This window comes from Bufo bufo, chromosome 2 (assembly GCF_905171765.1).
Source record: "Bufo bufo chromosome 2, aBufBuf1.1, whole genome shotgun sequence".
Lineage (NCBI taxonomy): Eukaryota > Metazoa > Chordata > Amphibia > Anura > Bufonidae > Bufo > Bufo bufo.
The window spans coordinates 12,211,703-12,355,881 of record NC_053390.1 but is presented as its reverse complement, the minus strand read 5'-3'; the positions used below and the strand labels follow the sequence as shown (position 1 = coordinate 12,355,881).

The following is a 144,179-nucleotide window of genomic DNA, read 5'->3' as shown; positions in this document are numbered from 1 at the left end:
AGCCACTTCTCTTAAAAAAAAAACCATCAGGACAGATTGATCTTCTGCAGAAAGTATGGTGAATAAACTGCTGAGGACTGGGGCAAAGTCATATTCTCCGATGAAGCCTCTTTCTGATTGTTTGGGGCATCTGGAAAAAGGCTTGTCCGGAGAAGAAAAGGTGAGCGCTACCATCAGTTCTGTGTCATGCCAACAGTAAAGCATCCTGAGACCATTCATGTGTGGGGTTGCTTCTCATCCAAGGGAGTGGGCTCACTCACAATTTTGCCCAAAAACACAGCCATGAATAAAGAATGGCACCAAAACACCCTCCAACAGCAACTTCTTCCAACAATCCAACAACAGTTTGGTGAAGAACAATGCAGTTTCCAGCACGATGGAGCACCGTGCCATAAGACAAAAGTGATAACTAAGTGGCTCGGGGACCAAAACGTTGACATTTTGGGTCCATGGCCTGGAAACTCCCCAGATCTTAATCCCATTGAGAACTTGTGGTCAATCCTCAAGAGGCGGGTGGACAAACAAAAACCCACTAATTCTGACAAACTCCAAGAAGTGATGATGAAAGAATGGGTTGCTATCAGTCAGGAATTGGCCCAGAAGGTGATTGAGAGCATGCCCAGTCAAATTGCAGAGCTCCTGAAAAAGAAGGGCCAACACTGCAAATACGGACTCTTTGCATAAATGTCATGTAATTGTCGATAAAAGCCTTTGAAACGTATGAAGTGCGTGTAATTATATTTCACTACATCACAGAAACAACTGAAACAAAGATCTAAAAGAAGTTTAGCAGCAAACTTTGTGAAAACTAATATTTGTGTCATTCTCAAAACTTTTGGCCACGACTGTATGTATGTACTATGTATGGCGCTGTGTTTGGAAAGCTGTCGGGAGCCGGGCTGTGCTCACCAGAGCTGCGGTGAGTGTGGTGGCTCCTGAAACAGCTGATCAATGGAGGAGCTGGGACTCTGACCCCCACCAATGTGATAATGATGAGGATATCCTGAGGATAGGTCATCATTATCTTTACCTGGATAAACCCTAATAAATTGTTTCATTTGTCAAATAATGTTTGGTGTTTCCTTGTGTCATTCCATGTTTGTTCTCTCTAGATCCATCAATTTCTGTAGATACACCATTAGTTTTGGTCGGGGGGGGGGGGGGGGTCTCAAGAATGCGAATGGTGTCATTGTGGAACAACACTATTTTAGATTTACTGGACCTTATTTTAATTGCCTGATAAAATAATAAGCCCCCGATATAAGAAGGTTTGAAGGCTGTACTACATAGTAAGGGTGACCGGGAACAGCCCTGAGTCATTCCCTTGGTCAGATAAAGGTATAGATTTGAGCTGTAGGATTTTCATATAGGCCTGTAATTAACCCTCTGAAATTGCCTCTATCACCGCTCTTGTCCTGAACCTTCCCCAGCCGGCTTCACCTGACATTAAAGGCTTTCTCTGCATGCAATGTGGTATACTGACCTGACTGTGGATGATCCAGGCCCAGTCTAGACCCTAAAGGACCTTGCAGCTGTTCTTCTCCCAACAAATCCTACCCCGATATAATGAATATAATACCACAAATATAATACCACACCCGCTGCTGTATCATCTGGCAGTAGCACTCTGACTCGGTGCGTCTCTGTTACCCTCTGTCTGGTCAGTTGGCAGATGAGAGCCCCACCATACAATCTTCTGAATTACTGTTGTGTCTCAAGCAGCACAACTTTCTCATGAATTTAGTCTCATCTCAGACTGTCCCGTGACCTGAAGATCCTGGGATCTGTTCTGGACACTGCAATGTCTATAACCTTGTCAACAGGATAACTACCATTCACCAGGAGGTAAGTCATTTCTTGAACCTGTCAAATTGTACAGTTCAATAAGAATTGTAGACCTGGTCACCAATCCAGGAGGTCCACTGGGCCATATCTCACATAATCTCTGCACTGTAACCTCCTCTGTGTCTGGGGCAAGAATCCAAACTCTCTGGACAGTCATTTTAGAATCCTATGTGTTTACAAAGATCTGAACTGATGTAGCAGAAGACCACTTGTCTGCAAGGAAATGTTTGTTTCATCTGGGGAAGATCCTCCTCACCATGGAAACTTCAGGGTCAGGTTGGGGTGCCCATGTCAAAAATCGTTGGGTAGAAAAGAAGTGGCCATCATCAGATCTCCTGTCATCAAACCTGAAGGAACTCAGGGCAATCACATCGGCCTTACTCATTTCTCAGCCCTTAATTCAGACGGATTCTGATTCAGTCGGACAACACGGGGGATGTTCTTCTCTCCATAAAAAAAGTGGAAACAGACGCCTTTCCCGGTCAGAAGAATGGAGACAGATTGTGTGTTGGGCGGGGGTCACCTTGAGAAGCATTTCTACAGTTCATATCAGAGGCAATGGCAAATCCAATCTGCTCATCTGCAAGACAATCCACTCAGCGGAGTAAGGGTTAAATACTTATCTTCTTCTCCAAATCATTCAGAAACTGAGAGCTCCAGATATGGGTGTGATGGTGATGTGAGAGAAGTCTGACGGCTGATTATCCTGAGGAGCTGGACGGTCTATCCATTACCTGCTGGATAATATTTTTTCTCCCATCCCTCTGGTTCCCGAGTCCTGAAGAAGACCAGGGACAAGCAGAAGCCACTTCAATCCTACCTAGTCCTGCAGGGCTTGGTTTCCATGAGCATGACATTTTTTTTAATGGGAACCTATTAGAAGCTTCCATAGAGGAAACAGATGAGCCAGGAGGTGACAGAGGAGTCTGGAGGGGAACAGAGGAGCCTGGAGGTGACAGAGGAGTCTGGAGGAGAACAGAGGAGTCTGGAGGGGAACAGAGGAGCCTGGAGGGGAACAGAGGAGCCTGGAGGGGAACAGAGGAGTCTAGAGGGGTCCGAATGGTATAGAGGGATCTGGAGGGGAACATAGAAGCAGAGAGGAGTCTGGAGGGGTTCGAATGGTATAGAGGGATCTGGAGAGGACATAGAAGTCTGGAGGGGAAGAGAAGAGCCTGGAGGGAAGCTGAGGACGTGGAACGTGTAGAAGCCGTACCGCAATCCACACGAGAAGCAGTGTTTGGCAGCGCGGAGGAGGAGCCGTCTAGGATCTAATCTGCTTGTGGATCCTAGAGGAGCAGCGCCGTCCGTTCTTCTTGCTTTTTATGTCTGGTGTGAACTGAACCCACTTCACAAGGGACCTGCAGCGCTCACAGGAGGAGATACAACGCGAGACTAATTCTATCATTTCTAACACCTCAGTATAGATAACACAGGATCCACCATTTACAATAGGAGTCACAGCTTACCCCCTCCCCCTCCCTGCACAATGGCCTCTGCTCAGTTCACAAAGCATGCCCACAATCCTCTCCTGTCTACTGTGCCCATAGTCCATGCAGCGGCTATAAATCATAGCTCTAAATGCTGCTCTCAGCATCAGGAAAGATGGCCACCCCGTAATCATGTGCAGAAAACAGGAGAGAACTACAACTCCCAACATGTCCAGGCTGTCATTATATCAGAGAGAAGAACCACAACTCCCAGCCTGTCCAGGCTGTTATCATAAGAAATCAAAGGACAGAACTATAGTTCCCAGCACATCCAGACTGTTATTATAGGATATCAGAGAACTACAACTCCCAGCATTTCCTTGGCTGTAAAGAGAAAAGATTCATTAATCCTACAGTTCCTTCTCCAAAGAAAGCTCCGCCCCCTCATGTCACATGACTAACATCTCTGCTTCTTCACCACCTCCTCTCCACTGCTGAGCCCCGCCCCCTGAACTGATCACATGACAGTGATGTCACCCCAGGTCCTTCACCACCTGGTATCTTTACCACTGCTGAGCCCCGCCCCCGCACAGATCACATGACGGTGACATCACCCCAGGTCCTTCACCACCTCTTCTCCCCTCCACTGCTGAGCCCCGCCCCCGCACAGATCACATGACGGTGACATCACCCCAGGTCCTTCACCACCTCTTCTCCCCTCCACTGCTGAGCCCCGCCCCCGCACAGATCACATGACGGTGACATCACCCCAGGTCCTTCACCACCTCTTCTCCCCTCCACTGCTGAGCCCCGCCCCCTGCACTGATCACATGACGGTGACGTCACCCCAGGTCCTTCAGCTCTGGCAGTGCAGCAGATACTGGGCAGGTCCTGGTCGGTAGTCACTGCTGAGCCCCGCCCCGCCCCGCCCCGCCCCGCCCCGCCCCCTGTACTGATCACATGACTGTGACGTCACCGCAGGTCCTTCAGCTCTGGCAGTGCAGCAGATACTGGGCAGGTCCTGGTCGGTAGTCAGGGCTCTTGTTCTCTCTGGTATCAGCCATTCCTCCAGCCTGCAGGTAAGATGAGCTGTGAGGAGACAGTGTGGTGGAGAGCTCAGACATGTCACCTCTGGAGATTCTCCTCCATTACACACAAGGAATCCTTCTCCGCTCCTCAGCTTAGTATGATGGGGGAGGAGTAGTGGGGAGAGTGGGGGTTGTCATCATTCTCTGGCCCCTGACTGTCCTGGTGAGGGGCCCCTGCCTCCAGGAGGAGAATGAATGGAGCGGGGGCCCGGCCTGAGCTCAGCTCTCTCCAGTCTCTTCTCTAGGAGTTGTGGACACAGCTGAGCACAGCCCAGAGGTGGGACCTGCATCTACCAGACATTTATCTCCTGTGGAGCCACCAGAGATCTCCATGTTGGGGCGGCTCTGAGAAGCGGGGCCCCTCCAGGCTCAGGAAGTGCGGTTCTGGAGGTGACATCTGGTCTTGTCCCCTGGATGATTTCCTCTCCTCTTCTCATAAAGGCGCCTGCAGTACTAGAAGCCTCCAGCTCCTCCAGTTCTCTCCTCTTCTCCTGAATGACCACCAAGGATGGACAGGAAGGAGATCAGCAGAAGAATATTAGACCTCACCTTGGAGATCATCTCCCTGCTGAGCGGAGAGGTAAACTTTTCTAGATTTCTCTCCTCTTTATTGTATTCTGTAACAAGTCAGACATCGGGGAAGAGAATCCATCATAGGAAGTGATAGGAAGAGTCCAGGGTCCTGGAGAACGGCCTCCAGACCTTCTAAGTGATGAGAACCTGAAGATCAGCCCCCAGTATGGTGAGTGATGTGTCATGTGACCAGTGACCAATAGTCATGTTGTAGGAGCCATGAGGAGGTAAGTAGGCACGTTGTACCAGGAGGAGAGGGCCGGAGGAGAGCACATGGCCCCTGAAGGGTTTATTCCCTAAGTGTCTCTCTCCATTCACAGGAGTACACAATAGTGAAGAAGACATCGGGGGACTGTGTGACTCCCATCATCCATCTCCAGGAGTCAGGAGGGCGGAGCAGGACCCCTCCCCCCATCACAGAGCCTCCCCCTCACCCCCTGATACATGAGCAGAAGATCCTAGAGCTCACCCACAAGATGATGGAGCTGCTGACTGGAGAGGTGACACTGCTGGGAATGCTGGGAAATTCTCCAGTAACAGCACTGGAGGGGTCTGGGTGATGACGGTGTCATTGTGTTGTCAGGTTCCTATAAGGTGTCAGGACGTCACTGTCTATTTCTCCATGGAGGAGTGGGAGTATATAGAAGGACACAAGGACCTGTACAAGGAGGCCATGATGGAGGAGCACCAGCCTCTTATATCACAGGGTAAGAGCCGTCATGTGCAGTGTGTACACGTGTGTGCAGTGACATGTAATGGAGGAGCACCAGCCTCTTATATCACAGGGTAAGAGCCGTCATGTGCAGTGTATACACGTGTGTGCAGTGACATGTAATGGAGGAGCACCAGCCTCTTATATCACAAGGTAAGACCCGTCATGTGCAGTGTATACACGTGTATGCAGTGACATGTAATGGAGGAGCACCAGCCTCTTATATCACAAGGTCAGAGCCGTCATGTGCAGTGTATACACGTGTTGTGCAGTGACATGTAATGGAGGAGCACCAGCCTCTTATATCACAAGGTAAGAGCCGTCATGTACAGTGTATACACGTGTGTGCAGTGACATGTAATGGAGGAGCACCAGCCTCTTATATCACAAGGTAAGAGCCGTCATGTGCAGTGTATACACGTGTGTGCAGTGACATGTAATGGAGGAGCACCAGCCTCTTATATCACAAGGTAAGAGCCGTCATGTACAGTGTATACACGTGTGTGCAGTGACATGTAATGGAGGAGCACCAGCCTCTTATATCACAAGGTAAGAGCCGTCATGTGCAGTGTATACACGTGTGTGCAGTGACATGTAATGGAGGAGCACCAGCCTCTTATATCACAGGGTAAGAGCCGTCATGTGCAGTGTATACACGTGTGTGCAGTGACATGTAATGGAGGAGCACCAGCCTCTTATATCACAAGGTAAGAGCCGTCATGTGCAGTGTATACATGTGTGTGCAGTGACATGTAATGGAGGAGCACCAGCCTCTTATATCACAAGGTAAGAGCCGTCATGTGCAGTGACATGTAATGGAGGAGCACCAGCCTCTTATATAACAAGGTAAGAGCCGTCATGTGCAGTGTATACACGTGTGTGCAGTGACATGTAATGGAGGAGCACCAGCCTCTTATATAACAAGGTAAGACCCGTCATGTGCAGTGTATACACGTGTGTGCAGTGACATGTAATGGAGGAGCACCAGCCTCTTATATCACAGGGTAAGAGCCGTCATGTGCAGTGTATACACGTGTGTGCAGTGACATGTAATGGAGGAGCACCAGCCTTTTATATCACAAGGTAAGAGCCGTCATGTGCAGTGTGTACACGTGTGTGCAGTGACATGTAATGGAGGAGCACCAGCCTCTTATATCACAAGGTAAGAGCCGTCATGTGCAGTGTATACACGTGTCTGCAGTGACATGTAATGGAGGAGCACCAGCCTCTTATATCACAAGGTAAGAGCCGTCATGTGCAGTGTATACACGTGTGTGCAGTGACATGAAATGGAGGAGCACCAGCCTCTTATATCACAGGGTAAGAGCCGTCATGTGCAGTGTGTACACGTGTGTGCAGTGACATGTAATGGAGGAGCACCAGCCTCTTATATCACAAGGTAAGAGCTGTCATGTGCAGTGTGTACACGTGTGTGCAGTGACATGTAATGGAGGAGCACCAGCCTCTTATATCACAAGGTAAGAGCCGTCATGTGCAGTGTATACACGTGTGTGCAGTGACATGTAATGGAGGAGCACCAGCCTCTTATATCACAAGGTAAGAGCCGTCATGTGCAGTGTATACACGTGTGTGCAGTGACATGTAATGGAGGAGCACCAGCCTCTTATATCACAAGGTAAGAGCCGTCATGTGCAGTGTATACACGTGTGTGCAGTGACATGTAATGGAGGAGCACCAGCCTCTTATATCACCAGGTAAGAGCCGTCATGTGCAGTGTATACACGTGTGTGCAGTGACATGTAATGGAGGAGCACCAGCCTCTTATATCACAAGGTAAGACCCGTCATGTGCAGTGTATACACGTGTGTGCAGTGACATGTAATGGAGGAGCACCAGCCTCTTATATCACAAGGTAAGAGCCGTCATGTGCAGTGTGTACACGTGTGTGCAGTGACATGTAATGGAGGAGCACCACAGTTTCTTCTCACATTACATTAGAGGCTACGTGTTCTTTATGTCAGTCATGTCCATAGGGCTCCAGTCACATGTTAGGAGTGTGTCCTTCTGGCCGATATAGTAGACTACACTGCTCTATCAGAGGCGTCCTGTGAAATCCGTGTTCCGCAGCGTATACATTGTAGATTATACATGGAGCTTCTGGGCAATGTCCGCCCCTGTATGACTGTATAGAGCCTGATGTCAGAGGGAGATATTAGGAAACCCTTTGCACAAATGTTCTGCTGGAGGCTCAGACGTGGTGTGAACAGGTCCTTACTTTTATGAGTCCATTATAGTGACTTTCCAGTCGTTCTCCTGACCTTAATGTCTGGGATCCTCTAGTCACTCCACAAGCAGAGAAGATACAACCTGCTATATCTGACTGGAGGAGGAGGTCAGACCTCCCTGCAGCAGGTGCATGGATTTTTACAAGCCACATTCAGGGTAGCGGGACAGTCACAGAAATGTTTGCAGATGGTCTTATATGTGTGAACTTGCTCGTATATAACCTGTCACGACAGGTAGGTAAGCGGGGAAACCAAATAGAACACTAGGCCCAAAAGCTAGGGAGAAAATGGTCACCTCCTAGCGATCCCTAAAAGCTTTCTCTAAACTTCTGTGCCCATGTGCATACCCTTAGGGTGGATATGCACGTGCCTAAACCTAAACACCTGTCACAGATGTAGTAGGGGAGAACACCAAAAGACAACAAGAAGGAAGGGAAAAGACACTAGGCCTTACCGCTAGGGAAGGAAAAGGGTCACTACCTATAAAACCCTGCTCCTGGCCCTAATTCCTATCCGATGGTAGAGATGCCCATACACAGGAACCTAGAAAACCCTGGTGGCCCTCGGATGCCCTAGACTTAATGACAGGGCAGAGACAACCCGCTCCTTCCCTGGTGAAGGAACCAGCGTCTCACTGAGGCCTAGTTAACAACAGAGGGGGGGAGGGGGGGAATGCAAAACACAACAAGTGGAACACTTGACTTCTAAGGATGATGGATGATCAGGACTTCAACTAGAACCAACACAGCTCTTCCAACACCAAATGAAGCTATCCAGAGCAAGGAGTGATGGGTGAAGTCAAACTAAATAGGGGGAGGTAAAGGTCACATGATCCACACCTGAACAGGAGGTGTGGACAGACAAAGTGAAACCAAAAGAGGCTGTCAGATCACTAATGTGCAGATAATCTTTCAGACCTCAAACCTGTCACCGGTGTGACAGTACACCCCCTTCTACGGGTGACCTCCGGGTACCCAGGACTGACCTTATCAGGATGAGCTCTGTGGAATGCTCTCAACAGACGACTAGCATTAACATCGGTCGCTGGAACCCACATCCTCTCCTCTAGTCCGTACCCTCTCCAATAAACGAGATACTGGAGGGATCTCCGGAGAACTTGGGAGTCCACAATCCTGCTGATCTGAAGTTCAAAATTGCCGTCCACCATGACAGGAGTGGGAGGCAAAGAGGACGACTCAACAGCTTCAACACATTTCTTTAACAACGATTTATGAAATACGTTATGGATTTTCAATGCCTGAGGAAGTTCAAGACTGAAGGCTACAGGGTTAACAATGGCAGTGATATTATATGGACCAATAAATCTTGGTCCCAACTTCCAAGACGGTACCTTAAGTTTAATGTTTCTTGTAGAAAGCCACACAGAATCACCCACTCTCAGGTCCGGACCACTCATACGTCTCCTGTCAGCCGCACGCTTATACCTGTTGCCCATCTTTTCCAGGTTATTTTGGATTTTCCGCCAAATAGAAGACAAAGAAGAGGAAAATCGTTCCTCCTCAGGAATGCCGGAATTATGAGCACCAGAAAATGTACTAAACTGTGGATGGAACCCATATGCCAAAAAACAGAGACTTATCAGTGGATTCCTGTCTACGGGTATTTATAGCAAACTCAGCTAACGACAAAAATGAAGACCACTGTCCCTGATTCTCTGAAACAAAACATCTCAAGTAAGTCTCCAGATTCTGATTAGTGCGCTCCGTCTGTCCGTTCGACTGAGGATGAAAAGCCGAAGAGAAGGACAATTGTTCACCCAGACGAGTACAGAACGCTCTCCAGAATTTGGAAACAAACTGAGTCCCTCTATCGGACACCACATCAGAGGGAATGCCATGTAGCTTCACGATGTTGTCGACAAACACCTGTGCAAGAGTTTTAGCATTGGGTAGACTAGGTAATGCGATAAAGTGTGCCATTTTACTAAAACGATCGACAACCACCAGAATCACGGTCTTTCCTGAAGAATTCGGTAAATCCGTGATAAAATCCATAGACAAATGGGTCCAAGGTCTGGCCGGGATGGGCAATGGAAGCAGAGATCCGGAAGGCCGAGTATGTGTCACCTTAGCACGTGCACAGGTACCACAAGCTGACACAGTCCTCAATACACTTACGCAACCCCGGCCACCAGAATCTGCGAGAGATGAGATCGATAGTCGATCTGCTCGCAGGGTGCCCAGCAAGCACCGTACAGTGATGTTCCTCGAACACCTTGTGACGTAATTCGGGGGGAACAAACAATTTCCCCTGAGGACAAGAGTCCGGATCATCCTCCTGTGCCTCCAACTTCCTGGCCTCGAGATCAGCATAAAGAGCGGAAATAACTACCCCTTCAGATAAAATGGGACTAGGGTCATTAGACTCCCCCCCCCCCCTTCCCCCTAGGAAAGCTACGTGACAAAGCATCCGCCTTGGCGTTCTTAACCCCAGGGCGGTAAGTGACGATGAAGTTAAATCTGGTGAAAAACAATGACCATCTGGCCTGCCTTGGGTTCAGTCGCTTAGCCGACTCCAAGTAGGCCAAATTCTTGTGATCCGTAATTACCGTAATAGGATGAATTGCTCCTTCCAACCAATGCCGCCATTCCTCGAACGCCAACTTAATGGCCAGCAATTCCCTATTCCCCACATCATAATTCCTTTCAGCAGTCGAGAGTTTTTTAGAGAAAAATGCACATGCGCGCCATTTACTGGGTGAAGGACCCTGCGACAATATTGCTCCTACCCCAACCTCTGACGCGTCAACCTCAACAATATAAATGGCTGAGACACGTCCGGTTGCACCAGAATAGGGGCCGAAACAAAAAAAAAATTCACAGCAGAAAAGGAGTGTAATGCCGCATCAGACCAGATAGAAATATCCGCACCCTTCCAACCAGGAGGAAGCAAGCGTCTCTCTAGAGGCCTAGATAAAACACACAAAGGGAAATGAAAGAGAGGACTTATTTTGAGCAGAGCTGGAGCAGACGATCCACCACAAATTAAGAGCTCACAGGAAAGAACTAGAACCCTCACAGGCCACTGGGGGAAGGAGGGATAAATAGCCTCACTAACAATAAAACCCAGTACACCTGAAGGAAGGTGGATCCAGCTCAAACCCAAAACAAACAAAGTTGTCAGACATGTGCAGCCAGTCTGACAGATCTCCGCACAGTCACAGGGCAAGGCGTGACAGTACCCCCGGACACCCCGAACCAACTTTATCCGGGTGTGCCTTGTGAAAGGCCCTCACCAGGCTGCTAGCACTGACATCAGCAGCCGGAACCCACATTCTTTCCTCGGGACCGTATCCCTTCCAATGCACCAGGTACTGGAGGGAACCCCAAAGAACACGAGTCGGGAATCTTAGAGATTTCAAACTCCAAATTGCTATCCACCAGGACAGGGGGAGGTGGCAATGTCGATGGTTCCACAAGTTCCACATATTTCTTTAATAATGACCTGTGGAACCCATTATGGGTCTTCCAGGTCTGCGGAAGATCCAGACGAAATGCCACCAGGTTGACAATCGCAGAGATTTTGTAAGGGCCAATAAATCTTGGACCCAATTTCCAAGATGGTACCTTCAGCTTAATGTTTCTAGTGGACAACCACACCGAATCACCCACACACAGGTCCGGACCAGTCATACATCTCCTGTCCAGCCATCCGTTTATATCTTTCACCCATCTTTTCCAAATTACCTTGGATTTTCCGCCAGATAGATGACAAGGCGGAAGAGAATCTCTCCTCTTTTGGCATACCAGAAGATCCAGTCCCAGAAACATTACCAAACTGTGGGTGAAAACCATATGCGGCAAAAATTGGCGACTTATCAGTGGACTCCTGTCTACGGTTATTTAAGGCAAATTCGGCAAGAGACAAGAACGAGGACCAGTCATCCTGGTTCTTGGCAACAAAACACCTCAAATAGGTCTCCAGGTTTTGGTTAGTGCGCTCTGTCTGACCATTCGACTGGGGATGAAAAGCCGAAGAAAAAGACAGTTGAATTCCCAGACAAGAACAGAACGCCCTCCAAAACCTGGAAACAAATTGCGACCCCCTATCAGACACCACATCAGAGGGAATGCCATGCAGCCTCACAATGTTATCGATAATAACCTGAGCGAGAGTTTTGGCATTGGGTAAGCTAGGCAACGGTACAAAGTGGGCCATCTTACTGAAGCGGTCCACTACTACCAAAATCACAGTTTTCCCAGAGGAATTTGGTAAATTGGTAATAAAGTCCATTGACAAATGCGTCCAAGGACGAGACAGAATAGATAAAGGAAGAAGGGATCCCGAAGGCCGAGTGTGAGCCACCTTCGTGTGTGCACAGGTCTCACACGCTGTCACATAACCCTCAACACCCTTGTGCAACCCTGGCCACCAGAATCTCCGGGAAATAAGATCTATGGTGGATTTGCTTGCAGGATGTCCCGCAAGGACCGTATCATGATGTTCCTTGAACACCTTGTATCGCAGTTCAGCAGGAACAACTTGTCTGGAGGACAAGAATCAGGAGCCTCCTCCTGGGCCCCCAACACCTCCAACTCGGGGTACAGAGCGGAAACCACCACCCCATCAGCCAAAATCAGAGTGGGATCCTCCGAATCACTCCCCCCAGGAAAACTATGTGACAACGCATCTGCCTTGACGTTTTTAACCCCAGGGTGAAAGGTGACTACAAAATTGAACGTAGTAAAAATCAGTGACCATCTAGCATGCCTAGGATTCAGGCGCTTAGCAGACTGCAGGTAAGCCAAATTCTTGTGGTCAGTAAATACCGTAATAGGATGAGTAGCCCCTTCCAACCAACGACACGATTCCTCAAAGGCCAATTTAATGGCCAGCAACTCTCTATCTCCTACATCATAATTTCTTTCAGCGGCCGAGAGTTTCTTGGAGAAAAAAGCACACGGACGCCATTTGCTAGAGGATGGACCCTGCGACAGAACTGCTCCGACCCCCACTTCTGATGCATCAACTTCCACGACGAATGGTTGAGACACATCAGGTTGCATCACAATGGGAGCAGACGCAAAACATTTCTTAATGGCAGAAAAGGCCTGTAATGCCTCATCCGACCAGACAGAAAAGTCGGTGCCTTTTTTAGTCATATCTGTCAAACGTTTTACAATGGTGGAATATCTCAAGATGAATTTTCTGTAGTAATTGGTAAAACCCAAAAACCGCATCAGAGCTTTCTGATTCTCAGGCCGGTCGCATTCCAGTACCGCCTGGACCTTTTCGGGGCCTATACGAAAACCAGAGTCAGAAAGCAGGTATCCTAAAAACGATAGCTCCTGGACAGCAAATACAAATTTTTCCAATTTTGCATACAATTTATTCTCCCGAAGGATCGACAACACCTGTCTCACGTGATCCTGATGGGTCTCCAAATAGGGTGAGTAAATTAGTATATCATCAAGGTAAATAACAATGAACCTTCCCACTAAATGATGAAAAATATCATTGACAAATTGCTGAAAGACCGCTGGCGCATTAGTTAAACTAAAGGGCATAACAAGATTCTCGAAATGACCTTCGGGTGTATTGAAGGCCGTTTTGACATCCCTGTGATAGAAGCACAGAGACAGTTGTCCGAATAAAATTCACTCCAGCTACTGATTTGTCTTGTTTGCCAGTCAATAGAAGGGTTATGCTTTATCAACCACGGTAAACCCAGAACCATCGGAGCAGGCAAGCCCCTCATAACAAAACAAGAAATGAACACAACATGTGAATCACCCACCCTTAACTGAATGTCATGACTGATATGAGTAAGACTCTATAAGATTCTTTTGTGAGAGTGGGGAGGAATCAATAGCAAACACTGGTATCTCTTTATCTAAAGTGCTAGTTCTAAAACCAAGATTTTGGAGGAACTAAAAATCAATAAGGTTTACCCCCGCACCACTGTCAACAAATACCTCAAAATCTCCTGTGTCTAGCGCCACCATGGCAGGCAGAAGGAAATGGGTATTGCAGGGAGAATGCATATTTGCTTGCTCAGACTCCCTATTCACACTACCAAGAGTCAGGGAAGTCCTTTTTTTTTTTTGTGAATACCTCCATCGTTTTTCATTACCGCTTTGAGGTTTAACAAAAGGAAATGCACAAATAAAATGACCATCTTCCACAGAAGTAACATAGCTTATTCAGCTTCCTAAAATCTCTATCACCTGAGCGAAAGGAAACCTGGCCCAACTGCATAGGCTCCTCTCCTGCCCCGGATTCAAAAGTCATATTACCCCAGGGACTAGGTGGGACGGATCCACTTACAGACGGGACTCCCCGCTCAAGAGGAATCTTATACCTTTCTCTAAGACGTCTATCAAGCCGCACTGCCAAAGACATGGCCATCTCCAATGAATCGGGATACTCATGAAAAGCAAGGGCATCTTTCAACCTTTCAGATAGCTCCTGACAAAACTGACTCCGGAGTGCAGGATCATTCCACCCCGAGTCAGTTGCCCATCTTCTAAATTTTGCACAATACGACTCTGCAGTACGTTCTTCCTGTAACAAACAAGATTCAGCCATAGAGACCCGGTCTGGGTCATCATAAATCAAGCCCAAGGCTCTAAAAAATTCATCCACCGACCGGAGGGATGGTGAATCGGTCAGAAGAGAAAAAGTCCAGGACTGCGCGTCCTCTTTGAGCAGAGATATAATGATCCCCACTCTTTGATTCTCGTCACCAGATGACATCGGCTGCAGACGAAAATACAACCTGCAGGACTCCCAGAACCGAATAAAGTCATCACCCCCCTGAGAACCTATCAGGGAGAGTGACTTTAGGCTCTAAGCAGACCTGATTTCCTCCAACGGCGCCAGAGCATTCTGACACCGTTCAACAGAACAGCGGAGATGAGCAACCTCCAGCGATAATCCCTGCATGCGATCAACCAAGGCATCCATAGCCTCCATTTCGCAAACAGCAGGGATATGACAGTTTTTTTGGGGTGGGTTATAATGTCACGATAGGTAGGTAAGCGGAGAAATAACCATACACGGGAAAACAAACAGAACAAACGACTAGGCCCAAAAGCTAGGGAGAATAGGGTCACCTCCTAGCGATCCCTAAAAGCTTTCCCTAAACTACTGTGCCCATGTGCATACCCTTAGAGTGGATATGCACATGCCCTCGTGCCTAAACCTAAACACCCTGGGCAAACCCTAAGCAGCAGGGAAAAGGGAAGAGGTAGCCTGCTTCTTCCAACCAGGAGGAAGCAAGCGTCTCCCTAGAGGCCTAGATAAAACACACAAAGGGAAATGAAGGAGAGGACTTATCTTGAGCAGAGCTGGAGTAGACGATCCACCCCAAATCAAGAGCTCCTAGGAAAGAACTATAACCTACACAGGCCACTGGGGGAAGGAGGGATAAATAGCCTCACTAACAATGAAACCCAGTATACCTGAGGGAAGGTGGATCCAGCTCAAACCCAAATCAAAACAAACAAAGATGTCAGACATGTGCAGCCAGTCTGACAGATCTCCGCACATTCACAGGGCAAGGCGTGACATAACCAGTGACTGATATGTGCTGCTCTTATAATCTGTCCAACGTGAGGATTGTAAGATTCTGCCATATGGAGACAGCAGATAACAGGCGATTTCTGCAGGGGCGGGGCTCAAAATGCACCATTGTGACAGAAAAGCCAATAATTAGATTGCATAGAGATGGACAGAAGTGTGTTGCCGTGCAGCAGATCTGTCCTCCAGCCTGAGCCGCTGTGAGAAATGTGGACCTTGTTTACTCTGTTTGCCGGCCGGTAAACAGCAGAGAGTGTCAGCGCATGGGAGCTACGGAAACAAAGTAGCACAGCAAGCTACGCAGTTTCACTAACTCAGAAACTGCAATGGGAGCTACTGAAACAGTGGGCGCTGGAGCTGTTTTCCAGGTGGTGGTCTGGACTGTGTCGCATTTTGCTTTAGAAACAGTTGAGACAACCCCTTTAATAGGAATATTATACGTTTGTCGATTCTGTAATTTAGATTAAAAAAATAAAAATGTCATTTTGTATCTTTAGCAGAAAATTCCCAAAAGAATTCTGAGGGAAACTTCAGGTTGTCACTAAATTATAAAGCAGAAAATGAAGACATCATGCAGTGCTCTTCAGGAGAAAACCTTAATGTACATCCAGGACTTCACAGTACAGATCTGTCATATAATCCCCCTGTTCATGAGGAATCTTCTGACCAATCACAGATTGCTACCACAAGTGCTGGTCAGAAAGGGGGTGAAAGGTTTCAAGAGATCACAAAAAGATCAAGTCTTTCTACAGACAGAAGAATTCACACACGGGAGAAGCCGTTTTCATGTCCAAAATGTGGGAAATATTTTGCATATAAATCAGAGCTTGTTAGACATGAGAGAAGTCACACAGGAGAGAAGCCGTATTCATGTTCAGAATGTGGGAAATGTTTTACACAGAAACCAAGTCTTGCTGCACATCAGAGAAGTCACAGAGGAGAGAAGCTGTATTCGTGTTCAGAATGTGGGAAACGTTTTACAGTTAGACTAAGTCTTGTTAAACATGCGCTACGTCACACAGGAGAGAAGCCGTATTCATGTTCAGAATGTGAGCAATGTTTTACGCAAAAATCAGATCTTGTTAGTCATGAGAGAAGTCACAGAAGAGTAAGGATACGATCACAATTCCAGAATTTAGACTTTGATTTCGATTCCAATTAAAGAATGACGTTACTGAATACCAAACTGATACTTTGCACACATAATGGGTAACAGGGTTAAAGGGGTTGTCCGGGCTTTTAATATTGATGACCTATTCTCATTACATTTACATTACAGTAGTAACCAATAGTTACACTAGTTCAAGTGAATGGAGTGCGTTCTCGTCATTTTCTGCTTTGCTAAGATTTCCGAGACGACGGGCAGTGTAACGAACAGGAAGCAGAGCTCGCATGGAGCACCGCCTCCCCTTCAAACAGCTGATCGGCGGGGGTGCCAGGAGTCAAACCACCGCTGATCTATTGAAGACCTATCCTGAGCAATGGTCATCAATATATATTGCTGCACAACCTCTTTAATAATTGAGTTATTATTAATGGTTTTATCAATTTGGACCTCCATGTGCCTCATATTCATAGTAAATAACCTAATCATGTACCTCACATGTTGCCCATTATATGAGGAGGTAGACGATGGGGTTACTTACTAATGTGAGGCATATGGAGGTACTAAAATAATAACACCACGTGGTCAATGCCTCACATTAATAAGTTACTCTGTCATATATCTCACATAATGGCAATATTGGGGTAGATGGGTCATATTAACCCCCATTGTTCCTCTGTGCTGCTGGCTGTATCATCAGAAGCAAGAGGAACCCTCCCCTCGGATGTGTCAGTGATTTTCCACCCTCCCTGAGACTCTCCGTCCTTCTCTATGTGCAGCTGCTGGTGAGAACATCGCGTGCTCTGCGTTGTACATGTGCCTAATCGGAACTTCTAATTTGTGCAGCTTAGTATTGAAAAGCTGACAATATCCGTATCCAATCAAACTGATTGATACTTTGATACCCAGTGTAATAAACCTACAAATAATAGAGCCACAATATATCATACAAAATAACTGTTATTAATCCATAATCATAAATAGTTAAAATGGTGTATGGATTAATAGCATTTATTTTGTAAGATACATTGTTGCTCTATGTGTAGGTTTAGTTTTTTGGAACTAATCTGTTACTGTATGGTTTTGTATTACTGATACCCAGTACAAACGGTTTCAGCAGGCTTTAGTGCAGATTCCTTCTGGCACCAGTGGAGGAGGAGCGGTGGCAGGCTGACTAGATGATGATCTCTGCACTTAGCTAACACTGGCCTAATAGTGGATTGATGATGATGAGGGTGTCCTTGGCCCGTTTTCCCTCTCTGTATATGCAGGGAGTGGGTGCTCTACGAGCTGCTTCCACACTCCTGACTGGAGAGGGGCCACAGACACCCCTCTCTTCCTCACTCTTCACTGACTGGACTAGCTCAACCCCCCACCCTTGGCAGCAAGTCGGCCTAGCCCACTTCTACCAAAGGGGGAGGAATGGAATGGTAAATTCCATTCCTATGCAGAACATGGTCAGGCACTCTCTATCCACTGGTGAACCAGGTGTAATAAATGTCATGTATTCACATTGTCATTTACTTTAGATGGAATACATGCACATAGAATAAAATAACCTGGGGCAAAAAATAGTAATGCTCCATTCTCCTTTTTACAGTGGTCAGTGAGAGGCGTTAGACTGGGCTGCCATGCAGCGAGGGCACGGCTGATACATACTGTTCTAATGGCCCGGAAGAAGCGCTGATTCAAGCTGTTCAACCTCTTATTGCTGTGGGCAATAGCGCCTGCGGCATGTAAGCGGTTACAGAGGGAGCAGACTCCCCTTATCTCATCTGCACCGCGCAAATGAGATACCAATGTCAGTGCAGGCAGGCCGGGGCCTAGTGTGCCTCCCGTGTTTCCCAGCATGCTGCACCTCTCTGGAGCAGCCTGTGAGTCAATGTCAGTATAACACTGACATTAAAATACATTGCACTAAAGGACTTTTACTAAAGGACTAGTGCAATGTATTTTAGAAGCAAGCAAAATATTGGCTATTACTGTATAGTCACCTTGTTGGACTTAAATGGTTAAAAAAACAAAAAAATTATAAAAATCTCTTCCACATATTTGGTATCACTGTGTTCATAATGACCTGCACTATACAATTATCATGTAATTTATCCCGTAAAGTGAACGCCGTAAAAAAAATGCCAGAATAAAAAGCAATTAAAAGGTTTCATGTACCCCAAAATGATACCAATGAAAACTACAAGATGCTCTACAAAAATCCAGCCCTCAACAGCTCTGTAGCAAGTAAAATAAAAACATTTTCTTCTTTTAAAAAAATCTTGATTAATCTGTTTTCCCTTAACAGCAGCACAATAATGGGGTATTTCTGCCCCCTCTGGTCCTGTGTTCTAGTAGGACAGATGGAATTTTTAATTTAATCACTAATTGGAGACTTCTGAGCTGATATAAGGATACCTAACCGATCCTACCCTATGTTTATGATAAAAAAGTAACTTACTAAGGGCACAGCACAGGAGGTCTGGGGAGCAATACTGTCTCCCTACCTGATGCTTTGGCTTAAAGAGCTTCTGTCACCCCAAAAACACTTTTTTTTTTGTTGGGCTTGTTAAAATCGTTATTTAACGACTATTCCCTATATAGGGATCTTACCTTTGTCTATGTCTTCTTTTCCTTAAAAATCTATTATTTAAAATAATGCAAATCACTTCACTTCAGACGCCCTACTTGCTGGTAGCCGCCGCAAAAAAACGCCCACTCCTCCTGTTGATTGACACGGCCAGCGAGCGCTCTCCTCCTCCGGCTGGCCCTGTCAGCATTTCAAATCCCGCGCCTGTCCAGGCGCTCTGAGAGAAGGAGGCTCGCCTCCTCAGCACTCCCTCAGTGCGCCTGCGCCGATGATGTCTTCTCTTTCGGTGACGTCATCGGGACAGTGTTTTGGGGGTGACAGAAGCCCTTTAAGTCCTGTAGTTCAGGCAGCCCCGGACTCAGCTGCCACTTGGGTGAAGTGGTCTGGCAGGATGGGTCATGGTTTTCACTCATTTGGAAAATTCAGGGTTGGGGCTTTTTCCACATCTGCTTGGCAGCTGTATGAAGGCTGCGAGCTGCGGGGGTCTCCTGACTGCGCATCGCTCAGCGTCTGGGCAGGACGATGTCGCGGCGTGATCACGTGACACACTGTATCCCAGAAATACAGGTACGGACCGGGCATAAAATCCCACATGTGTGGAGGGCTGGGGAGCGGGGCTTTCGGGCCTCAGTCGCCATTTCTCTCCCCTGTGATACGGACCCTGCCAAAAAGAATGTAGACCCACCTAGGGCCCTCAGCCCAGTAAGCTTCTTTTTCCTCCTCTACCGTGGCACTGAAATTGGTGGGGACCATGGGAATTTTTTTTCCTCTCTCCACTTTTGCTTTCCTTGGTGGTGGCTCTTATGGGTTTCTCCACTGCTGAGTAAGGTTTTTTTTCCTTTCTTTTTTGTAGGGCAAATCTGCCTATAAGTCTGGAGAGCCCTCACTGAACAGCAAAAAGTGTGCCCTTTGTAGAAAACTATTGGCATCTTCCTACAAAAAGCAACTATGCATCGGATGTACAGAGAAAGTGGTTTCTGAAGAAACTCCCTCTATGATGGATAATCTTAGATCCCTGATTAAAGAAGAAGTCAGTTCTACTATAGACACAAAACTATCCGGCCTATCGCATAAACCATCCACCTCTAAAGTTGAACCTCAGTTCTTGTAGGATGAGGATTTAGAGTTGGACGAAGGCTAAATATCTGACAATTCTGATTCAACTTCTTCTGATGATGATTCAGGACGCCGTTGTGTGCTATTGAAGAGCCTGAAGCTCTGCTAAAAACTATAAGAGCTACTATAAATGTGGAAGATGTTAAAGAGACGCATTCAATCCAGGATCAACTGTTTAAAGGTCTTGGGTAGGGTTGAGCGTACCGAAATTTAGGATTTTTGGACCCCGAACCCGAACTTTTCAGTAAATGTTCGGTTTCGGTGTTCGGCGAGTTAATGGCACTTTTTGAAAAGCTGCAGAGCAGCCAATCAACAAGCGTTTAACTCGTATGCCCTTAGAAGCCATCACAGCCATTCCTACTAATGGCATGGCTGTGATTGGCCAGTGCAGCATGTGACCCAGCCTCTATATAAGCTGGAGTCACGTAGCGCTGCACGTTACTCTGCTGTTACTAGTGTATGGATAGGATGCTGCTGCTGTGAAGGAGAGAATAGGAAAGAATCTTTTATCAGAAGTGCTTGTTAACTCAGCGATCTACAGCGATTTTGTTTTGTGGGTGCAGTGCACAATTTTTTTACCCTGCCCTGAGCCCAGTGACACAGAAAAATAACTTTTATCCATCTGTTAGTTAGGTGGGCGTCGGCGGCCATTTTATGCAGGTTCAGTGCACCAACACAGCATATGTGCATTTGTGACAGTCAAGTACAAGCTTGTAATACTGCAATTATATTCTGCATTAAAAAAAACACATTTTTTGCAATATGTCTACATCTGGGGCCTTTGCTGCATTTGTCACAGTGAAATACAAGCGTTAGATACTGCGGTTACCGTATTTTTCGCCCCATAAGACGCACTTTTTCTCCCCCCAAAATGGGGGAAAATGCCCCTGCGTCTTATGGGGCGAATGCTTGCAGTTTTACATTGCAAGCTGCTGAGGTCAGGACTGTGTCAAATATCCTCTATGATGGATAATAAGAGGTGGATGGTTTATGCGATAGGCCGGATAGTTTTATGTCTATAGTAGAACTGACTTCTTCTTTAATCAGGGATCTAAGATTATCCATCATAGAATATTTGACACAGTCCTGACCTCAGTATCTGAGGAAAGGGATTTAGGAGTAATTATTTCAGAAGACTTAAAGGTGGGAAGACAATGTAATAGAGCAGCACGAAATGCCAGCAGAATGCTTGGATGTATAGGGAGAGGTATAAGCAGTAGAAAGAGTGAAGTGCTTATGCCGCTGTACAGAACACTGGTGAGACCTCACTTGGAGTATTGTGCGCAGTACTGGAGGCCATATCTCCAGAAGGATATAGATACTCTAGAGAGAGTTCAGAGAAGAGCTACTAAACTAGTACATGGATTGCAGGATAAAACTTACCAGGAAAGGTTAAAGGACCTTAATATGTATAGCTTGGAAGAAAGACGAGACAGAGGGGATATGATAGAAACTTTTAAATACATAAAGGGAATCAACTCGGTAAAAGGAGGAGAGAATATTTAAAAGAAGAAAAACTACCACAAGAGGACACAGTTTTAAATTAGAGGGGCAAAGGTTTAAAAGTAATATAAGGAAGTATTACTTTACTGAGAGACTAGTGGATGCATGGAATAGCCTTCCTGCAGAAGTGGTAGCTGCAAATACAGTGAAGGAGTTTAAGCATGCATGGGATAGGCATAAGGCCATCCTTCATATAAGATAGGGCCAGGGACTATTCATAGGATTCAGATATATTGGGCAGACTAGATGGGCCAAATGGTTCTTATCTGCCGACAGATTCTATGTTTCTATGTACGAGCAAGCGGGGACTCGGGGAGGGACTGGGAGGAGGAGCTGGGGGCCGGCAATAGCGGCGGGGCGGTGCAGTCAGTGTAGTATAGCCCCGCCCCGCCGGTATACTAATATAAGATGTCTCATTCAATTAATAGTTATTAAACATGCCCCCTCACTCCTAATAGTACCTTACATCCTAACAGCTTCAGTAGAATGCAGGCAGGCCGGGCGGGCGGCAGCGTAACTCCCTGATGTCACGTGCCTGCGCCGCCTACTTTATGAATGAAGCAGGCGGCGCAGGCAAGTGACGTCAGTGAGGAATGCACCGGCCGCCCGGCCTGCCTGCCAGCATTGTACAGAAGCTGTTAGGATGTAAGGTACTATTAGGAGTTGGGGGGCATGTTTAATAACTATTAATTGAATAAGACATCTTATACTAGTATACCGGAGCGGCGGCAGGGGGGGGATCTGTGGATGACATTTTTATGGGGGACATCTGTGGATGGCACAGTTATGGGCTGGGGGGGGTCTGTGGATGGCACTGTTATGGGGTGGGGGGGGTCTGTGGATGGCACATATATAACAGTGCCACCCACAGATCCCCCTGTAACAGTGCCATCCACAGATCCCCCTGTAACAGTGCCATCCACAGATCCCCCTGTAACAGTGCCATCCACAGATCCCCCTGTAACAGTGCCAGCCACAGATCCCCCTGTAACAGTGCCATCCACAGATCCCCCCTGTAACAGTGCCATCCACAGATTCCCCCCTGTAACAGTGCAAGCCACAGATCCCCCCATAACAGTGTTGGTCATCCACAGATCCCCCCATAACAGTGTCAGTCATACACAGATCCCCCATAACAGTGTCAGTCATCCACAGATCCCCCCATAATAGTGTCAGTCATCCACAGATCCCCCCATAACAGGGTCAGTCACCCACAGATCCCCCCATAACAGGGTCAGTCACCCACAGATCCCCCCATAACAGTGTCCGTCATCCACAGATCCCCCCATAACAGTGTCCGTCATCCACAGATCTCCAGTAATAGTGCCATCCACAAACCACCATTAGTTCCAAAACCACCAAACACACAGCACACCTTTTGGTTCAAAATATATTTTTTCTTATTTTCCTCCCCAAAAACCTAGGTGCGTCTTATGGGCCGGTGTGTCTTATAGGGCGAAAAATACGGTATATTCTGTTATTAAAAAAACACCAATTTTGGGCAAGATAATAAATTTGCGGCCTTTGCTTCATTTTTCACAGTGAAATACAAGCGATAGATAGTGCTGTTATATTCTTCTATTAAAAAAACACCCATTTTGGACAAGATAATACATTTGCGGCCTTTGTTGCATTTGTGAAAGTCAAATACAAACTGCTGTTATATTCTGGGTTTAAAAAAACACCAATTATTTGCAAGACCTTACATCTGGGGCCTTTGCTGCATTTGTCACAAACAAATACAACCAGTTAATACTGCTGTTACATTGTTGGTTGACAAATTAACATTTTTTGGGACCGTGAAGTAATTGTATAAAATTCGCCTGTCACACTGTTTTGTGATCTCAAGAAACTTTTCCTCTTTATGACACCGGCACTGCCTTACTGTCAGTGAACTTAATTGTTTACTATTGGCGGTTACATTGTCGTCTGACATAAACCGTAAGTTAGTTTGGTGGGTGAATGCAAAGAATGAGCAGAGCGTCAAATAAGGGATGTGGCCCAGGTCGTGCTGCTGCTGGTGGAGCTCCTGTTGCAGGGAGAGGACGTGGTTGATCTGTGCCAGCTACACGCACAAAACCTTCCTCAGGTGCGAGTAGGCGACAGAACCTTCAGCTTTATTTGGTAGGGCTGAATGCGGTTCTACGAATGGTGAGGCCAGAACAAGTACAGGCTATAGTAGATTGGGTTGCTGACAGTGCCTCCAGTTCCTTTACATTGTCTCCCAACCAGTCCCCTGCTGAAAGACCACAGTTGGCACCTGCATCCCATGTCCATCAGTCTTTCACCTCATCCCCTTGCAAATCAGCCAAGCAGTCTGAGCCCCAAGTCATGGAGCAGTCTCTGCTAGCAGGGTTTCCCAGGGCCATCCACCTAGCCCTGCCCCAGAAGTGGAAGAGATTGAGTGCACCGATGCCCAACCACTTATTTTTCAGGATGAGTACATGGGAGGACCACCACAGCACGTCTCGGATGATGACACAACACAGGTGCCAACTGCTGTGGCTTTCTGCTGTGTGCAGATCGACAAGGAGAGTAGGGGTGAAGACTAGGTGGAAGATGATGTGGAGGACGATGAGGTCCTTGACCCCACATGGAATCAAGGTCATGCGAGTGACCTGTGTAGTTCAGAGGAAAAGGCTGTGGTCGGACAGAGCCACCAGCACAGCAGAAGAGGGAGCAGGGTGCAAAAGCGGAGCGGCCGTCCCCTAGACAATACGCCTGCTACTGCCCACCACAGCAAGAGACCGAGCTGAAATGCTGTCATTCCGTCTGGTGGAGACGGAGAGTTTTAAAAGCCTTATGGCGGTGGCTGTCCCATAGTACGTCGTTCCCAGCCGCCACTACTTTTCCAGGCGAGCCATCCCTTCCCTGCACAACCAAGTGGGGGACAAAATCAGGTGTGCACTGCGCAAAACCATCTGTGGCAAGGTCCACCTAACTACGGATACGTGGACCAGTAAGCACGGTCAGGGACATTATATTTCCCTAACAGCACATTGGGTAAATGCAGTGGCGGCTGGGCCTGAGGCGGATAGCAGTTTGGCACATGTCCTTCCACCACGAGGATTGCAGGGCGCTTCAGTTTGCCTCCTGTTGCTTCCGCCTCCTACTCCACTTCCTCATCCTCTACCGGCTCCTCATCCGGTCAGCGTAACACCTTCACCACCAACTTCAGCACAGCCAGGGGTAAACAACAGCAGGCAGTTTTAAAACGTATCTGTTTGTGGGACAAACCCCACACCGCGCAGTAGCTGTAGACAGGCATGGAACAACAGACCGATGAGTGGTTGGTGCCAGTGAGCCTCAAGCCCGGCCTGGTGGTGTGCGATAATGGGTGAAATCTCGTAGCAGCTCTGGGATTAGCCGGTTTGACGCACATCCCTTGCCTGCCGCATGTGCTGAATTTGGTGGTGCAGAGGTTCCGTAATCATTACTCTGATATGTCAGAGCTGCTGCAGAAAGTGCGGTCCGTCTGTGCGTTCTCACCCTGCTGCTGCTCGCCTGTCTGCGCTGCAGCTTATCTTCGGCCTTCCCACTCACCGCCTAACATGTGACTTGCCCACAAGGTGGAACTCCATCTTGCACATGGTGGCCAGACTGTGCGAGCAGCAGCAGGCCATAGTGGAGTTTCAGCTGCAGCACGCACGGGTGATTCGCTCTGCGGAACAGCACCACTTCACTGCCAATGACTGGGCCTCCATGCGAGACCTGTGTGCTTTGTTGCGCTGTTTCGAGTACTCCACCAACATGGCCAGTGCCGATGACGATGTTCTCTGCGTTACTATCCCACTTCTATGCCTCCTTGAAAAAACACTTCGGGCAATGATGGAAGAGGATGTGGCACAGAAGGAGGAGGAGAAAGAAGGATAATTTCATAGGGTTTTAGGCCAGTCATTCACAGTGGCTCCTAGGGTGGGTTCCTGCACCCACAAACGCCAGGTACACAATTGTCCAGCCAGGGCACAGTTCTGGAGGATGAGGAGGTGGAGGATGAGGAGGAGTAGGAACCGTGTTCACAGCAGGGTGGCACCCAAACCAGCTCATGGCCATCACTGGTGCGTGGCTGGGGGGATACAGAGGACACAGACGATACACCTCCCACAGAGGACAGCTTTTCGTTGCCTCTGGGAAGCCTGGCACACATGAGCAATTACATGCTGCAGTGTCTCCACAACGACCGCCGAGTTGGCCACATTCTGACTTGTGCTGATTACTGGGTGGCTACGCTGCTGGATCCCCGCTACAAGGACAACGTACCGTCCTTATTTCCCTCACTGGAGTATGATCATAAGATGCGCGAGTACAAGTACACGCTGGTTGACGCGCTGCTGGTGGCATTCCCACCTGACAGCGGGGGCACAAGGCGAAGGCAGAAGAGGAGGAAGAGGTCACCAACGCAGCTGGGGCACCGCCAGCACCTCAGAAGGCAGGGTTAGCATGGCCGAAATGTGGAAAAGCTTTGTCAGCATGCCACAACAACCAGCACCACCAGCTGATATGGAAGGTCTTAGCAGGAGGCAGCATTTCACCAACATGGTGGGGCAGTATGTGTGCACATGCCTACACGTACTGAATGACGGATCTGCCCCCTTCAACTTCTGGGTCTCCAGATTGGGCACATGGCCTGAGCTTGCCCTTTACGCCTTGGAGGTGCTGGCCTGCCCTGCAGCCAGTGTGTTATCTGAACGTGTGTTTAGCATGGCAGGGGCGTCATCACAGACCAGCGCAGCCGCCTGTCCACAGCCAATGTGGACAAGCTCACGTTCATTAAAAGGAACCAGGCATGGATCCCTCAGGACTTGTCCGTGCCTTGTGCAGAATAGACATGTATACCGGCACCAAGCAGCCATTGTTATACTGCAGCGCAATTGCTCATTGTTGTATTTGTTATATTTCCCACTCTTTTGGGGTGTACCCTAATTTAAAAAAATAAATAAATATTAAAACCAAAAGCCTGTGTTGGCTACCTCGTCCTTCTCTACCGCCGCTTCCACCTACACCGCTACATCCACCGCCTCCTCAACCTCCTACTCCATATGGACCTCCACCTCATACATCAAGATTATTTTTTGTTAATTTTTACGTATTTTATTTTAAGTAATTTCACTAATTTGTCTGATACATTGTTAGGTTACATATCCCAAGTTTTTGGCTGTGATATACCCCTGCTCTACCTAGTGGACAGGTTAATAATTTTCACTAATTTGTCTGTTACATTGTCGGGTGAAATTCACCAATGTTTGGCTGTGATTAGTGGCGTTGCGAGGGGGGTGCGGGCCGCACCAGGTGACACCAGTGATGGGGTGACACCAGTGACTCTGATGGCGGCACCGGCAGGGCACAGGGAGATGAGCGCTTCCAGGACAGCAATACAGATGGCTGTGCGGCGGGGCAGGGGAGGGAGAGGAGTCTCCCTTCCCTGTTCCTCTGATAGGCTGCCAGGCTATGTTTGGGGGGGCTCTTGTTACTGGCACATGATTGGGGGGCATCTATGGGGGCACATTTTACTGGCATTTTATTGGGGGCACTTATTACTGGCACATTATTGGTGGGCATCTACTGAGGCCACAAAGAAGGGCTATTTTATATGGGGGCTCTGTACAGTAGTACTTTATACTGGGACACATTATGGTGGGTACTATGGGGAAGGGGGGAGAGGAGTACTATGGGGTCATCTATGGGGGGCACTAAGAAGGGGTATTTTATACTTGCAAATTATGGGGGACACTGAGGGCATCTACTGGGGCAGTATATATGGGACATTTTATACTAGTACATTATGGGGGGCACTTACTGGGGGCACGATATAGGGGTATTTTATACTAGCACATTATGGGGGCACTATGGGGACATTAGCTCAACTAGGGGCATTACAAGGGGGTATTTTTTGCACATTATAAGTATAATTATTTCTACTGGGGAGGGCATTATAGTGGGCTTTATTACTCCCCCATATTATAAGCCCCTAGTAGCAGCACCAGCCTCTCTCTGCTCTGCTATCCCTCTGCCCCTTCTCCAAATCCTTATTATGAAATCTTTCTCATTAGGATAAAACACAACGTCGGCTCCACCGAGCCCCCGGCCAAAGTGTTGAAGTGGTGTCCGAGATCCCCAAGGGCCAAGCCAAGTAACTGTTTTCATGTGAAATATGTTTGTTATACACATATAGCATACTCTGCGCCACACAATATACAGTATACCGCTACACTGCGTAGTCTGTTCTATAAGCACCATTGTTTTTGGAGGTCGGACAGAAAATAATCTGGAAGTGACCCTCCCGAGACCAGGCTCTGCATCCGCCACTGCCCGGTAAGCGATCTGACTGCTAGCACCCAGCCCCCCCATCGGTAATCTGGAGGGGGGATCTGCTGAGCTAACGGATGCCCCCCTACGGCAGTAGCACCCTCATAGCCCCTATATACCCCTGCTCTACCTAGTGGATTAATAAATTTCACTAATTAGTCTGTTACATTGTCCGGTGAAATTCACCAATTTTTGGCGGTGATATGCCCCTTCTCTACCTAGTGGACAAAGAAATACATTTCACTAATTCGTCTGTTACATTGTTGGGTGACAAATGCTCATCTTTTGCGCTAGAAAGTACATTTGTGGCCTACACTGAATTTAGGACAGTACGAATGGTGAGGCCAGAACAAGTACAGAGGCACCTGCACAGCAAAAGAGGGAGCAGGGTGCAAAAGCGTCTGTTACATTCTTGGGTGACATTTTACAATTTTTGCCATGAATAAACCCCTGCTCTGCATAGGTGACAGGGACTTAAATTTCTAAAATTCGTCTTTAATTGGCCCCTTTATTTGATCCTTCCGCTTGAATAACTTGTCCCACATTTCAGCTCGATCCCATTGCAGCCATTGACCTCCCTTGGATGTGGTCTCTCTTTCTCATGCACCCTCTACGGCGTGGAACCCTGATTCGCCGATAACCGTGATCACCATGGTAGGCACAGAAAAGAACATCGAAAGTTGATAGAGAAGATATCCAAATGGATGGTGGACGTCACAGGGACGTGCGATCAGGCAGAAGTTATCTAGAGTCAATAAAGCGGCAGTAGGGCCTCTCCTGGCTAACGTTTCCAAATCCAAAATACCACAGTGACATTCCCTGTAATTTTTTATTAATCATTCCAATAACAGGGCATCTTAAGAGTCCTGTATTGTTATTTATCATCACTACCTCCCCGAGTCGGGAGTGGGTAATTGCCGTGCGCCCCCTCCTTTCATTCGATTCTTCCGCTTTGATAACTTCTCCCACATTTCCGCTCGATCTCATTTAATTTCATGCATTGACCTCCCTTGGATGTGGTCTCTCTCTTTCACGCTCCCTCTCTGGCTTGGAACCCTGATAAGATCTTTGTGTTTATTCTCTTCTTAAGAAGACTTAAACTGCCTGTGTTATGGACTATTAATACAAAATGGATACTTCCTTGTTGAGAACTATACAATAGTTAAAATGGCGGCCAGATACCCAGCCAACGCCTACAACAAGAATCTGGTTTTCTGCTTTATTATGTCCCTTGAGACCGTTTCCGTTCAGCTCAAGCAAGCAGCTTCCCCCATCTGGAAGAGGGAGGGGGGGGACTTCCTCTTGCACATAGATGTGACAGAAAATACAGAGTTTATAGTCAATAGAAAAGATATACGCCACCTTACAACCCCCACTCCTTCCTGTCCTATATACTGTCTGCTGTTCTGCAATAAACCAGAGATATGCATTGACTCCCACCTGCGTGTGTCAGTGTCATTTCTCTCCAGGCCTGTAAACCTACTTCTATAATTTGGACCAGCACATCAACTTTACTGACCATTGATCAGATCCAATACAGTTGGCAGCCCAACGTGGGGCTCGAGGATAGGATCCCCTGATCCAGCACCCCTAGAGACCAGAGGAGGAGGACCTCACAACTGCTAAGAAACTAATGCAGGAAACTGTTTGTAGGTTCAGAGTACCTGAGGTCATTGAAAGTGATCAGGGCCCAGCATTCACTGCTAGCTTAACCCAAGAAGTCTGGAAGATGGTAGGGTCACACTTAGCCTATCACACGTCCTACAGACCCCAAAGCTGCGACAAATTCGAACGACTGAACGGGGTACTGAAGTCCAAGATGCTGAAAATGACTAGGGAGACAGGGCTCAGTTGGGTACGATGCCTGCCAATAGCACTATTTTCAGTTAGACACACTCCTAGGCCTCCACACAAACTGACTCCATATGAAATTTTGTTTGGGACAGGGCCTAGGATGGGGCAGTACTTCCCACAGCAATTGCAAATGCATTATGAATCTGTTGCAAAATATGTGATAGCCTTGAGCAAACTATTATCTAGCATACATGCACAAGTTTTATCTTCCATTCCATATCCTGACTTCCTAGAGGGAAGCCACACTCTCAAACCTGGAGAGTGGGTGGTGGTCAAGAAACACGTCAGAAACACCATCGAATCATGATACGAGGGGCCTTACCAGGTGTTGCTGACTACCCCGACCTCTTTGAAACTCGAAGGGAGACCTACCTGAATCCACGCCTCACATTGTAAAAGAGTAAAGGCTGTCCCGATGAACCTGGAACAATAAGCCATGAGGGTCCACCTACTTATCATGACTTTGACTGTAGGCATATACGCAGTGTTGATGAATGGGGCAATTCACTGATACGGCGCCATCAAATTCTAGTCCAGGGGTTGAATGAGACACTCAGAGATTGTTGGATCTGTACCCACAGTCCCGTGAGTTCAGCCAGTATGCCTTATTTTGCAATACCCCTGAACCTTTCTGAACTGATTGACCTGTCTAATTCTATTATCTTTCTCACTAACATATACAGAGTTAAATCCAGAAAAGATAAGGACAGGGAAGTGTCCTTACCTGTCGCAGGGCGGGCAGATGCCCCACAGCTCATGATAAATAGATCAGGACCCTCGATAGATTATAGCTCTACCCTCTGGCAAGAGGGACACTGGGCTAATGTCACATGTTTTCCTAGCTGGACACACTGTTATTGTCTCCAAGTGCAAACCAAAGGTATGACATTTAGTCCACACATACACTCAGGTTGCAATGATTCAAAAACAGACAGACACGTGCAGTATATTGGTGTAGATGCTGTGAACGGAAAAGACCTACCCTGTAACAACCGTACTGTACAGGACCTTATCACAGGTATATTAGCTAACAACACCGAAGATCAGTTAAAAGGATATGAGCTGCCAAAAGCGATAAAATTAGCCAAATTAATTACCAATTATTCAATAGCACAGCAGTTGCAGTTTCAGAAGACATATACTTAGTTTGTGGACACAAAGTGTACAAATGGTTATCCAAGACTGTCATAGGACTGTGCACCATCGCCAGGCTTACTCCTGCCAGCTTTATAGTACCACACTCTGAAATTTACATAAATGCTATTCCTAAACACACCTTGTACCTTAGTGTAAAATAATAAACTAACATTTTTTATCAGGCTAGGGTTATTTTAGAGGACCATGCAAGGGCAGCACTTGTGTTGAAGTGTCAATTTTGACAGGTTGAGACGGCAATAGCATTTGGGAAGGTTAGGAATCCTCCTTCTCAGCATATTATTATTAGCTTTACAAATAAGGTATACATAGAAAACCATGATGCAAGGGAATTTACTTGTTAACCATATATGTCTGTTAGAATGTTAAATTTAGGATACAATGTAACTCTATGAAGAGTCAACCTATAAAATGGCTTTGTTTCATGACATAGGCAGAGCATTCTTGCACGGACACCTGTTGCTCTCTACACACACACACACACAGATTCACACATACACGTTATTTTGGGGAAATAAGCTTTTTCACTTATTTTAATTGTTTTATTGCTTGCTTGTAACCTTTCAAGACTTATTGCTGTGCTATATTTTTCTCTTTCTAAACTTTGTAACTTTCTTTTTATGAGAATTAAATCCTTCTAATTTTTATCTTTCATCACGAACTTTGCACATTTTGTTGGGCTCCTTCTAAAGCATTTCTTGAAAAATAGAGAAATGCTGGACGTTATTCTACATTGGCGAGCCAACGGATTTTTGTTGAATTCCTTCAGTTTGTAAAGAGGTGGGCCCAAGAGAGTAATTACTATTATTACAAGCTTCAGGAAAACAACAACAACGAATCTAAAGAAAGAAGAAGTTGAGCCATACATCTGTTGCAAGTGTCACTTCCCAGACGTATTACAGACGGAGGCTTGTGAAGAATTTACTACACAGAGATCCTTCCATTGACTGTGGGAAGAAGACGTAAGAAGGGGACATACACGGTACCTGAGTAAGTAATGGAATTTATTAATTCTTATTCAGATAAAAGTAAATTGGAGTTTAAAGTTGTAAGTAGTCATACTAATGCACAATTATGGGCAAGTTTATATAATCAATGTGAAGAAGAAAACATAAGAATTGACAAAAAGTTGTTGTGTATGGATAAATTGCAGAAGAAGCTCAGGAATGTATTGCATATGGTGAAAATATTCAATACATTAGTTCTTGAAGACAGGCAGCCACAGACTCAGACACATAGTATATGTGTGAATAATAAGGACACACATGATACAGACACACAGGAACACATAGAAGAGGATGATTTTAATGATTGTCCAAAGTGTCAAATTTTGGCACAACACATTGAAGATTTGGAAGATCAGATGGAAACTAGGACACAGCTCATATCAAAATTATGCCATCGTACGAAAAAAGTTTCTATTATTACAAAAAGTGGCATAGATACGGGTGCGTCCTACATTCCAGACACTAGTCCAGCTGATGTAAATGAAGACATAGAGACTGAGGAAATCAAAAGGAGGAAATTACATGACAGGGCAGCCAAGTTAAATTTAAAAATACATGATCAGTTAATAAAAATTTGTAAAGATATCCCAGCTTATACTGATAAGATGGATGCATTTCACAATGCTGATATCTTTGAATCTAATGCTGATAAGTTCAATCTAAATAATGAACAGAAAAACAAAGTATTTAAATTATGGCTTCCCTCATATATGGCAAGGAGATTAGAGATCACACCAAGAGTAGATGAACGTGAAATAATACATAGTTCCCCAGCAGATCGATTGAGGCAACTACTTTTATTTACTACTGGAGAATCTACTCCTACATTTGAAATCCTTGACATGTTAAAGCCCACTTTACAGGATGATCCATTTGCATTCTTGATAAAATTTGAACAGGCGTATAGAATGGTCATGGAAATTGAGGATGATTCTGAACCCACTGCAATGATAAAGTCATTTGTAAAACGGTTCAAATATCTTGATCCAGTCTCCAGGGAGTTAGCACTAGGAAAGCCTACGTTACGGGAAGCGGCAACATTTATTGATCAAATAAGGAGATCCATAAAACAAAGTAGTATAAGGGTCAAAGTTGCTCCAGTCCAAAAAAAGGATGAAAATCAGGTAACAAATTCAAATCGTCCTAAATCAAACCCTCCCATGAAAAGAGACCAATATAAACAGAAAGGAAAGGTGTCATTTCAAAGAGGACAAGTTACTTGTTATTATTGTGGAAAAATAGGACATTTAAAATGGCAATGTAGGAAATTCCTAAATGAGTCACAGAATGCAGGGAAAGAAAATGGTTTTGTGCCAACTGCTCCTTCTCCAGAGCAGGATCAGTCACAATCACCATATGCACCTTTAATAAGACAAATTAGAGAATTAACATTGAATAATTCGTACAAGGGGAAATCTTATGGTAATGAGATTGAGGAGACAGCTGGTTTGTTACCTTCCCCATGACTAGGACGAACTATGACCTCTCGTCCTTTGGAATTAGTAGCTCCAGTTTCATTAGATGACTGTGGAAGACCATTTGTAAGGGGATCCTTACAGGGCAATGAGGTGACATTTCTCATTGACACAGGAGCTCAATTAAGTGTGACTAATCAGGATTTGCCTCTAACTCCAAATGCACCTGTTTGTACAATTGTTGGTTTTAGTGGAAAGAACGGCACTAAAGCAACTTTAGCACAGAATGTTAATTTAGAAATACCAGGCTATCTGAAAACTAAAATAGACATTTGGCATAGTACTAATTCTGAAAACATCATAGGAACTGACCTAATGAAAAAATGGGGTTGGGTCATTGACTTAGGAAATAAGGTGATCTGGAAAGATGTTGATGGATCTAAACCTGTAGTCATTGATCCCACTGAATACAGTCATGTTGGTACTGTTTGCCTAAACGAAGTTGTTTCTTCTGAACATTTGTGGCCAGAAACTGGTGATGATGAAGTTCTAAAAGAAATTGTACAATATACTCCTTCTTTGTGGGCACAATTCAGGAATGATGTGGGCACAATGAAAGATGTGTTAGTCAATGTGGAGGGGAGAGACCCTCCTCCCCAAAAGCAGTACAAATTGCCACCTGAATCAATTGGTCCCATGTCTAAAATCATACAGGAACTGCTTGATCAAGGTGTCATTAGAAAGGCTAATTCAGTAACAAACAATCCTTTGTGGTGTACTGTGAAGTCTGATGGTTCATACCGAATGTTATTGGACCTAAGATTGCTGAATAAGTATACCCCAAATGTGGCACCCATTGTTGCAGATACTCATGACATAATGGCACGACTGAATGCTAAGGCAAAGTTTTTCTCTGTTTTAGACATCAGTAATGGTTTTTTCAGCATTTCTCTTGCAAAGAGCTGTCAATACAAATTTGCATTTTGTTTCATGGATGAACAATATGTATTTTGCAGATTACCTCAAGGAGCACATTTATCACCTAGCATATTTCATCAGGCAGTTGCAAAAGTATTGTCCAAATTTTCAAGACCCGATTGTCTGTTGCAATATGTTGATGATATTCTTTTAGCCACTGAGGATAGAGAGTTGCATTTATCTCTCTTAGCAGAATTATTTTCATTGTTGCATGAAGCAGGTTTGAAATTGAGCACCAAGAAAGTCAAACTTTTACAGACTGAAGTGAGATATCTTGGAGTGTTAATCAGTCATGGAAAGAGACAGCCTCTTCAAGAAAGGGTTGAGGCTATTGCTTCTCTTCCCATTCCAACATCACACAAGGCTCTGAGACATTTCTTGGGTCTGGTAAACTTTTCCAGAGAATTCATAGAAGGCTTTGCAGAAAAAGCTAAACCTCTTTATGATCTCTTGAAAAATAATGATGATGACTCTTTTGGACCATGGGAAGAGGAACAACAGAAGGCATTTGAACTTTTAAAGCGAAGTATGCAAAAGTCTCCAGCATTGTCAACAGCTATGACTCAGGCACCTTTTGCTTTGCAGGTTCACACCTCAGACACGGCTGTGTCAGCTGTACTCTTGCAGTTGCAAGGGGGAGAATGGCGGATTTTGGGCTATTTCTCTAAGCTTCTCACACCTGTGGAAAAAGGGTTTGAAATTTGTGCAAAACATTTGGTGGGTGTTTATTTTGCTGTTAAGGCAACAGAACACATTGTTGGATTTAACAAAATCATTCTGCAGACTCCTCACTCCACACTAAAACTTCTCCTTGAGAAAAACCTCCCAGGTGTGTCAAATCAAAGATTTGCACATTGGTTGTTGTCCTTATCATCAAAACAAATTGAGATTGATCACAAGGCCAAGTATGTACTTCCTCAATTAATGCAGTATGAAGGGAAAACTCATGAATGTTCAGAAACATTTTATGAATCATATCCTAGCTTGTTTAGGAGAGATGCAGAGAACAGTGATGAACCAGTATTTGTTGATGGTTCAAGATTTTGTTCAGGGGGAAAGTATTATACAGGTTATGCTATCTTGTATCCTGAAAGAGGGTATGCAGTTCAGCATAGACTGCCAGGACACTATTCAGCTCAGAGAGCAGAGTTAGAAGCAGTCAAGACTGTACTGACAATGGATGAGAAAGAAAACAAGAATCCATTGGTCATTTATAGTGACAGCTCATATGTCGTAAGATCACTGACAGACTATTTACCAGTGTGGGAAAGGAGAGGATTTGTAGATTCCTCTAACAAGGTCCTAGTGCACAGTGATACACTCAAGGACATATTCAAAATAGCTTCAAAACATCCTAATAGCTATGCTATAGTCAAAGTCCCAGCACATAAGAAAGGCAAACATGAGTTAGTTATTGGAAACAACACTGTAGACACATTGGCTAAGGAAGCAGCTATGACAGGAGAATTGAAGGAAGAAATTGAATCTTTGAAAGCTTTACCAGTGAGGAAAACAGACACGCATTTTCCTTCTTTTGCAGAAGAACAAGCGAAGGATTCGTCCCTTGCTGCTTCTCAGGTTGATCCAAAACCTCCCTTTGTTTGTGAAAACGGGGTTTTGTGTCATGACTGTCAGGGGGAATTGCGTCCTGTTGTCCCAAAACATTTACAAATGGAATTCACCAAATACAATCATGAGAGTTTAGGTCATTTGGGTCAGGAAAAATTGTTAGGAGTTCTCAAAGAGAAATTTTATTGGGACAAAATGGAGAAGACTGTTCAAGATGTAGTTCAGTCATGTCTCATTTGTGCTCAAGTCAACCCACGACCTAAAGGACAAAAACCTCCACTTTTACGAATTGCACCTGCTGATGGTCCTTGGTCTACATTACAGATAGACTACATAGGTCCTTTACCTTCAGGTAAACATGGACTCAGGTATGCATTAGTGGTGGTGGATGTATTTTCAAAATGGGTAGAGATCTTACCTGTCAGGAAAGATGATGCTCTGTCTACAGCAAGGGCATTGGTAAATCATGTGTTTTGTACTTGGGGGATCCCAAGAATGATTACTTCTGACAGAGGAAGTCATTTTACAGGAAAAATCATGCGGACAGTTTGTGCTATTCTAGGAGTACAACAACAGTTCCATGTAGCGTATCACCCACAATCTGCAGGTATTGTGGAAAGAATGAACCGAACAATTAAGACAAGAATTGCAAAAATTTTATTAGACAAAGGAAATACATGGGTTGATGCAGTACCCTTTGTTCTTATGAGTATAAGAGGAACCGTTTCCTCTACAACACAGTATACTCCATTTGAATTAATGACGGGAAGAACAATGCCATTAATATTCCCAAACGAACCATTCTTGTCTACACCTCAAAAAGATGCAATAGCAAGGTCCAGGTGGTTACAGTTATTGCAGGAGAATTTAAGTACAATTCTTCCATATGCTGCATCTAAAATGCAACGCATGATACCACCTCACTCTTCTAAATTTGTAAAAGGTGCTTTTGTAATGATTAAGACCTTCAGGAAGAGTGGACCTTGGGAAAGCAATTGGGAAGGTCCCTTCGAAATAATAGACACTAGGGGACAAGTAATGATTTTGGTTCAAAGAGCACCAAATGCTTCAAAGAATACTCGCAGACAACAAAAACTGTGGGTACATGTTGATCAGTGTAAATTGTATGTACCAAAATAATGATACTGCTTTTCTTCACAGGGAATGAAACTCTTTACGTTATACACAATCCACAACAAACAAGGATGTCTTCGGAAAAGCTGTTTCATGATGGGAATGTCATTGTTGATGATAATATTTACAACTGCTACGTTCACAGAATTCCTTGATGATAAAAAGAGTAATCATGACAAAGAGACTTCAATCCTTGCACGAAGAAGAAGAGGATTTCGTCTTGAGGATTTTCTGGAAGAACAAATTCAGGACAATTCCAGAGACATTTCCGGAAGTCTTTGTATGGGTTTTGGTGCTAGCTGTTGTATTGAAATACACTTCAGACATAATTCACACATTGAATTACATGTAACAGCAGGACCCAAACCAAAGTTCACACAATTACAAGGAACATTCATACATGATAATAGAACTGGTTCATGGGAATGTACATCAATAGATGTATTATACTGGAGTATTGTGATAAAAGGAAATGAGTCAGCTACATGGTCCGGAGATTTCACAAATGATAAGATAGCATTAGGAAAAGTGGGAAAATCTCGAGAGGAAATTTGGTTTCAAACCCAGAACTATGTAAAAATAATGGATCCATCAATTCTTCCCATAACAGGAAAGGTTGATGAAGATTGGGTGAAAAATTGGAGATTCCAAATAATTAGGGAACCTGTTGTAGTTAACATAACCATTAACTTCATAGGAACAAATGTTATTAATCCCGAACTTCAAGTTTCTCCAACATTGGTAAATATTCAGGAAGAAACTAATCCATTATATTTAAAATGCAGCACAAGATTAGAGATTCCATCCGAATCTGTGATAACATGGACTAAAGGAGAGGTATTTTTAGGTAGTTTATCAAATGGTCCAACTAACATGATTCATAAAGGTCAATCTGGGAATGTGAAATGGTTTGATAAAAAGTTCATATTTTATCAAGATCATCCATCTCCTAAAGATTCAGGAATTTATCAGTGTTGCATATTAACTATAAACAACCATAAACAATGTGAAACTGTAAATGTTACTGTATGGTCACCTACAGAAAATATTTGTACCAAAGTTAAATTTGAATCATCTAGTCCTTTCCAGATTAACCATTTCCAGTCCAAGCCTCTTTTGAGGAATGGTAAATATGTCACCATAATGTGGACATTTAATATATCAGACTGGAAAATATCATCAAAATATCCTAAATGTGGAAAGCATCTTGCTAATATGGAGGAAGGTTTAGAAAGATGGTTTAAAAAGAGTGTTTCCAAGCAAACCAGAACTAAAAGAGGTATAGTAGAAGGTATTTTAGGAGGAATAGGTACCTTTGGAAGCTTGGTAAATACAATGAATGTAAATTCATTACAATCAGATTTAAAAACCATAGGTTATCTGGAAAAGAAAGGAATTAAAGTACAGAAAAGTCTAAACCAACTTTTAGAGAAAATGATTGTTAATTCTGTAGTTGTTTTAGGATCTTCTGTTTCACATCTTCAAGATGTTACTTTAGGTTTGATCCAAAGTGAACAAGAGTCAGAAGTAGCCAGGGCATGTATGGAAATCCAAATAGAATATTCTACGAATTTAAAAATAATGGCTCAGGCTTTACAGAGTGGAATTACTCCACTTGGTTTATTGGAAAATTTACCTATGGAATATAATTATAGTATGAGACATATAGATTTATGGGTAAATAAGTGGTTAGGATGTAATAAGAACACATGTATAGCTACCTCATTGATTCCAGTAGCTGGAAGAGAACAAATGGTAGTTCCAGTAACTGTTTTAGGAGTTCCCGTGAGTGAAACACAGTTGATTTTTTATCAATTGCAATATACGGAATTTGCATATGATGGTTCTCATATAGAACAATTGGATCTTTCTTCATGTTTACACTTTGTTTCTAAAATAATCTGTTTACCGGAACAAGATAAGGAGATTTATCATTCTTGTTTCCATAATCAAACTTCTTGCCATGCACGAATTGAGAATGTAAACTCAATTCATGATTTGGTAACTCAAGTTGGTCCAAACAAAGTTTGTGTACAAGTGATATCTGAGAAAGAAAAGGTTGTAGCATTCTTTTCTTCTTGTGTACATCACGAGAATTTAACCAAGGGTTTATATTGTTTGGAAGGAGACTGGAGAGCAATCTCTATGAATTTAGGAAGACTCAATATTTCTTCCATAAATACAACCCAATTGAAAATCCTTCCAATGAAATTTAATCTCACTCAAATTGACAAATTTCCGTGGGATGAGTGGACAAAAGAAATTAAAAAAGATAAAGGTCTTTTAAAAATATTAAGTGAACAAATAAAAGAAGCAGAAATTGCATTTAATCATAAACAAGGACAATTATCAGAAATAGAACATGAATGGAATATCATGTCTGGAACATCTTGGTGGGGAAAATTGAAGAAATCTGTAAATATGTGGTCAAAATCTTCTACACAAACAGCAGTTGAGAATACGTTATCCCATCCTATTATTATTATATTTATTATTATATTTTTGTGTATTATCTATCAAGTTTTTGTTATGTATAGGATCAAGAAAACATATAGTAATATAAAGAAAGAAATTAACAAAGGAGATAACATTTTGAAAGAAATGTTAAAAAGAACTCAGTATACCAATTCTATATGGAATACTGAATCAAAAATGGATCAAACAACCAAGTGCTATAACATGGTCAATGAGTGAATGTGATACGAATGAGATACGAATGATGAGTAATTGCATTAGATTAGGAGGTTATGATTGAAGATTTATATTTCAAATCATAATCAGGGGGAAATGTAAAATAATAAACTAACATTTTTTATCAGGCTAGGGTTATTTTAGAGGACCATGCAAGGGCAGCACTTGTGTTGAAGTGTCAATTTTGACAGGTTGAGACGACAATAGCATTTGGGAAGGTTAGGAATCCTCCTTCTCAGCATATTATTATTAGCTTTACAAATAAGGTATACATAGAAAACCATGATGCAAGGGAATTTACTTGTTAACCATATATGTCTGTTAGAATGTTAAATTTAGGATACAATGTAACTCTATGAAGAGTCAACCTATAAAATGGCTTTGTTTCATGACATAGGCAGAGCATTCTTGCACGGACACCTGTTGCTCTCTACACACACACACACAGATTCACACATACACGTTATTTTGGGGAAATAAGCTTTTTCACTTATTTTAATTGTTTTATTGCTTGCTTGTAACCTTTCAAGACTTATTGCTGTGCTATATTTTTCTCTTTCTAAACTTTGTAACTTTCTTTTTATGAGAATTAAATCCTTCTAATTTTTATCTTTCATCACGAACTTTGCACATTTTGTTGGGCTCCTTCTAAAGCATTTCTTGAAAAATAGAGAAATGCTGGACGTTATTCTACACTTAGGGACAAAGATAACACCCCCAGACCAAACGGTAAGCCACATGTTGTAGAAATGAGCATTTCCAATAAAATTCTTAGTAGTCTTTTCATATATCCCATGATAGTGCAGGTGTGGGATCATCTGGTGGTGGCAACTGATTATGTAGATGATCAAATATGGGAAGTGATGAGACTTATGAATACCTCGAACATCGTGCAGAACCAGTTGATCATTGTCACCAACCAACACACATTAGTTCTAGACTATGTTACAGCCAAAGATGGAGGTATGTGCCAGGTTGTGGGACCCGCTTGTTGCCATTACATAGACCCACAGGGTAATTTGCAAGTTGAGGTGGGTCTAGAGAAAATGGCGGATCTAAGGGATAAATGGCTGGACGCACATAAAGCTGATAAAGATACATGGTGGTCTGATTTCCTTCTCCTTCCTTAACCCCGCCAACTGGTTTAAAGGTATTGGGGGTTGGCTCATGGGAATTGTCCAAGGAATATTACAGGTAGCCCTAATATTATTGGTGATATATATAGTAATTAAGCTTGTTCTTATGGAAAATACAAATGTGATAGCACTCTGCATCCAGCATTCTGCCCTGCCTCCATGCTGGATGAGACATTGGTGTACATTTTGGCCAAAGCGTAATAAGCCACTCACCACATCAAGGTCGCCTCTAAAGAGTGGTCCCTAACACTAGTTCCTACCTGTTTATGGGCCATAACAGCCACACAAAGTCCAGGGAATGCAGGTCAGCATGCACGCCAAGCACACTCTGCTTTTAACCCCGTCCGGTGCCATTACAGCTTTCATCGGATCCAGGGATGCAAGTACTAACATGCACGCTGAGCCCACTATATACTTCTCCTGGAGCCAAATGGCTATTGGTAGGTTCTATATAAGCAGACTCAGTTTTATACTGACTTTAAAACCAGCCTCCAGGACAGATTGACTGGTCAGGTGTGCATTACTCAAAGGAGATCGCCACGCCTCTAATATATACTACAAAGAAAAAATGTGGGGGATTGAGTCAGCACAACCTGTATGTAGGTGCACATCACTATGGCGAAATACATATACAAACGCAAAATACAAATGTGATAGCACTCTGCAACCAGCATTCTGCCCTGCCTCTATGCTGGATGAGGCATTGGTGTACATTTTGGCCAAAGCGTAATAAGCCACTCACCACGTCAAGGTCGCTTCTATGGAGTGGTCCCTAACACTAGTTCCTACCTGCTTATGGGCCATGACAGCCACACAAAGTCCAGGGAATGCAGGTCAGCATGCACGCCAAGCACACTCTGCTTTTAACCCCGTCCGGTGCCATTACAGCTTTCATCGGATCCAGGGATGCAAGTACCAACATGCATGCTGAGCCCACCATATACTTCTCCTGGAGCCAAATGGCTATTGGTAGGTTCTATATAAGCAGACTCAGTTTTATACTGACTTTAAAACCAGCCTCCAGGACAGATTGACTGGTCAGGTGTGCATGACTCAAAGGAGATCGCCACGCCGGGATCCTACCTAGAAGGGGTAGGTTGTCGTCACTGCGGGTGAAGAGGATATGAATGGTATGCCCAGGGGATTCGCTAGGCAAGGGAAAGTCTACAATAAAGTCTCCAAGGGGGGACTGTTATGGACTATTGATACAAAATGGATACTTGCTTGTTGAGAACTATACAGTAGTTAAAATGGCGGCCAGATACCCAGCCAACGCCTACAACAAGAATCTGGTTTTCTGCTTTATTATGTGCCTTAAGACGGTTTCCGTTCAGCTCAAGCAAGCAGCTTCCCCCATCTGGAAGGGGGAGGGGGGGGACTTCCTCTTGCACATAGATGTGACAGAAAATACAGAGTTTATAGCCAATAAAAAAGTTATACGCCAGCTTACAACCCCCACTCCTTCCTGTCCTATATACTGTCTGCTGTTCCGCAATAAACCAGAGATATGCGTTGACTCCCACCTGCGTGTGTCAGTGTCATTTCTCTCCAGGCCTGTAAACCTACTTCTATAATTTGGACCAGCACATTAACTTTACTGACCATTAATCAGATCCAAAACACCTGTAAAAAGAACCTGTGGAGGGAACATTAGTTTTGTGGACTGCCACTGGTGTTTTATGAGGTTTGACACCAGGGGTAGTGAGACATGACAATGTAAAGTCAAAACTGGGATCATTTCTAATCCTCGCCTGTTGAGTAACAAAGATGGAAATGGTACATTATGAACCTGTTTATAATGGTAACCATGCATGACCCACTTCTCCCATAGGTTATAAGGGAATTTTTGGACAATCAGGTTGACACCTCTGGCGGTGTCCAGGAATGCTATCCCTGGCAGATCTCCTTCTGCCTGAGCAACCTGTACCTCTATTAACAAGTCACTGAGTTCCCTGAGCTTCTGGTGACCCCTACCCTCTATTCTGGGAAAGTTAGCAATTATCTTATATAAAGTATTTTCTATAGCTTCTATTGACCCATAACACTAATCAAGTCTTTCCCACACCATCTTTAGGCCTTTGCCAGGATAGTTTGTGTTAATGTCTCTGATTCTTTCGGCGTGCTCAGCAGATTCACTTCCAAGCCACTTTACCAAGAGATCTAACTCCTCACTACAGGAAAGATCTAAGTCTCGTATGGAGTTCTGGAAGGAGGCTCGCCATGCCCTGTAGTTCTTGGCGCGATCACTGAACTTTATAAGTCCTTTGGTAACCAGCTCCCATTTAGCAAAGAACTTAGCGAAGTCCATGGCGACCTGGTTAGCAGCAATACTACCCAGTGTGGTGTTGTTATGCTGCGTGTGTGGTGTTCTTTCACCATACCTTTTAGGGGTTTCTGGCTCACTTAGGTCAGGTGCACCCCACTTTTGCTGGCTGTCTGACCAAGACACCAAAAGCTGTTCAATTTATTCTGGTGACTGCTTCTTCGGGTGGTCATCGTGTTCTGACCTGTGAGGACAAGTCACGTAGGGGACGTCCATCAAGTTGGGGGTGCTAGCAGACAGATCGCCGACCGGGGGGGGGGGGGGGCTGCCAACAGTTAGATCGCTTACCGGGAAGGGGGGGTGCTAGTGGTGTTGGGTCCAGCCAGGGGTGGATTAAGTGCATTATTAAGTGCATGTGAGGCCCGGAGCCGTCTACCCCACACGGGCCCCTCCCTCCATTTTAGTTTAATTTTTTTCTGTATGAAGAGGCTGCGGTGCTTCGTGAGCGTCACAGTCTCTTCCTCGGCCATATGACATCATATTCATCGTTCACGTGGTCTAGGTGCAGCTCAATCCCATCCCATCTGAGTGATTGGGGCTGAGCTGCAGTACCCAGCACAGTGCTATCAAATGGACAGAGCTGTGCTTGGTAAGGAGCAAAGAGGCTGCGGCGCAGGGACATTGCGGTCTCCTCAAACCAGGAGGCAGACCCCCACCAATCTCCGAACTCTCTGTTTACAGATGTCATAGATGTTCCCTGCAGTCCTATGTAACACCCCACATAACACTGGGAATTATTGTGTTATGTGAGGTGTTACATAGGACTGCAGGGAACATCTACTACATTATCTGCACACAGAAAGTTAGCACTGTTATCTGGGCTGTTATATACATACCTCTTACATCCAGTGACTTCTCCTGTCATGAAGACATTCTCTTTCCTCTTCTCCTCCGTTTAACCCAGACCGCCATGACAAATTCTTTCAGCCGAATCTCGTCTCTGCAGAGTATGTTACACAGACACGTTAGATTTCTCATAATTTGGGTCATTTATCAAACTGGTGTAAAGTAGAACTAACTTAGTGGCCCACAGCAACCAATCAGATTCCACCTTTCATTTTCCAAAGAAGCTGTCAAAAATTAAAGGTGGAATCTGATTGGTTGCTATGGGCTACTTAACCAGTTCTACTTCCAGTTTGATAAATTATCCCAAAGGTCCCTGTCTACAGCAATTATAATGTCCTCTAGAGTGACCCCAGTAATAATAACACCCTATATTGTGCTCAGGTAATAATGCCTGTATAGTGTCCCCAAAAATAATGTCCCCATATAGTAATTTCCCCCACACTGCTCCATATAGTAATTTACCCCCACACTGCACTCCCAAGAAATAATTTGCCCCCCACACTGCACTCCCATGAAGTAATTTGCCCCCACACTGCCCCATGAAGTAATTTTACCCCACACTGCACTCCCATGAAATAATTTGCCACCACACTGGCGCTCATAAAGTAATTTGCCCCACACTGCCCCCCTGAAGTAATTTGCCCCCACACTGCACCCCATGAAGTAATTTGCCCCCACACTGCACCATGAAGTAATTTCCCCCCACACTGCACCCCCATGAAGTAATTTGCCCCCACACTGCACCCCATGAAGTAATTTGCCCCCACACTGCCCCATGAAGTAATTTTACCCCACACTGCACTCCCATGAAATAATTTGCCACCACACTGGCGCTCATAAAGTAATTTGCCCCACACTGCCCCCCTGAAGTAATTTGCCCCCACACTGCACCCCATGAAGTAATTTGCCCCCACACTGCACCATCATGAAATAATTTGCCCCCACACTGCACCCCCTGAAGTAATTTGCCCCCACACTGCACCCCATAAAGTAATTTTACCCCACACTGCACTCCCATGAAATAATTTGCCACCACACTGGCGCTTATAAAGTAATTTGCCCCACACTGCCCCCCCTGAAGTAATTTGCCCCCACACTGCACCCCATGAAGTAATTTGCCCCCACACTGCCCCATGAAGTAATTTCCCCCCACACTGCCCCATGAAGTAATTTCCCCCCACACTGCACCCCCATGAAATAATTTGCCCACACACTGCATCCCCTGAAGTAATTTGCCCCCACACTGCACCCCCTGAAGTAATTTGGCCCCACACTGCCCACCATGAAGAATTTGCCCCCACACGGCACCCCCTTAAGTGATTTGCCCCCACACTGCCCCCCATGAAGCAATTTTCCCCCAAGTAATAATCTGCCCCCACAATGCCCCACATGAAGTGAATCGCCCCCATTTAATAATCTGCTTTCCCCTGAACTGATTTGCTACCACACTGCCCCATGTCCTCCTCTGCCCCCAACCCCCCCCCCCCACACAGAAAAAAAAAAAAAAACAATTAGAAGCTAATACTTACCTGTGTCCGACATGGTGAGGCAGGCGCGCATTATTCATTGTCCTGCATCCCTCCCGACACAGACGCATGATGACGTCATCACGCACTCCTGCGCCGGGATTTCACTACTGCATAGGCCTCAGACCTACTAGGCCTTAAGCCTATGGTGGTGATCGGTGGCTGGGCAGGGAACTATTCGCTCCTCTGCCCCGCATTGGGCCCCCCAGGGATGCCGGGCCCGGGGCTACCAACCCGAACGCCCCTATTATAATCCGCGACTGGGTCCTGCGGGTGACTCACCCCATCAGACTGGTGTCACCTGGTGCAGCTCGCACCCACCTCGCAACGCCACTGGTATGGAGACAATCTGGTCGATAGTTCCAATTACTGAACAAGGAGATTTCATGGCAAGTATCAATGTAAAAGATGCTTATCTTCATGATCCTATCTTATCTCCACACGTGAAATTTTTAACAATTGCCATTCAACTTCAGAATTTCCTCAGCTCCTACACATTCACAAAGTTGATCTTGGCTGTGGCAGCTGCTCTAAGAATTTGTGAAATTTATGTTGTCCCTTTTTTGGACGATTGGTTAGTTAAGGCTACTTCAGAGGAGCTACTCATACATCATGTGAAATATACATTAAGTGTCAATTAGGAAAATCAGACACCCAACTAGGCACCTCCAAATATTTTTGGGAGTTTGTTCTGGATTCTAGAAAGATGATCGCATCACTGTCTCTGGTGAGTCAAGCAAGAATAAGAGCTGCAGCAACATTCCTTTCAAGGCCCTGAAGGGTATTTATTAGTACTCTCATGAAGGTTTAATGTCAGCAGCATCTGAAGCAGTCCTTTGGGCTCTCTGGCACTTAAGAGAGAAGGGCCTGGACAAAATGTACTCCCTGTCACAGAAAACCCATTGATCCTCGAGGTGGCAGCATCACCAAATAGACAGGGATTCCATGATCCAGTTTGGCTGGTGCCTGTCGACAACTGATGTAACCCTCCTGGGTTGGGGTGCTACCTAGATGAGGTCTCAGTCAGGGGCACCTAGAGTCATCAGGAGCAGACATTACCCTCAAACCAAAGACAGCTTAGGGCAATTTGGCTGTCTCTGCCATATTTTGCTCCACTGATCAGAGGGAAAGCAGTAAGGATACAGTACATGACTTGGAGGAAGTGGGGTTAATTCTCAAGTGGGCAGAGGCCATTTCTCTCTGCATTTCACATTCATCTCTAAATATGGTGGCAGACCATCTGAGTCTGGTTACTCACTTCACAGGGAGTGGTCTTTGAATTCAGATATCTTTTATTAGATCACTCAAGAGAAGGGATGTGCCAGAAGTAGACCTGATGGCTATAAGGCTCACTATCACAAAGACGATCCCTTGGTGGTGGACAATCTGTCCATACCATGAAGGAGCAGACCACTGTAATAGGTATTATATAGTCGAGGCAAACCCCCTTCTCTATAATTGTCGGGGTCCCAATTGAAATGTCCTTATGAGCGCTCAGAGAGCTGACACGGACACATTGCTGAATCAGATTCACTCTCCTTTAATTCCACACACCGTATACATCTTTATAACACTACAGATAATCATAGACAAATCTGGCACACCGCCAAAGGGGTGGAAATCGATTTGATTTGTTATTCATAAAAGCCAATACTTCCGCACTATAATGAAAGAATTCTAATAATTAAAATATTTCTGCCGGATCTTATCTCAAAGTCGACATTCTTCAGCAGTACATCCCAAAACTCAGATAAGGAAGCGAGGGAGCTGCACCTAGGAACTCTATATACACAGAGACTCTCTACATCCTTCCAGCTGGCTCATAAATTTTTCACATATACACAAGATGGAAGAAATACTGATACAAAATGGATTCTCATCCCTCACACCAAGGAAGTCATGGTTTTCCCAATTAATTCAGATGAGTCGAGGGCTTTGGAGGCTTCCCCTACTGCACAATCTGGTGTTTCAGGGCAAGAAGCTCTTCTCATACCTGAACAGATCAAATCTAACAGCCTAGAAGTGTTATGGCAAACCTCCAGCACTCCAGCTGTGGTAAAACTACGACTCCCAAGATGCACACTTGCTTGGATGTTCACAGAACGTCTTAGGAATGAATGGAGCATGCTGGGCATGCCAGAGGTTAGCCATTACTGGGATAGAGGGAGCTTACCATGGCAGGCCTGGGAAGCTTTAGAAGCAATTTCACTGCAGGGTCTCCAATCGGAAGGTAGAGAGAGCTGCATCACTCTGCCTTACCTCAGATAGGCAGCAATCGCTGTTGAAGGCGGCATCTGAGTGGTTAAGTGACAGGGTTCGGTGCGAATGCCATTCCCCATCATTGTAGCAATGTGCCGGCTGTATTATATCTCCAGCACCCACAGTGTATGGATTGGGCTCATTGAGGATAGGTCATCAATATATATTGCTGCACAACCATTTTAATCTCATGTTGTCCATTACATGAGGACGCTCTTGATGGTCTTACTATGTGAGGTACATGGTTTTATCAATTTGGGCTTCCATGTGCATCACATTAATTCCATCATGTGCCTCCACATATTAATCCTGTTGCCCATTATGTGAGAAGGTATTCGATTGTGTTACTCTATTAGTGTGAGGCACTTAGTTTTATTAATTTGTACTTCCTTGTGCCTCACATTAATAGTAAGTGCCTCATCAAGTACCTCTTCACATAATGGGCAACATGGGTTACTGTGGGCATTTGTGTTATTTTATTTGTTATCGAATAACTTCATTCTTTAATTGGAATCAAAATCAAAGTCCAAATTCTGGAATTGTGATCGTATCCTTACTCTTCTGTGACTTTTCTCATGACTATCACGATCTGATTTTTGAGTGAAACATTGCTCACATTCTGAACATGAATACGGCTTCCTTACTGCGTGACGTAGCGCATGTTTAACAAGATTTTGTCTAAGTGTAAAACGTTTCTTACATTCTGAACATGAATACAGCTTCTCTCCTCTGTGACTTCTCTGATGTGCAGCAAGACTTGGTTTCTGTGTAAAACATTTCCCACATTCTGAACATGAATATGGTTTCTCTTCTGTGTGACGTAGCGCATGTTTAACAAGAGTTTGTCTAAGTGTAAAACGTTTCCCACATTCTGAACATGAAAACGGTTTCTCTCCTGTGTGACTTCTTTCATGTTTAACAAGATGTGATTTATCTGTAAAACATTTCCCACATTCTGAACATGAATACGGCTTCTCCCTTGTATGTAATTTCTGATGTGTAACTAGACTTGATTTAGCATTAAAACATTTCCCACAATCTGAACATGAATATGGTTTCTCTCCAGTGTGCCTTCTCTGATGATAACTAAGTTTGGCCTTAGTAATAAAACAGTCCCCACATTCTGAACAGAAGTATGGCTTCTCCCCTGTGTGCATTCTCTGATGTGTAACAAGACTTGATTTAGCATTAAAACATTTCCCACATTCTGAACATGAATACGGCTTCTCTCCTGTGTGAATTCTCTGATGTCTGACAAGATAGAATTTATCTGTAAAACATTTCCCACATTCTGAACATGAATACGGCTTGTCGCCTGTGTGACTTTTCTCATGTCTAACAAGATGTGATTTACATGCAAAATATTTCCCACATTCTGAACATGAATTTGGTTTCTCTCCTGTGTGACTTCTCTCATGTCTAGCAAGATGTGCTTTATGTGCAAAATATTTCCCACATTCTGAACATGAATACGGCTTCTCTCCTGTGTGACTTCTCTCATGTCGAACAAGCGCTGATTTATATGCAAAATATTTCCCACATTGTGGACATGAAAACGGCTTCTCCCGTGTGCGAATTCTTCTGTCTGTAGAAAGACTTGATCTTTTTGTGATCTCTTGAAACCTTTCACCCCCTTTCTGACCGGCACTTGTGGTAGCAATCTGTGATTGGTCAGATGAAGATTCCTCATGATCAGAGGGAATATATGACAGATCTGTACTGTGAAGTCCTGGATGTAAATTAAGGTTTTCTCCTGAAGAGCACTGCATGTTGTCTTCATCTTCTACTTTATAATTTAGTGATAACATGATGTTTCCCTCAGAATTCTTATGGGAATTTTCTGCTAAAGATACAAAATGAAATTTTGTATACACTGCACATGACGGGTGTTACCTTATGATATAGGAGGCTGGTGCCCCTCCATTACATGTCACTGCACACACGTGTATACACTGCACATGACGGCTCTTACCTTGTGATATAAGAGGCTGGTGCTCCTCCATTACATGTCACTGCACACACGTGTATACACTGCACATGACGGCTCTTACCTTGTGATATAAGAGGCTGGTGCTCCTCCATTACAGGTCACTGCACACACGTGTATACACTGCACATGACGGCTCTTACCCTGTGATATAAGAGGCTGGTGCTCCTCCATCATGGCCTCCTTGTACAGATCCTTGTGTCCTTCTATATACTCCCACTCCTCCATGGAGAAATAGACAGTGACATCCTGACACCTTACAGGAACCTGACAACACAATGACACCGTCATCACCCAGACCCCTCCAGTGCTGTTACTGGAGAATTTCCCAGCATTCCCAGCAGTGTCACCTCTCCAGTCAGCAGCTCCATCATCTTGTGGGTGAGTTCTAGGATCTTCTGCTCATGTATCAGGGGGTGAGGGGGAGGCTCTGTGATGGGGTGAGGGGTCCCGCTCCGCCCTCCTGACTCCTGGAGATGGATGATGGGAGTCACACAGTCCCCCGATGTCTTCTTCACTATTGTGTACTCCTGTGGATGGAGAGAGACACTTAGGGAATAAACCCTTCAGGGGCCATGTGCTCTCCTCCGGCCCTCTCCTCCTGGTACAACGTGCCTACTTACCTTCTCTTTTAATTTGGGACAGACCTGGGTAAGGTTATTTAACTATACTATTTACAGATGCCCAACTGGGCAATAGAACCTGTCTTGACCCAGGTACAAATTAATACTTCACTTTTATTATAATTCGCTAAAAATTGAACTGTACTGAGCATGTGTGCAATTATACTCTTTAATTGAAATAGGACAAGACCAAGAAATTATAAATTAAAAACACAATGCACCTCTACACTGTAAGTGGCAAGCAGTGCACAGTGAAAGTCTCCCACCTTGTATAGTTATGCACAAATTGCTACTAGTAATTCTACTAAGAGTTGACACTACCACAGCACCAAGTGTGGCTCACTTGTAACAAGCAGTATGGTTGTAATGACAACTTAATAAACTAGTAGGGGAGTAGTGATTACTCCCTCTACATACAAAGGGCTTTGCTGATGGGAGGAAGCAGTAACGTTAGGAACCGTTACAGCCAACTCAGTGGCCAGCAGTAGTCGCCCTGTTGATTTAACAGTGAGACCGACACAACGCTATCAGTGTCTGACCGCTAGGTGCTGATACAGTGGGGAGGCGCAGAGCAATTTAAAATCTACAGCTGTCCATTGCCCCTGAAGAAGCCAGAAGTCTGGCGAAACATGTCGGGGGACAGCTGTAGATTTTAAATTGCTCTGCGCCTCCCCACTGTATCAGCACCTAGCGGTCAGACACTGATAGCGTTGTGTCGGTCTCACTGTTAAATCAACAGGGCGACTACTGCTGGCCACTGAGTTGGCTGTAACGGTTCCTAACGTTACTGCTTCCTCCCATCAGCAAAGCCCTTTGTATGTAGAGGGAGTAATCACTACTCCCCTACTAGTTTATTAAGTTGTCATTACAACCATACTGCTTGTTACAAGTGAGCCACACTTGGTGCTGTGGTAGTGTCAACTCTTAGTAGAATTACTAGTAGCAATTTGTGCATAACTATACAAGGTGGGAGACTTTCACTGTGCACTGCTTGCCACTTACAGTGTAGAGGTGCATTGTGTTTTTAATTTATAATTTCTTGGTCTTGTCCTATTTCAATTAAAGAGTATAATTGCACACATGCTCAGTACAGTTCAATTTTTAGCGAATTATAATAAAAGTGAAGTATTAATTTGTACCTGGGTCAAGACAGGTTCTATTGCCCAGTTGGGCATCTGTAAATAGTATACTTACCTTCTCATGGCTCCTACAACATGACTATTGGTCACTGGTCACATGACACATCACTCACCATATTGGGGGCTGATCTTCAGGTTCTCCATCACTTGGAAGGTCTGGAGGCCGTTCTCCAGGACCCTGGACTCTTCCTATCACTTCCTATGATGGATTCTCCTTCCCGATGTCTGACTTGTTACAGAATACAATACAGAGGAGAGAAATCTACAAAAGTTTACCTCTCCGCTCAGCAGGGAGATGATCTCCAAGGTGAGGTCTAATATTCTTCTGCTGATCTCCTTCTTGTCCATCCTTGGTGGCTCATTCAGTAGAAGGGTCGTATTGCTGGTTTTATTCATGATGCCTTCAAAATAAAGGAATAAAAGGTTAATCAGTGAGTCCCCGATAATAAGGCCGAGAGAAAATACAACTCATCCCGCAAAACTGAGACCCTCATAAAGCTGCACCGATGTGAAAACTCTGAGCTCCGTGTGTATCTAAGCTCCTGGCAGTGCAGTGTGTGGAAGCAGGAGACATGTCCTGAGTATCTCGGCCCCCCGGTCCGGTGCCGGTCCGCGCACAGAACACTGCACACACGTGTACACACTGCACATAACGGCTCTTACCTTGTGATATAAGAGGCTGGTGCTCCTCCATTACATGTCACTGCACACACGTGTATACACTGCACATGACGGCTCTTACCTTGTGATATAAGAGGCTGGTGCTCCTCCATTACATGTCACTGCACACACGTGTATACACTGCACATGACGGCTCTTACCCTGTGATATAAGAGGCTGGTGCTCCTCCATTACATGTCACTGCACACACGTGTATACACTGCACATGACGGGTCTTACCTTGTGATATAAGAGGCTGGTGCTCCTCCATTACATGTCACTGCACACACGTGTACACAGTGCACATGACGGCTCTTACCTTGTGATATAAGAGGCTGGTGCTCCTCCATTACATGTCACTGCACACACGTGTACACACTGCACATGACGGGTCTTACCCTGTGATATAAGAGGCTGGTGCTCCTCCATTACATGTCACTGCACACACATGTATACACTGCACATGACGGCTCTTACCTTGTGATATAAGAGGCTGGTGCTCCTCCATTACATGTCACTGCACACACGTGTATACACTGCACATGACGGCTCTTACCTTGTGATATAAGAGGCTGGTGCTCCTCCATTACATGTCACTGCACACACGTGTATACACTGCACATGACGGCTCTTACCTTGTGATATAAGAGGCTGGTGCTCCTCCATTACATGTCACTGCACACACGTGTATACACTGCACATGATGGCTCTTACCTTGTGATATAAGAGGCTGGTGCTCCTCCATTACATGTCACTGCACACACGTGTATACACTGCACATGACGGCTCTTACCTTGTGATATAAGAGGCTGGTGCTCCTCCATTACATGTCACTGCACACACGTGTATACACTGCACATGACGGCTCTTACCTTGTGATATAAGAGGCTGGTGCTCCTCCATTACATGTCACTGCACACACGTGTATACACTGCACATGACGGCTCTTACCCTGTGATATAAGAGGCTGGTGCTCCTCCATTACATGTCACTGCACACACGTGTATACACTGCACATGACGGCTCTTACCTTGTGATATAAGAGGCTGGTGCTCCTCCATTACATGTCACTGCACACACGTGTATACACTGCACATGACGGCTCTTACCTTGTGATATAAGAGGCTGGTGCTCCTCCATTACATGTCACTGCACACACGTGTATACACTGCACATGACGGCTCTTACCCTGTGATATAAGAGGCTGGTGCTCCTCCATCATGGCCTCCTTGTACAGGTCCTTGTGTCCTTCTATATACTCCCACTCCTCCATGGAGAAATAGACAGTGACGTCCTGACACCTTATAGGAACCTGACAACACAATGACACCGTCATCACCCAGACCCCTCCAGTGCTGTTACTGGAGAATTTCCCAGCATTCCCAGCAGTGTCACCTCTCCAGTCAGCAGCTCCATCATCTTGTGGGTGAGTTCTAGGATCTTCTGCTCATGTATCAGGGGGTGAGGGGGAGGCTCTGTGATGGGGGGAGGGGTCCTGCTCCGCCCTCCTGACTCCTGGAGATGGATGATGGGAGTCACACAGTCCCCCGATGTCTTCTTCACTATTGTGTACTCCTGTGGATGGAGAGAGACACTTAGGGAATAAACCCTTCAGGGGCCATGTGCTCTCCTCCGGCCCTCTCCTCCTGGTACAACGTGCCTACTTACCTCCTCATGGCTCCTACAACATGACTATTGGTCACTGGTCACATGACACATCACTCACCATACTGGGGGCTGATCTTCAGGTTCTCCATCACGTGGAAGGTCTGGAGGCCGTTCTCCAGGACCCTGGACTCTTCCTATCACTTCCTATGATGGATTCTCCTTCCCGATGTCTGACTTGTTACAGAATACAATAAAGAGGAGAGAAATCTAGAAAAGTTTACCTCTCCGCTCAGCAGGGAGATGATCTCCAAGGTGAGGTCTAATATTCTTCTGCTGATCTCCTTCCTGTCCATCCTTGGTGGTCGTTCAGGAGAAGAGGAGAGAACTGGAGGAGCTGGAGGCTTCTAGTACTGCAGGCGCCTTTATGAGAAGAGGAGAGGAAATCATCCAGGGGACAAGACCAGATGTCACCTCCTGAACCGCACTTCCTGAGCCTGGAGGGCCCCGCTTCTCAGAGCCCCCACCACATGGATTCCAGTGGCCCCAACATGGAGATCTCTGGTGGCTCTACAGGAGATAAATGTCTGGTAGATGCAGGTCCCACCTCTGGGCTGTGCTCAGCTGTGTCCAGAACTCCTAGAGAAGAGACTGGAGAGAGCTGAGCTCAGGCCGGGCCCCGCTCCATTCATTCTCCTCCTGGAGGCAGGGGCCCCTCACCAGGACAGTCAGGGGCCAGCGAATGATGACAACCCCCACTATCCCCACTACTCCTCCCCCATCATACTAAGCTGAGGAGCGGAGAAGGATTCCTTGTGTGTAATGGAGGAGAATCTCCAGAGGTGACATGTCTGAGCTCTCCACCACACTGTCTCCTCACAGCTCATCTTACCTGCAGGCTGGAGGAATGGCTGATACCAGAGAGAACAAGAGCCCTGACTACCGACCAGGACCTGCCCAGTATCTGCTGCACCGCCAGAGCTGAAGGACCTGCGGTGACGTCACCGTCATGTGATCAGTGCAGGGGGCGGGGCTCAGCAATGACTACCGACCAGGACCTGCCCAGTATCTACTGCACTGTTAGAGCTGAAGGACCTGGGGTGACGTCACTGTCATGTGATCAGTACAGGGGGCGGGGTTCAGTAGTGGAGAGGAGAAGAGGTGGCGAAGAAGCAGTGATGTTAGTCATGTGACATGAGGGGGCGGAGCTTTCTATGGAGAAGGATCTGTAGGATTGAGGATTTTTTTCTCTATACAGCCAAGGAAATGCTGGGAGTTGTAGTTCTCTGATATCCTATAATAGCAGTCTGGATGTGCTGGGAATTGTAGTTCTCTTCTTTGATTTCTTATGATAGCAGCCTGGACATGTTGGGAGTTTTATCCTTTTCTCTGATATAATGACAGCCTGGACATGTTGGAAGTTGTAGTTCTCTCCTCTGTTTGCTGCACATGATTACGGGGGTGGCCATCTTTCCCGATGATGAGAGCAGCATTTAGAGCTATGATTTATAGCAGCTGCATGGACTATGGGCACAGTAGACAGGAGAGGATTGTGGGCATGCTTTGTGAACTGAGCAGAGGCCATTGTGCAGGGAGGGGGAGGAGGTAAGCTGTGACTCCTACTGTAAATGGTGGATCCTGTGTTATCTATACTGAGGTGTTAGAAATGATAGAATTAGTCCCGCGTTGTATCTCCTCCTGTGAGCGCTGCAGGTCCCTTGTGAAGTGGGTTCAGTTCACACCAGACATAAAAAGCAAGAAGAACGGACGGCGCTGCTCCTCTAGGATCCACAAGCAGATTAGATCCTAGACGGCTCCTCCTCCGCTCCTCCTCCGTGCTGCCAAACACTGCTTCTCGTGTGGATTGTGGTACGGCTTCTACACGTTCCACGTCCTCAGCTTCCCTCCAGGCTCTTCTCTTCCCCTCCAGACTTCTATGTCCTCTCCAGATCCCTCTATAACATTCGGACCCCTCCAGACTCCTCTCTTCCCCTCCAGACTCCTCTCTTCCCCTCCAGACTCCTCTGTTCACCTCCAGACTCCTCTGTTCCCCTCCAGACTCCTCTGTTCTCCTCCAGATCCTCTTTCACCTCCAGGCTCCAAGGACAGAGAAGCGAAACCTAAATCACAGTGGGGGAACTTGAAACAGTGCGTGGACGAGATGCTATCACAATACATATTGTTAGAACAGACAAAATGGAGTCACATTTCTCTTCACCGTCCAGCTCCTCGGGATAATCAGCCGTCAGACTTCTCTCACATCACCATCACACCCATATCTGGAGCTCTCAGTTTCTGAATGATTTGGAGAAGAAGATGAGTATTTAACCCTTACCCCGCTGAGTGGATTGTCTTGCAGATGAGCAGATTGGATTTGCCATTGCCTCTGATATGAACTGTAGAAATGCTTCTCAAGGTGACCTCCGCCCAACACACAATCTGTCTCCATTCTTCTGACCGGGAAAGGCGTCTGTTTCCACCTTGTTTATGGGGAGAAGAACATTCACTGTGTTGTCCGACTGAATCAGAATCCGTCTGAATTAAGGGCTGAGAAATGAGTAAGGCCGATGTGATTGCCCTGAGTTCCTTCAGGTTTGATGACAGGAGATCTGATGATGGCCACTTCTTTTCTACCCAATGATTCTTGACATGGGCACCCCAACCTGAGCCTGAAGTATCCGTGGTGAGGAGGGTTGTTTCTGGTATCAAAATATCGATACCCAATCAATACGTTTGTCCCGGGAACAATTCGATATCGGGATTTGACATTTGCCGATACTAGGCTGCACTACTGCGCAGCCCAGTATTAGAGAACATGGAGCGCACTGCTCTCCCCGCGCGCCATGTTCCCTCAGCAGCACAGGGGAGAAGGAAGCAGTCTCTCCCTCCCCCCTGTGCCGCTGATGCCAATGTTAGCGGATACCGGATGAGCGGTGGACTCCGAATTAGAAGTTATGGATATCCATAGAGAAAAACCAACACAGGCATAGAGCTGTGTTTCAAGAGTTTCTACTTTATTAACCCCTTCCCGACACATGACGTACTATTACGTCATGGAAGCCACTGCGTTCCCACAATTTGACGTAATAGTAGAACGTCATGGTGATCAGGCGGGCACCGGAGCGGTGCGTGCGCGATCACTGCAGGGGCCCGGCAGTCCCTGGTAGCCGGGCCCCTGATGTATCCGCCAGCATCGCTGTAAAAGCCGTTGCTGGCGGATTAACCCCTTCTATGCCGCGGTCCGCGCTGACAGCGACATGGAAGGGGTTTGTGTCGGGTGAGGGAGCACATTTGTCAGAAGACAGCCCGATGCCTTGCACGGGTGCCCAGGAGATCCACCCTCAGGTCCGTCTCCTAGGCAACCTGTTAGTGTATGACTCAGTGTCATACACTAACAGGCAATGCATTACAATACAGATGTATTGTAATGCATTGTAGAGGGGATCAGACGCCCAAAAGTGAACATCAGAAATAAAGTAAAGAAAAAAAGTGTTTTAAATAAAATTTATAACGTTTTTAAGTAAACCGTCTCTATAAATAGATCACATGATCCATCCCGTCCGATAAACACCATAACTAAAAAAAATAAGTTAAGATTCCTTTCTTACAAGTGTTGGAGGGGGCAAGGAGTGACCTGAAAGTTACAGTAACTTTCCACAAGAAGCTCACAGTTCATTACACAAAAAATGGCAGCATGAAATACAAAAATGGAGGCTGAGGACAAAACATGGAGTCTTACCCCTCACAATTCCCCCATTTTGAGATATTCACTCACCACAGGTGTCAGGTAGACATACTTCAGCCGGACATTCCCCTTGCTGCTGGTTTCCAAGATTCTGCATGTCTGCACCTATGTTCCTGTTACACACTCTGCTCAAGCACATCAATGACATGTGAACCTAATTACAATGTAAATGAGTGCAACAATCGACAAAATCTGTATTATTCCCTGTACTATACCCATAAGCCGCCCACCAACATTTTTAAACCAGTTTGCTGTATGCAAGAAAGAGAAGGTATCTGACCACCGAGAGTCCTCGTCAGCACTATGTGCATCCAGCCATTTATCTCTCATTTCTCTCATCTTTTCGATACCTGCTTTTACTTGAAGGTTACCTTGTGGATCTATATAATGACAACAAGCAGATCCTATTATTTGACACATTCCTCTTTCCTTAGCTGTAAGATAGTCTAAAACTAGAGTCTGCTGGTTAGTAACTATGATTAACTGAGATGGTACATCATTAGTTTGGTTTACAAGGCCTAACACATCCCCTATTTGGTCATCTAGGTAGTCAGTGGAGTTAAACTTAAAACTTTCATTTTATGGTCTTTAGATAGATAAGAAGTCTCTACAATTTATGTCAGTAAGTTCTAACCACGGCACCGGAATTGCTAAATAAGGCATAGTCTTTGAACTTACAGGACTGTGAGTACAGATCCAACAGTTTTTATAATTGTCCGCATCTGTCATATATATATTTTTTAACATGACCTGATGATGCCTAATAAGGAGATTGTCCCAGTCACTTTTTAGGTTCACATGTAGAGCTTGAATGCTCAGACCCAAGAGTAGCAGTGCAAGGATCTCCATCCTCAGGGTTGGGCACCTTTTTTGCAATGTGAGGCGTAAATCCAGTTAGGCTTTCCTTCCACCTTTTATGGAGGTTGCAGTTTTCAACAGGACTTGGAAGGGACCATCAAATCTCCGCTCAAATGTTTTCCTCACGTGCCTCTTTATCACCACCCAACCTCCAGGCTCAAGACTGTGTGGGCCTTCTACTGAATCAGGGTCTGGAATGGAAGCAAACACTTGTTTATGAGTGTGATGTAACCTTTCAGTAAGGGCCTTCATGTAACTGACCATACTATCAGCCTGCAACTGTTGAAGAAAATACAATCCTAGCCTTGGAGCACTGCCAAACAATACCTCAAAGGGGGATAACCCTGTCTTCTTGTTCAGGGTGGTTCTTATGGAATATAAGGCTAGAGGCAAACATTCTGTCCATGGTCTACCTGTTTCCTGCACGGCTTTCTGAATTTTCAGTTTTTTTGTCCCGTTCAAGTGTTTGACACGGCCTCTGTTTTGTGGGTGGTACGCCTTATGGAAGGCTTGGGTCACCCCTATGGCTTGCATAACCTCTGTCATCACTTTACCTGTAAAGTGGGAACCTCTATCTGACTCAATATCTTCAGGAACACCATACCTGCATATCAGTTCACTGACCAGTTTCTTTGCCATATTCTTGGCATTTGCTTTGGCTATTGGGAAGGCTTCCGGACAACCTGAAAAGAGATCAACACACACAAGAACTCATATACTCCTACCTTAAGCAGTTGTATATAGTCTATCTGCAGTCTCTGGAACGGGTAAAATGGCCTAGAAGTGTGCTTGCTTGGAGTCTTCACCATGTGGCTGGGGTTGTTCAATGCACAGACCATACATCCTTTGTTGGAATATTTATGCTGTCTCCGATTGACAGTCTATATTATTTATGTGAATAAATTAAAATCTATAATGAAGGAGATTATAATTTATTATTATAAATATCAAGCTAAAACAAGCTTGTGATCTGCGTTGAATTGAAGACAAAACCCAGTTACACACAAAATATATATGTAATTTATTAATACAATTTATAGTGCAAAATAATATATAATAAAATTGGTGATAATAAAATACAATCAACGATATGCAAAATAGTGAGAAAGTCAAAAGATAATTGAGAATATATATATATACACAATTATGCCTTCTTATACTGATACCCCTCAATTGTATTTTGAATCAATTTAATACTTGATTTCTCTCAGCCGACAAATGTCCGATTAAACCCAAATCTGGTTTATCTTTTATCTATACAGATATTTATACATATGTAATCAACCATACCGGTCTAGAACTGAATTCAATTCCTTGGAGATAATACCGTGTTTTCACCAGTATATTTCAATCTCCCTGTATTGGATTAATTTTCAGGATGATGCTGCAGGTACACCCCAATCTTATTCCAAAACAGATACTATACACAAGGTATGGTTAATTGAATATATATAGATATGTATTATATTACCTAATTATCCTATGAAATATAGGTAAGGTTATACTATACCAAAATGTCAGCTAGCAGAAATCAGTTTCAATGGTTCTAAGATGGCTGCCTCCAATGACTGAAAAGGTGGTCAGGGCTGGATCTGGTCTTTTCCCTTTTGATGGTTTCCTGATGATCGTCCCTTGATGATAGTTAGAGAGAGAGCGATCTGAAGATAGATGGATCCCTTCTGTCAGCCCAGACCATCTTTTTATCCTATCTTAGAAAGGGCTTGGCCAAGTTTGATCATTAACTAGTGACCTCACTTTATAACCAATAGAACCTCCCTCTAGGGAAAATACACCCTAGATCTTTAGGTTACCCTAACACTAGATGGCACTAGTACTCCATACAAAAATCGAGGCATCCATTTATATTTTCTATATATCCTCTTATTCATTTACTAGCGATACATTTTAACTAAGGTTTCAGACAAAACCTTGAGGAGATCTTGAATAGACAATGACTTTTGTATCTGGTCAAACACCTCGCATATTCCTTAATCTTTTGACCAGACCTAATTAAATCAAGATACACCTGACCATACTCAAGTCATTGTTCTGGGGAAAAGACAAGGTTTGTTTATGATCACCTGTGTCCACATTTCTCCATACAAGAAAACCTTAAGGAAAGAAATAATTTACTTGAGTTTTACACTGAGAGAAATTCTAAAAATGACAGAGTAATCTGAACCTCATTTCTAACCTTAAAACTGAATATATCTATAAGGACCACACTCTTATATATACAGTACAACACACGTATTTAAATTGATGATATAAAATCAATCTACTCATACATTGCTTAATATAAAAACCCCAAAGAAAGATTAGAGTCTTTCTATACACTGAAAATCATCAAGACTCAGCATATGTCTAATACATTGTCTTATCTAGGCAATTACTAAAAACAGACTTGGGTAAACACTTTGGTACAGATTGTTAATCTTAGGTTAGTAATTCTGAGTTAAAATCTTGAACTCACTCTGCCCTCTTAAAATTAGACAAAATGGTTGTTCTTTAGGCTCATGTTCAGACATCTTATATAGGCCTTATACTTATAGACTTTATTTATACCCAATAGTTCTGACACCTTGTAAAAATCGAGCAACTCCTGCAGAAAACCCTGGATAGTGATGGACGAACATCGGCCGGGACGGTTCGTGATTGTGCGAATGCGATCAAATGTTCGCCAACCGCAAGTTCGTGGCGGGCCCCATTCAATTTAATGGTAGGCGAACCTGGAAAACCTTCAGGTCATATTTGCAGCCACCAAATACTTACTAGAAGTGCACATATCGTCCCACAACATGGACGGTGACATACCAGAGGGGGATCAATGACAAAAATTCCCTAAAAAAATATGTATTTTAATCAGGGGCCATTTTTATGCGTCTTCAAGGGAAATTCTCAAAAATGTGCCCTGCTGAAGCCTAGAAAATTTTTATTTTAGGCCATGGGAGTACAGGACTTAAAAATTAGGCATTCACCTGACATAAAAGAACAAGTGATTATGTAGCTCGAGGTACATTATGCGGTCAATAGATAAAAAATTTACTGTAGCCCACTGCAGTACAGGCCCTAAACATTAGGCATTCATCGTACAGAAAAGATCAAGTTATTATGTGGCTGGAGGTATATTAGACGGTCATTGGATAACAATTTTACTGTAGGCCAGTACAAATACATGTCAAATACATATGTTTAAAAGAAATAAAAATATTAAATTGGATTAATCTCCCCTCTTGAATAAACCCCAAATGATCATAGGTAAAATTCGATAACACGTGGTCGTCACAGGTGTTGAATTCCTCCGAGGCCTCAACAATTAGGCATTCACCGTACAGGAAAGAACAAGTGATTATGTGACTGGAGGTATATTAGACGGTCATTGGATATCAATTTTACTGCAGGCCAGTGTAGTACAGGCCCCAAACATTAGGCATTCACCGTACAGAAAAGAACAAGTGATTATGTGGCTGGAGGTATATTAGACGGTCATTGGACATCAATTTTAATTCAGGCCAGTGGAGTACAGGCCCCAAACATTAGGCTCTCACCGGACAGAAAAGAACAAGTGATTATGTGGCTGGAGGTACATTAGGCCAGCGGTCCCCAACCGCCGGGCCGTGGCCCAGGACTGGGCCGTGGAGGATTGTTAGTCGGGCCGCGGCGATCAGGGCAGTCTTTAACTCTGTACTAATGAAGCGCTTCCATTATGGAAGCGCTTCATTAGTACAGAAGGACCAGGGAGCGGTGAAGGATCTGTACTCACCACTTCCTGGTCCTCGGCTCGGCTATCGGCTGTGCATGGCTGCGCACAGCATGAGGTCTCTCTGTGACCTCACGCTGTGCGCCGCTATACACAGACAGCCGACAGCAGAATGAAGAGGATCGCGATGGTGACCAGGAGCAGGAGAGGTAAGTGTTTTTTTTATTTAATTTTTTATTTGCATTGGGGGCTGATGGCTGACCTGGGGGACATGGGGCTGACATGAGGGACATGGGGCTGACATGAGGGGCTAATGGGGGGCTTATGGCTGACATGAGGGGCTAATGGGGGCTTATGGCTGACATGAGGGGCTAATGGGGGGGCTTATGGTTGACATGAGGGGCTAATGGGGGGCTTATGGCTGACATGAGGGGCTAATGGGGGGCTTATGGCTGACATGAGGGGCTAATGGGGGGCTAATGGCTGACATGAGGGGCTAATGGGGGGGCTTATGGTTGACATGAGGGGCTAATGGGGGGCTTATGGCTGACATGAGGGGCTAATGGGGGGCTTATGGCTGACATGAGGGGCTAATGGGGGGCTTATGGCTGACATGAGGGGCTAATGGGGGGCTTATGGCTGACATGAGGGGCTAATGGGGGCTTATGGCTGACATGAAGGGCTAATGGGGGCTTATGGCTGACATGAGGGGCTAATGGGGGGCTTATGGCTGACATGAGGGGCTAATGGGGGGCTTATGGCTGACATGAGGGGCTAATGGGGGCTTATGGCCAGGGCCGGCCTTTGGGGTGTGCGGGCTGTGCGGCCGGACAGGGCGCCATAGCAACAGGGGCGCTGGGCGGCCGACAGCTCGCAATGTAATATGCGGCAGGCGAGGCGGCACTTGTGTTCTCCCCCGCCCCCTCCATCTTCCCCTCTCCTGTATTTAGCAGGGGGCGCCCGGCGCCCGTTGTGGTTTAAAAAAATAATAATAAGTTGCTTATATAAGTTCGGGCGGCCGGCGGCGCCCCTCATGCTGCGCCGCCTGAGCGGCTGAGGCTGAGCGCTTGCCGCTCTAAAAAATCCTGCCTGTGTGCTGTTAATGTAGTGTGCACTTCCTGTCAGTCCGGCCGGGTACAGGAAACAAATGCTCCTGTACCGCGGATCGAACAGAGCTCGGCCACGCTACACTAGAGGTGGAGGTGGGAGTAGAATGAGAGTGACAAGGGGGGAGGAAATAATGAGAGTGAAAAGGGGGGAGGGGGGGAGGAAATAATGAGAGTGACAAGGGGGGAGGAAATAATGAGAGTGAAAAGGGGGGAGGGGGGGAGGAAATAATGAGAGTGACAAGGGGGGAGGGGGGGGAATAATGAGAGTGACAAGGGGGGAGGGAGGGGGGGGAATAATGAGAGTGACAAGGGGGGAGGGAGGGGGGGAATAATGAGAGTGACAAGGGGGGAGGGAGGGGGGGAATAATGAGAGTGACAAGGGGGAAGGAAGGGGGGGAAATAATGAGAGTGACAAGGGGGGAGGGGGGGGAATAATGAGAGTGACAAGGGGGGAGGGGGGGGAAATAATGAGAGTGACAAGGGGGGAGGGAGGGGGGAAATAATGAGAGTGACAAGGGGGGAGGGGGGGAAATAATGAGAGTGACAGGGGGGGGGATAATAAGAGTGACAAGGGGGGAGGGAGGGGGGAATAATGAGAGTGACAAGGGGGGAGGGAGGGGGGAATAATGAGAGTGACAAGGGGGGAGGGGGGAAATAATGAGAGTGGAAAGGGGGAGGGGGGGAAATAATGAGAGTGACAAGGGGGGGGGAATAATGAGAGTGACAAGGGGGGAGGGAGGGGGGGAAATAATGAGAGTGACAAGGGGGGAGGGAGGGGGGGAATAATGAGAGTGACAAGGGGGGAGGGAGGGGGGGAAATAATGAGAGTGACAAGGGAGAGGGGGGGAATAATGAGAGTGACAAGGAGGGAGGGGGGGGAATAATGAGAGTGACAAGGGGGGAGGGGGGGAAATAATGAGACTGACAAGGGGGGAGGGGGGAAAATAATGAGAGTGACAAGGGGGGGGGGGAAATAATGAAAGTGACAAGGGGGGAGGGAGGGGGGGGAATAATGAGAGTGATAAGGAGGGGGGGGGGAATAATGAGAGTGACAAGGGGGAGGGAGGGGGGGGAAATAATGAGAGTGACAAGGGAGAGGGGGGGAATAATGAGAGTGACAAGGGAAGGGGGGGAAGAGAGTGACAAGGGAAGGGGGGGGGGGGAGAAGAGAGTGACAATGGAGTCCCCAGAGCCAGACTGCAGCCAGAGTCCAGATCATCTTATTGTCCTAGTGGTAAGTAGACAATGCAATATGTTTATTATTTAATTGTTTAGTTATTAATACTACATTGGAAACAAATTTACCTCACATTTAGGGTCCATTCACACATCCGTGTGTGTTTTGCGGATCCACAAAACACGGACAGCGGCAATGTGCGTTCCGCATTTTGCGGACCGCACATTGCTGGCACTAAGAGAATATGCCTATTCTTGTCCGCTATTGCGGACAAGAATAGGACATGTTCTATTTTTTTCAGGATCGGAATTGCGGATCCGGGTCCGCAATTCCGGATCGGGGCCGCAAATGTATGGGTCCGCAATTCTGTTCCGCAAAAAGAGACAGCTACAAGAAGCTGGATTAACCCTAAGGGAAACATAGCAGTTATTTTAATTTAAAAGCTGAGAAAGGGTTGGAACATGATATGGGCAGATCATCTGATAGGGGGGGGGGCGGCGGCAATTTTTATCTTGCCTAGGGCGGCAAAAATCCTTGCACCGGCCCTGGTCTGACCTGTCACCTGATGATCCTTTGTGCTGTGCGTCTGGCGCGTCTGGCACGTCTGCACCATTTCACAGTTCACACTGGCCAATCAGCTTTTCGCAGCGCAAAGATCCTGCTGCTGATTGGCCAGTGTGTAGGACTGGAGCAGCAGGCGCTCCGCTCGCATCCCGCTTGTTCCTGTGTCACTTACCGCGTCAAGGTCTGCCGACTACAGCCCGCCCCAGCCCAGACAGACTGATGGACTGCTCCGGAGACTGTCGAACCGGACTATAAGGTATGTTACCTTATAGTAATTTACATGCACTAGAAAACTGATCCATACCCTGCCCAATTTAGCAAAGTGGCAAGATTGAGCAAAAAGTCACAATTGTTTGAGCAAAACAAAGCTTGTGCAAAAATGTGTGGCTTCTTAGTGCCACAATTCTGGTGCAGGAGGAATGATAAATCTTCCCATTGTGTTTTCTAGCACCTTCTGAACTATGTTATAGGCACAGGTGCTAACATTGTTGTGCCCATGGAGGGAAAAGTAGGCTAAATTAATGATGGCACACCAGGGCCGGTGTAACGTTATACACCCTGTACAGAATTATTAGGCAAATGAGTATTTTGACCACATCATTCTCTTTATGCATGTTGTCTTACTCCAAGCTGTATAGGCTCGAAAGCCTACTACCAATTAAGCATATTAGGTGATGTGCATCTCTGTAATGAGAAGGGGTGTGGTCTAATGACATCAACACCCTATATCAGGTGTGCATAATTATTAGGCAACTTCCTTTCCTTTGGCAAAATGGGTCAAAAGAAGGACTTGACAGGCTCAGAAAAGTCAAAAATAGTGAGATATCTTGCAGAGGGATGCAGCACTCTTAAAATTGCAAAGCTTCTGAAGCGTGATCATCGAACAATCAAGCGTTTCATTCAAAATAGTCAACAGGGTCGCAAGAAGCGTGTGGAAAAACCAAGGCGCAAAATAACTGCCCATGAACTGAGAAAAGTCAAGCGTGCAGCTGCCAAGATGCCACTTGCCACCAGTTTGGCCATATTTCAGAGCTGCAACATCACTGGAGTGCCCAAAAGCACAAGGTGTGCAATACTCAGAGATATGGCCAAGGTAAGAAAGGCTGAAAGACGACCACCACTGAACAAGACACACAAGCTGAAACGTCAAGACTGGGCCAAGAAATATCTCAAGACTGATTTTTCTAAGGTTTTATGGACTGATGAAATGAGAGTGAGTCTTGATGGGCCAGATGGATGGGCCCGTGGCTGGATTGGTAAAGGGCAGAGAGCTCCAGTCCGACTCAGACGCCAGCAAGGTGGAGGTGGAGTACTGGTTTGGGCTGGTATCATCAAAGATGAGCTTGTGGGGCCTTTTCGGGTTGAGGATGGAGTCAAGCTCAACTCCCAGTCCTACTGCCAGTTTCTGGAAGACACCTTCTTCAAGCAGTGGTACAGGAAGAAGTCTACATCCTTCAAGAAAAACATGATTTTTATGCAGGACAATGCTCCATCACACGCGTCCAAGTACTCCACAGCGTGGCTGGCAAGAAAGGGTATAAAAGAAGAAAATCTAATGACATGGCCTCCTTGTTCACCTGATCTGAACCCCATTGAGAACCTGTGGTCCATCATCAAATGTGAGATTTACAAGGAGGGAAAACAGTACACCTCTCTGAACAGTGTCTGGGAGGCTGTGGTTGCTGCTGCACGCAATGTTGATGGTGAACAGATCAAAACACTGACAGAATCCATGGATGGCAGGCTTTTGAGTGTCCTTGCAAAGAAAGGTGGCTATATTGGTCACTGATTTGTTTTTGTTTTGTTTTTGAATGTCAAAAATGTATATTTGTGAATGTTGAGATGTTATATTGGTTTCACTGGTAAAAATAAATAATTGAAATGGGTATATATTTGTTTTTTGTTAAGTTGCCTAATAATTATGCACAGTAATAGTCACCTGCACACACAGATATCCCCCTAAAATAGATAAAACTAAAAACAAACTAAAAACTACTTCCAAAAATATTCAGCTTTGATATTAATGAGTTTTTTGGGTTCATTGAGAACATGGTTGTTGTTCAATAATAAAATTAATCCTCAAAAATACAACTTGCCTAATAATTCTGCACTCCCTGTACTTCCCTACCTCGTGAGATTTCCCTACTCTCGTCACTTCCGGTCACACCAGACATGACGTGAGGAGGTGTTCAGCACCGCGCAGGCGCACAATGACGGGTTAGGGAAATTTCACAGCAGAGTGCGCATGCGCTGGGAGCCTTGCCGGCGGTTAGGGTAGGGAAAAATTATGGGCCAGTGCACAGGTGCGGTGATCGGATGGATGTTCTCAGCTGGACACCGGCCGACACTGCGCATGCGCTGGGAGCCTCACCAGCGGTTAAGGTAGGGAAAAAGCACTGGCCCGTACGTAATTTTTCCCTTTCCTAACCGCTGGTGAGGCTCCCGGTGCATGCACAGTGTCGGCCGGTGTCCAGCTGAGAACATCTATCCGATGCCTGCGCATTGGCCCATAGTTTTTCCCTACCCTAACCGCCGGCGAGGCTCCTGGCGCATGCGCACTCTGCTGTGAAATTTCCCTAACCTGTCGTTGTGCGCCTGCGCGGCGCTGCACACCTCCTCACGTCATGTCCGGTGCCACCGGAAGTGACGAGGGTAGGGAAATCTCACGAAGTAGGGAAGTATAACATTACACCGGCCTTTGGGGTGTGTGGGCTGGTAACTACTTGGTTGGATAGTCAGCCAGCCTATGCCATGATGCCAGCAACAAGCAGTGTTTTCTTTTTTTTGGGGGAGGGGGCGCCACAAGGTTAGCTCGCACAGGGCGCCTGAACACCTAAGGCCGGCCCTGCTTATGGCTGACATGAGGGGCTAATGGGGGGCTTATGGCTGACATGAGGGGCTAATGGGGGGCTTATGGCTGACATGAAGGGCTAATGGGGGGCTTATGGCTGACATGAGGGGCTAATGGGGGGCTTATGGCTGAAATGAGGGGCTAATGGGGGGCTTATGGCTGACATGAGGGGCTAATGGGGGGCTTATGGCTGACATGAAGGGCTAATGGGGGGCTTATGGCTGACATGAGGGGCTAATGGGGGGCTTATGGCTGAAATGAGGGGCTAATGGGGGGCTTATGGCTGACATGAGGGGCTAATGGGGGGCTTATGGCTGACATGAGGGGGCTTATGGCTGACATTGGGGGGCTTATGGCTGACATTGGGGGGCTTATGGCTGACATTGGGGGGGTTTATGGCTGACATTGGGGGGTTTATGGCTGACATTGAGGGGGTTTATGGCTGACATTGGGGGCTGATAGATGGCTAAAGGTTTGGGGGTTGATCTGAGGTCTGATTAACATTGGGGGTCTGATCTGAGGTCTGATTAACATTGGGGGTCTGATTGCTGGTCTGACCTGAGGTGTGATGAAAAATATTTTTTTCTTATTGTTCTCCTCTAAAACCTAGGTGCATCTTATAGGGCAAAAAATACGGTACAGTGCAGCAGAGACCAGTGCAGCAGAGACCAGTGCAGCAGAGACCAGTGCAGCAGAGACCAGTGCAGCAGAGACCATAGTCAGTTTATATAGTCATTATATAGTGTTATATATTTTAATATGCACCTTGTGTTTTGTTATGCGCGTGAATCAGTCAGCCCCGCCCACCCCCTAAGCCCCCCCCAGAACCCCCGCCCCCTTCCCCCCCACCCGGTCCCTGGGAAAATTGTCTTGCATGAAACCGGTCCTTGGTGCAAAAAAGTTTGGGGACCACTGCATTAGGCGGTCACCGTATAACAATTTTACTGTTGGCCAGTTAGATTACAGGCCCCAAAAATTATGCATTCACCGTACAGAAAAGATCAAGTGATTATGTGACTGGAGGTATATTAGATAGTCATTGGATATCAATTTTACTGCACGCCACTGGAGTACAGGCCCCAAACATTAGGCAATTACCGGACAGAAAAGATCAAGTGATTATGTGGCTGGAGGTACCGTATTTTTCACTCTATAAGACGCACTTCCCCCCCCCCCCCAAAAGTGGGGGGGAAATAGCAGTGCGTTTTATGGGGTGAATGCTGTGGCCGTCGGGTGTATCGGCTGAGAGGGAGGAGGGGCTGGGGGCTGGCATCTGGTTCTGTAATGGCAGCGGCGCCCGATGCAGTCACTGTATTCTACTACACCAAGCCCCGCACACTCTAGTATAATCATATCTAACTTGTGGGTATTGTTAAAGTATTCAAATCATCCTAAATCCAGCGCTGTACTACTTACTACTAACTTCTTGGCAGTCAGGAGGCCGGGTGGGCGCTCGCAGCGTAGCTCACTAAGTCACGCGCCTGCTCCGCCCACTTTATGAATGAAGCAGGCGGCGAAGGTGCATGATGTAGTGAGCTATGCTGCGAGCGCCCGCCCGGCCTCCTGACTGCCAAGAAGTTAGTAGTAAGTAGTCTCAGGTTTATGTCAGTAGTTTTCCCTGGCATAAAGCCGGACTGGTCCACTCCCACTACAGAGAGGATCACCTCCCTCAATCGTAATGCCAGTACCTTTGCTAAAATTTTAGCATCTAGGTTTAGGAGCGAGATAGGTCTGTATGAGCTACATTGGTCCGGGGGTCTTCTCAGCTTGTGCATTGTGTAATGGTAGCCTCTGAAAAGGAAGGAGGTAAAGAGCCATGTTCAAAAGCATAATCAAAAAGCTTCCGGAGTCTGGCGCTATGTTCCTTAGGGTGGAGTTTGTACAATTCAGCCGGGAAGCAATGCAGACCAGGAGTCTTTCTCACTGCCAAGGATTTAATAGCTAGTTCAATCTCCACATCCGTGGTCTGTGCCGCCAAGGTTCCCCCATCCTCTTGTGTGAGAATTCTAGCTAAAAAACAGGATATATTTGCTGCAGTGCAAGTAGTTTTAGAAGCATATAGAGTAGAATAGTAGGAAGCAAATTGGCGACACACATCTCGGGGTTCGACCACCATTTCACCCTGGTCAGACATAACACTGGCTATCACTGTTTGGGGGTTTCTGAGCAAGCTAAGTACGCCAGAGCTCTACCATTCTTATCCCCCTCAGAAAAAACTGTCTGTCTCTGAGCCAGAAGCTTCTTCTGAGTATAATCAGTGAGGTGTAGACAAGATAGACGCTGTGCTTCCAGCCAATCTCCCTGCTTCTCGTTATTTGGATCTATTAAAAATTCTTGCTCCTTATTGGAGACCCATTCTAGAAGAGGGTCTGAGGACCCTTCGTTCTCCATCTAGTATTGTTCCATAGTCTCGTAGGAACTGCTCGCCACTGGGAGGACATCTAGCCATATCGAATTTAGACGACACCATCTCGCTGGGACCACAGTTTCAAAGGTCACTGTCAGTAGAACACTACGCCGTCATGGTTTCAAATCATGCATTGCACGGAAGGTTCCCCTGCTCAAGTTATCACATGTCCAGGCCCGCCTGAAGTTTGCAAATGACCATCTGGATGATCTAGAGGAGGCATGGGAGAAAGTCATGTGGTCAGATGAGACCAAAGTAGAACTTTTTGGTCTAAACTTCATTTGTTGTGTTTGGAGGAAAAAGAAGGATGAGTTGCATCCCAAGAACACCATCCCTACTGGGAAGCATGGGGGTGGTAACATTATGTTTTGGGGGTGCTTTTCTGCAAAGAGGACAGGATGACTGCACTGTATTAAGGAGAGGATGAATGGGGCCATTTATTGTGAGATTTTGAGCAACAACCTCCTTCCCTCAGTCAGAGGGAATGTCTCTTAGAGTGGGAACGCACCTACAATGTGAATTTCAGACCCCTCCATGATTTCTAAGTGGGAGAATTTGCAAAATCGCAGGGTGTTCAAATGCTTCTGTTCCTCACTGTACAGTATAGACCTATAATCAGATATTGCAACCCTCGGATACTGGCATGTAATAGCACATATCTTCCAGAGACATCTATTTGAACTGACATTAGCTGGAAAGGAAGACATTTAGCAATTAAAATAGAAACTCCCCTTGCATAATTAGAATATACCGCATGATAAGTGGATCTCATCCAGGGGCGTTTCAGAGCCAATACTTTCTGACATCGTAGATGTGTCTCCTGTAATATTACTATATCTGGGTTATAGCCTTTCAAGTAATTAAAGACCAATGAATGTTTCAAATTGTCATTAAGACCCCTGACTTTCCAGGACATCAACTTAACTGACGCCATACATTCACCAGAAAAATACTGCTGCGTCCTTAAGTCCCGTGGAGGAGCGAACACTCAAACACCGACACGAACAAACAGAACCCCCCACCCAGCCCAATCCGTCCTAACATGGTTGAGCCTGAACCCTTAACTAAAAAACAATTGGGTATACTGCTAACCCTAGCAAACTAGGCGCATAGTCACATCATAATTAATACAAACCGGATTCCAAAAAAGTTGGGACACTAAACAAATTGTGAATAAAAACTGAATGCAATGATGTGGAGATGGCAAATGTCAATATTTTATTTGTAATAGAACGTAGATGACAGATCAAACATTTAATCCGAGTAAATGTATCATTTTAAAGGAAAAATACGTTGATTAAAAATTTCACGGTGTCAACAAATCCCAAAAAAGTTGGGACAAGTAGCAATAAGAGGCTGGAAAAAGTAAATTTGAGCATAACGAAGGGCTGGAAGACCAATTAACACTAATTAGGTCAATTGGCAACATGATTGGGTATAAAAAGAGCTTCTCAGAGTGGCAGTGTCTCTCAGAAGCCAAGATGGGTAGAGGATCACCAATTCCCACAATGTTGCGCAGAAAGATAGTGGAGCAATATCAGAAAGGTGTTACCCAGCGAAAAATTGCAAAGACTTTGCATCTATCATCATCAACTGTGCATAACATCATCCGAAGATTCAGAGAATCTGGAACAATCTCTGTGCGTAAGGGTCAAGGCCGTAAAACCATACTGGATGCCCGTGATCTCCGGGCCCTTAAACGACACTGCACCACAAACAGGAATGCTACTGTAAAGGAGATCACAGAATGGGCTCAGGAATACTTCCAGAAACCATTGTCAGTGAACACAATCCACCGTGCCATCCGCCGTTGCCAGCTGAAACTCTACAGTGCAAAGAAGAAGCCATTTCTAAGCAAGATCCACAAGCTCAGGCGTCTTCACTGGGCCAGGGATCATTTAAAATAGAGTGTGGCAAAATGGAAGACTGTTCTGTGGTCAGACGAGTCACGATTCAAAGTTCTTTTTGGAAATCTGGGACGCCATGTCATCCGGACCAAAGAGGACAAGGACAACCCAAGTTGTTATCAACGCTCAGTTCAGAAGCCTGCATCTCTGATGGTATGGGGTTGCATGAGTGCGTGTGGCATGGGCAGCTTGCATGTCTGGAAAGGCACCATCAATGCAGAAAAATATATTCAGGTTCTAGAACAACATATGCTCCCATCCAGACGTCATCTCTTTCAGGGAAGACCCTGCATTTTTCAACAAGATAATGCCAGACCACATTCTGCATCAATCACAACATCATGGCTGCGTAGGAGAAGGATCCGGGTACTGAAATGGCCAGTCTGCAGTCCAGATCTTTCACCTATAGAGAACATTTGGCGCATCATAAAGAGGAAGGTGCAACAAAGAAGGCCCAAGACGATTGAACAGTTAGAGGCCTGTATTAGACAAGAATGGGAGAGCATTCCTATTTCTAAACTTGAGAAACTGGTCTCCTCGGTCCCCAGATGTCTGTTGAGTGTTGTAAGAAGAAGGGGAGATGCCACACAGTGGTGAAAATGGCCTTGTCCCAACTTTTTGGGGATTTGTTGACACCATGAAATTCTGATTCAACATATTTTTCCCTTAAAATTGTACATTTTCTCAGTTTAAACTTTTGTTCCGTGATTTATGTTCTATTCTGAATAAAATATTAGAAGTTGGCACCTCCACATCATTGCATTCAGTTTTTATTCACGATTTGTATAGTGTCCCAACTTTTTTGGAATCCGGTTTGTAGATAGCGGCTCACCCCACTCCACTAGTGGACCTAGGTGCTCATGTTCCAGAACTGCCCCACAGTCCTTTCAAGGGGTACAATTGGATACATGGAACAGGCACTCTATCACCCGGAATTGTTATTAGAAAGTTAGTATTTAATTGTTGTCATATTCATAGTAAAAAGTTTAAAAGTTGAAATTCCCCAAAATTGTACAATAAATTGTGAATTGAAACATATATATTAAAAAAGCATGTATATTAAAAAACCTCTAATACATATCTTACATTCAAAGCCTATCTCATAAATATTGGGTATATCCCAACAGACACCTTCCAATAAGGGCTGCGTCTGTGGGAGTGCGAGCAGCAAATTGGTCTGTTTGGATATTGCAAATAATATTCACACGGAGCATAAAAACAGATAGAAAAACAGATATTAGAAAATCAAGGAAAATAAAAAAAAATTTAAATGAGACTACAGGATATAAGGGATAACCATATTGGGTTTTACAGTCCTGCAAACTACTGGGAACATAGAATATTGGTTAAATATCGACTTAGTTCTTCTATTGTACCCCAATACCCCTCCTTTGTATGGAGGTTATTTCAAGCCACTTATCTGTAGGTGTGGGAGATGAGATGAATCAGGTTGTTGGATGCTCAAGGCAGTACGGGGTTAATTAGTCTGCTAAATCTCCTGTGATCCAATTTCTCTTAATATATCTGTTTCAATAGTGATATTACCTTGAATTGGTTAATACCATTTGGTGCAGTGTGTGATTCAACAGGTATTCCTCCTGGTCCCGCAAGGTTTAAGAGTTAGTGCAAGTTTACCGTATCCTCGGCGTCTTCTTCTACCGTGATGGATCGGCGTGCTGTGGCTGTACTCGCTATCTAAGCCAGAGGCTTGTCTCGCAGTCTGCGAGTCACTTCCGCGTAACAGGTCATGTGTAGTCCGGCAAGTCACGTGGCGTCCCACGTAATCAGTTTGCGTTCCGGGATTCGAATTCTCTTAGCGCGCTATTGCCAGCTTGTAAGTGCTTGATCCCAATGTTTGCATTAGGTGGCAAGGTTCCTCAGGGATAACGCAATCAGCCATACGCGTTTCGAAGCTGCCTGCTTCTTCATCAGTGGCTTTCAACATTGTCCCAAATGGATGCGTCTTTTTATATCCCCCAACGGAGTTAAATAAAAGCTGGACCGGATTCCCATATTCCTTATTGTGTACATAATGGACATATCATGAAATGCTTTCAACATTAGCAACAATAGAGACAAATTATAAGGAACAAAGGATACGTCAATAATCTATGTAGAAAAACTAGTGTTCACCGCGCATATTCGATGTGTTATATTTTTATTGAGGGAACACCGTAGTTGTTTTGAGGTCACATCGATTCTACTGTGTTATTGATACCACTATTTATCTAGACTTAGAAGGGAGTTACTTGTTCTCAATATAGTCCATCTCAACAAGACAAGTCCACTAGGTTGCCTATACTTAAAAACGCAGTTGCGTTTTTAGGTTTTTCAATTATCTCTATCTGGGCAATTCGTTCAAGCAAAATCCTATCGGTTCTGAAGGATAAATCTGTCCGTTATTGTTGATAATCTCTTGTATTCTGTTCAAGTCACACTTTGCCTGGTATATATGGTAAAGGAGTGCTCTGGTGGATGGGATGGAGTGGGTGCTGATAGACAGCCAGACACTCTATGTCTTGTCAAGAGGAGGCACTCCACCCCAGATCTCTTGTGACCTCGGACAGGGTGCCTTCTCCTGACGAGACATGAAGTATCAGTATCCCTACTTTCCCTCAGGGGAAGACGTTCACCCCCACTCACCAGAGTATTCAATCCTTCCTTCAGTACACACACCGGGAAAAGTGTGATTTACAGTTAATGAACATGAGCCTCTGCCTTTTTAAAATCTGGGGTGGAGTGCCTCCTCTTGACGAGACATAGAGTGTCTGGCTGTCTATCAGCACCCACTCCATGCCATCCACCAGAGCACTCCTTTACCATATACACCAGGCAAAGTGTGACTTGAACAGAATACAACAGATTATCAACAATAACGGACAGATTTATCCTTCAGAACCGATAGGATATTGCTATATACTATAACCTTAGTCTTTTTCTGTCTCGTACAGCGTCTGTGTATATTTGTTTTTAGATTATAACACTACTATTTTTGTATTTTTTTTATGGTTGTTCCGGAGGGTGAACACAGTCGGCAGTATTGAACATTGTGTATTTTTTTCCTTTCTCCTTTTATTATATATTTTTTTATACTGAGGCATGACAGGAATGATGGATCCCAATAACTTTTTTTGTAAAACTCAGGGGGTGTTCCCTTGTGGTATTACATTGTCACCGCCACTTCTGTGAGAAGGTCTGGCAGACGTCCTTGTCTACCTCTTGCATGATGTTCTTTGTTTTGGTTTCACTTTCTCATCTCATTTCCTTCTCCCAGGTGTCACCTATTTAGACTAATCCTCTTTCCTTTATATTCCCTCCCATACTGCCTCACTTTGTGGTTTATACTACTTCCTGGATTGAAGTGTTCACTGCTGGAGACTTCTGCTGCTGCTTGTTCAGATAAGTCCTTTCATGTATTGTGTTTCCTTGCTGGCTTGATTCTAGGTGACCCTGACTCCGTCCGTATTAAGTGCAGGGAGCCGGTGGTCGTGTCCCCTCACTATTATAGGGTTTTCAGGTGTCACACAGTCTTAGCTACAGGGGCATACAATCGTCTACCTTTGAGACCCTTGTATGTGCTTAGCAGTCAGGGTGAGCTCTTAGGGTTTTATAGGGGTCACCTATATGCTCCTTAGTTTGGGATCAAGCCAGTCGGACGTTTATTCATAACTTCCAGCTATCTGCAACATCATCCGTGACAAACATTTGGTGATGTATCCTGTATCCTATAGTGCTTGTAGATAATGTGCCCGGAACCAGGACACTATACTTCAGGGCTGGCCAACCTGCGGCTCTCCAGCTGTTGCAAAACTACAACTCCCAGCATGCCCAGACAGCCTACAACTATCAGCCTACAGCATGGCATGGTGGGAATTGTAGTTTTACAACAGCTGGAGAGCCGCAGGTTGGCCAGCCCTGCTATACTTGTTTACTTGTCATCTTAGGTGGGAGGCAGACTAGATCGGTTGGCCTCTAGGTGTTGGGTAACAGCAAGTTATCCGGCACATGTGCCCCCCAATACGGGATTGGGCTAGGTGCGCTTAAGTGCAGCACCTCCCGTCCCTTCTGCATGTCCTGCTGATGATATCTCATTACTTGACTTACTATTACCTGGTTACTAGGATACGCTATTATGTTTACACCGGTCAGGTGAATCATCACGTGACAGCGACGCGTACATGCGCACGGGAACCTTATACCTGTCCTGTGATACTTAGCCCGATCATGTGATTATGACGCGCGGACACGCGCATTGGTGCATTGTCCTTTCCAGCTGAGCGGTCTGTGTTCCCCATAAGTTACTACCCCCTACACCTGATGAGAATGCGCAGTAATTATTAATTATGTGCAATGTTAGTCCTTTATATATGAATTTAAAAGGAATACTTATTAAATTAGAGCACTATGCACTTTATTTGGTAGATAAGGTATAATTAAGTACACTGCTGGTCTTTTTAATGTAAATCATGGCAAAGTTTTGTAAATTACTATTAACTGATTATGAATTATGTAAATGTATCGACACTCTATAAATATGCACTAAGACAATGTACGTATTGCTTGAGAAGGGTCCCAGAAAGTGGACTGAAACGTTGCGTGGGTGAATAAAGGACTCTACTTATTTTTCACCTATGGAAGTGCTGCGGTGATTTTGGTTACGTCTATACTGCGGGCACTCCGGACTTCTGTTACTGTTGGTGCTGCCTTGGATTGTCCTATTTTATGTATTGAAGTAGTTATACACCTCTCCAGAACCCATTAAGAACATCGATCGGCCTTCTACCAGTACATTTCTAGTAATAAAATATGAAACAAACATAAGTGAAAAAAAATGCACAAAAACCCTTTAGATTAGATTTTATTTAATAATAAAAAAAATAAAAAACATACCGGTACATACAAATATGTTAGCAAACTCATAGATATGAGATCGAAGCAATCATACAACTCTTTCTATATATGAACACTGCACTAATTTTTCACAAGTATTTTCTATGTATTTTTAATGCATACATTTAAATTTTTATATGTTTATATATATATTTGTGGGAGGAGCTGAGCGAGGAACAGAATAGGCATGCCTACATACCGTCCTGACCTAACTGGCTGGAGTGTGCCCGACGCCAGTGACGAGGTAAGGCCTGAATAAGTGGGCCACCCAAGAGGAGAGTAAGAAGAAGGGGATGGGAGGGAGGGGCAAGAACCGGGCGCCCTCCTGCTTGTAGGAGGGGGTTTAAATAGGCTAAGTGCGCTCCTCCCACAATTACAGGCTGCAAGCAGCCTTCAACATTTGTGGGAGGAGCTGAGCGAGGAACAGAATAGGCATGCCTACATACCGTCCTGACCTAACTGGCTGGAGTGTGCCCGACGCCAGTGACGAGGTAAGGCCTGAATAAGTGGGCAAAAAGAGAACTGGCACGTTGCAGGGTATGGAATATTTATTGAAGCATTGTGCCTACAATGCCAAGGAACAAAAGGCTCTGGATATCTCAGCCCGTGGATTCGGTATGTACCTTGCGAAGCAGGACAACCTCCAATGGCCCATCTTGCGGATGATGTGCGCCGGTACCTGGTGACTAGAAGCTGCGGACGCGGCCCCTATACGAAAGGAGAGCCCGGATATTGTGCTAGGGTTGGAACCCAACCCTGCGGCCAGGGTGCGGATGTTGGAGATGAACAGGGTTGAAGACAGGGGCTTCCGTTAACCGGGAGCAACGGGTCGTCTAAAGCGGGAGATGGAGGGAGGCCAGGAGCTCCTGGAGCACCTTGATAGGACACCAACAGTTGGCCGTAGGGTAAAATTCCACCTCCATGGGAGGACCGACTTGATTGGTCTTGGAGGACGGAATGGACAGGATGAAGTGGTCGGAGTGCCAGGCGAGATGTCGCCTGAGCAAGGTTGCCCGGGAGATGGCGCTGCAGGTGAACTTCCCGGGTCGGAGGAACCCATAGAACCCGAGGTACATGGCCGCTTGTAATGATGCTTGCTGATTGGCCAAAAGGGAGACCGTCTAGGCCTACAGACAATCTGTGGAAACTCGCCTGACACTGGTTGCCTACGCACCCGGACCGCCGTGCTAACGCTGAGGGCTTGAGCCTCAAGCCTGGCGAAAAGCTGGAGCAACTAGCCCAGCCCGAGGGGAGGCCCTGAGGTCCCCTGATCAGGAATCAGGGTGCAGACCGCCCAGGTGAGATTGAGCAAACCATGATGTAGCAAAGAACATAAGAATGCCGTTTGAGTGGGAGCAGAGTACAATACCTGATGTAACCATAATTGTCGAGATAAACCCCCGTGATGACCCGGATCCAATGCAATCAGGGATTCAAAAATGCGGAACCCGAACCGGATAACAGAAACCACTGGATACTGCTGGAAAACCCAGAGCGTCTCAGGCCAATGTATCGGATCCCGAATGATTTAGGCAAATGTGTACCAGCAGCGGGAAGAGACCTGAGTGATTTCAAGCAAATGCGAACCACCTGCGGGAAAAAGAGCTGAGAGAATCATGCAGATGCGAACAGCCTGTGGGCAAAAAGACCTGAGCGATTCAGGGAATACGTAACCTGGGTGAATCAGGAAAACATACGACCTGGAAATACCGCCAACCTGAAAGAGACAGGAAAATACAGAACCTGAGTGATTCCGGGAATACGTAACCTGGGGAAATCAGGAAAACATACGACCTGGAAATACCGGCAACATGAAAGAGACAGGAAAAATACAAAACCTGAGCTATTCAGGGAAACCTAAACCTGAGCGATTCAGGAAAAAACCTGACCTGAGCGATTCAGGGAAAACACCTGACCTGAGTGAATCGGGGAAAACGTAACCTGAGTGACTTGGGCACATACACAACCTGAACGATCCAGAACATGAACCTGGGCGACTCTGGAACATGAACCCGAGAGATCCAGGTAAAACATGGACCCGAGCGATCCAGGAAACACGCAACCCGCGCGACTCCGGGGAATCACACCTGGGTGAAAGGGTAATACGTGAATTTTGAGCTGATCTGGGAAATACATGGCCATGTCCAAACCCCCGAACCTGAGAATCATAAGGAAACAGGAATGAACATGGTATAGAAAGGATCGCAACCCAACCGAATCAACGGACAGCGCTGCCAACTCCCCGGCGATACCGGAGACCTAGGAATGGAGGTTCGTGATGAATGAAGGAAGGCTCTGAGCTGCGGAGAAGCGTCATGCCGCCACTCGGCTGGAACTTACCTGAAACCCGGCACCGTGGAGTGACCGGGCATGGGGGAGCCCTGCGATATAACTGAGGATGGATCGACATTCCGGTGGCCTGAGGCCCTGCTTACAGGAAATAATAAGCTTGCGTCGGTACGAGACCCGGAGAGAGGTGCGATCTGGTGGCACTGGAAAGAGGCGATGGAGAATCGGGATGCAACCTGGGCGTCATGGCCAACTGCTGGGTGACCCTGGACGGCCAGAATCAGAGCCCGAAGTCGCGCCGCATGCAACAAACCTGCGGAAACAGAAATCCAGACACACAGGACACGAATCGGGTAACCAGGAACCAACCGGACGCTGCTGAACAAATCCCTGAGCGTTACAGGTTGATGCATAGAACCTGCGTCATTCGGGCGTTGCACTGACTCCTGAGCGGTTCAGGCGACACGGAATCCTAAGCAATGCAGGCAATTACATGCACCTTTATGAAGATGACGGACACCCGGGAGGGTCGGGCAGTACCTTGAATCTGGTTGGACCTGGCCACTACCTACCCCCTGGGAGACCAGGGAAAACAGAGACCTGCGTGAATCAGGGGAATACATAACCAGACTGTTCAGGAAAATATGCAACCTGGGAACAACTGACCTGGAAGAGGAAGGAAAACAAAACCCGAATCAGGGAAAACATGGCACCTGAGCGATTTCAGGGAAATACATGACACCCGAGCGATTCAGGGAACACACACCACCTGAGCGATTCAGGGAACACACCACACCTGAGCGATTCAGGGAACACGCAAGACCTGAGCGATTCAGGGAACCCGCAAGACCTGAGCGATTCAGGGAACCCGCAAGACCTGAGCGATTCAGGGAACCTCACCCCTAAGTGACCAAGGGAGGCAAAACACCAGAGCGATTCAGGGACCTGACCCCTGAGTCACTTAGGGAAGAAATGGCACATGCGATTTTTGGGAACATGACACCTGTGAATTGGAGAAAACATAACCCTGAGTGATTCCGGGAAGACATGACACATGCGGTTCTTGGGTAAAATGACACCTGTAATTTGGAGAAAATCACGACGCCTGAGCGAATCAGGGAAGACAAAACCTGAATGATTTAGGGAAGACATGACACTTGTGACTCCGGGAACATGACCCCTGTGATCTGAGGAAAACATGACACCTGAGCGATCTGAGGAAAACCTGACACCTGAGCGGTTCAGGGACGACATTACCCCCGAGCGATTCAGGGACGACATCACACCCGAGCGATTTCAGAGAGGACATTACCCCTGAGTGACTTTTAGGGGAGACATACACCTAAATGATTTTTAGGGAAGACATTACCCCTGAGCGATTCAGGGAAGACATTACACTAGAGCGATTCAGGGAAGACATTACACTAGAGCGATTCAGGGAACATTACACTAGTGATTCCGGGAAGACATTTACACTTGAGCGATTCAGGGAGGACATTACACCTGAGTGACTTTTAGGGAAGACATTACACCTGAGTGACTTTTAGGGAGGACATTACACCTGAGTGACTTTAGGGATGACATTACACCTGAGTGACTTTTAGGGAAGACATTACACCTGAGCGATTCAGGGATGACATTACACCTGAGCGATTCAGGGATGACATTACACCTGAGCGATTCAGGGAAGACATTACACTAGAGCGATTCAGGGAAGACATTACACTATTGATTCAGGGAAAATTTATTTATTTATTTTATTTTTTCTCAGCAGTGCGGGCAGCATGCCAACAGCCGGCGACTCGCCCCACACGGAGAAGCGGCGCCCACTGGACGGACCCCCGCACTGGGTAACATGAGCAGGAAGGCACGACTGCCACAGACAATTTTGGGCACATGACACCTGTGAATGGAGAAACATCCGAGCGAAACAGGGAACAAAAACCTGAGCGATTCAGGGAAGCCAGAGCACCGGCGTGCTTCAAGAAATACCACAAAACACAAGTGCCTGAGCGGTTCAGGGGACGTACGGCCCCTGAATGGTTCCAGGAATTCGCAGACTGAAAGAACCCTGGACTGAAACCACCTGCTTGGGTTGAGGCCGCAGCCGGCCGGCAGAACCCACCCCCTGATCTGTGGGGGACAGAGGAACAGCGCCCGCCGGGGGCCGGCTGGCAGAGGACTGTGACTCGACGTGCCGCCTGCCAGCCACCCCAAGCTCCCCGGGAACAGCCTGCCCCCCCCACGACCCCAGGTGACTGGACAGCCGAGGTGCTTGTGGGAGGACCAGGCATGGCCAGCAGGAGCGGCGCAAGCCCAGGAAGACAGGGATTGACCGGGACCCCGCCGCCTGACTGGATAGTAAGGCCATATTTACAGAGAACCTGTCCCTCATTTGAGGACCGCGGCGTCGACTAGTGCCCCAGTGCTGCCGTATGCAGGAGACGCAGCACGGGTCCCATGACCGGACCTGCTCTAGTCTGCAGGGAGAGAAGCGGGGGTGCGTCCGCACTGCCAACAGGGCTCGGCTACCCAGCCGGGACCACTTACCGGAGGCGCCGCGGTCTGGATTCCACGAGGACGCGAAACCGGAAGTGACGTCACGGAAGGTATCGAAACCGGAAGTGGCGTCACGGACGGGCGGAACTTCACAGGCCCTGCTGGCATCCGTCGACATATTGGAAAAAACATAGCGCTACAGCCCCCCCAGCCGCACAGGGACGATACAAACAGCCGGGAGCAATGCGGGAGGAGGCCGCAGAAGCCAGGGCCTCAATTAGTGGCGTCCCCGGCGGCGCCCCGGACCGGAGAAGTTGCGCCAACACTGAAGGGCCTCTGGAGCAGCTGCCACCAGGCAGACCAACCCGCCGCCGACCCGCAGGGATCGAGGAGCGGTGCATGCTGCCGGCCTAAGAACGTGCCCCCCTTTTTCCTCTGGAAGCCAGGCGGTGGTCAGGACCCGAGATGACGACCGAAGACGCGACCGGAAGTGACGTCAGGTGCTGGTAAGGCAAGAACCGGGCGCCCTCCTGCTTGTAGGAGGGGGTTTAAATAGGCTAAGTGCGCTCTTCCCACAATTACAGGCTGCAAGCAGCCTTCAACATATATATTTTTTATACATATATTTTCTCATTTTTTTAATTTTCATATCCTTATGTATCCTTTTTTTGTGCTTGTACTTTTATCATATTCTTATATGCATAAATAAAAAAGCTAAATGAAAAAAATATATAATATTGGTGAGGTGATAAATGCTTTTATAGAAGAATTTGGACAAATAAACGCAGTAAATGCAGAGAACTGAAAGAAACACAATATGGGAATGTAGAAACAATATGGTGGAAACTTGAAAGTAATCCACATACGGGCTTTATGTATAGCCCAATCCAGACCATTCCTTTTGGATACTGTATCTGACAATTAACACACCTTTTAAAGATATCCACCAACTAATGCACCTTAAAAGGATAGCAATGTGTCACTTGCTGTATAGCCACTGAGGAAGGAGCCTGGGGCCCCGAAACGCGTCTGACCTCTATACAGAATCAATATCCTTATCTATACTGTCCGGACCCAGAGTATAGGTGGAAGCTTCCTTTTTATAAGTGAACCATTCTTGTTGGCACATGGAGGCAGAACATCGCACCGGATTGTGGATCAGCTGCTGGGAAACTGACGGGTTGAGATCTACAAGCACGGGGACTTGATGCAGGAGAAAATCTACGCAGGCATGGTGCGATAGGAATCTCTGCACTAAACATCCATCGCTCTCACAGGAGGAGGGGGGGGGGGGAGTGCACGACCCCATAAATCACAACATTACTGTTTCGGGGTTCCGAAGGTGCACTCGGTCCCCCATCGCCCGCAGACCTGTTGCTTAGCTTTTGGAATGAGGTTCTGTGTTTGACCTCATTCCCAGGGCGGCTTTACTAGCTGGGTGGCTCCTTGCTCCTAAGTCTGCCTTGAGCGCCGAGCTGATCACTCGGTGCTCGACTGGTTGGTCTGTCAGTCATGTGACGCTGGCCACGTCACATGACCCTCACTCCCCACTATAAATACAGGCAGCCTGCTGGCTACAGGTTGCCTGTTAATTTCTAGGTTGCTGGCTATTTGTTGGACTGCTGAATACTTACCTGATCCTGTTCCTTGACCATCCTTTTGCCTGATCTTCCTGTACTGCGCATCCGTCTTGGTATTGTGACCTCGGCTCCCACCTGACTACTCTGTTAGGACTCCTCTTGTACTTCTCTGCTCTCCTGGTATTTATGACCCCGGCTTCTCCTGACAATTCTCTGCTTGCTCCATTTGTACTTTGCAGCTTTCCTGGTATTGACTCGGTCCGTTCACGTCCTGTTGTTTGTCTGTCTGTCATCCCTGCACTTACTCCAAGTTAGGGATTGCCGTCCAGTTGTCCCCTGTCATTAGGACTCACGAGGCAAGTAGGCAGGGCCAGGGGTAAGGGTGGAGCGCAGTGGTCACTTCCCTCCCCCCTGTGTGTGTGTGTACGCGACCGTTACAGATTAACAGGCCCAATAACCACTGTATTATGAATCCTCTGGTGACCCTGACTGACTATGTCTCTAATCTGACGCAGATGGTGCAGGAGTTAGGGGAAAAACTCAGCTCTTTTGAGTTAGGGCAAGGCTCTTCCACTCCTCAGGCCTCCAGTCCGCATTTTGAGCCCCAGATTAAGCTCCCAGAAACCTTTTCTGGAGACCGGAAGAAGTTTCTCTCTTTTAAGGAGAGTTGCAAACTTTACTTCCGTTTGCGCCCCGTGTCCTCTGGCCCCGAGAGTCAACGCGTGGGCATTATCATTTCCCGATTACAGGGTGATCCCCAGGACTGGGCGTTCTCTTTACCTGCTGGCGCCAGTTGTTTATATTCTGTGGAGGGGTTCTTTCAGGCCCTAGGTACCCTCTATGATGAACCAGACAGGGCTCTAGTAGCCGAGACGCTCTAAAGGCATTGGTTCAGGGCAATTTACCAGCGGAGGATTATTGCACCCAATTCAGAAGGTGGTGTGTCCCCTCAGGATGGAACGAACCAGCCCTGAAGAGTCAGTTCAGGTCAGGTCTGTCTGATAAATTAAAGGATCTTCTGGTCAGTTATCAACTTCCAGAGACCTTAGAGGAGATGATGACCCTTGTTGTCCGACTTGACCGACGGGTTAGAGAGAGACGACAGGAACAACAGTTCTCTTCCCAGATGGTGGTCCAGCCAGAGGCCTATCCCAGAGACAATGCTGAGGTCTCCACCGAGGAACCCATGCAGGTTGGCATGACCCGAGGGAATCTTCGCCGCAGACATGGAGAATGCTTTTACTGTGGAGATTCTGACCATTGGATCAACCAGTGTCCTAAGAAGGTCCTCTCTGTCAAGTCTCCTAAGGCAAGGCAACCTAAAGACCAGGTACACCCTGAATTTTCTAAATGTAAGCTTTCGGTACCCATTACGATTTCTCTGGGAGTAGATAAATGGGCGGGTAAGGCCTTTATTGATTCTGGCTCAGCGGCCAGCTTTATTGACTCTGAGTATGCTGTTAGATTGGGTATTCCTATGTTTGCCTTACCAACTCCTATCCATGTCATGGCTATTGATGCTACTCCTCTTATTGGTGGTACGGTGAGCTTATGTACCTCGGAGATTTCTCTAACCGTGGGTGTGTGCCACTCAGAGAGATGTTCGCTTCTAGTCCTGGAGAACCTACCTGCTGAGGTGGTACTAGGGTTGCCTTGGCTCCGACTACATAACCCCACTATAGATTGGTCCAATGGGGAGTTGGTGAGATGGGGGCCTAAGTGTGACTCGTGCCTGTCCGTGGTACAGGCTGGGGTCTCAGTAAAGTCTGATACTTTACCCTCTGTTGTTAGAGAATATTCTGATGTATTCTCATCACCAACCCCAGAGGTTCTACCCCCCCATAGACCTTATTATTGTACCATAGAGCTAGTAGAGGGGGCCAAGTTTCCTAAAGGATGAATTTATAATCTTTCTATGCCCGAACGCAAGGCCATGGAAGATTATATTAAGGAGAGCCTTGGTAAAGGGCATATTAGACCTTCTGTCTCTCCTATGGGGGCGGGGTTTTTCTTCGTTAAGAAAAAAGATGGTGGTCTTAGGCCATGTATCGATTACCGGAGATTAAATAAAATCACTGTCCAGAATAGATACTCCCTCCCATTGATTCCGGATTTATTTAACCAGGTCCTGGGGGCAACCTGGTTTTCCAAAATTGACCTGAAAGGGGCATACAATCTAATCCGAATCAAGGAGGGAGACGAATGGAAGACGGCGTTCAATACTCCGGTAGGACACTTTGAATATCAGGTGATGCCTTTTGGACTCAGCAATGCCCCAGCTGTGTTCCAAAACTTCATGAATGACATTCTTAGGGAATTCTTAGGTAAATTTGTTATTGTCTATCTTGACGACATTTTGATATTCTCTCCTGACTTCGAATCCCATGTGTCTCATGTTAGACAAGTATTAGAGGTGTTGAGGGAGAATCAGCTATCCGCTAAACAAGAGAAATGTGTCTTTGGTGTGCAGGAGATTCTGTTTCTAGGGCATGTTCTGGCTCCTCACGCCTTCAAGATGGATCCTGGTAAGGTACTAGCAATTAAGGAATGGGTAAGACCTTCATCCTTAAAGGCCTTACAACGGTTCTTAGGTTTCGCCAATTACTATCGTAAATTTATTATGAATTTTTCCGTAATTGCTAAACCGTTGACCGACCTTACTAAGAAAGGGGCGGATTTGGAGAATTGGTCTACTGAGGCCATTTCTTCATTTAAAAAATTAAAAAAGGCATTCAGTAGCGCTCCCATTCTGATCCAGCCTGATCAGGAGAAACCTTTTATTGTGGAGGTGGATGCGTCCAAGGACGGCGCAGGAGCAGTCCTTTCACAAGGTCCTGCCAGCCTCACTAATCTGAGACCATGTGCCTTCTTCTCCAGGAAATTCTCTCCCACGGAGAGAAACTACGACATAGGGAATAGGGAGCTGCTGGCCTTTAAATGGGCATTTGAGGAGTGGAGGCATTTTCTGGAGGGGGCAAGGCATTGTGTAACTGTTGTCACTGACCATAAAAACCTTATGTTTCTCGAGTCTGCTAAGAGGTTGAATCCCCGTCAAGCCAGATGGGCTCTGTTTTTTACTCGTTTTGATTTTTCCATCACGTTCAGGCCGGGAAGTAAAAATGTGAAGGCGGACGCATTATCTCGGAGCTTCCAGGCTTTTCAACCTACTGAGGTACCACCTGAATCCATCCTACCAGCAAAAATCTTCTTAGCAGCTCTTACCCAGGATATCTCGGCTCGCATTAGGTCGGAACAACATCTGGCACCGGTATCCACCCCAACAGATAAGTTGTTTGTTCCCGTACAATTTCGTCTCCAGCTGTTGGGTGAGTGTCACGATTCTGCCTTTTGTGGACATCCGGGTGTTGAGGGCACTAAGGATCTGGTTTCTAGATCTTATTGGTGGCCCACTCTAACTAGGGATGTCAAGTCCTATGTGTCAGCCTGTGAGGTTTGTAACCATGGTTTTCATCCCCGTTTTCATTCTGGGTCGTCCGTCTCCTCCTCTAACCCTGAAGCTGATAAACTCTCCTCCGAACTGTGCACAGTTTGGGCCCGGGTTCAATCGAACCTAGAAAAGGCTCAATGTTCTCAAAAACTCAAGGCCGATAGGAGACGTTCAAGGGGGGTAAACTTTCAGGTTGGGGATAAAGTATGGTTGTCCTCCAAGAATCTATCTCTCAAGGTAACTTCTAAAAAATTTGCTCCTCGTTTTATTGGACCATATAAGATCACGGAAGTGATTAACCCGGTATCTTTTAGGTTGGAGCTGCCTGAGTCATTCCACATTCATAATGTGTTCCATAAATCTCTGCTTAAAAAATATTTTGAACCGGTAGTACCATCAAAAGCCTCGCCTCCGCCAGTTCTTGTTAATGATGCTGTCGAGTATGTGGTGTCTAAAATAGTGGATGTCAGGAAGGTGCGTAATTCCTTGCAGTACCTGATTCACTGGAAGGGGTATGGACCTGAAGAGAGATCTTGGGTACCTGCCAGGGAGGTTCATGCTCCTAGACTTGTTCGTAAATTTCATTTAGAACACCCTGAAAAGCCATCGCCTGAAGTCTTGGGTCCGGTGGCCCCTCGTAAAAGGGGGGGTACTGTCACGGGGTTCCGAAGGTGCACTCGGTCCCCCATTGCCCGCAGAACTGTTGCTTAGCTTTTGGAATGAGGTTCTGTGTTTGACCTCATTCCCAGGGCGGCTTTACTAGCTGGGTGGCTCCTTGCTCCTAAGTCTGCCTTGAGCGCCGAGCTGATCACTCGGTGCTCGACTGGTTGGTCTGTCGGTCATGTAACGCTGGCCACGTCACATGACCCTCACTCCCCACTATAAATACAGGCAGCCTGCTGGCTACAGGTTGCCTGTTAATTTCTAGGTTCCTGGTATTTGTTGGACTGCTGAATACTTACCTGATCCTGTTCCTTGACCATCCTTTTGCCTGATCCTCCTGTACTGCGCATCCGTCCTGGTATTGTGACCTCGGCTCCCACCTGACTACTCTCTTAGGACTCCTCTTGTACTTCTCTGCTCTCCTGGTATTTATGACCCCGGCTTCTCCTGACAATTCTCTGCTTGCTCCATTTGTACTTTGCAGCTTTCCTGGTATTGACTCGGTCCGTTCACGTCCTGTTGTTTGTCTGTCTGTCATCCCTGCACTTACTCCAAGTTAGGGATTGCCGTCCAGTTGTCCCCTGTCATTGGGACTCGCGAGGCAAGTAGGCAGGGCCAGGGGTAAGGGTGGAGCGCAGTGGTCACTTCCCTTCCCCCTGTGTGTGTGTGTACGCGACCGTTACAATTACAAACCCACCGCAAGTCATATATCGCTATATAAATCACCCTTTCCATCCAGCATGGACAGTTAACTGATCACTCAGATCATGGAACATTGTGGAATGATTTTTGGGACACTTGCTGGGTATAATATCTAAATATCAGAGACTATGAACTAATTGAAATCTGCTGTATATTTACATCATACCTTGTAATATCAGCTTATACCAGGGATGCCCAACCTGCATCCCTGGCTTATACAATTATAGTAAGAGAGCTCCCCGGGGGGAACCCCGCCTGCTTCACCACTTAGCCGTTATATTATAGTATTTAACCAATGGCCGGCTCTCTATATAAAATATACATCCACTTTATTCTAAAAACAATATATTGTTTATAAACATAGATATCCTTATACAACTAATAAAAACAAGACTTAAATAACAAAGTATACATACAGTCAGGTCCATAAATATTGGGACATTGACACAATTCTAACATTTTTGGCTCTATACACCACCACAATGGTTTTGAAATGAAACGAACAAGATGTGCTTTACCTGCAGACTGTCAGCTTTAATTTAAGGGTATTTACATCCAAATCAGGTGAACGGTGCAGGAATTACAGCAGTTTGCATATGTGTCTCCCACTTGTTAAGGGACCAAAAGTAATGGGACAAAAGAATTATCATAAATCAAACTTTCACTTTTTAATACTTGGTTGAAAATCCTTTGCAGTCAATTACAGCCTGAAGTCTGGAACACATAGACATCACCAGATGCTGGGTTTCATCCCTGGCGATGCTCTGCCAGGCCTCTACTGCAACTGACTTCAGTTCCTGCTTGTTCTTGGGGCATTTTCCCTTCAGTTTTGTCTTCAGCAAGTGAAATGCATGCTCAATTGGATTCAGGTCCGGGGATTGACTTGGCCATTGCATAACATTCCACTTCTTTCCCTTAAAAAAACTCTTTGGTTGCTTCTGCAGTATGCTTTGGGTCATTGTCCATCTGCACTGTGAAGCGCCGTCCAATGAGTTCTGAAGCATTTGGCTGAATATGAGCAGATAATATTTCCCGAAACTCTTCAGAATTCATCCTGCTGCTTTTGTCAGCAGTCACATCATCAATAAATACAAGAGAAGCAGTTCCATTGGCAGCCATACATGCCCACGCCATGACACTACCACCATCATGCTTCACTGATGAGATGGTATGCTTAGGACCATGAGCAGTTCCTTTCCTCCTCCATACTCTTCTCATCACTCTGGTACAAGCTGATCTTGGTCTTATCTGTCCATAGGATGTTGTTCCAGAACTGTGAAGGCTTTTTTAGATGTCGTTTGTCAAACTCTAATCTGGTCTTCCTGTTTTTGAGGCTCACCAATGGTTTACATCTTGTGGTGAACCCTCTGTATTCACTCTGGTGAAGTCTTCTCTTGATTGTTGACTTTGACACACATACACCTACCTCCTGGAGAGCGTTCTTGATCTGGCCAACTGTTGTGAAGGGTGTTTTCTTCACCAGGGAAAGAATTCTTCGGTCATCCACCACAGTTGTTTTCTGTGGTCTTCCGGGTCTTTTGGTGTTGCTGAGCTCACCGGTGCGTTCCTTCTTTTTAAGAATGTTCCAAACAGTTGTTTTGGCCGCGCCTAATGTTTTTGCTATCTCTTTGATGGGTTTGTTTTGTTTTTTTAAGCCTAATGATGGCTTGCTTCACTGATAGTGACAGCTCTTTGGATCTCATCTTGAGAGTTGTCAGCAACAGATTCCAAATGCAAATAGCAGACTGGAAATGACCTCTGGACCTTTTATCTGTTAATTGTAATTGGGATAATGATGGAATAACACACACCCGGCCATGGAACAGCTGAGAATCCAATTGTCCCATTACTTTTGGTCCCTTAACAAGTGGGAGGCACATATGCAAACTGTTGTAATTCATACACCGTTCACCTGATTTGGATGTAAATACCCTCAAATTAAAGCCGACAGTCTGCAGTTAAAGCACATGTTGTTCGTTTCATTTCAAATCCAATGTGGTGGTGTATGGAGCCTCCTGGAGAGCGTTCTTGATCTGGCCAACTGTTGTGAAGGGTGTTTTCTTCACCAGGGAAAGAATTCTTCGGTCATCCACCACAGTTGTTTTCTGTGGTCTTCCGGGTCTTTTGGTGTTGCTGAGCTCACCGGTGCGTTCCTTCTTTTTAAGAATGTTCCAAACAGTTGTTTTGGCCGCGCCTAATGTTTTTGCTATCTCTCTGATGGGTTTGTTTTTTCAGCCTAATGATGGCTTGCTTCACTGATAGTGACAGCTCTTTGGATCTCATCTTGAGAGTTGTCAGCAACAGATTCCAAATGCAAATAGCAGACTGGAAATGACCTCTGGACCTTTTATCTGCTCATTGTAATTGGGATAATGATGGAATAACACACACCTGGCCATGGAACAGCTGAGAAGACAATTGTCCCATTACTTTTGGTTCCTTAACAAGTGAGAGGCACATATGCAAACTGTTGTAATTCCTGCACCGTTCACCTGATTTGGATGTATATACCCTTAATATAAAGCAGACAGTCTGCAGGTAAAGCACATCTTGTTAGTTACATTTCAAATCCATTGTGGTGGTGTATAGAGCCAAAAATGTTAGAATTGTGTCCATGTCCCAATATTTATGGACTTGACTGTATATTCTTATCACATAATATTATGTACTGTACTTCCAGTCCCTCAGTTACTAGTGCTGAGCTCACACACTGACACTTTGTAACGATAAAGCATAAAAGTATCCTTCTGTTATTGTAGTTCTCATCTGCGTATTAGTAAATTGTTGCCACTTTATATTGCGGTTGTGTACAGTGGCAACAATTTACTAATACGCAGATGAGAACTACAATAACAGAAGGATACTTTTATGCTTTATCGTTACAAAGTGTCAGTGTGTGAGCTCCGCACTAGTAACTGAGGGACTGGAAGTACAGTATATTATATTATGTGATAAGAGTTTGTAATATCATCTGGAGCATCATTAGATACGCTGGACTGCTTAGAGTCTGGCACGATACACAGATCTAGATTATAGATATTAATATATACGATATATTCTGCTGATCAGCAGTAATACTTTTGTATATGCCAATACCATTTGGTCTGTTTTCATGATTTAAAGGGAAGCCAGCATAAAGGCCCGGCATGGAAGCCAGCATAAAGGCCCGGCATGGAAGCCAGCATAAAGGCCCGGCATGGAAGCCAGCATAAAGGCCCGGCATGGAAGCCAGCATAAAGGCCCGGCATGGAAGCCCAGCATGAAGGCCCGGCATGGAAGCCCAGCATGAAGGCCCTGCATGGAAGCCAGCATAAAGGCCCGGCATGGAAGCCCAGCATGAAGGCCCGGCATGGAAGCCCAGCATGAAGGCCCTGCATGGAAGCCAGCATAAAGGCCCGGCATGGAAGCCCAGCATGAAGGCCCTGCATGGAAGCCCAGCATAAAGGCCCGGCATGGAAGCCAGCATAAAGGCCCGACATGGAAGCCAGCATAAAGGCCCGGCATGGAAGCCAGCATGAAGGCACGGCATGGAAGCCCAGCATGAAGGCACGGCATGGAAGCCCAGCATGAAGGCCCGGCATGGAAGCCACATGAAGGCCCGGAATGGAAGCCCAGCATAAAGGCCCGGCATGGAAGCCCAGCATGAAGGCCCGGCATGGAAGCCCAGCATGAAGGCCCTGCATGGAAGCCCAGCATAAAGGCCCGGCATGGAAGCCAGCATAAAGGCCCGACATGGAAGCCAGCATAAAGGCCCGGCATGGAAGCCAGCATGAAGGCACGGCATGGAAGCCCAGCATGAAGGCACGGCATGGAAGCCCAGCATGAAGGCCCGGCATGGAAGCCAGCATGAAGGCCCGGAATGGAAGCCCAGCATGAAGGCCCGGCATGGAAGCCCAGCATGAAGGCCCTGCATGGAAGCCCAGCATGAAGGCCCAGCATGGAAGCCCAGCATGAAGGCCCGGCATGGAAGCCAGCATGAAGGCACGGCATGGAAGCCCAGCATAAAGGCCCGGCATGGAAGCCCAGCATAAAGGCCCGGCATGGAAGCCAGCATGAAGGCACGGCATGGAAGCCTAGCATGAAGGCACGGCATCGAAGCCCAGCATGAAGGCACGGCATGGAAGCCCAGCATGAAGGCACGGCATGGAAGCCCAGCATGAAGGCCCGGCATGGAAGCCAGCATTAAGGCCCGGAATGGAAGCCCAGCATAAAGGCCCGGCATGGAAGCCAGCATAAAGGCCCGGCATGGAAGCCCAGCATGAAGGCCCGGCATGATGGAAGCCCAGCATGAAGGCCCAGCATGGAAGCCCAGCATGAAGGCCCGGCATGGAAGCCCTGCGGTCATGTGACAAGAAGTGTGGAGTAAATCTTCCCAGCAGATTCAATCGGCAGATGCGCTCTGCCAGACCGCTCAACCCTCTGCCTGTCAGAGTAAGTGTGGCCGCCGGCCTGTGATGGCTTGTCTCCAGTCTTATTGCCCGTCTGTCCTGACTGTCTGCTGGAGCAGGGGTTAACCCTTTGCAAGGTGCTGTTTTCTGCCTCCTTACTGAGCCCATCTGCTGGAAGTGAAGGTTTCAATTCCTGTCAGTATTAGACATTGCTGTTTGCAGAGTTAACCCTTTCTGGGCTGAAGGCTTAAACTCCTTCCTGGCAGCATTATTTCCTTTTAAAGAGCTCAAGCACCATTTCTGTTAGCAGAGTTATACCCAAAGTATTAACTCCTTCCTTTCCCGATTATATGCCTGCTTATAGAGCTCAAGCACCAAGGATTTTTGCAGGGTTGTACCTTTTTGAAGGATTAACTCCTTCCTGTCCTGATGATAGGTCTGCTTATAAAGCTCTGACACCAAGGCTGTTTTGCAGAATGAAGGTGTCTGCAGACTTAACCACTACATATCTTTGAAGGATTAACTCCTTTCTTTCTGTATTATTTGATTATGAAGTTCAATTCAACAGCTCTATATTCTTATTTATCTCGTTTACTGCTCTATAGGTGTTTATCTGCTGTAGCAGAGTACGCAGCGTTGATTAACCCTTTGTTTCCTAAGTTTTCTAGCTGCTAGAACACATATTGATGGTATTTTCTCTTTCCTATAGATGCCTTCCTCTCAGCAGGCCCAGATTATGCATCAGCTGTGATCAGCCTTTACCTGATTTCCTCACATCTGAAGTCTGCCTGCAGGGTCCGTCTCCTGATAAGGTCTCCTCTGTCTGTTCTGCTCCAGGTTTTCTTGGTTTAAAAACAAACTAAACTGTGTGTTTGAGGAATTTCAAGCTGCACATAAATATAAATGACTGAGGAAAGAGTCACGTGATCCATAGTGTTGATCGCTAATTTTTAATGCAAATTTTCCGATTGCCGATTTTCACAAATCAAGAAAATAATGACCGGAGATCACAAATTCTCGAATGTATTATGAATGTTCGCCCAGGTGTTCGCGGAATATCGCAAATTCGAGTGTTGCCCCTGCCGCTCATCACTGATGATCTTTCTCCGCAGCCATTATCCTCCGAGGTCTCTGTGTATCTGAATTGTCCGATGACTTAGACTCAGATGACCCAGAGGAGTTGTTTCTTCTTCAGAAGGTCAGATTACATGAACTTGTTAAAGATGTCAAAAGAGACCATAGAGTCTGAAAAAGATGTACAAAATAAATCCAGGAGCTAAATCAAGGTTTGGTCGCTGCCTGGTCACACAGTCCTTGATGAGAAGCTGAGAAAAGACTGGGATAAGCCAGTGATAAGAACAGATCTAGGCGCTAGAATTAAGTCTACATATAAACTGCAAAAAAAGTTCTCTGAAGATTTGTGTCCATAAGTTGACTTGGCATTGGCCAGATTATTCGAAAGATCTGTTTCCATCAGAAGATGTTTCTTTGGTCAAAGATCCCATGGACGAAGAAGCGGACTCTCTGTTGAAAAATATTTATATATGTCATCTGCTGCCACATCTAAAACTGCTCTTTCCTCAGTTTAGGTGGCTAGATCTCCATGTGTTTGGCTCTGTCAATTAGGCCAAGACATTAAAGATGGAGTACCTAGAGAAGGTTCATTTCTGTAACCTGCCCTTTCAACCAGGGCACATGTTCAGTCCACAGTTGGACAAAATATTGGAAGCCCTGAATGAGAAGAAAGGAACCAAATTTCCAGATTTAAAGTGATTTTTAGATTTTCCGACAGACAAACATGATTTATATGCAAAAGATAAGGCTCACCTGAGCAACATCTTGGCATCATGGAATGGTGCTCACAAAGACCTGGACAAGATGGTGTCCATTCATCTCTCGATCTGTTAAGACTTTCTGTGGTGGCTGATTCCATCTCATCTCCAGAGAGGTCACTGTCTGTTTCCTCGGCCCTGGATTCTCCTCACCAAGGATACCTCTATTTGTCCAAAAGATGGAAATGCCAGACTTGGATGCCATGGCATCAAAAGGAGTATGCAAAGCTAATCCAGCGGTTAATCCTCTGCTTCCTTCCTAGGACCTTTCTCTTGTTTTGTTGGTGCTCTCCAACTCATCATTTGAGCCTTTACAGCAAGCATCTCTGCACTTGATGATCTTAAAGAAATTAAGATCATAACATCAGCCAGAAGAATAAGTGAGCTCCAAGCTCTGTCTATCCGGGACCCATATTGTCAGAGACCTGGGTCACTGTCTGGTTGATCAAACAATCCCTGGATCCCTTCCAAATGTGGCTTCCAGCAATAATATTATAAATCAAGACATCACCTTACCTGTGCTATTTCCAGATCCTGTTGGAGAAGAACAGGCATCACTTCATCTGTTAGATATAAGAAGAGCTATCTTGTGTTATTTAGATAAGTCAGAAAAGTTCTGCTGAGTATATGTTCATATATCATCATGGTCCAAATAAGGGTAACAGAGCGAGCAAGGCCACTTTTGCCAGATGGATACACAGTACAATAGAAAGATGCTATTCTCTGAAGGAAGTTCAGTATCGCCTTAACGTCAAGGCGCACTCAACCAGATCAAAGGCATCTTCATGGGCTGAGCTAGCGCAGGTGTCCCTTCACCACATCTGCTCGACAGCAACCAGGTCCTCGAATTCCACCTTCATGAAACATTATGAAATGGAGCTGATGCAGGCAGACGGCTCAAATTTTTGGCAAAAGAGTATTGAAGTTAGCATATTCTACACCCCCCCATAACTTTTTGCTTTTCAAATCCCATTTGTATTTGTGCTGCCATAGGACCCCCAGGAAAAGTGAAAATTTACCCATCTGAAATTTTCGTTTCCGGTAATCCTTAGGCAGCACAACTTAATAAATTTATATTTTTTGCTTCTTTATAATACAAGGAGGCTTCTCTGGTGTCATGGTTTTATGGGTGGACCTGGCGTGTGATTGGTTGATTAATTTAGTTTTTAATGAAGCTTGTTAACCTGTCTCTTCTGGTTGTACCTAGGGGAATAAAACCCGTATGTATTTGTGCTGCCGTAGGACTACAGGAAACGAAAATTTCAGGTGGGTAAATTTTCACTTATTTCGAGTTAGAATCATGTTTGTGTATTAATTCCCAATAGGATCATTTTTTCCATTTTTATTTTTAATAGGATCATGCCTGTATGTGGATACTATTTGATCGAATGATATCTATATATTTAAAAAAAAATTGCACTTCAGTATTTTAGCATCTACACCAATTATTTTGAATAATAACCGTATATTTTATTATAAATTTTTAATATAATTTTTAAAAGATCACGTTTATATATTAATTCCCAATAGGATCACTTATTTTAAATAGGATCATATCTATATATGGATGACAATTGATCAATTGGCATTTATCTTTATACAGTCAGGTCTATAAATATTGGGACATCGACACAATTCAAACATTTTTGGCTCTATACACCACCACATTGGATTTGAAATGAAACGAACAACATGTGCTTTAACTGCAGACTGTCGGCTTTAATTTGAGGGTATTTACATCCAAATCAGGTGAACGGTGTATGAATTACAACAGTTTGCATATGTGCCTCCCACTTGTTAAGGGACCAAAAGTAATGGGACAATTGGATTCTCAGCTGTTCCATGGCCGGGTGTGTGTTATTCCATCATTATCCCAATTACAATGAGCAGATAAAAGGTCCAGAGGTCATTTCAAGTGTGCTATTTGCATTTGGAATCTGTTGCTGTCAACTCTCAAGATGAGATCCAAAGAGCTGTCACTATCAGTGAAGCAAGCCATCATTAGGCTGAAAAAACAAAACAAACCCATCAGAGAGATAGCAAAAACATTAGGCGTGGCCAAAACAACTGTTTGGAACATTCTTAAAAAGAAGGAACGCAACGGTGAGCTCAGCAACACCAAAAGACCCGGAAGACCACGGAAAACAACTGTGGTGGATGACCGAAGAATTCTTTCCCTGGTGAAGAAAACCCCCTTCACAACAGTTGGCCAGATCAAGAACACTCTCCAGGAGGTAGGTGTATGTGTGTCAAAGTCAACAATCAAGAGACTTCACCAGAGTGAATACAGAGGGTTCACCACAAGATGGAAACCATTGGTTATCCTCAAAAACAGGAAGGCCAGATTAGAGTTTGACAAACAACATCTAAAAAAGTCTTCACAGTTCTGGAACAACATCCTATGGACAGATGAGACCAAGATCAACTTGTACCAGAGTGATGGGAAGAGAAGAGTATGGAGAAGGAAAGGAACTGCTCATGATCCTAAGCATACCACCTCATCTGTGAAGCATGGTGGTGGTAGTGTCATGGCGTGGGCATGTATGGCTGCCAATGGAACTGGTCCTCTTGTATTTATTGATGATGTGACTGCTGACAAAAGCAGCAGGATGAATTCTGAAGTGTTTCAGGCAATATTATCTGCTCATATTCAGCCAAATGCTTCAGAACTCATTGGACGGCACTTCACAGTGCAGATGGACAATGACCCAAAGCATACTGCAAAAGCAACCAGTGTTTTTAAAGGGAAAGAATTGGAATGTTATGCAATGGCCAAGTCAATCACCGGACCTGAATCCGATTGAGCTGCATTTCACCTGCTGAAGACAAAACTGAAGGGAAAATGCCCCAAGAACAAGCAGGAACTGAAGACAGTTGCAGTAGAGGCCTGGCAGAGCATCACCAGGGATGAAACTTAGCGTCTGGTGATGTCTATGCGTTCCAGACTTGAGGCTGTAATTGACTGCAAAGGATTTGCAACCAAGTATTAAAAAGTGAAAGTTTGATTTATGATTATTATTCTGTCCAATTACTTTTGGTTCCTTAACACGTGGGAGACACATATGCAAACTGTTATAATTCCTGCACCGTTCACCTGATTTGGATGTAGATACCATGCACATCTTGTTTGTTTCATTTCAAATCCATTGTGGTGGTGTATAGAGCCAAAAATATTAGAATTGTGTTGATGTCCCAATATTTATGGACCTGTCTATACTTTGAATTTTAATTAATTTTAGTTCTGAATTGTTATATATATATATATATATATATATATACAGTACAGACCAAAAGTTTGGACACACCTTCTCATTCAAAGAGTTTTCTTTATTTTCATGACTATGAAGGCATCAAAACTATGAATTAACACATGTGGAATTATATACATAACAAACAAGTGTGAATCAACTGAAAATATGTCATATTCTAGGTTCTTCAAAGTAGCCACCTTTTGCTTTGATTACTGCTTTGCACACTCTTGGCATTCTCTTGATGAGCTTCAAGAGGTAGTCCCCTGAAATGGTCTTCCAACAGTTTTGAAGGAGTTCCCAGAGATGCTTAGCACTTGTTGGCCCTTTTGCCTTCACTCTGCGGTCCAGCTCACCCCAAACCATCTCGATTGGGTTCAGGTCCGGTGACTGTGGAGGCCAGGTCATCTGGCGCAGCACCCCATCACTCTCCTTCATGGTCAAATAGCCCTTACTTTCAAAGTTTTCCCAATTTTTCGGCTGACTGACTGACCTTCATTTCTTAAAGTAATGATGGCCACTCGTTTTTCTTTACTTAGCTGCTTTTTTCTTGCCATAATACAAATTCTAACAGTCTATTCAGTAGGACTATCAGCTGTGTATCCACCTGACTTCTCCTCAACGCCACTGATGGTCCCAACCCCATTTATAAGGCAAGAAATCCCACTTATTAAACCTGACAGGGCACACCTATGAAGTGAAAACCATTTCAGGGGACTACCTCTTGAAGCTCATCAAGAGAATGCCAAGAGTGTGCAAAGCAGTAATCAAAGCAAAAGGTGGCTACTTTGAAGAACCTAGAATATGACATATTTTCAGTTGTTTCACACTTGTTTGTTATGTATATAATTCCACATGTGTTAATTCATAGTTTTGATGCCTTCATAGTCATGAAAATAAAGAAAACTCTTTGAAGGTGTGTCCAAACTTTTGGTCTGTACTGTATATTTATATATAAAAAATTTTTTTATTTTTTTTACCCTGGTGTGACTCCCTGGTACGAGCCAGCAGTGAACGCCAGCCAGCTGAGCTCCAGCAGTGGGGGCTCCACATCTGACACCTCCAGGTAATAAGTGACAGAAGAACAATCCATGGAGGCGGACATGGACACCTCGTCCTCCCCGTACTGGATGGCGGCAGCAGAGCTCAGGAACTCCACAACTTCAGGCTCAGACAGGAAGCCCGGCATCCGCTCCCACTGCAGGAAGACTCGCAGCGCCTCAGGACCCCCGGACAGGAGCTCCTCCAGTGGGCCTCACTGTACAGATCCGGGGGCATGGCGGGGCAGCCGTGTAGCATAAGCTCAGCTATAACTGCCATGTAATTAGGACACCAGTATATCCAAAGAACTCCATTGTGCTAATACCCTTGCATTCAATTCATCCTTGTCCAATAACATATCACAACCTCTAACCCCTAATTGGAGCAAAGGGAAAACCTTCTTGACACAGACACATATGTAGGGATGATGTGTAACCCTAAAAGTTAAATTTGTTGTCTTTTACCTTTCTTTTTGTACCCCTGACCCTCATTATTATGCTTCCACACAAACAGGGAGCACTAATGAGGAGTGGGAAAGATGTGGAGGGATGTGTGGAGAAACTTTGCAGAGCAGGATAGGGCATAGTGTAGTGTACAGTACAAGCAGGGATACCAGGAGGAGCCATGCCATAAAGACCCTGAAAGCAGGGACAAATACTACCGTATAAAACTGCACTTCCATGCGCCATCTGCTGTTTACTAACACAAATTGCACCCTAAATATTCACACTACTCTTTTTCCGCACTTCGTTAGCTAATGAAACAGGATATCGATCTGCGTTTAGGCGATTATACTGTGATCGCTAGCACTGCTGCATCTGTAACTACAAAAAAAAGTTATAGAGGTCACAATATGGCGATGAAAAGGAAAAAAAAACTTTTCAGTATTAAAATCAAGAAAAACTATACATATGTGGTATCGCCGTAATTGTACTAACCTGGAGAATGAAAGTAACTGTTCAGTTTTACCGTATAGGGAACATTGTAAAAACTAAACATAAAACTGTTACGTAATTGCGTTATGTTTACAATTTCACCCCAAATGGAATTTTATTCCATCTCTCCACTACATCGTTTGCAATTATTAAATGGTGGAGTTAGAAAATACAACTTGTCCGGCAAAAAACAAAAGCTCATACGGCTTTGTAAACGTAAAAATAAAAAAAGTCCTGGAAAAGCAGGGAGTAAAAAACGAAAATAGGAAAAACGCTCCGGGGCTAAAAGGGTTAACTGTAAGGTTTAAAATATAAGTCATGAACAGAATATATGTCTTCCTAAACAGGATTTATCAGATGTTTTATACAAGCCGTTGTGGCATCAATTAAGCTTTTATATCCAAATATACAACCTGAAATGAAAACAATGTCTATGACCCAGTGATATATTGTTTCGTTATATTGCGGCCATATGGCTTCTCTCTTGTGTGACTTCACTAATGACCCCTAATTATGGCTTTAGAAGCAAAAACATTTTCTCATTCTGAATGCAGCTTCTCTAACGTATGATTCCTCTTATGTTTTAGAAAACTTGATCTATCTGAAAAACATTTCCCACATTCTGAACATAAATACGGCTTTTCCCCAGTGTGAATTCTCTCATGTGTAACAAGATATGGTTTCCGTGTGAAACGTTTCCCACATTCTGAACATGAATATGGCTGCTCTCCTGTGTGACTTCTCTCATGTATAACAAGATGAGATTTTTGTCTAAACCACTTCCCACATTCTGAACATGAATATGGCTTCTCTCCTGTGTGACATCTCTCATGTTTAACAAGTTGTGGTTTCTCTGTAAAACATTTTCCACATTCTGAACATGAATATGGCTTCTCTCCTGTGTGATATCTCTCATGTGTAACAAGATATGATTTCTTTCTAAAATATTTCCCACATTCTGAACATGAATATGGCTTCTCTCCTGTGTGACATCTCTCATGTGTAACAAAACTTGATTTCCGTGTGAAACATTTCCCACATTCTAAACATGAATATGGCTTCTCTCCAGTGTGACATCTCTCATGTATAACAAAACTTGATTTCCGTGTGAAACATTTCCCACATTCTGAACATGAATATGGTTTCTCTCCTGTGTGACTTCTCTCATGTGTAACAAGATCTGATTTATATATAAAACATTTCTCACATTCTGAACATGAATACATTTTCTCTCCTGTGTGATGTCTTCGGTGTGTAGAAAGTCCTGAGCTGTTTGTGGATTCTTTACCACAATGAAACCTTTTAATCCTTTTCTGACTTGTACTTGCGGTAACAATCGGTGATTGGTCAGGAGAAGGTTCCTCATAAATAGGAGGATTATATGACAGATCTGTACTGTGAAGTCCTGGATGTACATTGAGGGCAATGAGGTTTTCTCCTGAAGAGCGCTGCAGGATATCTTCATCTAGTGGTAACATGACATTTTCACATTTCTTACTGGGATTTTCTGTTAAGATAAAAATGAAAATTAGTTTTAAAGTTTTTTTTTTGCAAACTACAGAGTAGACAAACTTATAACATTCCAATTCGGCTGGAAGTTGATCCAGCAGGAAGGAGAAGTGTTCATTCAGTTGGAATCCATTACTGACTTTGACCCAAAAAAACTGCACTTGTGATCCCAGCCTTACAAAGCTTCTATAACGTCCTGACAAAGTCCAGGATTCTGGTTTACACCAGGTCATGACTTTTATTACATACAGTAAATAATGACTTAACAAAAATAAAACATTTGAAAAGCCTGACCATGTCTGGAAACGAGCCCTGCTCTCTGCCAACACATTGTGCCTTTCAACAGCAACTAGACATCATTTGAATAAAACAAGGAGCATCATGGTTGGAGCTGGTGAAGTGGGGCATCATGGTTTGGAGCTGCTTTGCTGCCTCATAGTCTGGACACTCTGCAACCATTGGGTAAACAACTGGGCAGATTTACTAATCCTGTTTAAAACGTACAGAGTAAATCTAGAGATGCTCCACATTTATCACAGGAGCTTGGGCTGGAGGACAGATCTGCTGCACAGCTACACAAGTCTGTCTACCTCTATACCACTTAGTGGTTGGCTTTTCTGTCACAATGGAGCATCGTAAGCCCCGCCCCTGCAGAACCTGCCTGTTGTTTCTATATGTGGAACCTTAAAATGCCCCCTTTTTAGACAGATTATAAGAGCAGCACAGATCAGTCACTGGTTATCTACCAGCAAGTTCACACACAGCAGATCAGCTGCAGACATTTCTGTGACTGTCCCGCTGCCCTGAATGTGGCTTGTAATAATCCATGCACCTGCTGCAGAAACAACCCAATATATGGAAATGTCTACAATAAATGTGCCCTGTGTGAACACGCTCTAATGCAGCTGGAACATTCTGGGACATGCAATTACTGCTAGAAGTCACACGTTCAGTCTGAAGGGGATGAGCAGATAATCGCTGAAGTGATGGACAACAGGATCACATTTAGCAATTTAAAGCCGATGTCAGACAAGAATTTTACTACAAATTTGTTCACATTTTATTGAGACACCAACGACTTACATAACACAGGCCTGTTCTACATCGATGACAAACAGTCGTACAGGGGCGGACATTGCCCATAAACTCCATGTATGATCTACAATATATATACAATGCAGAACACGGATTGTACAAGACGTCTCTGTAGTATAGTCTACTATACCGGCCGGATGGAGGCCAGAAGGACACGCTCCCATCATGTGACTGGAGACCTATGGATATGACTGACATATAAAGAACACGTAGCCTCTAATGTAATGTGAGAAGAAACTGCGGAGCTCCTCCATTACATGTCACTGCACACACGTGTATACACTGCACATGACGGCTCTTACCTTGTGATATAAGAGGCTGGTGCTCCTCCATTACATGTCACTGCACACACGTGTATACACTGCACATGACGGCTCTTACCTTGTGATATAAGAGGCTGGTGCTCCTCCATTACATGTCACTGCACACACGTGTATACACTGCACATAACGGCTCTTACCTTGTGATATAAGAAGCTGGTGCTCCTCCATTACATGTCACTGCACACACGTGTATACACTGCACATGACGGCTCTTACCTTGTGATATTAGAGGCTGGTGCTCCTCCATTACATGTCACTGCACACACGTGTACACACTGCACATGACGGCTCTTACCTTGTGATATAAGAGGCTGGTGCTCCTCCATTACATGTCACTGCACACACGTGTATACACTGCACATGACGGCTCTTACCTTGTGATATAAGAGGCTGGTGCTCCTCCATTACATGTCACTGCACACACGTGTATACACTGCACATGACAGCTCTTACCTTGTGATATAAGAGGCTGGTGCTCCTCCATTACATGTCACTGCACACACGTGTACACTGCACATGACGACTCTTACCTTGTGATATAAGAGGCTGGAGCTCCTCCATTACATGTCACTGCACACACGTGTATACACTGCACATGACGGCTCTTACCTTGTGATATAAGAGGCTGGTGCTCCTCCATTACATGTCACTGCACACACGTGTATACACTGCACATGACGGGTCTTACCTTGTGATATAAGAGGCTGGTGCTCCTCCATTACATGTCACTGCACACACGTGTATACACTGCACATGACGGCTCTTACCTTGTGATATAAGAGGCTGGTGCTCCTCCATTACATGTCACTGCACACACGTGTATACACTGCACATGACGGCTCTTACCTTGTGATATAAGAGGCTGGGGCTCCTCCATTACATGTCACTGCACACACGTGTATACACTGCACATGACGGGTCTTACCTTGTGATATAAGAGGCTGGTGCTCCTCCATTACATGTCACTGCACACACGTGTACACACTGCACATGACGGCTCTTACCTTGTGATATAAGAGGCTGGTGCTCCTCCATTACATGTCACTGCACACACGTGTATACACTGCACATGACGGGTCTTACCTTGTGATATAAGAGGCTGGTGTTCCTCCATTACATGTCACTGCACACACGTGTATACACTGCACATGACGGCTCTTACCCTGTGATATAAGAGGCTGGTGCTCCTCCATTACATGTCACTGCACACACGTGTATACACTGCACATGACGGCTCTTACCCTGTGATATAAGAGGCTGGTGATCCTCCATTACATGTCACTGCACACACGTGTATACACTGCACATGACGGCTCTTACCCTGTGATATAAGAGGCTGGAGCTCCTCCATTACATGTCACTGCACACACGTGTATACACTGCACATGACGGCTCTTACCTTGTGATATAAGAGGCTGGTGCTCGTCCATTACATGTCACTGCACACACGTGTATACACTGCACATGACGGCTCTTACCCTGTGATATAAGAGGCTGGTGCTCCTCCATTACAAGTCACTGCACACACGTGTATACACTGCACATGACGGCTCTTACCTTGTGATATAAGAGGCTGGTGCTCCTCCATTACATGTCACTGCACACACGTGTATACACTGCACATGACGGCTCTTACCTTGTGATATAAGAGGCTGGTGCTCCTCCATTACATGTCACTGCACACACGTGTATACACTGCACATGACGGCTCTTACCCTGTGATATAAGAGGCTGGTGCTCCTCCATCATGGCCTCCTTGTACAGGTCCTTGTGTCCTTCTATATACTCCCACTCCTCCATGGAGAAATAGACAGTGACGTCCTGACACCTTATAGGAACCTGACAACACAATGACACCGTCATCACCCAGACCCCTCCAGTGCTGTTACTGGAGAATTTCCCAGCATTCCCAGCAGTGTCACCTCTCCAGTCAGCAGCTCCATCATCTTGTGGGTGAGTTCTAGGACCTTCTGCTCATGTATCAGGGGGTGAGGAGGAGGCTCTGTGATGGGGTGAGGGGTCCTGCTCCGCCCTCCTGACTCCTGGAGATAGATGATGGGAGTCACACAGTCCCCCGATGTCTTCTTCACTATTGTGTACTCCTGTGGATGGAGAGAGACACTTAGGGAATAAACCCTTCAGGGGCCATGTGCTCTCCTCCGTCCTCTCCTCCTGGTACAACGTGCCTAATTACCTTCTCATGGCTACTACAACATGACTATTGGTCACTGGTCACATGACACATCACTCACCATACTGGGGGCTGATCTTCAGGTTCTCCATCACTTGGAAGGTCTGGAGGCCGTTCTCCAGGACCCTGGACTCTTCCTATCACTTCCTATGATGGATTCTCCTCCCCGATGTCTGACTTGTTACAGAATACAATACAGAGGAGAGAAATCTAGAAAAGTTTACCTCTCCGCTCAGCAGGGAGATGATCTCCAAGGTGAGGTCTAATATTCTTCTGCTGATCTCCTTCCTGTCCATCCTTGGTGGTCATTCAGGAGAAGAGGAGAGAACTGGAGGAGCTGGAGGCTTATAGTACTGCAGGCGCCTTTATGAGAAGAGGAGAGGAAATCATCCAGGGGACAAGACCAGATGTCACCTCCAGAACTGCACTTCCTGAGCCTGGAGGGGCCCCGCTTCTCAGAGCCCCCACCACATGGATTCCAGGGGCCCCAACATGGAGATCTCTGGTGGCTCCACAGGAGATAAATGTCTGGTAGATGCAGGTCCCACCTCTGGGCTGTGCTCAGCTGTGTCCACAACTCCTAGAGAAGAGACTGGAGAGAGCTGAGGCCGGGCCCCGCTCCATTCATTCTCCTCCTGGAGGCAGGGGCCCCTCACCAGGACAGTCAGGGGCCAGCGAATGATGACAACCCCCACTATCCCCACTACTCCTCCCCCATCATACTAAGCTGAGGAGCGGAGAAGGATTCCTTGTGTGTAATGGAGGAGAATCTCCAGAGGTGACATGTCTGAGCTCTCCACCACACTGTCTCCTCACAGCTCATCTTACCTGCAGGCTGGAGGAATGGCTGATACCAGAGAGAACAAGAGCCCTGACTACCGACCAGGACCTGCCCAGTATCTGCTGCACTGCCTGAGCTGAAGGACCTGCGGTGACGTCACCGTCATGTGATCAGTGCAGTGGGCGGGGCTCAGCAGTGGAGAGGAGAAGAGGTGGAGAAGGACCTGGGGTGACGTCACTTTCATGTGATCAGTGCAGTGGGCGGGGCTCAGCAGTGCAGAGGAGAAGAGGTGTGAAGGACCTGGGGTGACGTCACCGTCATGTGATCAGTACAGGAGGCGGGGCTCAGCAGTGACCACCGACCAAGACCTGCCCAGTATCTGCTGCACTGTCAGAGCTGAAGGACCTGGGGTGACGTCACCGTCATGTGATCAGGGGGCGGGGCTCAGAAGAGGAGAAGAGGTGGTGAAGGACCTGGGGTGCGTCACTGTCATGTGATCAGTGCAGGGGGCGTGGCTCAGCAGTGGGGAGGAGAAGAGGTGGTGAAGGACCTGTGATGATGTCACCATCATGTGATCAGTGCAGGGGGCGGGGCTCTGTAGTGATATGGATGAGAGGACTGTAATGATGACCATGTGACATTAGGGGGCGGAGCTTTGCATGGAGAAGCGATGAGTCTAGTGGCTTTTCTCTTAGAGCTAAAACAATGCTGGGAGTTGTAGTTCTCTCCTCTGATATCCTATAATAACACCCTGGATATGCTGGGAGTTGTAGTTCTCTCCTCTGATATCCTATAATAACACCCTGGATATGCTGGGTCTTGTGGTTCTCTCCTCTAATGCTGTAGCTGTGGTGAATTCAGCCGACTTCTGGGACATGTAGTTCATACAGCTGCAGAAGTGAACAGAGAATATATTTCTCTTTTTCCACAGATAAAAGCCACTAAAGGCTTTTCAACATAACACTTGCACCCTACAACAAATTGCTGGAATGACAGAGCTGTCTAATGGCTATTTGAATCCCCAAATAATCTTTCACTGCACTTGGAAATTGTATTTTTTTTACAATGAGGTTTTCTTTTACTCTCCCTAGCGCCTGCATAAACGTCTGTCCCTAAACAAAGTACGATGGTGAATGGCAGAATCTAAGATGGCCGCGGTATTTATAGGGCTGTGACGTCACCGGGCTGGCTGCTGATTGGCTGCATGCATGTCATTATGGGTCATCCCGCCTTCCCACAGTTCCTTGCCCCATGAACTCACACGTGTAGCCGCTATTTTAGCCGCCATTGTAGCCGACTAGCCACCATGTTAGGAAAAATTACGATTCGTTACCACGAAGCGTGAGGAATTCGCATTCGTTCATTACATGTCACTGCACACACGTGTATACACTGCACATGACGGCTCTTACCCTGTGATATAAGAGGCTGGTGCTCCTCCATTACATGTCACTGCACACACGTGTATACACTGCACATGACGGGTCTTACCTTGTGATATAAGAGGCTGGTGCTCCCCCATTACATGTCACTGCACACACGTGTATACACTGCACATGACGGCTCTTACCTTGTGATATAAGAGGCTGGTGCTCCTCCATTACATGTCACTGCACACACATGTATACACTGCACATGACGGCTCTTACCTTGTGATATAAGAAGCTGGTGCTCCTCCATTACATGTCACTGCACACACGTGTATACACTGCACATGACGGCTCTTACCTTGTGATATAAGAGGCTGGTGCTCCTCCATTACATGTCACTGCACACACGTGTATACACTGCACATGACGGCTCTTACCTTGTGATATAAGAGGCTGGTGCTCCTCCATTACATGTCACTGCACACACGTGTATACACTGCACATGACGGCTCTTACCTTGAGATATAAGAGGCTGGTGCTCCTCCATTACATGTCACTGCACACACGTGTATACACTGCACATGACGGCTCTTACCTTGTGATATAAGAGGCTGGTGCTCCTCCATTACATGTCACTGCACACACGTGTATACACTGCACATGACGGCTCTTACCTTGTGATATAAGAGGCTGGTGCTCCTCCATTACATGTCACTGCACACACGTGTATACACTGCACATGACGGGTCTTACCTTGTGATATAAGAGGCTGGTGCTCCCCCATTACATGTCACTGCACACACGTGTATACACTGCACATGACGGCTCTTACCTTGTGATATAAGAGGCTGGTGCTCCTCCATTACATGTCACTGCACACACGTGTATACACTGCACATGACGGCTCTTACCTTGTGATATAAGAGGCTGGTGCTCCTCCATTACATGTCACTGCACACACGTGTATACACTGCACATGACGGCTCTTACCTTGAGATATAAGAGGCTGGTGCTCCTCCATTACATGTCACTGCACACACGTGTATACACTGCACATGATGGCTCTTACCTTGTGATATAATAGGCTGGTGCTCCTCCATTACATGTCACTGCACACACGTGTATACACTGCACATGACGGCTCTTACCTTGTGATATAAGAGGCTGGTGCTCCTTCATTACATGTCACTGCACACACGTGTATACACTGCACATGACGGCTCTTACCTTGTGATATAAGAGGCTGGTGCTCCTCCATTACATGTCACTGCACACACGTGTATACACTACACATGACGGCTCTTACCTTGTGATATAAGAGGCTGGTGCTCCTCCATTACATGTCACTGCACACACGTGTATACACTGCACATGACGGCTCTTACCTTGTGATATAAGAGGCTGGTGCTCCTCCATTACATGTCACTGCACACACGTGTATACACTGCACATGACGGGTCTTACCTTGTGATATAAGAGGCTGGTGCTCCTTCATTACATGTCACTGCACACACGTGTATACACTGCACATGACGGCTCTTACCTTGTGATATAAGAGGCTGGTGCTCCTCCATTACATGTCACTGCACACACGTGTATACACTGCACATGACGGCTCTTACCTTGTGATATAAGAGGCTGGTGCTCCTCCATTACATGTCACTGCACACACGTGTATACACTGCACATGACGGGTCTTACCTTGTGATATAAGAGGCTGGTGCTCCTTCATTACATGTCACTGCACACACGTGTATACACTGCACATGACGGCTCTTACCTTGTGATATAAGAGGCTGGTGCTCCTCCATTACATGTCACTGCACACACGTGTATACACTGCACATGACGGCTCTTACCTTGTGATATAAGAGGCTGGTGCTCCTCCATTACATGTCACTGCACACACGTGTATACACTGCACATGATGGCTCTTACCTTGTGATAAAAGAGGCTGGTGCTCCTCTATTACATGTCACTGCACACACGTGTATACACTGCACATGACGGGTCTTACCTTGTGATATAAGAGGCTGGTGCTCCTCCATTACATGTCACTGTAAACACATGTATACACTGCACATGACGGCTCTTACCTTGTGATATAAGAGGCTGGTGCACCTCCATTACATGTCACTGCACACACGTGTATACACTGCACATGACGGCTCTTACCTTGTGATATAAGAGGCTGGTGTCCTCCATTACATGTCACTGCACACACGTGTATACACTGCACATGACGGGTCTTACCTTGTGATGTAAGAGGCTGGTGCTCCTCCATTACATGTCACTGTAAACACATGTATACACTGCACATGACGGCTCTCACCTTGTGATATAAGAGGCTGGTGCTAAAACAAAATCTCGAAGTCTCAGGAAAGTTGGATGGCTCCTTGAGAAATAGGAGTCAGGGAAGGGGGCTGATGGCTGTGGTGGGCTAATTTCATTCCCTAGCTTTAACAGAGAAGCATATAGTTTGCTAGGCAAACATTCCTTAAATAAGGGAGGGAGTAAGACAACATAGTTAATTAAGTAATGTGATATGTCTAATAACCTTTTACATGACAAAGAAAGGTAAAGGTTGCTTAATAATTTTCTTTCTTCTTTCCCAAGCAGCTAACTAATGTGGGAATCCAGCCTTTAACAAAAATTATTATATATGTGCAACACCAATTAACACCACGTGACACATAAGATGATTTGGGTTTAACAAAAATTATTATATGATTATAACTTGTATGCTGTCTTGTTATAAGATTTTGATTAATCACAGATTGAAGACCAGAAGGCGTTTGGAAAAAACAGCAACAAAGATCATCTGCCATTCTGGGTGTGGTGTGTCTATCTGTTTCCAGGAAAGCTGTGTTTGTTTGTGTTGCAAGTTTTAGGATGAAACAAAGAAAACTGTGTAGCTGGTGTGGAAGACATAAATCATTCAGTGGGATGTGAATGGGTGTGGCTTTAAGTTGTATTGAGTTGAATATGTGTGAAGACTAATGGATGCTTAGTAGAGCTGTGTGTGCAATCTACACTTCACATAAAGACATGTGTCAGGATTCGAACGCGTTACCAGCCATATCCCAGGCGTTAGCCCTGCTTACTAGGCTACCGTCCTCTCTGGACATTCCTCCCTGAAGCCTATTATTTAACCTCAGTCTTGCCAAGCCTTGCTCATTACCCTTGATTCCCCACACCTGGTACTTCCCTATATAAGTCCAGCCCCTTGCACTCCAGCTTGCTGATTATTGAGCTCCTGAGTAGTGTTGAGCAAACTTGTGTTTTAAGTTCGGCGTCTAAAGTTCGAGTTCAGGTTATCGAAGTATCCCGTTATGGATTCTAAATTACGTTATGGTCTGTGGTAGCGGAATCCATAACGGGATACTTCGATAACCCGAACCCGAACTTTAGACGCCGAACTTAAAACACAAGTTCGCTCAACACTACTCCTGAGCCTTGATCAAGCTTCTCCTCATCTGCTGCTCTTGCTACTACCATAAGTCCACTGCTGACCAGGAATTGACTACCGACTACTCTTCTGCTTGTCCCTACCTACTGAACTGCTATCACTGTTCCCGATCCAGATTGTCTGACCACGCTTACTGCCGCCTGCCCTGACCCACCGCCTGCCAGCCGACTACGCCTTTGCCAGACTTCCTGCACCTACTACCTGCCTGCGGTCCTTGCCACTGGGCTCCTACCTCCCGCCAGCTGTCCTCTGACTCAGGTGAGCCTGTAGGATTGTTACAACATGGTTATGAGCTGTTTGTGAAAATGGATAAATGATGATGCAGCAAGGAATGCACAAATGAAAATGTGAATGTGTATGGAGTACGATATTTGTTTTTATATAATATGCGCATTGAGGATTTTTATTGGAAGATTTTTGGTTTTTTATTGCTGCCAAAAGTTTTAATTGCGCTCTACATTTTTTAATTGAAGTCAATGAAATGATTCTTATGGGCCCTTCATGTGTTCATGTCTGTATTGTCAGATCTGTTTGTTTCGATGTTTGTAGTTACGTGCTATATGTTACATGTTGTGCTGACATCAGAAGATCTGTCCTCATGAACAGTTGAGACAATACTGACGAAGAGAGGGAGGAGCACACTGTCTGACCGAGGGGGTGGACTTAGATGACTAAGAGGAGGGGAGGGAGGAGGAGGACAGGGTGGATGTCACAGACAACGGCAGCCCTCGTGCCCATCCCCTAGTTACAAGGCAGAGTAACATCAAACCGCATTGGTGGTTCACTGGTGCCAACCACAGGTAATGTTCCTCGGGCATTGCCTCAGCCCTGATGCTAAACTCCTCATTGAAGTGAGAAAAAAAGTAAGTTTGCCACCCTACAATGGTCCTGGGAGATGGACCTGCAGAGTCTGTGAGACCCAGAACCCAGAAGAGAGAGTTATACTGTGTGTGGTACTCCTCGTCCACTCCACACGAGAGGATTGTATTCTGTGTTGATCATGCCCGGATCACTGTCCGTCCCCACAGACACCCATGTTTTTGTCATGAGGACAACACAAAGACAGGTGAGGGGGAAAAGTTAGACCAAGATTAGGAAACAGTCAATCCAGTATCGGCTGTACTTTTAAACATTTTAGCGGATTCAAGTCTTGCCCCAATGATAACCCTCACTCTGGGTGATAAAGAAGTATTCCCGTTTTTGATAGACACTGGAGCGGCCAAGACAGTTGTGAACAGCAAACCTGTCCTCCCCTGACTTAATCTTCAAGAACACCAGTCCTTGGGTAGAAGTGGATAAGAAAGTAGTACTCTCCCCTTTCAAAAGGACCCATCCGTATTAGATTTGTGAACTCAAGATTGGTGGCTCACTTCAGATGGGGTTCTGGATATGGTGCTACTAGCCCAGTGTAGAGGATCACCCCTCCTCTAGTGATAAATGTAACAAAAATTAAAAGTGAGGGCGAGCACTCAACACCTGTAATCAATTAGTAGTGCATAAAATTTTATTAAAGGGTTTCTATCACTTCGTTTCACCTATTTAGCTTTCAGACACTAGCGATCCGCTAGTGTCTGCTTTATCTAACCATCCTAATATAAGAGCTTATTGTCCTGCCGTTTAGCTAAAAAAATAACTTATATAGATATGCAAATGAGCCTCTAGGTGCTATGGGGGCGTGATTAGCACCTAGAGGCTCCGTCTACCTTAACAAACTGCCGCCGCCCAGCGCGTCCCTCCAGCCCGCCCATCTCCAGCTGAAGCGATCCTCTCCGTGCGCGTCTCTGTTTTGCGCATGCGCAGTGAATGTCTGATGCTTCCCTGCTCAGACATCTCCACTGCGCCTGTTCCTCGGAGCACTATGACGTCATCGGCGCAGGCGCAGTGGAGATGTCTGAGCAGGGAAGCGATCAGACATTCACTGCGCATGCGCCGAATACGAGGAGCATCGCATTCCGGAGGAGATGGGCGGGCTGGAGGGACGCGCTGGGCGGCGGCAGTTTGTTAAGGTAGACGGAGCCTCTAGGTGCTAATCACGCCCCCATAGCACCTAGAGGCTCATTTGCATATCTATATAAGTTATTTTTTTAGCTAAACGGCAGGACAATAAGCTCTTATATTAGGATGGTTAGATAAAGCAGACACTAGCGGATCGCTAGTGTCTGAAAGCTAAATAGGTGAAACTAAGTGATAGAAACCCTTTAAATCACCATATAACAATATGACATATAAATGGACCATATAAACTAAAATGCAATATAAAATGCCACTTTAAGGAAAAGGTTAGATAGTAACAGTCTCTTGTGTTCAAGGCTACTATAGAATGTAGCAAATGCGATTCACCGCTGCGTTTCACTGTCCCATGCGCATATTACAATAGTCAATGAGTTTGGCTGACTCGTGTGCGCTGCTCCAATATCAGCCAAACACTAGTGCAGGTAGATTCAACAGTGTCCGCTACCACATATGGACTAGACTTGGTGTCCTCAACTGCCAATGGTCAAATGGCCGAGCACATTTAGTTAATGAGCCTCACCGCATGAGGTTTGAACCAGTAGTGTTCCTACCTTCCTCTGGTTTCGAGGACGTTAATCCAGACGTGTGCGGTGGGTCAGCTGCGAGCGACTGCTCCGGCGTCCAGCTCGTGGTGTCCGTGATCAGCTGTCTCCAGATCTCGCGGGACCTCGGAAGTGGTATGTGCCTGGACTGCACAGCAATACTAAGAGTTTCTGTACTTAGCGTCTCAGGAATCCAGCTTCTTCCGATAGTTATATTGTTCGCATGGCCATGCGTCGATTGCGGAGATGCTTCTATTGCAGGTGTGCGGCCCAGACGCGTTTCGGGAACTCCTTCCCTTCGTCTTGCCCCAATGATAACCCTCACTCTGGGTGATAAAGAAGTATTCCCGTTTTTGATAGACACTGGAGCGGCCAAGACAGTTGTGAACAGCAAACCTGTCCTCCCCTGACTTAATCTTCAAGAACACCAGTCCTTGGGTAGAAGTGGATAAGAAAGTAGTACTCTCCCCTTTCAAAAGGACCCATCCGTATTAGATTTGCTCTTAACCAAGAAGTGCTTGCCCGTTTGCTGTAAGTGATAACTAGTGGCGTCGCTAGAGGGGGGCGAGGGGGGACAATCGCCCCCCCTATGTTGTTCCTTGCCCCCCCGGGTGCCCCCCTGCTTATTCCCCGGCCCCAGGTGAATACTAATGAGCGCTTCCATTATGGAAGCGCTCATTAGTACTGAAGGACCAGGAAGTGGTGAACGCTCTGTACTCACCACTTCCTGGTCCTCGGCTGTCGGCTGTGCAGGGCTGCACACAGCGTGAGGTCGCTCTGTGACCTCACGCTGTGCACGCCAGTTTAGAGCACAGTCGACTGAGGAGGGAGAAAATTGCAGGCGGCGGCCGTCCAGGAGCAGGAGAGGTAAGTGTTTTTATTTTATTTTATAAAAAATGTGGCTGCTGGGGGCATTATGGGGGCTAATAGGAGGCATATGGGGGCTAATAGGAGGCATATGGGGCTAATAGGAGGCATATGGGGGCTAATAGGAGGCATATGGGGGCTAATTGGAGGCATATGGGGGCTAATAGGAGGCACATGGGGGTATTTGAAGGCATATGAGGGCTAGTTGGAGGCATATGGGGACTAATTGGATGCATATAGGGGCTAATTGGAGGCATATGGGGGTATTTGGAGGCATATGGGGGCTAATAGGAGGCATATGGGGGCTAATAGAAGGCATATGGGGGCTAATAGGAGGCATATGGGGGTATTTGGAGGCATATGGGGGCTAATTGGAGGCATATGGGGGCTAATTGGAGGCATATTGGGCTAATAGGAGGCATATCGGGGCTAATTGGAGGCATATTGGGGCTAATTGGAGGCATAATGGGGGTTAATTAGGCATAATGGGGGCTAATTAGGCATATGGGGGCTAATAAGAGGCATATACGGGCTAATAGGAGGCATATGGGGGCTAATAGGAGGCATATAGGGGCTAATAGGAGGCATATGGGGGCTAATGGGAGGCATATGGGGGCTAATGGGAGGCATATGGGGGCTAATAGGAGGCATATGGGGGTATTTGGAGGCATATGAGGGCTAATTGGAGGCATATGGTGGCTAATTGGAGGCATATGGGGGCTAATTGTAGGCATATGGGGGTATTTGGAGGCATATGGGGGCTAATAGGAGGCATATGGGGGCTAATAGGAGGCATATGGGGGCTAATTGGATGCATATGGGGGCTAATTGGAGGCATATGGGGCATTTGGAGGCATATGGAGGCTAATAGGAGGCATATGGGGGCTAATAGAAGGCATATGAGGGCTAATAGGAGGCATATGGGGGTATTTGGAGGCACATGGGGGCTAATTGGAGGCATATTGGGCTAATAGGAGGCATATGGGGGCTAATAGGAGGCATATGGGGGCTATCGGGGCTAATTGGAGGCATATTGGGGCTAATGAGGCATAATGGCTTATAATGGGGGCTAATGAGGCATAATGGGGGCTAATAAGAGGAATAATGGGGGCTAATGAGGCATAAGGGCTTATAATGGGGGCTAATGAGGCATAAGGGCTGATATGGGGGCTAATGAGGCATAAGGGCTGATATGGTGGCTAATGAGGCATAATGGGGGCTAATAAGAGGAATAATGGGGGCTAATGAGCCATAAGGGCTGATATGGGGGCTGATATGAGAAGCATAATGAGGGCTAATGAGAGGCATAATTACAGTGTCATCCACAGATGCCCCCATAACAGTGTGTTTTCCACAGATCCACCATAACAGGGCGCCTGTGCACTGACGAGAGACAGAAAGAAGGGGAAAGAATCCGCGGAAGCGAGCAGAGGACGGCACAGCAGACGACTGAAGAGCTTCTTTTGTAAGTAAATTGCTTTATTATAAATGTATCCCTGCAGACCGCAATTCTCTCGTATTTTGTAATCTTATTCATATATACTTATTTTGTTTTTGCCCCCCCCCCATTTTTGACTGTGGTATCTTTGTGCCCCCCCTATATATTGTTCCTAGAGTCGCCACTGGTGATAACGCCCCTTGTTGCCTCCTGGGTACAGACTTGCTTGCAAAAGTATGTGCTAGCATCTCATATCAGGAGGACGGCACTAGTGATGGACGAACATCGTCCGGGACGGTTCATGTTCGCGATCAAATATTTGCGAACCGCGTGTTCGAGGCGGGCCCCATTGACTTTAATGGCAGGCGAACCTAACAAACCTTCAGGTCATATTTGCAGCCGCCAAATACTTACTAGAAGTGCACAAATAGTCCCATAACATGGACAGTGACATACCAGAGGGGGATCATTGGCAAAAGTTCCCACAAAAAATATGTATTTTAATCAGGGGCCATTTTTATGCGTATTAAAGGAAAACTATCAAAAATGTGCCCTGCTGGAGCCTTAAAATTTTTTATTTTAGGCCACGGGAGTACAGGCCCAAAAAATGAGGCATTCACCTGTCAGAAAAGAACTTTTGATTATGTGGCTGGAGGTCCATTAGGCGGTCACTGAAACATTTTACTGTAGACCAGTACAGGCCCCAAAGATTAGGCATTTACCTGACAGAAAATAATTTGTGATTATGTGGCTGGAGGTAAATAAACATTGAAGATGTGTTGGTCACTTTGGATATGAGATCAGTCTTGCAGCCAACCCATCGACAGCCGCCCTTCCGGATCCAGCCTCAGGGAACGCCTAGACTGACAGGTGTCTGACTAGATTGGGTTAACGGCCGATGTGGACGCACTGAGAAGCGAGGAACCACTTGACAACTGGGTGTGCAGGCTTGACCTGTGGCCTGAGCTGGCACAATTTGCCATTGAACTCTTGGCTTGCCCCTCGTCGAGTGTCCTGTACGAAAGGACGTTCAGCGCAGCAGGGGGGATCGTGACCGATAAGTGCACTCGCCTAGCATACGACAGTGTGGACTACCTCACATTTCTAAAAATGAACGCGGCACGGATCTCGGAGGAATCCAACACCTGTGACAACCACGTTTAATTGAATTTTTTCATGACAGGCCACAAATATCCGCCACCACCCAGAACAAATAATGGTCCCTGTCTTAGGTAAATACAGCGGCATAAAAGGCCTTTTCTGTCCGGTGAATGCCTAATGTTTGGGACCTCGGAGGAATTCAACACCTGTGACGACCACGTGTTATTGAATTTCATTATCAATATTATCATTTGGGGGTTTTCAAGAGGGGGGATTTAGTTAGCCATATTTTTAATCCAATTTAATATTTTTTGTTCTTTTAAGCATATGTATTTGACATCTATTTGTACTGGCCTGCAGTAAAATTGATATCCAATGACCGTCTAATATACCTCCAGCCACATAATCACTTGATGTCTTCTGTCCGGTGAATGCCTAATGTTTGGGGCCTGTACTCCACTGGCCTGCAGTAAAATTGATATCCATTGACCGTCTAATATACCTCCAGCCACATAATCACTTGATGTCTTCTGTCCGGTGAATGCCTAATGTTTGGGGCCTGTACTCCACTGGCCTGCAGTAAAATTGATATCCATTGACCATCTAATGTACCTCCAGCCACATAATGACTTGTTCTTTTCTGTCCGGTGTATGCCTAATGTTTGGGCCCTGTACTCCAGTGGCCTACATTAAAATTTTTATCCATTGACCGCATAGTGTACCTCGAGCCACATAATCACAATTTCTTTTATGTCAAATGAATGCCTAATTTTTAGGGCCCGTACTCCCGTGGCCTAAAATAAAATTGTTCTAGGCTCCAGCAGGGCACATTTCTGAGAATTTCCCTTTAAGACGCATAAAAATGTCCCCTGATTAAAATACATATTTTTGGGGGGAATTTTTGCCAATGATCCCAGTCTAGTATGTCACTCTCCATGATGTGGGACGATTTGTGCATTTCTTGTAAGTATTTGGTGGCTGCAAATTTGACCTGAAAGTTTTTCAGGTTCGCCTGCCATTAAAGTGAATGTTGCTCGCCGCGAACTTGCGCTTCGCGAACATTTGATCGCCCCAGCCGATGTTCGTCCATCACTGTCCCAAAGTCTTATGTTGGGGTCCCTGGTGGATTTCTACTATTGCCTCGTGCGCTCACTATGTGAGTTAAGCCTCAGGTGCATGTAATCACTCATACACCTTTTACTTCTGCTTCCCAGTCACATAGGGGGGCATATGGGCTGACTGTAGGGAAGCTGGTCTGTTTACCTGGTTGTTGTTTTGTTGTCACTGGGACTTGTATTGGGTGTTTCACTTAGACTATACACCCTGTGCTCAGCGCTCATCATCAATAACCAGGTCAATACACATACAAAATACCCCCATGCAGGAGCAATAAGTGGGTAGTGACTATTTATCAAAGACCTATTTATCAAAGTCCTCACAGTGGTTGTTATCTCTGCCGCTGGTAGGAAGTTTTTTAATAGGGATTAGATTTTTTCCCCGCTCCTCTTTTTTAGTGCATACCGCTAACTCACTTCACACGCACATGACAAAAAACAACTGGCACCTCCCCCGTTTAACAACAAGCAGGGCTCACCTCACTGGCAGGCAGGATTTATTATCCCCGACTCCCTCTGCCGGTCGGACTACCCCCTCTGCCACCTCGTCTGGCAATTCCCCCAGACTCCCACAGGCAGAAATCTCTTGTAGTCACGTCCTTTGCACTCAGAGCGCAACCCCCTGCCCAGGGGAATTCTCTTGCCCTGGTTAATGAGAAGTACCCACAGTAGAGCAAACTTTCCTTCTCAGCCTAAGGTTCTAGGGACCCGAGAGTTCAACACCAGCCGAGGCTGCTACTCAGTGTGATCATCGTCCAGCAGACATACAGCCGCGACGTAACGAAACAAAACAACTAGAGGCAGGCAAGATAACAAGTTTTCTTACCTTCTCATAGGGCCGCGGTCCCCTCCTCAAGTGCTGTTCGTAACGTCCTGGAGTTCATAAAAAAAACCTGTTCATTTACTGCAGCACTCACCTCCAGTTTTTTTTAAAAGAGTCACGGACTGTACTGGTCTAGACGCGGCCAGGTGAGCAATCCAGGAATAGCAAAAAAACGTCCAGCTCCTTTTCCTTAAAAACCAATGCTTTATTCTTTCACATATTCAATGAAAATCCATGTGTACAAACGAAGAAACGATAGCACAATGTAGGTCATCTACGACGGCTACAGATGCTCCATTCTCCCAGAGCCCCACGTTGGGTGCCAAATTGTTAAAGATATTGATGCTGTGTGATGGAGGTAAGTATGTGTTTTTTGTTTTTTTGTGTGAAATTGTGTACATTACTGGTGGCTACTGGCACATGATGGGGGGCTCTGGCTACTGGCACATGTTGATGGGGGGCTCAGGCTACTGGCACATGATGGGGGGCTCTGGCTACTGGCACATGTTGATGGGGGGGGCTCAGGCTACTGGCACATGATCGGGGGGCTATGGCTACTGGCACATGATAGGGGGACCTATGGCTACTGGCACATGATAGGGGGGGCTCTGGCTACTGGCACATGATAAGGGGGGCTCTGGCTACTGGCACATGATATAGGGGGGGCTCTGGCTACTGGCACATGATATAGGGGGGCTATGGCTACTGGCACATGATAGGGGGGCTCTGGCTGCTGGCACATGATATAGGGGGGCTCTGGCTACTGGCACATGATAGGGGGGCTCTGGCTGCTGGCACATGATATAGGGGGGCTCTGGCTACTGGCACATGATATGGGGGGCCTCTGGCTACTGGCACATGATAGGGGGGCGGGCTCTGGCTACTTGCACATGATATAGGGGGGGCTCTGGCTACTTGCACATGATATAGGGGGGGCTCTGGCTACTGGCACATGATATGGGGGGCTCTGGCTACTGGCACATGATGGGGGGCCTCTGGCTACTGGCACATGATATAGGGGGGGCTCTGGCTACTGGCACATGATATAGGGGGGGCTCTGGCTACTGTCACATGATATAGGGGGCCTCTGGTTACTGGCACATGATATGGGGGGCTCTGGCTACTGGCACATGATGGGGGGCTCGGGCTACTGGTACATGATAGGGGGGTCCTCTGGCTACTGGCACATGATATGGGGGGGGCTCTTGTTACTGACACATGATGGTGGGGGGCTCTTATTACTGGCACATGATTGGGGGCATTTATGAGGGCACATTTTACTGGCACATTATTGGGGGATATCTATGGGGGCACTTATTACTGGCACATTATTGGGGGCACTTATTACTGGTACATTATTGGTGGGCACTATAGGGGCATCTACTGAGGCCACAAAGAATGGTTCTTTTATATAGGGGCTCTGTATAGGGGCATTTTATACTGGAACACATTATGGTGGGTACTATGGGGAAGGGAGGATAGGAGTACTATGGGGTCATCTACGGGGGCACTGAGAAGGGGTATTTTATACTTACAAATATTTTTATACTTACAAATTATGGGGGACACTGAGGGCATCTACTGGGGCACTATATATGGGGCATTTTATATTGGTACATTATGGGGGCACTAGGAGGGAGGGGGGAGAGGAACACTCTGGGGGCATTTACTGGGGGCACTATATAGGGGTATTTTATACTGGCACATTATGGGGGCTCTATGGGGACATTAGCTTAACTGGGGGCATTACAAGGGCGTATTTTTTGCACTGTCACATTAAAAGGAGAATTATTTCTACTGGGGGGGGTATTATGGTGGGCTTTATTAATTCCTATGGTATGACCCCCTAGTAGCAGCACCAGCCTCTCTGCTATCCCTCTGCCCATTCTCCAAATCCTTATTATGAAATCTTTCTCATTAGGATAAAACACAACATCAGCTCCGGCGAGCCCCCGGCCATAGTGTTGAAGTGGCGTCCGAGATCCCCAAGGGCCAAGCCAAGTAATTGTAAGTTTTCATGTGGAATATGTTTATGTTATACACATATACCATACACTGTGCCGCACAATACACAGTTTCTTCTGTAAAAGTCAAGTGTCATGGGGGGGCCCCCTTATTGTTTTTCGCCCCAGGGACCCATTTCACCTAGAACCACTCACCTTTGACCACTAAAAATGATATACAAGTTGTTATTTAGACTAGATGTCGGATCTCTGTATACAGTCATCAACCATAGACAGGGGGTCCAAGCGTTGCAGGAACAGCTGTCGTGGATGGGGGTCTTGCCGGCGAACAGTTGTCATTTATATTAGATGGAGTCATGTATATATTGACTCATAACTATTTTTCATTTGAGCAGCATTTTATGTACAGTGCATCGGCACCGCCATGGGCACCAGATTCGCCCCCAGCTACGCCAATCTATTTTTGGCGCAGTGGGAGAGAGAAGTCATCATGCCCAAGCTGGGGACGAGTCTGGTGCTATGGCGTAGATATATTGACGACATTCTGTTTGTCTGGCGGGACTCGCCTGAGACGCTGGATTCGTTTCTAAAAAGTATTAATGTGAACGATCAGAACTTAGTGTTCAGCCCTAGTATAAGTAAGGAAAGGGTGGAATTCCTGGATTTGGAGATTTGTCTACAAGCAGACAAAATATGTTGTAACACATTCTTCAAACCAGTGACTAGGAACAGCTTCATCAGGTTTTCAAGCTGCCATCTGCCATGCTGGTTGACGAATGTCCCTACCAGTCAGTTCCATAGATCCGTAGATCTCCCAACAACAGGATGAAACCCTGAGATTAGTCTTACCATTTAACTCTCAATACAAAACAATGGAGAAAATTATTAAGAGGCATTGGGGCCATCTGTTGAATGATAAATTGATAGGTAACATCTTGAGTGCAACTCCTAAAATCACCTACACCAGAGCAGGTAATCTGGCTGGCAAAGTAGCACCAACAGTGAAGAGAAAAAGGAGCAATGACACGCACAGTAAAAATAGTTGGTTGGCAGTAAAAGTTTTTTTTTAGGTGCGGCCGATGTACCAACTGTAGGACTACCGCCTTCCCTAAGAAGACTACTCAAGCGCAGTCTGTGTCCAATTCCTTCAAGTTGGACATACAGGAATGTTTGACGTGTGATTTGACTGATATTATATGCATGCTTGAATGCAAATACAAAAAGCAGTATATAGGAAGAACCAAAAGAACTCTCAAGAAGAGGGTAGCAGAACATATGTCAAACATTAAGAAGGGATTGGACACACACTCATTGTCAAGACATTTTAAATTGATGCACAATTGTGATCCCACTGGTCTAAGATTCATGGTGTTGAAGAAGGTCAGGGAGTCTTGGAGAGGTGGGAATCACATAGCGCATATGTCGAGACACGAATCCCGTAGGATTTTCGAGTTTGACACAATGTTCCCAAGGGGCTTAAATGCAGAAATTAAGATTTTCGGATTCCTATGAAGATATAGGGGGGCTGCCTGGTGGTGACGAGACATTGGAGTCTGGTCGTTTATCAACATGCCGATCTCTCCTCCCCACCAGACATCCCCTCCAATATACACTGCTTTTCGATATATGTGTCGATTTAATTTATCGTTGGAACCCTTGGAGGTACTCCATTGCGAATATTATTCTCGAAGTGTCGATGAACATGAAGTCCTGGAAACGACGGGATACGATTATATTTGATCGATATATTCGATGAGAAGTTTATACGATTATCCTATGAGTGGCTGCATGCTAGAATATATAGATGGAGATATCGCATGCGTTTCTCATGCGAACGTTGTTACGTGGTTGACGCTGTATTTTCCAGCTCTTATTATATATTTATTATTTTATTCTATGATAATTGTATTTTTATAGTTGTATGTGGTGCTAGATATGAAAGATTCATTATTTAGAGCATTTTAGCCATAGGCATATTTTATTTTGAAGTTAGAGAATATACACATAAAACTGGGGATTATATACCACTCCAGAGTTTCAATATGGTTTAGGAAAGAGGAGAACTATGGGAAGACCAGCCCCTTTAAAAGAACGGAGAAGTGCTCACTCAGTTGGCCACTGAGGAAGAGGTACAGTACCTCGAAACGCGTCTGGCGTACAGAGTGAGCGATTGTCTCAAGAACCAAAGAGAGACTACATTAACATCTAAATGAAAAATCGAAAGGACTGAAAAAGTTAAGAGGGACGGAACATTCGAAAATTTTCGTTCCGAAGAAATCGTCGCGTACTAGTGACGTCATTTGTGTTCCGGTTTATATCCTAAGTTATCAGGTCACGTGGGACGCCACGCAAGGGTCGAGCACACCATGTGGGACGCCGGTGGTGTGCGGCCGCCTGAGATCAGCGCTGCCTGTGTGCAGTGAAGAAGGGTAAGACCCAGCTCCTATTTAGGAGTGCCATCCGGTTATTTGTCATTTACAGTTACTGCTGTGGCAAGCCCTTCCTGTACTATTGACTGACCATTCAACATATTCAAGTACGGACTGCACTATACCTGGATTCTTAAAGATACAGTCCTCATTAGGGACATAGTCACCTGCACACATTATACCAGCAGGTTCTTGTTACCATCTGAGTGATTTTCTGCCCTAGCTGGACGACTCCACAAGTGTTCTAACAAGAGACAATACAGTTTCTATAGGAGTTTCTTTGGGGTTTTTGTACTGCATTATATTACGTGGCTCCATACATATTGTCTATTGCATTTGTTTATGTGTATAGCTTTTAATGTGAATTTTTAATAAATTACATCCATACTTGGATTTAGCGCTCCCATCTGTAGTGTGCCCCTATATTTTATCTATATAGTTACCTTTTTTCTAGGCCTAAGGGTGGGCCGCTCTAGGTGAGCATCTCTTCCATATAGGCGAGGGGTTGAGCCGCTGGTGGTTGTTTTTCTAAGTTGTTACAATGTGTTCACTTTTTTATAAGATATATATATACAGTATATATATATATATATATACACTCACCTAAAGAATTATTAGGAACACTATTTCTCATTAATGCGATTATCTAGTCAACCAATCACATGGCAGTTGCTTCAATGCATGTAGGGTTGTGGTCCTGGTCAAGACAATCTCCTGAACTCCAAACTGAATGTCAGAATGGGAAAGAAAGGTGGGCTACAACAGTAGAAGACCGGGTACCACTCATCTCCACTACAAATAGGAAAAAGAGGCTACAATTTGCACAAGCTCACTAAAATTGGACTGTTGAAGACTGGAAAAATGTTGCCTGGTCTGATGAGTCTCGATTTCTGTTGAGACATTCAAATGGTAGAGTCTGAATTTGGCGTAAACAGAATGAGAACATGTATCCATCATGCCTTGTTACCACTGTGCAGGCTGGTGGTGGTGGTGTAATGGTGTGGGGGATGTTTTCTGGTCACACTTTAAGCCCCTTAGTGCCAATTGGGCATTGTTTAAATGCCACGGGCTACCTGAGCATTGTTTCTGACCATGTCCATCCCTTCATGACCACAATGTACCCTTCCTCTGATGGCTACTTCCAGCAGGATAATGCACCATGTCACAAAGCTCCAATCATTTCACATTGGTTTCTTGAACATGACAGTGAGTTCACTGTACTAAAATGGCCCCCACAGTCACCAGATCTCAACCCAATAGAGCATCTTTGGGATGTGGTGGAACAGGAGCTTCGTGCCCTGGATGTGCATCCCTCAAATCTCCATCAACTGCAAGATGCTATCCTATTAATATGGGCCAACATTTCTAAAGAATGCTATCAGCACCTTGTTGAATCAATGCCACGTAGAATTAAGGCAGTTCTGAAGGCAAAAGGGGGTCCAACACCGTATTAGTATGGGGGCACTAATAATTCTTTAGGTGAGTTGCAAGAAAAAGTATGTGAATTCTTTGGAATGATATGGATTTCTGCACAAATTGGTCATAGAATGTTAGTTTGCAATCAATTAGAGCATATGTCTGTTCCAAGTACATGTGGTGAATCTAGCACGTTGTTATAATACTGAGACAGTCTGCTGTGGCAGTGGTTTTCACTTACTGTTAGTGCCCCGCTCAGTCCGTTCCTGAAGCGACCGCTGTTGTTGGTAAAGATGCTAGTAATCCTCTTCTCTTGTCCTGTTCTATCTTCAGATTGCTCTGTGTTGCGTGCGCAGCAACATGAAATTAATAAAAAAAATGAAAATGAAATTAATAAAAACGATTTTTATTTACAATTTACATCCACCTATAGTACCCAGGAAACCAATTTCCTGGATTTAACCATTAAAATTCAGAATAACAAAATACTAACCCAAACATACACAAAACCTACAGACAGCAATGGCTTCATTGCCCTAGACAGTTGCCACCTCCCAGTCTGGCTTACCAATATTCCACGGAGCCAATACATCCGCCTACGAAGGAATTGTACCCTGAATGAACGGTTCGAACACGAGGCAACCAATTTACAGCAAAAATTCCTGGAAAAGGGGTATAATGCCACCAAACTAGAAGAAATTAAAAATGAAGTTATGAAAATAGAGCGGCAATCACTGATCCAAAAAAAAGAAAAAAAGAAAGATACAATCTCAGATAGCAAAAAAAACACAACGGAAGAAAATAGCGATTTCGATATACCCATAATAACCCAATATCACGAAAAAGAATACCAGTTCAGAAAAATAATAAAAAAAACATTGGGATATTCTAAAGCACGATAAAATCATTGGAGAGAAATTACCAAAGGCTCCTAAATTTATTTTTAGAAAATCAAGAAATTTGGGAAACCTAATAGCCCCATCAATCAGAACCACAACCAAAGGGAAAAACAAAAAGGCCACTATACCTGACGATAAAAAAGGTTTTTTTCCCTGTAGAACATGTAAGGCGTGCCTTGCGTCTAAACAAAAAGATATCATTAGAGAAATTATTAGTGAAAATAATTCATACAAAATAAAAAATCACCTGTCTTGCTTCTCAAAGGGGGTCATTTACTATATCAAGTGCCCGTGCGGAAAGGTGTACGTAGGGAGAACAAAACGCGAACTGAAGGTCCGGATATGGGAACATGTAAAAAACATAAGTAAAAAATTTGTGGGTCATCCACTATCACGTCACTTCTCGGAAAAACATAAGGGCAAATTCGAGGGCTCATCCTTTGGAGGTATAGAGCAAGTGAGCCATGATCCCAGAGGAGGCGACTATATAAAAGCAATGTCCCGCAAAGAAAGTGAGTGGATTTATAACCTAAATACCCTGGCCCCTACAGGCCTGAACCAAGAAATTGAATTGTTCGCATTTCTATAAATTCTTTATATATGAAGTAACAAGACATTATTATGTAAGAAGAAAATAACAATATGAAGAATATTCAAATATTCAGGCCCTCCCCCCATACTAATTAATACACACCCCAACCACACTATGGAATCTGATAATTTGGGGAATAATAGTTCAAAAGAATCAAAAGGATTCAAACTAACACTATATATATCATATAACAACTGCATATGCTCCTTTTGTTCCTGTGTCCCCTCATACTCCTTGAAGTTTTTTGTACTGCTGCTCTATTGTCCTGTAAACAAAAAAGCGTCTCCATGGAAACCTGCAAGCTTAAAAATCGGCTGAATAGGCTCTACAGTCATCCCTGAGGAAGGAATACGTCTATTCCGAAACGCGTCGGAGGAATTGTGGACCCTAGAGGCTTCCGTAGCTTCGGGTGTGACGTCACACTGCAGGTCTCCAGGACAACGAATCTAACAACGGCTGCTCTGTGCGCGCGCAAGCTACCGGCCGGAGCTGCGCACGCAACACAGAGCAAGCTGAAGATAGAACAGGACAAGAGAAGAGGATTACCAGCATCTTTACCAACAACAGCGGTCGCTTCAGGAACGGACTGAGCGGGGCACTAACAGTAAGTGAAAACCACTGCCACAGCAGACTGTCTCAGTATTATAACAACGTGCTAGATTCACCACATGTACTTGGAACAGACATATGCTCTAATTGATTGCAAACTAACGATAATAGAGGTACTACAAATAGCCACTAGAAATTATAGGGCAGTGTCTACTATATCCAGTGTGACATTAGTAATATACCCATAGGTAGGAATAAGGTCAGCGCGGGTTCTTCCTTCTTCTGTTTTCCATCACTAGGTCTTCTCCTATTTTGTGGGCTGTTTTTTGGCAATTAACCCCACAGCAGAACCCAGCAGCGACGGGGCACACACATAGTCCTTTTGTGTGAGCTCACCTCCACTCCATTTACCCAGACGGCAGCGCTAGTGTTTACTCATTACTCTTGGTCATAGAATGTGATCTGATCTTCATCTAAGTCACAACAATAGACAATCACAGTCTGCTTAAACTAATAACACACAAAGAATTAAATGTTACCATGTTTTTATTGAACACACCATGTAAACATTCACAGTGCAGGTGGAAAAAGTATGTGAACCCTTGGATTTAATAACTGGTTGAACCTCTTTTGCTATACAAACTGAAAAGACTAGCGTGGTATTAGCAGGAGGTGCTCAAACCCACATGCAGTCGTGCATATATCTAGGGGAGCAAATCCTGCACTTGTGGCCCGTTGCTAATGGCGATCCCCAGCAAATATGCATACGGTGGAGGATGCCCGCAGCGAACCACAAGTACCACAATAGACATCCTACACAAGGTAGCAATTGTGTGGATGTCATAATCAATATAACAAAATAGCAAAGACAGGTACACTCTGCGGTCTTACTAAACCCTCAAACTGATTTTAAAATTGAGAGATTAGTCAACATGTCCTACGGTGTAGAACATGTCTAAGCCCGGGCACCACGCCAAGGTTTCTCAAGTAGCCCGGGACCTAACACTCTCCTAACTGGGCCGTATGGGCAATACCAGGAGCCAGTGGGCAAATTACAGGAGCATGAGGCCGACTCACAAACAACTCACCAGTTACCTCCAGCATGTAACGATGCTTGCAATGGGAGGAGGGAGGAGTCTGCGAGTCCCACTCAAGACTGGCTGATATGGCCCAGGCCTCACATGTGCACCTAAATGTGACCTGTAGATGGAAAACAGGCACATTTAAATTGGAGTTTATACACCTCCAGGAATCTCTATATACAGGGAGTGCAGAATTATTAGGCAAGTTGTATTTTTGAGGATTAATTTTATTATTGAACAACAACCATGTTCTCAATGAACCCAAAAAACTCATTAATATCAAAGCTGAATATTTTTGGAAGTAGTTTTTAGTTTATTTTTAGTTTTAGCTATTTTAGGGGGATATCTGTGTGTGCAGGTGACTATTACTGTGCATAATTATTAGGCAACTTAACAAAAAACAAATATATACCCATTTCAATTATTTATTTTTACCAGTGAAACCAATATAACATCTCAACATTCACAAATATACATTTCTGACATTCAAAAACAAAACAAAAACAAATCAGTGACCAATATAGCCACCTTTCTTTGCAAGGACACTCAAAAGCCTGCCATCCATGGATTCTGTCAGTGTTTTGATCTGTTCACCATCAACATTGCGTGCAGCAGCAACCACAGCCTCCCAGACACTGTTCAGAGAGGTGTACTGTTTTCCCTCCTTGTAAATCTCACATTTGATGATGGACCACAGGTTCTCAATGGGGTTCAGATCAGGTGAACAAGGAGGCCATGTCATTAGATTTTCTTCTTTTATACCCTTTCTTGCCAGCCACGCTGTGGAGTACTTGGACGCGTGTGATGGAGCATTGTCCTGCATAAAAATCATGTTTTTCTTGAAGGATGCAGACTTCTTCCTGTACCACTGCTTGAAGAAGGTGTCTTCCAGAAACTGGCAGTAGGACTGGGAGTTGAGCTTGACTCCATCCTCAACCCGAAAAGGCCCCACAAGCTCATCTTTGATGATACCAGCCCAAACTAGTACTCCACCTCCACCTTGCTGGCGTCTGAGTCGGACTGGAGCTCTCTGCCCTTTACCAATCCAGCCACGGGCCCATCCATCTGGCCCATCAAGACTCACTCTCATTTCATCAGTCCATAAAACCTTAGAAAAATCAGTCTTGAGATATATCTTGGCCCAGTCTTGACGTTTCAGCTTGTGTGTCTTGTTCAGTGGTGGTCGTCTTTCAGCCTTTCTTACCTTGGCCATGTCTCTGAGTATTGCACACCTTGTGCTTTTGGGCACTCCAGTGATGTTGCAGCTCTGAAATATGGCCAAACTGGTGGCAAGTGGCATCTTGGCAGCTGCACGCTTGACTTTTCTCAGTTCATGGGCAGTTATTTTGCGCCTTGGTTTTTCCACACGCTTCTTGCGACCCTGTTGACTATTTTGAATGAAACGCTTGATTGTTCGATGATCACGCTTCAGAAGCTTTGCAATTTTAAGAGTGCTGCATCCCTCTGCAAGATATCTCACTATTTTTGACTTTTCTGAGCCTGTCAAGTCCTTCTTTTGACCCATTTTGCCAAAGGAAAGGAAGTTGCCTAATAATTATGCACACCTGATATAGGGTGTTGATGTCATTAGACCACACCCCTTCTCATTACAGAGATGCACATCACCTAATATGCTTAATTGGTAGTAGGCTTTCGAGCCTATACAGCTTGGAGTAAGACAACATGCATAAAGAGGATGATGTGGTCAAAATACTCATTTGCCTAATAATTCTGCACTCCCTGTATACAAACTGAAAAGACTAGCGTGGTATTAGCAGGAGGTGCTCAAACCCACATGCAGTCGTGCATATATCTAGGGGAGCAAATCCTGCACTTGTGGCCCGTTGCTAATGGCGATCCCCAGCAAAAATGCATACGGTGGAGGATGCCCGCAGCGAACCACAAGTACCACAATAGACATCCCACAAAAGGTAGCAATTGTGTGGATGTCATAATCAATATAACAATATAACAAAATAGCAAAGACAGGTACACTCTGCGGTCTTACTAAACCCTCAAACTGATTTTAAAATTGAGAGATTAGTCAACATGTCCTACGGTGTAGAACATGTCTAAGCCCGGGCACCACGCCAAGGTTTCTCAAATAGCCCGGGACCTAACACTCTCCTAACTGGGCCGTATGGGCAATACCAGGAGCCAGTGGGCAAATTACAGGAGCATTAGGCCGACTCACAAACAACTCACCAGTTTGTATATATAGAGATTCCTGGAGGTGTATAAACTCCAATTTAAATGTGCCTGTTTTCCATCTACAGGCCACATTTAGGTGCACCTGTGAGGCCTGGGCCATATCAGCCAGTCTTGAGTGGGACTCGCAGACTCCTCCCTCCTCCCATTGCAAGCATCGTTACATGCTGGAGGTAACTGGTGAGTTGTTTGTGAGTCGGCCTCATGCTCCTGTAATTTGCCCACTGGCTCCTGGTATTGCCCATACGGCCCAGTTAGGAGAGTGTTAGGTCCCGGGCTACTTGAGAAACCTTGGCGTGGTGCCCGGGCTTAGACATGTTCTACACCGTAGGACATGTTGACTAATCTCTCAATTTTAAAATCAGTTTGAGGGTTTAGTAAGATTGCAGAGTGTACCTGTCTTTGCTATTTTGTTATATTGTTATTTAGGTGAGTTGCAAGAAAAAGTATGTGAACTCTTTGGAATGATATGGATTTCTGCACAAATTGGTCATAAAATGTGATCTGATCTTCATCTAAGTCACAACAATAGACAATCACAGTCTGCTTAAACTAATAACACACAAAGAATTAAATGTTACAATGTTTTTATTGAACACATCATGTAGACATTCACAGTGCAAGTGGAAAAAGTATGTGAACACTTGGATTTAATAACTGGTTGAACCTCCTTTGGCAGCAATAACTTCCACCAAACGTTTCCTGTAGTTGCAGATCAGACGTGCACAAAGGTCAGGAGTAATTCTTGACCATTCCTCTTTACAGAACTGTTTCAGTTCAGCAATATTCTTGGGATGTCTGGTGTGAATCGCTTTCTTGAGGTCATGCCACAGCATCGCAATTGGGTTGAGGTCAGGACTCTGACTGGGCCACTCCAGAAGGCGGATTTTCTTCTGTTTAAGCCATTCTGTTGTTGATTTACTTCTATGCTTTCGGTCGTTGTCCTGTTGCAACACCCATCTTCTGTTGAGCTTCAGCTGGTGGACAGATGGCCTCAAGTTCTCCTGCAAAATGTCTTGATAAACTTGGGAATTCATTTTTCCTTCGATGATAGCAATCCGTCCAGGCCCTGACGCAGCATAGCAGCCCCAAACCATGATGCCCCCACCACCATACTTCACAGTTGGGATGAGGTTTTGATGTTGGTGTGCTGTGCCTCTTTTTATCCACACATAGTGTTGTGTGTTTCTTCCAAACAACTCAACTTTGGCTTTATCTGTCCACAGAATATTTTGCCAGTACTGCTGTGAAACATCCAGGTGCTCTTATGCAAACTGTAAACGTGCAGCAATGTTTTTTTTGGACAGCAGTGTCTTCCTCTGTGGTATCCTCCCATGAAATCCATTCTTGTTTAGTGTTTTACGTATCGTAGATTCGCTAACAGGGATGTTAGCATATGCCAGAGACTTTTGTAAGTCTTTAGCTGACACTCTAGGATTCTTCTTCCCCTCATTGAGCAGTCTGCGCTGTGCTCTTGCAGTTATCTTTACTGCATAAAAAATCATGTTTTTCTTGAAGGATGCAGACTTCTTCCTGTACCACTGCTTGAAGAAGGTGTCTTCCAGAAACTGGCAGTAGGACTGGGAGTTGAGCTTGACTCCATCCTCAACCCGAAAAGGCCCCACAAGCTCATCTTTGATGATACCAGCCCAAACTAGTACTCCACCTCCACCTTGCTGGCGTCTGAGTCGGACTGGAGCTCTCTGCCCTTTACCAATCCAGCCACGGGCCCATCCATCTGGCCCATCAAGACTCACTCTCATTTCATCAGTCCATAAAACCTTAGAAAAATCAGTCTTGAGATATATCTTGGCCCAGTCTTGACGTTTCAGCTTGTGTGTCTTGTTCAGTGGTGGTCGTCTTTCAGCCTTTCTTACCTTGGCCATGTCTCTGAGTATTGCACACCTTGTGCTTTTGGGCACTCCAGTGATGTTGCAGCTCTGAAATATGGCCAAACTGGTGGCAAGTGGCATCTTGGCAGCTGCACGCTTGACTTTTCTCAGTTCATGGGCAGTTATTTTGCGCCTTGGTTTTTCCACACGCTTCTTGCGACCCTGTTGACTATTTTGAATGAAACGCTTGATTGTTCGATGATCACGCTTCAGAAGCTTTGCAATTTTAAGAGTGCTGCATCCCTCTGCAAGATATCTCACTATTTTTGACTTTTCTGAGCCTGTCAAGTCCTTCTTTTGACCCATTTTGCCAAAGGAAAGGAAGTTGCCTAATAATTATGCACACCTGATATAGGGTGTTGATGTCATTAGACCACACCCCTTCTCATTACAGAGATGCACATCACCTAATATGCTTAATTGGTAGTAGGCTTTCGAGCCTATACAGCTTGGAGTAAGACAACATGCATAAAGAGGATGATGTGGTCAAAATACTCATTTGCCTAATAATTCTGCACTCCCTGTATACAAACTGAAAAGACTAGCGTGGTATTAGCAGGAGGTGCTCAAACCCACATGCAGTCGTGCATATATCTAGGGGAGCAAATCCTGCACTTGTGGCCCGTTGGTCATAAAATGTGATCTGATCTTCATCTAAGTCACAACAATAGACAATCACAGTCTGCTTAAACTAATAACACACAAAGAATTAAATGTTACAATGTTTTTATTGAACACACCATGTAGACATTCACAGTGCAAGTGGAAAAAGTATGTGAACACTTGGATTTAATAACTGGTTGAACCTCCTTTGGCAGCAATAACTTCCACCAAACGTTTCCTGTAGGGAGAGTAGCAGCAGTCCTGAACTTTCTCCATTTATAGAAAATTTGTCTTACCGTGGACTGATGAACAGCAAGGCTTTTGGAGATACTTTTATAACCCTTTCCAGCTTTATGCAAGTCAACAATTCTTAATCGTAGGTCTTCTGAGAGCTCTTTTGTGCAAGGCATCATTCACATCAGGCAATGCTTCTTGTGAAAAGCAAACCCAGAACTGGTGTGTGTTTTTTATAGGGCAGGGCAGCTGTAACCAACACCTCCAATCTCATCTCATTGATTGGACTCCAGTTGGCTGACACCTCACTCCAATTAGCTCTTGGAGATGTCATTAGTCTAGGGGTTCACATACTTTTTCCACCTGCACTGTGAATGTTTACATGGTGTGTTCAATAAAAACATGGTAACATTTAATTCTTTGTGTGTTATTAGATTAAGCAGACTGTGATTGTCTATTGTTGTGACTTGGATAAAGATCAGATCACATTTTTTGACCAATTTGTGCAGAAATCTATATAATTCCAAAGGGTTCACATACTTTTTCTTGCAACTGTATATATATATATATATATATATATATATATATCAATCCTATCTCCTTTTTTCATCATTTTCCTTGTTTTGCACTTTTTTGGAATATACTCATTCCATCTACCACCTTTCAAAAAGATACACCCGACTTGTTTATCATTCAGTTCACCCACCAGTGTCACTAGGAAAGCCGGTTGTAATACTACAGCAATCTGCTGCGCGGATCTTCCAATACACCATTACAGGTGTTATACAATATTTGGACTAACCTCATCACAGGTTTTTATACAATGTATCAGTTGACCTGACATTTGAACATCATTTTATTGATCAAGTATATCAACTTCATCTTTTTAGAACATTTCTATTGAATATTTAGAGATCCGTTTTTTTATATCTATTTTTTGGATTACTCCCTCAGAGTATACTGTATATTGTTGCATGTTGAATTTATTTATTAAAAACCACATTGATTTTATTGTCCTACATCCAGTCTATGTGATTACATCTATAAGAGTGCCCATTCACTTCTCTTTTACTCAACTTTACTTGGTGAACAGGGTGCAACACCAGTTTGGAGCACCTTGCCATCACCAGACAGAGGGAGAGCCGTCCTTCACATTCTCTATCAGATCCATGGGAGAAACAAACACTGACACCAGAATAGGGTCAAAGAGGTTCTTATTTATTACAGGAAGTAAAGCAGTTTATATAACTTCAGAGAGGGCGTTCCTCTACTGAGGCTCATGCAATTGTTTCATTGGCTAAGAAAAAGAAAAGAGATAATTCTTGGCATCTGCGCATTGTTTTACTGACTCCGGTATGTGAACTATGTAAACATCTATGTGCCAGCGCCATATTGTAATGGCTTCTCACTAATGCAAACCTTTCCAAATATTAAAGGAATGAGACACAGTGGTTAAAGGGCAAGGAACCCGCACAGGATGGAGGTATGCAGCCTCTGCGAATAACCTGAGAGGGGCTTCCCCGGTTAGGACATTCTCAATTTGGACCCATTTATGTGTGGAAGACAGGTTGAACCATTTCCTCATGGCATCAAGTATGGCTGCCTTGTAATACGCAGAGATATTGGGTACGCTCATACCACCTAGGGCATTTATTTCCCCAGATGAATTGTAACAAAAGGTTCTGCATTTCAGGGAGGGAAGCTTTGCTCACAGGGAGGGGTATACAATGAAACATATACAATATCTTTGTCAAAAATAACATCTTTGATATATAAATACGAGCGACCCATGACAACTCCAGACATGAGAGTCTGTTCATTTCAGGTTTGAGGGTATTAAGTAAAAGACGTATATTATGAGACGCCGCCGCTGCAACCGGAAAACACAGTGTAATACCTAAATATGAGACACCATCTGGAGACCACACTAAGGGATATTTAGCAGATAGGCGCTGGACAGAGGGAGGGTCTAGTAATATGGGAAGCACCAGAGACTTGGAAGAGTTGAGCTTATAATAGGACACCTGGGAGAAATGAGTAAGGACATTCAAAAGGGTGGGAAAGAAAGTATATTGTTTTGTGCATGTGACAATAACATTGTCTGCGTATAATAGTGTGACTAACGTTTCCCACTGGAATTCCCGTAATACTAGGGTGAGATCTTATGGCCTCCACCAAGGGTTCCATCACCAGAGCAAAAATAAACGGAGACAGAAGGCAGCCCTGCCTTGTGCCATTGTTAATTCGGAAGGGAGAGGATAAAAACCCTGAGGCAAGTACCCTAGCCATGGGGTTGGAGTATGAAGCCAGGATAGACTGGTGTATAGAACCTCTAAAGCCAAATTTATTGAGAACGGCCTCCAGAAACCCCCAGTGCACCCTGTATCACGGTCGGCGTGGCTATCACATACGTGACACAGAGGGAGGGAACGAGGAAGGCCCTGCCCAAGTGAGAGGGAAGATGGTGACCCCTGACTCACCTGGCGGCTGGCACCTGGCTGCCCTGACGTCCCTAGACGGGTTCCTCACCCGTACGCCGATCACGTGCCTAAAGCCCTGGCTTTCCCTGAGCTGAGCCCTAGGTAGTGAACAGGGCGATGGGAACACTAGTCCGCACCACTAACTCTAAGGGAAAACACCAAGGGGAGGACAGACAACACAGACTCAACATATATTCCCAGGTGGGCGACAACAGGAGACAACAATAAGCCAAACAGGGATCCGGAGGGTAGCACACAGGAACAACAACCAGGATTAACCACTCCAGTGGGTCAGTATAGATGTCCAGGCAGGAAGCTCTATAACTGACAACTAGAGAAGTGTGAGGGGAGAATATAAGGAGGTAGGGAGTGGCAGACACGAAACAGCTGAGGAGGAGAAGCTACGGATCCCTGAGAGAGACAAAAAGGATAGCAAGGCAAACACAGAAAACAATCATTAAGAAACAACGTGATCTTTAGATATAGAGCGCGCAGCCACCCGCTGCGACTTCCTGACCCCGGGTATAACAGAGTCAGACGTGGCTCTTGATACCCTCGTGACAGTACCCCCCCTTTCACGAGGGGCCTCCGGACACTCAGGACCAGGTCTCTCCGGATGAGAGGCATGGAAAGTCTGAATTAACCTGTTGGCGTTTACCTCTGATGCTGGAACCCACATTCTTTCCTCGGGACCGTAACCCCTCCAATGCACAAGATACTGAAGAGAGCGGCGGACCCGACGAGAATCAACAATTCTGGCTATTTGAAACTCCAGATTACCATCCACAATCACAGGAGGAGGTGGCGGCGGCGATGGTTCTAGAGGTGGAACATACTTCTTGAGTAACGATTTATGGAAGACGTTATGGATCTTAAAAGTCTGAGGTAGCTCCAGGCGAAAAGCCACAGGGTTAATGACGGCTACTATTTTATAAGGACCAATGAACCTAGGACCCAGTTTCCAAGAAGGAACCTTCAACTTAATATTCCTAGTAGACAACCACACATAGTCATTCACTCCTAGGTCCGTACCTGGCGACCGTTTCTTATCGGCCATGCATTTATATTTACCACTCATCTTTTTCAAGTTAACTTGCACCTTCTGCCATACCGATGAAAGAGATGAAGAAAACCTTTCCTCTTCGGGAACCCCAGAAGACCCCCCCTCTTTGAAAGTACAAAATTGGGGATGAAAACCGTATGCACCAAGGAATGGTGACTTGCCAGTGGACTCCTGATAATGATTATTTATGGCAAACTCAGCTAACGGTAAGTATGATGACCACAACTCTTGGTTTTCAGACACAAAACACCTTAAATATGTTTCTAGGTTTTGGTTGGTACGCTCAGTCTGTCCATTCGACTGAGGATGGAAAGCTGAGGAAAAGGACAAGTGAACCCCCAAACGGGAACAAAAAGCTTTCCAAAACTTAGAAATAAACTGGGTTCCCCGATCCGAAACCACATCGGAAGGGACCCCATGAAGCTTCACGATTTCACTGATAAACACCTGAGCGAGAGTTTTAGCCTTAGGAAGTGCGGGTAGCGCAATAAAGTGTACCATTTTGCTAAACCTGTCTACTACTACCAAGATAACTGTTTTACCCGCCGACAACGGTAAGTCAGTGATGAAATCCATAGACAGATGTGTCCATGGCCTATTGGGAATGAAAAGTGGCAATAAAGAACCTGCTGGACGTGTATGAGAGACTTTCGCGCGTGCACAAGTAGAACAAGTAGACACGAAATCCATTACATCCTGACGCAACCTTGGCCACCAAAAACGACGAGATAAAAGCTCCAAGGTTGCTTTACTACCCGGGTGTCCAGCAAGTGCCGAATTATGATGTTCTTTTAATAATTCAAGACGCAGGTTTAACGGTACAAACAATTTCTCTGAGGGGCAAGAGGCCGGGGCGTCCCCCTGAGCCTCTAACACCTTTCCCTCTAGAACAGAGTGTACAGCAGAGACAACCACTCCTCTTTGTAAAATAGGTATCGGATCACAAACATTACCCCCTCCAGGGAAACTACGAGATAATGCGTCTGCCTTGGTATTTTTTGCCCCAGGACGATAGGTGATTACAAAGTTAAATCTGGTAAAGAATAGCGACCACCTAGCTTGTCTAGGGGTAAGACGTTTAGCCGATTCTAGGTACAGAAGGTTCTTGTGATCCGTAATCACCGTGACGGGGTGGATTGCTCCCTCTAAGAAGTGACGCCACTCTTCAAGCGCCAGTTTAATCGCCAACAGTTCCCTATTTCCAATATCATAATTCTTCTCTGCAGAAGATAATTTTTTGGAAAAGAAAGCGCAAGGACGCCATTTGCCAGGAGACGGACCCTGAGACAATACAGCTCCCACTCCCACCTCTGACGCATCTACCTCGACAATAAAAGGCTGGGAGACATCAGGTTGAATTAGAACAGGTGCCGAGGTAAACCTCTCCTTTAGAGAGGAAAATGCATCTTTAGCGGCGTCAGACCATTTGGAAAAATCCGTCCCCTTCCTAGTCATGTCGGTAAGGGGTTTAACGATCACTGAATAATTTTTAATGAACTTTCTATAGAAATTAGCGAAACCCAAAAACCGTTGTAGGGCTTTAAGGTTCTCAGGAAGATCCCAATCTAAAATTGCCTGGACCTTCCCAGGATCCATGCGGAAACCTGAAGCAGATAATAGATATCCCAGGAACTGTAATTCCTGAACAGCGAAGACACATTTTTCAATTTTCGCATATAATTTATTCGTCCGTAGGACCTGCAGTACTTGCCTGACATGCACCTCATGTGTTTTCAGATCAGCCGAATAAATTAAGATATCATCTAGGTATATGACTACAAACCTGCCGATGAGATGACTAAAAATATCATTAACGAAATGTTGGAAGACAGCAGGGGCATTGGTCAGACCGAAAGGCATAACAAGATTTTCATAATGCCCCTCAGGGGTGTTAAAAGCTGTCTTCCACTCATCCCCTTCCCTGATACGAATCAAATTGTAGGCCCCCCTAAGATCAAGTTTGGAGAACCACTTAGCACCCGCAATCTGATTAAAAAGGTCAGGAATGAGAGGAAGAGGGTATGGGTCACGGATGGTTATCTGGTTTAACTCACGGAAATCTAAGCAAGGACGCAGGCCCCCATCTTTCTTTTTAACAAAGAAAAACCCTGCAGCCACGGGTGAAGAAGAGGGTCTGATGTGTCCCTTAGCCAGACTCTCGGAGATATAATCTTTCATGGCTTGTCTCTCGGGACCCGAAAGATTATACAACCTGGACTTGGGTAATTTTGCCCCGGGAATCAGGTTAACCGGGCAATCATAAGGACGATGAGGTGGTAGTTTCTGACAACCCTTTTCAGAAAAAACGTCCTCAAAGTCCGAAATAAATGTAGGTAGGGAAGCTATGGAGGCGATTAAGCAATTGTTATTTAAGCAATTCTCTCTGCAATGCTCACTCCACTCCAATATCTCCCTGGCCTGCCAATCCACCACTGGATTGTGCGCTACCAACCAGGGAAGACCCAATACCACCGGAGAGGGAAGGCCCTCCAGAACGTAACATGAAAGACACTCATTATGGTGGTCCCCTACCCGAAGGTGTAAATTACGAACAATGTGGGTGAGGTTTCTCTGAGACAGAGGAGCAGAATCTATAGCGAATACGGGAATAGGTCTCTGCAGCGTACAGAGAGACAAACCCATAGTGCGGGCAAAATGGGCATCAATCAAGTTTACCCCTGCTCCACTGTCTAGAAAAACAGAAATAGACTCCGTCTTAACACCAAAAACAATGACCGCTGGTAACACAAATTGAGATGTTCGTATGGAGGAAACGTATACCCCCCGGCTGACATCCTCCGCACAGCCCGGGGTTAGTAGTTTTCCGACGGTCTTTTGTTTTTGAGAAAGGAGGGACAGACATTAATGAAATGACCCCTCCCCCCACAGAAAAAACAAGCCCCCCCCCTACGGCGAATCTCGGGAGGACGGACCTGACGAGAAGTTCCGCCTAGCTGCATAGGCTCATCTAAGTCAGTACAGGCTGACTGTTGCTTGGGAGAGGTAACCAATTGCTCCGGAATTTTCGATCTCTCCCTAAGACGTCTATCTATTCTGATAGAGAGGGACATAACAGCATCAAGGGAAAGGGGGGTCTCATACAGCGCCAGTGCATCCTTAACCCTTTCAGATAACCCAGAGCAGAACTGACTCCTGAGAGCCGGGTCGTTCCACTGAGTATCCGTAGCCCACCTACGGAACTCTGAGCAATATTCCTCTGCTGACCGATCTCCCTGTAGGAGTCTCCGTAACTTCGACTCAGCCAGGGCGACTCGGTCAGGGTCATCATATATGAGACCCAAAGCCCCAAAAAATCCCTCCACTGACCGAAGAGCCTGAGAACCAGGGGGTAACGAGAACGCCCAGGATTGCGGATCCCCCTGAAGCAGGGAAATGACAATCCCTACCCGCTGTTCTTCATTACCTGAGGAGTAAGGGCGCAACTTAAAGTATAATTTTCAGGCCTCACGGAACGTTGCAAATTTGTCCCTTCCCCCAGAAAATCTGTTGGGAAGAGCAACCTTGGGTTCAGTGACAACCTGGTTACCCATAGCAACCGCTGGGGGTGCGGTCTGCTGCATTTGCTGCTGTTGTTGGAGAACAGACGCCTTCAATCCTGCCACCTCCAAAGACAGGCTTTGAAGCTGTTCTGCCAAGGCATCAATAGGATCCATATTGGATTCTAAGTAGAGAGAGAAAAAAAAACAACAAACAAAAAATTTTTTTTTTAATTTTTTTTTAAATTTTTTTTTTCTCCTTTCAAAAAGTAAGGGCCAGTTATAATATCACGGTCGGCGTGGCTATCACATACGTGACACAGAGGGAAGGAACGAGGAAGGCCCTGCCCAAGTGAGAGGGAAGATGGTGACCCCTGACTCACCTGGCGGCTGGCACCTGGCTGCCCTGACGTCCCTAGACGGGTTCCTCACCCGTACGCCGATCACGTGCCTAAAGCCCTGGCTTTCCCTGAGCTGAGCCCTAGCTAGTGAACAGGGCGATGGGAACACTAGTCCGCACCACTAACTCTAAGGGAAAACACCAAGGGGAGGACAGACAACACAGACTCAACATATATTCCCAGGTGGGCGACAACAGGAGACAACAATAAGCCCAACAGGGATCCGGAGGGTAGCACACAGGAACAACAACCAGGATTAACCACTCCAGTGGGTCAGTATAGATGTCCAGGCAGGAAGCTCTAAAACTGGCAACTAGAGAAGTGTGAGGGGAGAATATAAGGAGGTAGGGAGTGGCAGACAAGAAACAGCTGAGGAGGAGAAGCTACGGATCCCTGAGAGAGACAAAAAGGATAGCAAGGCAAACACAGAAAACAATCACTAAGAAACACCATGATCTTTAGATATAGAGCGCGCAGCCACCCGCTGCGACTTCCTGACCCCGGGTATAATGGAGTCAGACGTGGCTCTTGATACCCTCGTGACACCCTGTCAAAAGGTTTTTCAGCATCTAGGAAGAGAAATGCACCTGGATCCTGGAGATCTGCATAACCTGTAGAAGGTTCAGCATCCGTCTTGTGCCATCTCTAATCTGTCTACCAGCTACAAAACCCACCTGCTCTGCATTCACCAAATCAGGTACAACTTGTTGAAGATGAGAGGCTGGTAGCTTAGCGTATAACTTAAGGTCACTATTTGGCAGAGCTATAGGCCTAAAGTTTTCAGGTTTTGTGGGGGGTTTACCTGGTTTGGGCAAATAATAGAACAAGCCATCTGCCAGGCCTGAAAGAGACGTAATAGGTAGTGTTGATCGAGCATGCTCGAACACCAGTTTGGCTCAAGCATCTCGATGCTCGGCACATGGCGGTATTCGGCCGAGACTCCTGCCCGCACATTTGTTGGCTGCTAAGCAGCCAATAAACGTGCAGGTAAGTACTGCCCTTCACTGTCATGCCGTAGCCATGTTAGTTACTGGCATTACAGTGATTGGCTGGCCGGAACGATTATACAGGGAGTGCAGAATTATTAGGCAAATAAGTATTTTGACCACATCATCCTCTTTATGCATGTTGTCTTACTCCAAGCTGTATAGGCTCGAAAGCCTACTACCAATTAAGCATATTAGGTGATGTGCATCTCTGTAATGAGAAGGGGTGTGGTCTAATGACATCAACACCCTATATCAGGTGTGCATAATTATTAGGCAACTTCCTTTCCTTTGGCAAAATGGGTCAAAAGAAGGACTTGACAGGCTCAGAAAAGTAAAAAATAGTGAGATATCTTGCAGAGGGATGCAGCACTCTTAAAATTGCAAAGCTTCTGAAGCGTGATCATCGAACAATCAAGCGTTTCATTCAAAATAGTCAACAGGGTCGCAAGAAGCGTGTGGAAAAACCAAGGCGCAAAATAACTGCCCATGAACTGAGAAAAGTCAAGCGTGCAGCTGCCAAGATGCCACTTGCCACCAGTTTGGCCATATTTCAGAGCTGCAACATCACTGGAGTGCCCAAAAGCACAAGGTGTGCAATACTCAGAGACATGGCCAAGGTAAGAAAGGCTGAATGACGACCACCACTGAACAAGACACACAAGCTGAAACGTCAAGAATGGGCCAAGAAATATCTCAAGACTGATTTTTCTAAGGTTTTATGGACTGATGAAATGAAAGTGAGTCTTGATGGGCCAGATGGATGGGCCCGTGGCTGGATTGGTAAAGGGCAGAGAGCTCCAGTCCGACTCAGACGCCAGCAAGGTGGAGGTGGAGTGCTGATTTGGGCTGGTATCATCAAAGATGAGCTTGTGGGGCCTTTTCGGGTTGAGGATGGAGTCAAGCTCAACTCCCAGTCCTACTGCCAGTTTCTGGAAGACACCTTCTTCAAGCAGTGGTACAGGAAGAAGTCTGCATCCTTCAAGAAAAACATGATTTTCATGCAGGACAATGCTCCATCACACGCGTCCAAGTACTCCACAGCGTGGCTGGCAAGAAAGGGTATAAAAGAAGAAAATCTAATGACATGGCCTCCTTGTTCACCTGATCTGAACCCCATTGAGAACCTGTGGTCCATCATCAAATGTGAGATTTACAAGGAGGGAAAACAGTACACCTCTCTGAACAGTGTCTGGGAGGCTGTGGTTGCTGCTGCACGCAATGTTGATGGTGAACAGATCAAAACACTGACAGAATCCATGGATGGCAGGCTTTTGAGTGTCCTTGCAAAGAAAGGTGGCTATATTAGTCACTAATTTGTTTTTGTTTTGTTTTTGAATGTCAGAAATGTATATTTGTGAATGTTGTGATGTTACATTGGTTTCAATGGTAAAAATAAATAATTGAAATGGGTATATATTTGTTTTTTGTTAAGTTGCCTAATAATTATGCACAGTAATAGTCACCTGCACACACAGATATCCCCCTAAAATAGCTAAAACTAAAAACAAACTAAAAACTACTTCCAAAAATATTCAGCTTTGATATTAATGAGTTTTTTGGGTTCATTGAGAACATGGTTGTTGTTCAATAATAAAATTCATCCTCAAAAATACAACTTGCCTAATAATTCTGCACTCCCTGTATAGCACCCGATGACACGTGTTCGGCTCAGTGTTAGTCAGGGAGAGCTGTGCTGAGGAAGGGAAAGATGGTGTAGGGAGGGATTTTATTTATTTTTTCCAATAGAAAAACTTGCCAGAGACCCAAATGTCCTTCTAACGACTATTGTTGTGTGTGGCAGCAGCAATATATATTTTTAGCGCATCCTGCGCTACATAGTGTGCAATAGTTAGTCCGCTGCAGACATGCCTCGGATTCTCTACAGCAGGGGCCCGGCTATCAATAACAGCCGGGCCCTTGCTGTGGATCAGGCGGGTGCAACTCCTGTACCCGCCCGATCCCATTATGTACATGTACGTGATTTTGCGGGAAGGGGTTAATCAATCATTGTAGATATAGTCAAAGAGCAGAACTAAAATATTGATCTATAGGTAATTAGAGGAACGAGGTGCTGATCACTACCGGACGAGTGGGATACAATAGATGGGATGAGGAATAGGACAGGACGGCTAGCAGTAGTCATATAAGATGTAATATGGGACAGATGTGACCGTCTGGAGAAACAGCAGTAAGTCAGCTCCTCATTTGACCCCACTGGGACAACTGTTCTTCGTAGAAAGATCCAGCGGGTTTCCCGTTGTGCATTGAGCATAAAAGGGACGCCTCAGTTTCTGGACATGTCCACGGACTACACGGCACGGACCTCAAGTGTATTACATTTATGGGCATTGAAGTACTGAAACCACCAATTAGAGGGGGGGGGGGGCAGGACTTGATCATTTTACAACGGAAAAACCGCTGGATCTTTCTGCTGGAAAATAAACACTAAGTTTTAAGGCATTCGTCTTAACATTTAGGCCCCTTGCAGACGAGCGTCTCGGATTCGGTCCGGATGCGTTGCGGGTTCTTTCAGTGAAACTCGCACCATATCGCAATCAAGTTCAGTCAGTTTTGACTGCGATTGCGTTTGATTTGTTAATTTTTTTCTGCGCAGGAGCAATGTTTTGTGATGCATTTTGCGCGCGCCTGAAAAAAACTGAATGTTTACAAACAGCTGAGAAGGGGCCCAGGAGGACGACTAACAGATTTTATTGCCAGGGCCTCCGCAGCAGTATTATAAACTGACATTATATACAGAGACACTGAGGGAAACAGAAGGAGCTGCTGCTGGACCTTTTCTGAGAGAGCGATCGTGACTCACCACAGGAGTGGGGTTTGCACGAGAGGTGGGGGGTTGTGAAGAAGTTGGAGGAGGAGGGGGGGGCTGTTCAAAAATTTGCAGTTGGGCCCAGTCATTTCTAGTTACGCAGCTGCTGTCCTGTGTGGACTTGGACAGATGATTTGTGCTTATCTTGTCATGTTTCTGTTAGGGTACTTTCACACTTGCGGCAGGACGGATCCGACAGGCTGTTCACCATGTCGGATCCGTCCTGCGGCTGTTTCGCCGTGCCCCCGGGCCGCCGCTCCGTCCCCATTGACTATAATGGGGATGGGGGCGGAGCTCCAGCGCAGCACGGCGGTGCACGGCTTAAGGCCGCCGGACTAAAATTACTGCATGTCAGGTTTTTTAGTCCGGCGGCTTTCTCCGTGCACCGCCGTGCTGCGCCGGAGCTCCGCCCCCATCCCCATTATAGTCAATGGGGACGGAGCGGCGGCACGGCGAAACAGCTGCAGGACGGATCCGACATGGTGAACAGCATGTCGGATCCGTCCTGCCGCAAGTGTGAAACTAGCTTTAGTTATTCTTTATGCTGGACTTCCTAGATTGCTCTGGGGGTGTATAATGGGGAGCATCACCCCATCACTGGTTTATGAACCTTGGAAGCTGCTTCAGCTCCAG

General features: G+C 45.6%; 1 protein-coding gene and 1 long non-coding RNA gene across 2 annotated transcripts; both read right to left on the bottom strand.

The window, feature by feature from the left end:
* Positions 1–48,404: 48,404 nt before the first annotated feature.
* On the bottom strand, positions 48,405–101,193 carry LOC120992032 (zinc finger protein 260-like). Its single transcript, XM_040420792.1, has 3 exons — positions 100,349–101,193; positions 80,344–80,350; positions 48,405–49,499 (listed from the first exon to the last, which is right to left on the bottom strand). The coding sequence occupies exons 1-3, from the start codon at positions 101,008–101,010 to the stop codon at positions 48,441–48,443; spliced, it is 1,728 nt and encodes a 575-aa protein (XP_040276726.1). The 5' UTR covers positions 101,011–101,193; the 3' UTR covers positions 48,405–48,440.
* On the bottom strand, positions 50,417–53,590 carry LOC120992070. The gene is made up of 3 exons (XR_005776914.1): positions 53,535–53,590; positions 51,963–52,087; positions 50,417–50,454 (listed from the first exon to the last, which is right to left on the bottom strand). It is a non-coding gene; the product is annotated as an uncharacterized LOC120992070 (long non-coding RNA).
* Positions 101,194–144,179: the final 42,986 nt, after the last annotated feature.

What these genes read in the sequence shown, in the direction of transcription:
- LOC120992032 (XM_040420792.1), bottom strand. Translation starts at nt 101,010, where the DNA reads ATGTATTCATGTTCAGAATGTGAGAAATGTTTTATATATAAATCAGAT.